This window comes from Gorilla gorilla, chromosome 10 (assembly GCF_029281585.2).
Source record: "Gorilla gorilla gorilla isolate KB3781 chromosome 10, NHGRI_mGorGor1-v2.1_pri, whole genome shotgun sequence".
Classification (NCBI taxonomy): domain Eukaryota; kingdom Metazoa; phylum Chordata; class Mammalia; order Primates; family Hominidae; genus Gorilla; species Gorilla gorilla.
The window spans coordinates 92,092,214-92,236,392 of NC_073234.2; the positions used below are offsets into that span (position 1 = coordinate 92,092,214).

At 38.2% G+C, this 144,179-nt stretch overlaps 2 protein-coding genes across 7 annotated transcripts; one reads left to right on the forward strand and one right to left on the reverse strand.

The window, feature by feature from the left end:
* The first annotated feature begins 772 nt into the window (after positions 1–772).
* On the forward strand, positions 773–90,469 carry ZDHHC17 (zDHHC palmitoyltransferase 17). Of its 2 annotated transcripts, XM_019039007.4 has the most exons (17): positions 773–1,083; positions 34,235–34,338; positions 42,075–42,197; positions 45,790–45,867; positions 46,497–46,641; positions 51,925–51,989; positions 52,630–52,792; positions 59,175–59,300; positions 63,672–63,814; positions 65,154–65,254; positions 78,764–78,888; positions 79,702–79,764; positions 82,496–82,589; positions 83,382–83,465; positions 85,016–85,173; positions 86,150–86,244; positions 87,623–90,469. In XM_019039007.4, the coding sequence occupies exons 1-17, from the start codon at positions 991–993 to the stop codon at positions 87,759–87,761; spliced, it is 1,899 nt and encodes a 632-aa protein (XP_018894552.2). In that variant the 5' UTR covers positions 773–990; the 3' UTR covers positions 87,762–90,469. The 2 variants fall into 2 exon arrangements, with proteins under 2 accessions (XP_018894552.2, XP_004053652.3); XM_004053604.4 differs by lacking the exon at positions 34,235–34,338 and having other exon boundaries at positions 813–1,083.
* Positions 90,470–95,458: 4,989 nt separating this feature from the next.
* Positions 95,459–117,598, reverse strand: CSRP2 (cysteine and glycine rich protein 2). Of its 5 annotated transcripts, XM_063694174.1 has the most exons (8): positions 115,649–115,735; positions 104,600–105,646; positions 102,866–102,978; positions 99,931–100,099; positions 99,565–99,714; positions 97,044–97,173; positions 96,306–96,399; positions 95,459–95,773 (listed from the first exon to the last, which is right to left on the reverse strand). In XM_063694174.1, the coding sequence occupies exons 2-8, from the start codon at positions 104,602–104,604 to the stop codon at positions 95,697–95,699; spliced, it is 738 nt and encodes a 245-aa protein (XP_063550244.1). In that variant the 5' UTR covers positions 104,605–105,646; positions 115,649–115,735; the 3' UTR covers positions 95,459–95,696. The 5 variants fall into 5 exon arrangements, with proteins under 5 accessions (XP_063550244.1, XP_063550243.1, XP_030856545.1 ...); XM_063694173.1 differs by lacking the exon at positions 99,565–99,714 and having other exon boundaries at positions 115,649–115,731; XM_031000685.2 differs by lacking the exons at positions 99,565–99,714; positions 104,600–105,646 and having other exon boundaries at positions 115,649–117,598.
* Positions 117,599–144,179: the final 26,581 nt, after the last annotated feature.

Consider the following 144,179-nt stretch of genomic DNA (forward strand, 5'->3'; position numbering starts at 1 on the left):
AGGGTTCTCGGCAGGGTGTGGTGACTCAAGCCTGTAATCCCAGCACTTAGGGAGGCCGAGGCGGGCAGATCGCTTAAGGTCGGCAGTTCGAGACTAGCCTGGCCAACATGGTGAAACCCCGCCTCTACTAAAAATACAAAAATTAGCCGGGCGTGGTGGCGTGCGCCTGTAATTCCAGCTACTCGGGAGGCTGAGGCAGGAGAATCGCTTGAACCGGGAGGCAGAGGTTGCAGTGAGCTGAGATCGCGCCATTGCACTCCGGCCTGGGCGGCAAGAGCAAAACTCTGTCTCATTAAAAAAACAAACAAACAAAAGGGTTCTCTAGTAGGAAGCCCTGAGTTGTATCCATGTTTTTCCGGGCGTCCCCCGGAGGCACAGGTTGCGGGTGACCTTTTCAAGTGTGGAGGAAAGGGAAGCTGCTTTTGTCTTCAGGAATGATGCAGGTCTCGACTCAAGCCTGACGGGCCCAAACCTCCCTGGAGCTGGCTGACGGCTCTGCCCGAGTTCCTGAAGAGGGGTCCCGGGGGTCCCGGAGCGGAAGTGGGGAGCGCGTGGGCGTGGGCCTCCTCGGCTGCCTGGGGCTCCAGACTTGTGCTGCGTGCGGCTCCGGAGCTCTGTTCTCGCTCCTGAGCAGCTGCTAGGTTTCCCAAGCGACTGTCTCAACCGCCCAGCCGCCTCCCCCGGGCAGCCAGAGCTGCACATCTACCTCCAGCCGAGACCCGCCCCCGAGCCGCGGGGCCCACGCCCAGAGCCCTCCGCCGTCCCCAGCGCAGTGCAGCAGAGCGCGATCCAGTCCGGGGCCGGGCCGCGCTTCCGCACACGCGCGGAGAAACCCGCGCCCTCCGAGGGGGGAGGGGACAGAGGGGGCGTCACGGGGGCAGGAGAAGAAGGAGGAGGAGGCCCGCGTCGCCTCCGGCGGGGCTCGCGCTCGCCCCGCGCTCGCCCTCCGCCTCGCCCGAGCCCCGGGAGGGTGAAACGCTTTCTCCCGGCATGCAGCGGGAGGAGGGATTTAACACCAAGATGGCGGACGGCCCGGATGAGTACGATACCGAAGCGGGCTGTGTGCCCCTTCTCCACCCAGAGGTGAGGAACCGTGCTGAGTGGATTCCTTGCCCTGCGGCCCTCCAGCCTTTCTTCCCCGGACTCGCCGAGGGCGGCGGCCGACGTGTGTGGGGAGTGGGACGTGCCGAAGTTTCGGAGGGTGGGGAGGCGAATCCAGGCCTGAGCGCGGCTGCGAGCGGATAACGGGGGAGGAGATAGCGGGGCGGGCCCGACCGGGGCGGGCTCTGGGACGCAGTCCCTGGCTGTGCCTGGAGGACAGAGGTGGAGGTGTTGATGGTTCTGCTGTGTCGCCGCGCTGCGTTTGAGAGCAGAGGCGGAGGGGCCTGGTGCTGTTTTTGAACCGCAGCTTAGACCCTAGTCTTGCTCCAAGCCTCTTGGGGCCAGGTGGAAGCGCGTCTGGTTTTGATTTCTTTTTCCTTCGCCAGGGTGAATGACGATATCTATTGCTTCCCTTTAGTCCACTGTGAGGGGACGGTTTCATGGGCATAGTGATGTCCTTCCAGGTAATGCCATGGGTAGCACCTCGGGCACCTTGTGTCGGGCGTCCTTTTTTGAGCATTTGTCCTTAAGCGATTAAGAAGAGAGGTAAAAACTTTTGGGAATAGACCTACACTCACATTAGCTTGTCAAAGTACCGTTTTTCTAGGAGCTAGGGGTGGACAGTGCAACACGTTTCCCATCACAACATGAGTGTCTTCCCATGTAAGTAAACAGTGCCCCGCTCCACAGTCAGTCAGTCTGTGCTTGTTTACCTCCGAGTTCGTAGCTGAGCTAGTGCTAGTTAAGGCTTGGAAGCAATTCTTGATGCATTCTGATTTTTAGTGATCCACAGTGATGTGTGTATGGGGTAGCGGCACAGTTTGCTGAAGAACTCGGGTAGTTTTCATGAGGTTAAAAGATGACAGTCGTGTTGTAGGATGAACAAACATGGAAGTCTCTACCTGGTTACTTTGCAATAGAGTGATTCTATTTTTTTCTGGATTTGGGTTTGTAGCGTGCCACTAGTTTTTGTTAGAAAGTGAATAATGACAACCATCCTTTTATGTTGCATGTTAACACTCAACCACCCTCTCATTCGTCACTTTGGTTTATCAAAAACACATGGGACAGTTCCTTCGGAATATATACCTGTGCCAGTCTCAGTAGAAAAGGCTGCTCTGGGTTTCTGATAAACAGAACTATACAGTAAGACTAAACACTTGTCTGACCAAAGTGGTAACATTTTCAGAACTGGCATTGTAGACATCTCTTTTGGTTCACTTAGGCCCTAACATACGTCAAGAAATAGACAAAGTAGTTTTCAGATGTTGCCTTGAAAATGTTGCTAAGTGATTTCTATTCATCTGTTCCTGTGAAAGTATTTGTGAAAGTATTTCAAACACTTAAGTGTTTATCCAGTTTATTTTTTTGAGACGGGGTTTCTCCCTGTCCCCCAGGCAGGAGTGCACTGACACGATGACAGCTCACTGCAGCCTCTACCTCCAGGGCTCAAGTGATCCTCTCCCCTCAGCCTCCTGAGTAGCTGTGACCACAGGCTCGCGCCACCATACCCGGCTGATTTTTTTATTATTTGTAGAAGAAGAGGTCTCCCTATGTTGTCTAGGCTGGTCTTGAACTCTTGAACTCAAGTGGTCCTCTCACCTTAGCTACCTTAAAGTGCTGGGATTACAGGCATGAGCCACCATGCCTGGCCTATCTTACGTATTTTAGCATACTGTTCTTCATAAACCTTTGCTTTGTAATATAGTACTGTTGTTTGCTACTTTAAGAATGATTTTAACTGGCAACAAATCCAGATTATTTGGTGTAGTAGAATGGCCAGTATAGGCTTGAAATTTAGCTACCGATCTTCAGGTTGCCATTCGATAGATAGGATATTACTAGAAAGTCAACCTCCTCATCATTGATAGTGGGAATTGGCATACATAATATATACCGTTCCTTTTTACCCAAGAAGCACAAGGTCTGATTATTTTAATACTTTGGATGGACCTTAAGCTTGTAGTACATGGCTGAGGTCTTTCTGCATTTTCTGTGGTTAGTGTGTGCAGCTGGTGCAGACCTGGGGTAGTTCTGCTGCCTGCTAGCAGTGTGTTCTTGGGCAAGCTATGAATACATCTCTGAGTTCTAGTTTCATCATTTATAATGGATAAAAATAATAGTTAATAAGCTATAGCGAGGATTAACTGAGATAATATATGTTTGTTGTTAAAATAAGCAGTGTTTTCAGTCTCCTTTGGGAAGAAACTCATTCTCTGTCTTGGTAAGTAATGAAATAATAGTACTTTTAACCTCTTTTTGGAGAGAACATAGACTTTGGGTCAGACAGACTTGGATTCTAATTCTGGAAATTCGTTAACTAGCTAAGTGACCTGAGACAAGTGCTTAATTTCTTTAAGCTTCAGTTGTAATCAGAAAATGGAGATTCTGGCTGGGCATGGAGGCTCACACCTGTAGTCCCAGCACTTTGGGAAGCCGAGGTGAGAGAATCACTTGAGCCCAGGAGTTCGAGACCATCCTGGGCAACATGGCAAAACTCTGTGTCTACAGAAAATACAAAAATTAGCTGAGCATGGTGGTACACGCCTGCAGTCCCAGCTAATCGGATGCTGAGGTGGGAGGATTGCTTGAGCCTGGAAGGTTGAGGCTGCAGTGAGCCATGATCGAGCAGCTGTACTTCATCCTGGGTGACATAGCAAGATTATGTCTCAAAAAAAAAAAAAAAAAAAAGAAAGAAAAGAAAAGAAAATGGAGATGCTGCCTAGTTTACTTGGCTGTAAGGGATTAGGTGAGGCTATATGTTGAGGGTCAAGAACTGGCACATTGTAGGTGCTGAGTTAATGTTACTTCTTTTTTCTCTACCAGAAGAGAGAGGGAAGTGTTACACATTTATTTTGGTTTTGGTGACTGATTTAAAACTTATGTGGGTTTTAATTTAGTGGAATAGGATCTTGCAGGAACAAATTTCATTTCACTTTTTATCTTCCAATTTAACACTCTCACACAAAAACAGTTTTTCACTTTAGTATTTGTTAAGCAGATGAATTATTTGTAGGTAAAGAAATGAGCATTGCTTAAATCTCTTATTAGTATGCAAACTGCCCACTGTTAAAACCTTTCTTAGAGGATTATACAATTAGATGAACGACTTTTTAGAGGTATTTTAGGTAAGATAATCTTACTTTTTAATGAATTAAATCATCCACTCATTTAGTTGGTCATTTAAACATTTGTTTGTCATGTTTGGGTAAGGAATTTTGCTGGAGTCTGTGAGACTTCAGGATATTTTTGGTGTTCAGTGAGAGGCAGTATAGAATACTGGTTAAGAGCCAAAGTTGGCCAGGCGTGGTGGCTCACGCCTGTAATCCCAGGGTTTAGGGAGGCCGAGGCGGGCGGATCACCTGAGGTTCAGAGTTCAAGACCAGCCTGACCAACATGGAGAAACCCCGTCTCTATTAAAAATACAAAATTAGCCATGCGTGGTGGCACATGCCTATAATCCCAGCTCCTTGGGAGGCTGAGGCAGGAGAATTGCTTGAACCTGGGAGGTGGAGGTTGCAGTGAGCCGAGATTACACTCCAGCCTGGGGAACAAGAGCAAAACTCTGTCTTAAAAAAAAAAAAAAATCCAAAGCTGTGGTGACAAACTGAAAATGTAGCTTCTGCAGCTTACTGTTATCATGGTCAAAGTACATTTTTCTCATTTGTAAAGTTGGGTTAATAGTGACACCTTTTACAGTTATTGTGAATATTAACTAGGCTAATGTTTATAAAGCAGTTTTCATAGACCTAGGCGCATAGGCTGCCAAGCAAATTGTACCTTCTAAATGCCCTGGCATATAGTGAATACTGAAAGGGAAGCTGCTGTTACTTTGTTTTCTTTTGAAATAGGTGATTATTTGTTTTATTGAAATGAAAGAAATTAAAGGCTCTTTGGATAAAGAAGAACTGATGATCAAGGGATTAGGGTGCTAGTTCTAGCTCAGTGACCTTGAGCTAGTAGATATTTAACTGGTCTCAGTTTTGTTGCTTTTAAGATAGAGTAGCTAGACTAGATGACCTCTAAGATTTCTTCAGACTCAAGTGTTCTGGTTTTAAATTGTGATTTTTCAATATAATCAACTTGAGCATCTGTCTACTAGGTACGTAGCATTGTGTTAGGTTATATGGGTTAAAATAACATAAAAAAGATAGCATATGTTTTCCAGAAGGTAAATAGTTGGGAAGTTGTATGCACGTGAAGCACTGGACGATTCAAGTAAGTACTGAATTAAGTAATGTCGCTTGTAAGTGGTGTCAGATTCCTGTCATTTAGAATGGTTAGAAGAAAGGCTTCCGTAGAGGGACAGAGACCATATGTTGGTCTACTGGTCCAGCAGACTAGCTATGACCAGCTTCCATTTTACCTAGTAGTACATCCTCAGTAAGTCATCTCAGCTCTTTGATAGAATGAGATCACAATATCCCCTTCTGCCACAGTATCATAGGGGCTATTTCAGAACCATCTGACTCAGAGCTTTGAACTGGATTGCCTAGATTATCTAGCGCTTTCATCTCTTTCTTTCTTCCTTTTTTCTCGATTTCAAAACTTCTGCTATTGCCTTTTTTTCTCATTTTCGTCTCTCTTTTTATGGTAACGTTTTTTATTTCACATTCATTTTATTATTTCTGGTGATTTCTGTTTGAATATTAAATCGAACTATTGCTATTATCTACTGTCCTCACAGATTTCATAAAATCTACTTCTTGAGGCTTTTGGTTTTTTTCTTTAGTTTGAGATGGAGTTGCGCTCTTGTTGCCCAGGCTGAAGTGCAATGACGTGATCTCGGCTCACTGCAACCTCAGCCTCCTGCGTTAAAGCAATTCTCCTGCATCAGCCTCCCGAGTAGCTGGGATTACAGGTGCCTGCCACCACACCCGGCTAATTTTTTGTATTTCTAGTAGAGACGGGGTTTCACCGTGTTGGCCAGGCTGGTCTGGAACGCCTGACCTCAGGTGATCCACCTGCCTCGGCCTCCCAAACTGCTGGGGTTACAGGCATGAGCCACCGTGCTCGGCCATGAAGCTTTTCTTTAGTGAAAAGAATTTTGCCTTTTTCTATTACTTTTTGCCCTATTATGTATGTGTGTGTGTGTGTGTGTGTGTGTGTGTGTGTGTGTGTATGTATTTGTACACATGTAAGGTAATTCATTTGCTTTCAGAAAGCAGATACAAAATGACTTTGAAAGTTGTTTTTCTTCCCATAGGTTACCTGCAACTCTTTTCCTTCAAAGCACTTCTTTATGCAGTCACTAGGATTTGATGCCTTTTAAAAAATTCAGCAAAAATGTTACAGGTCATATAATAATAAACTAGATTTTAAAATAATGTGTATTTTAAAATACTATATATTAAGCTTAGTAACTACTATGCTTAGTATAGTAACCACTGTTAAGCATAGTAACCACTGAGCATTACTATTAAGCTTAGTAATCACTGAGTCAATAGATATAAAATTAAAATGTGATTAATTGGTGAGACTTCATGGATTGTGCTCAAAGCCAGAGTTGAAAATTACTGACCAAAAAATTGTTCTGGTTTTGAGAAATGTCATTTTCCTGATTCGGCTTCTTTGTTTCATTTTGTTCATTATTTTTATTTAATTTGGGAGGATCTCAAAAGTATTTATTAAGAGTGGACTGTGGAGTCGGTGGATATAAGAGTATATAGGTTAAAAGTGAGCAGTGGTGTTAGGATTCAAATCTCAATTCTGCTCCTTACTAGCTTGCAATCCTGGGCACGTTATTGAACTCTGCATCCCAATTTTCCAAACTAAAATGGGGGTATAATAGCACTTACTTTATGAGGCTGTTGTGAGGATTAAGTGAGATAATACATGTGAAGTTCTGTGTCTGGCACTTAGTAAACACAATAAATGTTGGCTATTAATATTGTGGTAAAAAGTAGTACCTCAAATTGATAAACAATTGTAGTATGCATATATTAGAGTGGCTAAAATAATTAGTATTGGTTGTCTCTGGGGATTGAAGAGAAGATGGGCAGAGGACTTCTTATTATAAGCCCTTTTGCCCTATTTAATGTTTTTAAAGATGTGTGCTTTGCTACAGGGAGTGTTTATTGGGAATCCAAGTATGGTCTTGACCTGTTGCTAGGCCCCAAAGTAATAACATTTACAAAATAACACATTGTTAAATGATGTAAGATTAACTGTAGACCTTCAGGTACCTCAGGATAGATGAGGGAGAGTGTGTCTGTGTGTATTTTTTAAAATTAGAAATGATTCGTGGTCCTCCTTTCCTCTAGAGAGGGTTGTAAGGGTATCTTAAGGTAGTCAGCATTGAACAGTTAAGGTGTCTTAAAATGCAGTGTGCTGGCCGGGCGTGGTGGCTTATGCCTGTAATTCTGGCACTTTGGGAGGCTGAGGCTGGCAGATCTCCCGAGGTCAGGAGTTCGAGATCAGCCTCACCAACATGGAGAAACCCCGTCTCTACTAAAAATAAAAAATTAGCCGGGCGTGGGGTGCATGCCTGTAATCCCAGCTACTCGGGAGGCTGAGGCAGGAGAATCTGGGAACCTGGGAATCTGAGAATCTTGAACCTGGGAGGCAGAGGTTGTGAGCTGAGATCGTGCCATCCTGCCTGGGCAATGAGCAAAACTCCATCTCAAAAAAAAAAAAAAAAAAATGCAGTTTGCTTTTAACAGAACCCACAACAATTACATAATCTGAAAAGATGTTTCACTATTAAGGTTATGTAAAATTCTCTTTCAGTGCATTATCTGATTATAGTATTATTTTATGAATAGATTTTATTACAGATGGATAATTTAAGAGTAAAATCAAATATTTTAATTTTGGAATTTGAAAAATAATGATTCAAGACAATATTATATTTATAAAATACATAAAATTTGACCCAGTGGAATAATTATTTAGACCTAGGATAAAATATCTTCTTTTAAAATTTTCTTAAAGTAGAGCCACAGGCAGCTAATTTGAAAGTACAGTGAAACTTCAGCCTTCTGTGAATGAGATACTGTGAACTTAGTATCCTGAGTTACAGAGAATTAAACAGAATACTTTTTTGTTTTTGTTTCAATTCCTGTTGCAAATTTGCCAAATTATTTTCTAGGGTTAATACATACTAAACATAATAGAATCTTTCTTTGATAAATTAGAACATTATAGTGTCCTAGGATCATCTTTCTGATTATCGGTGATACTGTTAAGGATATGAAGATTATAACATTAACAGTACCTCAGACATTTTTTGTGTATATATGTCAGATGGCTTGCATTTTTATCAGTTGTATTCTAGAAAAAAATGAAGTGAAAAATTACTTCTGATTGAGATGTTAGTATACCCTACCCTTGTTTAGTTTTTAAGAATAATTTTTCAATTATGAATACTCATTAATTTTTGAAGGATTTAATGAGGTATGAACAAAACTGGTGGTTACCAAAACTATCCCTATTCTTATGAAAAAAAAAAAAAAAGTTCTTTGAGTTGAAGACAGAAGTTTCTTGTTGTGTAAGGATCCTCTTGTTGCAGATGTCAACAATCTTGTTTGAAACATAGTTGGGCAAAAAGGGGAATTTACTGTCTCAGATAACCTAAACTCAGGATGCAAGGATGCAGTTGAAATCAAGGACAACTGGAACCTGAGCTGAGAATGCCACCAAAACTCTTATCTCTCCTCCTCTCTCCCTTTCAGCTTCATTTTCTCCAAATGCAGACCAGCTTCTTTCTTCCATGTAGCCGGGACATGGATGCCAGCAAATTATAAGTATGAGCCAGGCACTATCCTAAACAATTTCGCATATATATTCATTCATTTAACCCTCACAGCTTTTTATACCTATTTTACAAATGAGGACACAGAGGTATAGAGAGGTTAAGTAGTAATCCAGGTTGCCTGTTTTTATAGCACAATACAGTATGATAGAGATGATAGAGAGTTGGATTTGCTAGGCACTAGCTAGCTGTGGTTACAAATGGTCTCATTTGTGTTTTGTTTTTAAAGTTTTTGAACAGACTTAATTTTTTAAGAGCAGTTTTACGTTGGTAGCAAAATTGAGCAGAAAGTGCGGAGAGTTCCCATATGCTCCCTGCCTGTACACATGCATAACCTCCCTCAGTATGGACATTCTACACCAGCGTGGTACGCTTGTTATGGTAGATGAACCTACATTGATGCATCATTATCACCCAAAGGCCATAGTTTACATTAGGGCTCACTCTTCGTGTTGTGTATTCTGTGGTTCTTAACGCTTGTTTTTGTTTTTTGTTTTTTTTTTTTTTTTGAGATGGAGTCTAGCTTTGTCGCCAGGCTGGAGTGCAGTAATACAATCTCAGCTCACTACAACCTCTGCCTCCCAGGTTCAAGCAATTCTCCTGCCTCAGCCTCCCGAGTAGCTGGGATTACAGGCACGTGCCACCATGCCCAGCTAACTTTTGTATTTTTTTTTTTTTTTTTTTTTTTTAGTAGAGACGGGGTTTCACTATGTTACCCAGGATGGTCTCAATCTCCTGACCTCGTGATCCACCTGCCTCGGCCTCCCAAAGTGCTGGGATTACAGGCGTGAGCCACCGCGCCCGGCCTTAACGCTTGTTTTTGTTTCTTTGGGAGAGGGATGGAGTTTTGCTCTTGTTGCCCAGGCTGGAGTGCAATGGCCTGATTCTTGGCTCACTGCAACTTCGCCTCCTGGGTTCAAGCAATTCTCCTGCCTCAGCCTCCCTCCCGAGTACCTGGGACTACAGGCACGTGCCACCACGCCCTGCTCATTTTTTGTATTTTTAGTAGAGACGGGATTTCACCATGTTGGCCAGGCTGGTCTTGAACTCCTGACCTCAGGTGATCTGTCTGCCTCTACTTCTCAAAGTACTGGGCTTACAGGTGTCAGCCACTGCACCCGGCGAGGTTCTTAACACTTGTAAGAGTAATGTGTGTCCACCATTATGTTGTCATGTAGAATAGTTCCATGGCCTTAAAAATCTTTGTTCTGCCTGTTCATATGTCCTTCTCACCAATCCCTGATTTTTTTACTCTCTGTTTAGTTTTGTTTTTTCCAGAATATCATATAGTTGGAATCATGCAGTATGTTGCCTTTTGGATTGGCTTCTTTGACTTAGTAATATTCATTTAAAGTTCCTCCATGTCTTTTCATGGCTTCATAGCTCGTTTCTTTTTAGTGCTGAATAATATTTTATTTTCTGGATGTATCAAATCCATTCACCCACCGAAGGACGTCTTAATTGCTTCCAAGTTTTGTTCATTTACTTTTCACAGTAGTTCTGCAAAGTGTATATGTTGAGCTGTTTACAGATTAGGAAACAGATTCAAGAGAGGTGAAGTAGTTTACTCAGGTTCACATCATTAGAAAGTTGGCATAGTTTATATTAGAACCTAAACTCTGACTCCCAAGCCCATAATCCTTATATGTAGTTTGCCATATACATGAGTAGGTCAAAATACAATTTATTTTTTACTTATTTTTTACAATATAGTAGAAAAACTTTATTAGAGTTAACTATCAGTTCTTCCTTGTTACTAAAGGAACTAGGGGAGGATTCATTTTTAGCAGTTGCTCTAAGGCCACTTCTTTTAGTAACCTTTTTACTTGAAATAATAAAACTACATTTCTGTAAAAGTCCTTCTCTTTGAAATTTTCTTTTAGTCAGTCTATTCTTTTGCTTAGTATACATTAATAAGGTAAAATATACTTCTGGCTGAGTGCGGTGGCTCGTGCCTGTAAATCCCAGCACTTTGGGAGGCTGAGGTGGGAGGATCGCTTGAGCCTAGCAATTCCAGACCAGGCTGGGAAACAGTGGGATCCCTGTCTCTACAAAAAATAAAAGAATTAGCTGGGTGTGGTGATGCATGCCTGTAGTCCCAGCTACTTAGGAGGCTGAGGCAGGAGGATTGCTTGAACCCAGGAGGTTGAAGCTGCATTGAGCCGTGATCATGCCACTGCACTTCGGCCTGGATGACAGAGTGAGACCCTGTCTCAAAGAAAAGAATGTGTGTGTATGTGTATGTGTGTATATATGTATATACACACACACACACATATATACATACACACACACACACGCCCCCCCACCCCCAACATGCTTTGAAAGCAGGTGTCTTTTGTTGAAATAACCCTAGGTGTAGATAAGGATGGAGATGAGTAGTCTCAGTATTAAATCTGTGGCAGAGCTGATGAGAGGACAGATAGTGCTGATTGAATTATAGGTGTCTCAAGTTTAAACATTTTTGAAGAGTCCTACTATCATTTGTATTATCTGTAAATCTCTTCTAAAGATTTGTTACTGGACCACATTCTTCTACTTAGTAGAGCTTTTTTGGAATACATTTCAGGGTAGTGTACCTCAAATGCTTCATCCAGCAGTTAGTAACTATATGATCTTGGGCAAATTACTTAATCTTCTGGGTACCTCAGTTTTATTATCTGGAAAGTGGGGTTAATAACACCTACTTCTTAGGGTCCTTACGAGATTAAATGAGTTAATATACCTTTTGTAGATTTTAACCTGTATGTATTTTAATATCTCTGAAATTGGGATTTGTGACTTAAACAGTTAATGGTGTCTGTTGCATTAGCGAAATTGCAATAGTGACTGTCAGTGCCTGTGCATGTGGCATCTTTGTGATTATTCCTTTTCTGTTTCTTTTTTGAGACAGGATCTTACAGTAGCTGGGACTGCAAGTGCACACCACAATGCCTGAATAATTTTTTTTATATTTTTAGTAGAAGTGGGTTTCACCATGTTGGCCAGGCTGGTCTTGAACTCCTGGGTTTAAGCGATTCACCTGCCTTGGCCTCTCAAAGTGCTGGGACCACCATGCCCGGCCTCTTTGTGGTTATTCCTGATAGCACAATTGTACACCTGCTGCCCCCATTTCATTAGCAATCCATTTAAAGAGCATTTTAGAAAGGAGTTTGATTACTGATTGTTTTCTGAAAACTGTTGATAACTTCCAGTAAGATCAAGAAAATCATCAAAACTTGTGGAATGTGTGTCAGTGGCTTGGAGAAGGAAATCCTAGAGATAATAGTGACATTCTTTTAAGAAATGCTATATTTCAGTGTTCTTGGTGGCTCATAAACAATATTGTGACGAAGAACATGGTATTGAAACTCTAAGTTGAACAGTAATTCCAAAGAGGCTAACCTTGAGCATGAACAAGTTTTAGCAATACAGTAACTGATTTGTTTATCTCCATTTGATATAGCCTAAAGAGTGATATTTTAAAAATCTAAGTAAGTCTGTAAAAGATTTTTCAATTAGTGTAAATAATCCTTCAATTAGTAGAAGTAAAAATTTGAAGTGATAAAAAAGCATTCAGTTCAGTTGGCAGTATTTTCTTTCTTAGTGGTACATACAATAATGGTGCATCTTATAATCAATAGCATCTTTTGATTTTATGAAATTCTGTCTCTAAGTAAAATTTAGAACAATACCTGGCAAATAGTTAGCTGTTATTTGTTTTATAATCTTTACTTACTTTCTTTCTGCGGTTCCAAGATTTTAAGAGAGCATGTACACTATCGTTAATCTTGTTTTTAACCCTAGAATTTTACCTCCCTATGTTCTTTCACTGAAATTATAAATATTCATTAATCTTTATTTATATTTCTGTAAATATAATCATGAATAAATTCTAGACAGTGTTTTCTTTGGAAATTTTGCTTTCTCTTTGACCACTCGTAATGTAAATAGCCAGAATCTTCCACCTGTTTGTGAGAGGTTAATTAGCTTGATTTCAGAAATTCCCATTAAACTTTTTTTCTTTGTTTGTGTCCTTTTTCCATTGAATAATTGATGTAATCAAGTCCCAAAAAAGGGTACAGGTGGAAAAAAAAATTCTTGACAAACTAGAATCTAGTCTTCTAGCATAGCAGACCATATATAAACTTAAACTTTCTGAACATTATTATCTTAACATCCGATTTATTCTATACTGTTGAATAATGTATAAATTTTAAAGGTATCAGAAATTTAAGTTTCAGCATGGGTTTTTTTTAGCCTTAATGGTGACACATGATTATTGTAAAACATTTAAGTAGTACAGAAGGATATATAGTTCATGGTGAAGTCCCACAGTTCCCTGTCTCTAGCAAGCACAAACTTCTCTCACTCCTCACAGGTAAATACTACTTTTAAGTACACTCAGAATTTTCTATGCTTGTACATTTAAATATATATTTTACATATGTGTTCATGTATATTTATTTCCTTGTTTTTATTACATAAATGTTATGTTATAAAATCTGTATTTTTCTGAATACAATTTGGACATAGCTGTATTTTAGCACATAACGATCTTCCCTATTCTTTGTAGTGTCTGGACCTGCATTGTTCAATGGTGACCACCACTGACGTGTGGCAGTTTAAATTTAATTAAAATGAATAAAATTTAAAATTCAGTTTTTCAGTTATACAGGTTACATTTCAAGTGTTTATTAGCTATGTGTGGCTAGTGGCTGTTGTTTTAGGTAGCACAGAATTATAGAACATGTCAATAATCTATATGCAGAAAGTTCAGTTGGACAGCATTGTTCTGGACAGTTTTTTAAAAAAACTTGTATGTGTTAAAATTTTTTTTACTGTGTATCTTTTTATTGAGGCGTATTTTATGATAAATTGTGCACATTTTAAATGCTCAAGTTGATAACTTTTCTTGAACTTTTTAAGATAATTGTAGATTCACATGCAGTTGTAAGAAATAACACAGAGAGATCTCATGTACCCTTTACCTTGATTCTCCCAGTGGTAACACCTTGCAAAATTATAGGACACTGTAGGATAGGATAGGATAGTATATAATAGCACAACCAGGAAATTAACATTGGTACAGTCAAGATACAGCACACTTCCTTCCCCATAAGGATTCTTCATATTGCCCTTTTATTCCCATGTGGTCTTCCTTCCAGCCCCCAACCTCTCCTTAACCCCTGGCAATCACTAACCTGTTCTCCATTTCTATTATTTTGTAATTTTAAGAATGTTACGTAAGTGGAATCATGTAGTATGTAACCTTATGGGATTGGCTTTTCTCATTCAGCATAATTCTCTGGAGAGTCATCAGGTTGTTGTGTGTATCAGTACCTTGTTCCTTTTTGGTACTGAATAGTATCCCACGGTATGGATGTACCGTGATATGTTAACCATTCACCCATTGAAGATTATCTGGGTTGTTTCCAGGTTTTGGTTATTAGAAATTAAACTGCTTTAAACATTTGTGTACAAGTATTCATTGAAACATAAATTTTGATTCTTCTGGGAGTGCAATCACTGGGTTATATGGTAGTTGTATGTTAATGTTTGTAAGAAACTGACAAGCTGTTTTCCTGAGTAACTGTACATTTTACATTCCAATCAGCAGTATATGAGTGAGGATGAGGGAGAGCTGCATCCTCACCAGCATTTGGTATTGTCACTTTGTTATGATTTTTATTGTTATGTTTACTTTCTAATTGGTCTTGGGATCTCTATCTTGAGAGGGCCGTAAGGCAAGTAGCGTCACTCTAGGAGAGCCCTAGCGGGGATTGGGGAACTGAGTTAGGTTTGTGCGTGTGTGTCAGGTGAGACACATGAGGAAGTGAAACCAGAATGAAACGAGATTTACTCATAGGGCCCAGAGAGGTTAAGGTTAAGGAAGGATGCGGGGAGCTGAGGGAGGGGAGAGAGAAAAAGAGTGAGAGGGAAAAGGGGATATCAGTGGGACTATGCCTTTTTTAAGGTAGATGGGCATTATCCTGTAGGCTTTCCTGTGGGGGTTGTGGATTGGCTAGTTTAAAGCAAACACTCGTGAAGGGAGATCTTATTTACATGACTCTGGTGTTGACTATTAGGTTTTTATCGTGGTCAGCAGCTGTGGGGAATATTGAGTTTTTGGTCAGTGAGATGAAGAAGTCTGTATTGCAGACAGTCACACAGGCAAGGGAAGTTTTTTTTTTTTTTTTTTTTTTTGAGACGGAGTCTCGCTCCCACCCAGGGTCGAGTAGAGGGGCACGATTTCGGCTCACTGCAACCTCTGCCTCCTGGATGGGTTCAAGCGATTCTTCTACTCTCCTGCCTTAGTTTCCCAAGTAGCTGGGACTACAGGCATGCACCACCACACCCAGCGAATTTTTGTAGTTTTTAATAGAGACGGGGTTTCACTATATGTTGGCCAGGCTGGTCTCAAACTCATGACCTCAGGTGATCTGCCTGCCTCGGCCTCCCAGAGTGCTGGGATTACAGGCGTGAGCCACTGTGCTCGGCCGGGAAGTTTTAACTAGGCCAAGATGGAGGGCTATAGCTGGGTTTCAGATAACTTACGTTAGATCTAAAAATGGATGCTGAGTCAGCAACCATAATAAAGAAATTTTTGACACTTTTTAATTTTAGCCCAGTCTTATAGGTAAGTGATAAGTCATTGTCATGTTAATTTGCATTTCCCTAATGGCAGATGATGTTAAATATCTTTTCATGTGCATATTTGCCATTTGTATGTCTTGTTTGGTGAAGTGTCTCTTCATGTCTGTATGACTTTGTCAGGGCTCCCATAACAGAATGCTACAAACTGGGTGACTTAAACAATGGAAATTTTTTTTCTCCAGTTTTGGAGGCTAGAAGTCCAAGATCAAGTTTCTTCTGAGGTCTCTCTGCTTAGCTTGCAGATGGCTGCATTCTCATATTCTCACATGATCTCTTTATGTATCCAAATTTTCTCCTTTTTAAAAGGACAGTAATCACATTGGATTAGGGCCCACCCAATGGCCTCATGCTAATTTGATCACCTCTTTAAAGGCACTAGCTCCAAATACAGTCTGTTCTGAGGTACAGGGGTTAGAGCTTCAACATATGAGTTTTGGGGGTATACATTTCAGCCACTAATTGTGTCTTTTGCCTATTTCCTAGTTGATTATTTATTTTACTGTCAAGTTTTGAGAGCTGTTTATATATCTTAGGCACTAGTCACTTTGTTGTGATTTGCAGTTATTTTCTCCCAGTCTGTAGCTTGTCTTTTCCACCTTTGTATTAGTCTGTTCTCACGCTGCTAGTAAAAACATACCCAAGACTGGGTACTTTATAAAGGAAGGAGGTTGAATTGACTCAGTTACACATGGCTGGGGAGGCCTCACAATCATGGCAGAAGGCAAGGAGGAGCAAAGTCACGTCTTACATGGTGATAGGCAAGAAAGTGTGTGCAGGGGAACTCCCATTTATAAAACCATCAGATCTTGTGAGATTACTATCTCACTAGAATAGCATGGGAAAGACCCATCCCCATGATTCAATTGCCTCCTACCAATTCCCTCCCATGACATGTGGGAATTATGGGAACTACAATTTGAGATGAGATTTGGGTGGGGACACAGCCAAACCACATCAGCCTCATAACAGAGTCTTTCCCAGAGCAAAAGTTTTAATTTTGATGAAGTCTATTTGACCAATTTTTCCTTTTATGAATTGTGCTTTTCATGTCAAGTCTGAGTTTTCTTTGCCTAGCCTGAGATCCCAAAGATTGTCTTCTATGTTTTTAAGTTTATAATTTTACCTTTAACATTCAAGTTCATGATTAATTTTGAGTTAATTTTTGTGTAAAGTGTGAAAGTTAAGGTTGAGCTTCTTTTTTTTTTTTGCCTATAGATATCCAACTGCTGTGGTACATCTCTTCCATTGAATTGCTTTTACATTGTTGTAAAAAATCAGTTGAGCATATTTGCTGTTTTTATATCTGGGTCTTCTGTTTCATTGATTTATGTATTCCTCAGCCAATACTACAGAGTCTTGATTACTATAGCTATATAGTAGGTCTTGAAGTTTAGTAGTTTGCTTCTTCTCACTTTATTCATCTCTTTCAAAATTGTTTTAGCGGTTTGTTTTCTTTTACTTCCTATGTAAATTTTAGGTTAAACTTGTCTATTGTCTACTTGCTGGGATTATGATATTAAATTTATATATCAATTGGAGAATTGACAGTTTTTACCATATTAAAATTTCCAGTCTGTCATTATGCCATGCCTGCTTATTTATTTAGATATTCTTTGACTTCTTTTATTGGTGTTGTGTAGTTTCCAGCATAAAAGATACTGTACATGTTTGGTTACACTAATTTCTGTCTCCTCATGCCCACTTAAGGACACCTCTCCAGCAGTTCTCTACACTTAACATCATTAGTTTTTGGCTCTACCAGATCATTTCTGTTAGTGATCATTTCTCTCATCTTAGAAAACAAAAGCAAAATAAAAAACTTTATTTTTCTTTGATTCCATGTCACTTCTGGCTACCGCCCAACTTCTTTGTAATAAAATTCTTAAAAAGTTGTCTGTACTTGCTGTTCCCAGTTCCTTTTCTCCCATCTTTTCTTAAGTCAACTGCAGCCTAACATGTGCCCCACTTTCCAAGTAATGTGACCTCTATATTAAATCCAGTGATTACTTGCAGTCTTCATTCTTCCTGACTTTTCAGTAGCATTGATGTAGTTGATCTCTCTTTGATAAACTTCTTCACTTTTCTTCAGGGAAATACAAATCAAACAAGACAAAATTAGGTAGCCATTGGATCTCCCGAAATTAAGAAGTCTGATAGGCCGGGCGCTGTGGCTCCTGCCTGTAATCCCAGCACTTTGGGAGGCCAAGGTGGGTGGATCACGAGGTCAGGAGATCGAGACCCTCCTCATCCTGGCTAACACAGTGAAACACCGTCTCTACTAAAAATACAAAAAAAAAAATTAGCCAGGCATGGTAGCAGGCGCTGGTAGTCCCAGCTACTCGGGAGGCTGAGGCTGGAGAATGGTGTGAACCCGGGAGGCGGATCTTGCAGTGAGCCGAGATTGTGCCACTGCACTCCAGCCTGGGCGACAAAGCGAGACTCCGTCTCAAAAAAAAAAAAAAAAAAAGTCTGATAAATCCAAGTATAGTGAAAGAGAACTCACACATTGCTAGTGAGTGCATAAATTGTTACTACTACCTTGAAAGATAGTTGAAGATACTTATAAGTTCTATTAAAACTAATACGTACTTACCCTAGAGAAATTTTTACAGATGAGACCCATATAAGATTGTTCATTGCAATATGGTTTGTAGTAGCAAAAAGTGTTAAGCGACTTGTATTTTAGTAGGTGCTTTGTTTTGAATGTCTCCTCTAAAACTCATGTTGAAATTTAATTGTCATTGTGATGGTATTAAGAGGTGGGACTGCTGAGAGGTGATTAGGCTAAGAGGGCTCTGCCTTCATGAATGGATTAATGTCCTTATCAAGAGAGTGAGTTTGTTACTTGAGAGTGGGTGGTTCTAAAAGTGAGTTTAGTCCTCTCGTTTGCTGTCTCATGCTCTCTTGCCCTTGCACCTTCTACCATGGGATGATGCAGCAAGAATGGCCTTGCCGGATGTGGGCCCCTTCACCTTGGACTACTCAGCCTTCAGAACTGTAAGAAATACTTTATTTTCTTTATAAATTACCCAGTCTCTAGTGTTCTGTTATAGCAACACAAAATGGACTAAGACAGTAGGAGAATATATCTGGCTTATTCATGTAATGTAATACCGTTTAGCAATTACATTGAATAAAGTAGAGCTACATGTATCAGCACAGATAAATCTCAAAAACATAATGTTAACTGAAAAATTCTAGGTGTGATAGGGTAAGTACTGTATGATGTATTTGTATATAACTGAGTGTTAAGTGGGTTTTTTCTTGTCACCTTAGCGTTTTTCCTGGAGCCTAAAGCTAAGGATAGTAGCCGATAAAGCTGATAAAGCTGCATTATAAAGAGATGGTGTTGAATTTTTTGTCAAGTGGCCATGATTTGTTCTGGAACTTTAGCACCTCCAGCCTATACAAGATAAAAAAAGAATTTAATGTGAGGAAGGATTCTTTGAAGAGTTATCAGCTCAAAATGGAGTGCTATAGTCTTTGCATTATCTTCTCTGTGGGTGAAAACAATTTCTCTGAGAGATTGGGGGACTTTTCAGGAAGGAAGATGGTCCTTTAGCTGGATGCCTGCTGGGTTGCAGAAAATAGTTAGGCCTCCCTCCCTGGAATGTTACCTGAGTAAAGTGTTAGAGAATTCTTGGGAAAAGTATGATTTGGGTCTCCTGGAGTTATGGAAGGCCCAGAGACTGGGGCCTGCTGCTGCATTCCTGGAGAAGAATAAATGTAACAGATATATAAAATAGCTTTGCAGTGGAAAAGCTGGAAGAGAGGGCTTTCACTATGTGTCCAGTGATATTGAGTCAAGAGCATTTCCTTTGGGCCAGGCAGACACTTTAGATGCTGTTCAGTCTAGTGACATCTTGAAAGAAACTTAACAAAGAAAGTTGCCTGCTCAGCAGACACAACCTCAGATATGTGCCACTGGAGCAGGAGCTGAGGAAGAGTTTTAAGAATTGTGCTGGAGAATGTCTCGTTTGTACCAGAGAATATTACAGAGGGAAGTCTTGTCAGAGAAAGCCAGAAGTGGGCAGTGACTGAAGTGATAAACAACAGATTTTATTCAGGAATTTTGCAATAGTGGAAAAGATACCTCAGTGTAGAACTGGGCTCAATTCCAAATACAGCAAGGACAGGTGGGGATTTATAGTCAACAAGCAGAATGAGGGGTAGTCAGCAGATGGAAAATTACCAAGAGAAGACATCAGGGGCGGGGGATTCTTGCTAAAACAACTTAACAGAATTCCCCACCTTCAGTATCTGATGACCTTGGCCTGCCTGACTTAGGTCTAATTGACTTAGCAGAATTCTTGCAAAAATTGGGATATGCAGGCCCCCAAATGGCAAGGGTCGACGTTGAGGCCTAGTTGAGTAGAGGGCTCAGAGGAGCCTGACTAAAGTTTGGTCAAGTTGTAAGTTAGTCCCCACAGGGTGAATTTCAGATCTCTCAAAATGTCCCACAAGAGAGAGCCCAAGGTTAGGTTTCTCCCATGATTGAGGGTATTTGATAGCTAAGAGAAAACTACAAAGCTCCAGTCATGTGTATTAGTCTGTTTTCACACTGCTATAAAGAAATACCCGAGACTGGGTAATTTATAAAGGAAAGAGATTTAATTGACTCACAGTGCCACATGGCTGGGGAGGCCTCAGGAAACTTGCAATCACAGTGGAAGGGGAAGCAGACACGTCTTACGTGGTGGCAGGAAAGAGGAGAGGGGTACATGAAGGAGGAACTATCAAATGCTTATGAAACCATCAGATCTCATAACTGTCTATTTATGAACTCACTATCATGAGAACAACATGGTGGAAACCGCCCCCATGATCAATCACCTCCCATCAGGTGCTTCCCTCAACACCTGGGGAATACAGTTCAAGACGAGATTTGGATGGGGACACAGAGCCAAACCGTATCACCATGGAATACAGATTTTATCTCTTCTCACTTCTCCACTCTTATTTTCATCCTTTAATAGGCACAATAATGGTTTCCCAAAGATATCAGGTCCTAATCTCTGGAACCTATAAATGTTACCTTATCAGGAAAAAGAGTTTTTACAGAAATAATTAAGTATCTTGAGTTGGACGGATTATTTTGGTTAGCTGAGCCCTAAATGTAATCATATATATCCATATAAGAGGGAGGTGGAGGGAGATTTGAACATATACACAGAGGAGGAGGCAATGTAAAAACAGCGGAGAGAGATTTGAAAATGTTGGCCTTGATTATGCCAGTACCCAAGAGGGCTAGAAGAGGCAAGGAACAGATTCTCCCCTAGAGCCTCTGGAGGGAGCAGAGTGTGTGGCCCTACTGACATTTTGACTTTAGTCCAGTGATGATTTTCGACTTCTGACCTCTAGAACTATAAGATAATGAATTTGTGTTGTTTTAAACCACTAAATTTGTGGCAATTTATTAGAGCAACAATACTAAACTAGCACATATACCACCACACAATATATACAGATTTCAAAAAGTTCATGGAAAATGGGTATTATGAAAAAACTATACAGGGATATCAACAATTTTTTTGCACCAAAATAAACTTTTAACTAGTTGTAACATGTCTAAACCATATCTAGTTTGAGGCATTAAGGAGGATAAGACATCAGTTTGAAAAGAGCCCCTATCAGAGCAACATGAATTCTACTAAAATCGAAACAAGAACAAACATCAAATTTATGGTGAAGCTCGGGTAGAAGATGGTGAAATCGTTGATGCTTTGTGAAAAGTTTATGGAGACAACGCCCCCAAAGAAATCAGCAGTATATAAATGGATAACTTGTTTTAAGAAAGGATAAGATGATGTTGAAGGTGAAGCTGGTGGCAGAAGACCATCGACATCAATTTGTGAGGAAAAAATTCATCTTATTCATGCCCTAATTGAACAGGGTGGAAGATTAACAGCAGAAACAGTAACGAACACCATAGACATCTCAATTGGTTCAGCTTATACAATTCTGACTGAAAAATTAAAGTTGAGCCAACTTTCCACGAGATGGGTGCCAAAACCCTTGCATACATATTGGCTGCAGACAGGAGCAGTTTTTAATCAAGATCCTGAAGCATTTATTTGAAGAATTGTTAACAGGAGAGGAACACGTCTTTACTAGTACGATCCTGAAGACAAAGCAATGGCTACCAGTGGTCTACTCAAAGCAAAAGCAGAAAGTTAGGAGTAAAGGTTGTGGTAACAGAATTTTGGATGCTTAAGGCATTTTGCTCTTTGACTTTCTGGAATGCCAAAGAATGACAACATCTGCTTATTACGAGAAGGCTAGCCAAAGCTTTAGCAGAGAAAAATGCCTGGGAAAGCTTTAACAGAGAGTCCTTCTCTACTATGACAATGCTCCTGCTAATTTCTCTCATCAAACAAGGACAGTTTTGTGAGTTTCGATGGGAAATCATTAGACATCCACCTTACAGTTCTGAATTGGCTCCTTCTAACTTCTTTTTGTTCCTTAATCTTAAAACATCTTTAAAGGGCACACATTTTTTTCGGGTAACAATGTGAAAAATATTGCATTGACTTGGTTAAATTGCCAGGACCTTCAGTTTTTTAGGGTTGGACTAAATGATATCATCATTTACAAAAGTGTCTTGAACTTGATGGGGCTTATGTTGAGAAGTGAAGTTTATATTTTTAATCTTTTGATTCCATTTTTTTGCAAACTTTTTGAAGTCCCCTCATACTCGTCACCTTATGATGGGACCACATCCCAGTAAACTCATCATTAGTCAGAAATGCATTTAATAGTCTGTTAAATCCATCATAAAGTTAAAAATTATAAGTTGAACCATTGTGAGTCCAGATACTTTTCTACTTATGATGGTGGTTATGTCCTGATAAACCCATTGTAAACTTGAAAAAATTATTGTCCACCATCCTTAGTCATCTGTAATAATTTATTTGCATAGCATGGGCACACATAATAGGTCATTTAATTGCCTGGGACAAGGAAGGCTATGGTGGCTCTTGAATTGTGAATTGAATTGTGATTTGTAAAGGTTTGCCTGAGCTTGAGATGGGGTGTGTCTTCTAAGTAGAATAGCTAACATGAGCACAAAGATACTGAGGTTTTTAAAAGTACATGACTTCTTGGAATGGCTGGTATACGTAAATGTGTAGGATGTGTAGAAGGGAATGGTGGATACTAAAGCTGGAAAAAGCAAACTGGGACCACTTCATGAAGGATTTTGTATGATTGCTGAAATGTCCTCTCTTTACCCTTATATGTATGATTTTAAGGATTTTAAGTAAGGGAGTGATAGGGACGGTAATACGGGTAGACCATTTGTGATAATATTAATACAGAGGAAGGGACGGATTTATTTTGAGAAAAGAAGCATTGCGACTTGGTGAATATTTGAAGCTGTGGGATAAAGAATCAAGGGGGAGTTAGTTTTCTTTTTCTTTCTTTTCTTTCTTTTTTTTTTTTTTTTTTAAAGAGATGGGATCTTGCTCTGTTGCCCAGGAGTGCAGTGGTGTGATCACAGTTTACTGTAGGCTCAAGTGATCCTCCCACCACAACCTCCTGAGTTGCTGGGATTACAGGTGTGTGCCATCAAGCCTGGCTAATTTTTTTTATTTTTATTTTTATTTATTTTTGAGACAGAGTCTTGCTCTGTCGTCCAGGCTGTAGTGCAGTGGCACGATCTGGGTTGAAGTGAATCTCCTGCCTCAGCCCCCTGAGTAGCTGGGATGGCAGGCACCTGCCACCATGCCTGGCTAATTTTTGTATTTTAGTGGAGATGGGGTTTTACCATGTTGGTCACACTGGTCTTGAACTCCTGAACTCAAGCAGTCCACCCGCCTCGGCCTCCCAAAGTGCTGGGATTACAGGCATGAGTCACTGTGTCTGGCCTTTTTAATTTTTATTTTTAGAGACAGTCTCACTATGTTCCTCAGGCTGGTCTCAAACTCCTGGCCGCACGTGGTCCTTCCCCATTAGCCTCATGAGTTGTGGGGATTATAGGTATGCACCACTGCACCCAGCTGAATTTTTCTAGCTTGGACACTTTGATAGTTAGAAATGCCTTCTAGTAAATAGCACAGGAAAGGCGGAAGTATAAATTTTGGGGATGGTGGAAAGGAAAAAAAAAATCTTTAGATGATCTTCTAAAATTGCATATCTAATTCTGTTACTTCCTTCCTCAAAACTCCCTGATTGATCTCCGTTGCCTGCTGAACTAGATGCCTAAATGTCTTTACTTATTCTCAGTCGAAGATGGGGTTTTTGCACTTCTTCTAAGAGATAGTTTACAATACTTGTTAGGATTTTCAGTTACGTATCTTTGCCATTCAAATTACATTTTGGTAATTACATTTAAATAATTTACATGTGCACTTGATGCAAACATTTAAAAAACCAAAATAAAACAACTTAAAATACTTGAAGGTACTTGTTCCTTGAAATTTTCCAGAGTCGTTTTATGTCTGCCCTAGTTTTTTGGGCCCTAATGGAAATGTCGCCACGACTTGAGTGTGGGCTGCTGATAAGAACAGTTGGCCTGTGGTGGAGAAGGGAGGTCAAGGGGAAGAGTGAAGGTCACTTTCATAATGTTATCATCGACTAGGAGATACATAAAAATAATACTGGTCATAATCTTTACAGGATGAAATTGAGAATCTCCAATGAAATATTAAATTGGCCATATTCTATAATGTAAGAGCCTGTTGGCATTTTTATGCCCAATCAAGTGGGCATTTTTATCCATATACAGTGTTATGCATTCTCTGGAATATATTTGAATAAGGATGATTGAACAACTTTATGATGAAGAAACACTAAATACATTGACTATTAAAAATGGAGGAAAAATAATAGGAAATAAGGAAGTATTCTCATTTTACTTTTCCAATATTGCATTTGATGTTTTTGCCAATGCCATCGGCCATAGAATGAAAACACACACTCTGTCTCTCCCTCTCTCTCTCTCTCTGTCTCTCGTGCGTGTGTGCGCGCACAGGAGAGTTGATTGTATTCTTACAGTATTCAAAGATATCTAAAATCAGAGATGATATTTTAACATTGTGGCTGGATATAAGATAAATCTGTGAACATTAGTAGTAAAACCATATACTAGTTAAAACCAGCTCTGAAATACAATGAAAATGATTTATATAGATCCATTTACACACTACTTACCAAACTAAACAACTCTCAGAATCATATTAGTCCGGATAAGCTATGTTTTGCTGCAGTAACAACCCTAAATTTCAGTGGCTTAGCTGAGTGTGGTGGCGTGCACCTGTACTACCACCTACTCAGGAGGCTGAGACAGGAGGATTGCTTGAGCCCAGGAGTTGCAGGCTGTAGTGGGTGATGATCACGTCTGTGCATAGCCACTGTACTCTAGCCTGGGCAACATAGTGAGACCCTGTCCCTTAAAAAAATGTTAGTAGTTTATGCTACACATACATTGTGGGTGGGATAGTAGGTTTTCTATCCAGTGATTATCTCTACTCTCTAGAAGATTGCCAGTCTCCTTGGCAGATGGAAAGAGACTGGGGAATTGCATATTGGCTCTTAAACTTGTTCTCTGAAAGCAACAGATCCTTTTTATTCATATTCTATTGGTTAAGATCACATGATCAATCACTTGGACACACTTATCTTTCAAAGGGCCAAGGGTGTACAGTTCAACTTTGTACCTGAGAAGAGAACTGAAAATATTTCATGAATAGCACTAATAATTGTAGCAGTATTGAAATATAAAAATGAAAACCAAAAAAGCACAAGGAAAAGATGAATACATGTGACTATAAAGGATATAATCTCCGAATTATATTGAAAGCATAAATGAACAATTTTAAACATGGAAGTCTTTAGATCAGTATGAAAAAGATTAGTATTTAATCTTATATATATAAAAGTGTAATACAAATATATTAAGCAAATTTCAGGAGTCAAGTACAATAAAATGACCAAAAGATATGAACAGGTAATTCCCAAAAGATGAACTAGGATAGGAAAATATATTTAAAGTTGGAATTGCAAGTTTTTTTGTTTTTGTTTTTTTTTTTTTTTGATCAGAGTTTCGCTCTTATTGTCCAGGCTGGAGTGCAGTGGCATGATCTCTGCTCCCTGCAACCTCTGCCTCCCGGGTTCAAGCGATTCTCCTGCCTCAGCCTGTCGAGTGGCTGGGATTACAGACATGCACCACGACGCCCAGCTGATTTTGTATTTTTAGTAGAGACGGGGTTTTCTCCACGTTGGTCAGGCTGGTCTCAAGCTCCCAACCTCAGGTGATCCGCCTGCCTTGGCCTCCCAAAGTGTTGGGATTACAGGCATGAGCCACCGTGCCCAGCAAGTCTTTCTTACTCTGTTTAAATAGTGGAGAATTTAAAAATAACACTCAGTGCCAGTGAGTTTATGGAGAAATAGTTAATCATGTATTGCTGTTTGGATTATAATTCTTTTGCAAAACAATTTAGATACCATGTCAAGAACCATAAAAATATTCATACTCTTTAAGAATCCGTCTCTAGGAGTTTACCCCAGTTAAAATGAAGAAATATTAAATGAGTTAAAGAAAGTATTTTTCAGTAGTGAGGAAGAATCCATCCATTTATTCTTTCATTTCATTTAAGGAGACCAGTATTATTTGTGCTAGGCTCTGTCCTAAGCACTGGGCATACACAAATGATTAAGATAGGATTCCCACCCTGTCATAGCTTAAAGTCTAATGGTGAAGAGAATGTTAGGGGAAGACAGAGAAGAGGAAAGCCTAAAATACACAATCTCAGTTCAGTTAGGATATGTAAGAATAACCTAAAAATGTTCAGCAATTGGGAAATGTTTCAGAACATTTTGATATATTGGTATATGCAGTGGTATATATTGGTATATGCAGAGTGACTAACTGTGGTTCAAAGGAGTACTTACAAAAACTATGTGTAATGGCATAAAGAAATGTAAAAGGGAAGAATATTAAGGGTGTGAGTACTATGATTATAGACTATGTAAAAATACATAAACATTTGGGGAAATAAAGATTGTAAAGGAGTGTTGAAAGAAATCCGAAAAAAAAATAAGGTTAGATTAAAAACAATAGTTGCTCTTTAAAATACATAACTTGAGTCTAGTAATGAGAAAAACATCAAAGAAATCCCAGTTGAGGGCCATTCTACAAAATACCCGACTAGTTATTCTCAAAACTGTCAAGGTCATCAAAAACAAGGGAAGTCTGAGAAGTGTCACAGCCAAGAGTAGCCTAGGGAGCCATGATAACTACGTGTAAGGTGGTATCCTGGATGGGATCCTGGAACAAAAAGGACATTGGACAAAAACTAATGAACTCTGCACAAAGTATGGACTTAGTTAATAATGGTGTGTCAATATTGGTTCTTTAAAGGTAATGTATCATACTGTTAGCTGTTGTTAATAGGGGAAACAGCATGGAGAATATGAGAACTACTCTCTTGACATTGTTTTTGTAAATCCAGAACTCTTATAAAAAATGAAGCTTTTTTTAAAGAGATAGGAAGAGGAGAGAAACATATGCATATAGGCGTTTACTTAAATGTTCATCAGGCTGGGCACGGTGGAGCACACCTGTAATCCCTCCCACTTTGGGAGGCCGAGGTGGGTGGATCACTTGAGGTCAGGAGTTTGAGACCAGCCTGGCCAACATGGTGAAACCCCGTCTCTACTAAAAATACAAAAATTAGCTGGGCTTAGTGGCACGCATCTGTAGTCCCAGCTACTCTGGAGACTGAGGCAGGAGAATCAGTTGAACCCAGGAGGTGGAGGTTGCAGCGAGCCAAGATCATACCACTGCACTTCAGCCTGGGTGACAGAGCGAGACTCTGTCTCTAAATAAATAAATATTCATTCATCAAATGTCTGTGGAAAGATATTATAATACACTGCATACAATACGATACATATATTGTTACAAATACATGTATAGATAGGGATTAATGCTAGAAGGAAATGAAGTGAAAACCGTTATTTAAGGAAGCTAAGGTAGATGAATATTTTCCCAAATGTTTTCCTAAATCAGTTTTGTTCAGTCTTTCCTGAAAGACAGTTCATCACAAAGTTAAATACCTCATGTTCTCACCCATACATGGAAGCTAAAGAAGTTAATCTCAGAAGTAGGGAGTAGAATAGTGGTTACTAGAGGCAGGAAAGAGGAGGAAGGGGATAGTTAGATGTTGGTTAAGGGATATAAAAGTACAGCTAGTTAGGAGGAATAAGTCCTAGTGTTCTATAGTACTACAGACTGACTAACAATTTATTGTATATTTTCAAATATACAAACAGATTTTTAATGTTCTCAACACAAAGAAATGATCAATGTTTGAGGTGATATGCTAATTATCCTGTTTTGGTCATTGTACATTGTATACATGTATTGAAATATCACACTGTATCCCATAAATATGTACAATTATTGTGTCAATTAAAAATAATAAAAGCCGAGAAAACATGGTGTTTCAGGTAGGTTGTAAGAGTCTGTCTTGAGTATAGTGCCATCTGCTGGCAATGTTAACTAATTACATTTTAAAAAAGTTATTTTATGATTTTATAGGGGAAACTGGTTTTTCTTGCCATTTTGTTATTCACTTGGTTATATATTTTTATACTTATGCCCTCTTTTTATTATGAACAATAAGCATTCCTTTAAAAATCCTTATGATATGCCTAGAATTTAGAAGAAATCACTACCTCAGGTTTTCCTTTGTTGCCAAATTTTTTTGCGTATTTCTATGGCTGTAACAAAATGCCTTTATTTTGCAAATGTAATTTGGGGTGAAATAATTTTTTTAAAAGGAGCTTTATATGGATGCTTTTTGTTTTATTTTGTTTTAAGAAGGTTCGTTAGTATTAGGTAGAATTTAGAAATGAATCAAGTACCCGTAGAGACCCAAAATACCATAAATTTAATAGAATTAAATTTGAAGGGCAAGTCCCTTCCATTACCCTTCTTTCATAATATTCCTGAACTTACTATACTTAGTATACTATACTATACATCTGGGATTAGCATAGACGCGACAAGTCAAGGGCTCAGTTCCACAAGACTGAAGTCCCCACTTCAGATGCCAGTCACAAATCAGGCCTCCAGTACTTCTGGACTGACTGGCTATAAATTGGGTTTCCATGACTCCCTCCTCAGATTTGATAATTTGCATAAGTTGTTCACAGAACACAGGGAAACACTTTACTTACATTTTTCAGTTTATTATAAAGGATACAACTCAGGAACAGCCAGATGAAAGAGATGTATGGGAGGAGGTCTGAGTAGGGGAGTGTGGTTTCCATGCCCTCTCCAGGCATACTCCCCTCTCAGAACCTTAATGTCTCCACCAATCCAGAAACTTGTCAAATGTTGTTTCAGGAGGTTTTATAGAACTTAATATTCAGCACCCCATTCTCCTTTCTGGAGGTCAGTAAGAAGAGTTGAAAATTCCAGCCCTCTAATCACTTGGTCATTCTAGTCACCAGCCCCCTCCTGAGTCTATGCCATATTGGGGCTCCACTCCAGGTCACTTCATTGGCATAAACTCTGGTGTAGTCAAAAGGGACCTTTAATGAATGACAAAAAACATTCCTATCACTCAGAAATTTTAAGCATTTTAGGAGCCTTGTGCTGTGAACCTGGGACAAAGATGGATTACACTTATACCACAATAGGTCTAGCATTTTAAAAAGTTAACTAGTTTGCACATAGACACTTGGCGAATGGTTGATTGGTTATATAATCCCATCAAGGTATGCAAATAAACATGTATTATGGCATCTCTCATATTGGCATATAAACTAGTATTTGCCCTATACCTGCTGTATAAGATTGAGTCTTGTCATGTTGATTTCTCTTAGCAGCAGTGTTTATCGCAGCTCAGCTTATCCCAGCTCTTCCCATTCCTGTCTACTATTCCTGTCTACTATCTGCTACCTATGTAGCAGATTTTGGAGGTAATTTCTCTCCTTCCAGTTCTCTTCAAAGCCAGGACTATTAAAACAAACAAACAAAAAAACCTTCTGACTGTCAACTAGATAATGTTAAGAATCTTCCAAGTGGCTATAATTTTAAAAAAATATATGAAATCATTTTATGTTCCCCTTAGAACTTGGAGAATGTCTAATCTAGAAGTTTCAGAACTTTTTTTTTAGATAGCAGCTAAACCTTTAATTGAAGAAATCTTGTATAAAGCTGCATGTCCTGGGGTTCCTACATAAGCAAACCCAAACCCAATTCAATGAAAACAGTGACATGAAACTTAAGTCTAACTAGAGACATTATCAGTTAGAAATCACCAACTAACCTCTAACTTGGGACCTTTTACTGGATCATGATCAAATAAGGCAAATGCCTAGCTAGCTATGGCTAATCAAGTAATTGCTTTGCTTCAAAGTTCAGCCTGTTGAAACCCTCTGCTCATGCTCTGAAGCTGAGCTTGCTGAACCTCTTTTGGTTATTAGTGTTGTCAGATTCATGGGTTGTCCTTTGCTCAGATAAACTCTGCTAAATTTAATTTGCTTAAAGTTTTTAATACCCAGTATCTAAAAACAAATAATGAAGTGCTTTGTTTAAGACGGGAATGAGGCTGAGTGCAGTGGCTCCTGCCTGTAATCCCAGCACTTTGGGAGGCCGAAGTGGTAGATCACTTGAGGCCAGGAGTTTGAGACCAACCTGGCCAACATGGTGAAACCCTGTCTCTACTAAAAATAGAAAAATCAGGCAGGTGTGGTGGTGTGTGCCTGTAGTCCCAGCTACTCAGGAGGCTGAGGCAGGAGAATGGCTTGTACCTGGGAGGCGGAGGTTGCAGTGAGCTGAGATCATGCCACTGCGCTCCAACCTGGGTGACAGAGTGAGGCTCTGCCTCAAAAGAAGGGAAAGAGTGTGTGGAGTTTGAAATCTCTGAGCTCTTCCACTCGTACCTTGAGGCACCTCAGAGGAACTTTTTGCTTATTTTATTCAAATCCCGTTTTACAAAGGAGAGATCTGTACCCTATAGTAGTTAATTGACTTGCTAGGTGTACCCTAGGTAGGGGAGTGGTGGACTTTTATTCATTAGCCTCTCAGTCGTGGATTTTTTTCTGTTATACCAAGCTGCTTCTAATGGAATTACTGCATTCTTAAAAGTTACAATGACACACATACATATTTTTAAATTAGTATTGCTTTTCTTGGTAGAAATAGCAATTAAATTGCTTCTTGGTTTCCATTAACATCGAGGAAAAATTACAGGATTTTATTTTATTTTTTTTGAGACTGAGTCTCACTCTGTTGCCCAGGCTGGAGCACAGTGGCGCGATCGTGGCTCACTGCAAGCTCCGCCTCCTGGGTTCATGCCTTTCTCCTGCCTCAGCCTCCCGAGTAGCTGGGACTACAGGCGCCTGCCACCATGCTGGGCTAAATTTTGTATTTTTTAGTAGAGACGGGGTTTCACTGTGCTAGCCAGGATGGTCTCAATCTCCTGACCTTGTGATCCACCCACCTCTGCCTCCCCAAGTGCTGAGATTACAGGCGTGAGCCACTGCACCCGGCCAAATTACAGGATTTTAAAGAGTTTAATTAACTAAATATTTGTATGTTGAAAATATATTTAATATATAATAGCAAATTTTTAACTTAAAAATTATTATCTATGTTTGTTAGATATGCTTATTTATATGAACATGTTAAAAATATGTTTTATAATTAGAACTGTTACTCCTAGGTCTATTGATAGTTGTGATTATCTTGATAGAGTGTTGTCATTTGTCACATTGACAAGGTACTAGTCCTAGAGATAAACCAGTATCCAGTCTGTTTAAAAGTGAGGAATAAAGTTCTTTATTACAAAATTTGTTTGGTAATAAAGCAGGTTGGAGATTTTCATATATACCTTTTCTTTAGTGAGTATAACTCTGCCACTGTAGAATTATTTGAGATGTGTTTAGTTAAAGGCATATTTTTAAAAATAGATACCTTTTACTAAGGAAATAAAAACAACCTTATAGGAGGCACAAAACAGATACTTATATAGGTTAATTTTAATATGTTACTGGAAAAAAGTCTAATTTCCAGTAACATTTATAAGCTCACATTTGGCAATGTCAGTGAAACAAACTGAGAATATAATTTAATCATTATGTACAGTAAGTGAGGTCTCTGGGCATGAAAATAAAATTAAAGTTTCTTGAAAACTTTATGATAGTAATCCTCAGAAAGAGACTTATTTTTATTCTATGAATATTATTGGTATGTAAAAGCAATGTATTTGTCCATAGTAAAAAAGAATAGCATTTTGCCGTAGCACATTTTCGAAGTTTTTTCAAGTTATGTTATTACCTTTTGGATATTATGTTGTCCTCATCTGTGTTTTTACTTATTATTGGAAGGCTCTTGCTTATAATATTTGACTTATTTTTCTTCTCTACTTTGTCTTTCCATTCTGGATTGGAAGTCCTTCAGGATGACAGGCTATATTTTGTATACATGCACAGTGATGCTCTGAGCTATAGTGGAGCCTGATGCAAAAGGAAGAGTTAGTGATTCTGATGCTGTCTCTGTTTTAAAATGTTGATGTTTGGTTCATGGGTGTGTGTGTGTGTGTGTGTGTGTGTGTGTTTTGTTGCATTGGTTTTGTTTTAAAAATATTCCATTAAACTGTTGTTGTTTTTGTTGTTGTTGATCTTGATTACTGCGTTTTTTGACAACCTCTTTAACGTTGCACATGTCTTACCCTATCCTGGGTGGGGTCCCAGTGTACATTGTAGAGAGCTTTATGTATAGCAGGCTCTCAATACATGTTTTGTTGGGTATATTATTCTGTTCTCCCTGAAAGATGTGATCAAGTTTTTATTCTTTTTCAGGTATCTTACAGACATATAGATGTCAAAGTTGGAGTTAAAAAAAATTATTTTCCCTGTGGTTGGAGAGAATAGAATCAGAAAAGAAAATTTAGAAATAAGAAAGTGTTACTGGCTTAGAAGTATTTTTCTTTACCTTAACCCCACTGAATATAGAGCATAGAGAGATTGAAAACTGGAATTCTGTGGAGAAATTAAATGGAAAAGATTTAAAGAAATTAAATGGATAAGTCTTATGTATTGGCTTGCTTTGTCAGTTATTCAGAACATTGTATATACTCAAAATACTAAACCTACTCAAGCTACTCTATTTTAATGGAGTTTGAGAACAACCTCTTAAAAAATCATTTAGTGAACTATCTGCAGTATATTGTGAATCTTGGTTTAAGAATGATGTATATTTCTTTCTTCTAATGTGGGTATATAATTATAAATGTTAAAGTGTATTTTAGCATTGGCTATAGCATTTTCATAAAGAATTAAGCATTTACTTGTTGAAAGATTATATGCTAAGCAGAATTTGCTTGTGTAAAACTTTTAAATTCCTTTTCATTGAAAATATTCAGATTGATAGTCTTCTAAATTTATGGTTCAAACAAATTAGTTTTAGAACTTCCCACACAATTTGAATGGCTAGAGTAAGCTAAATAGCTTTTTCCTCTAGTAAAATACTGTTAACTATCAGTGGTAGGTGGTTTATCAGAGGCAAGACAGCATATATTGTTCTAAGGATTTCTTTCCAAATCTTTTATGATTTATCCTTTTATTTATATTTACACGTTTGTCAAAAATATCAGAAACACAGCATTTTCAACAGATGTTATTGGAACTGAACAAACTCAGTTTTTCGGTTTTTATATAAAAGAAACAGTTGTATTTTAGTGCTATGTTATATTGAGGAAATTGACTATATATACCAAATTTTGTATTTTTAATAGAAAATTACAGCATGTAAACTTTGAATAGATGTAATATTCTTTGAAACTCATTTAAATTTTTATGTAAATTAAATTTTATATATATGGATTTTTATATAAAATCTTTTTAAAAGGATATTAACATTTTTAGGCCTATTCAAGCAGATTTACCTTTTATCAGCACTGCTGTATTCCTTATTCATCTAATGGTAGCTCAGAGCATGAAGAAATTTAGGAAAGGTGATATCTGAGAATAATAGAAAAATAATATCCATAGGTTCCTTCCTTTAGGGCCTTAGAGTTTATTTGAGGAATAGAGTAGTGCATGTGATGAAGGTTTTAAAGTAGAGTGTTAGAGCTGTGGGTCATAGTAGAATAATAGAAAAATTGGTTAGAGAGAATGAGTTGATTTGATGACGAGGTAAGAGAGTTCTGTGGAGCTGAAGATTAGTTTCAGTTGCTAAGTTGTTACTTGTTTCTAATCTTACAGATTTTTTTAGCTTGAGAATGTGTAAAATGGGTAGATCTCTTTGAACAAGCTTTTTCCCTAAAGAGTGTAGACTTGGCCGGGCATGGTGGCTTATGCCTGTAATCTCAGCACTTTGGGAGGCTGAGGCGGGCGGATCACAAGGTCAGGAGATCGAGACCATCCTAGCTAACATGGTGAAACCCCGTCTCAGCTAAAAATACAAAAAATTAGCCGGGCGTGGTGGCACGTGCCTATAGTCTCAGCTACTCAGGAGGCCAGGCAGGAGAATCACTTAAAGCCGGGAGGCGGAGGTTGTAGGGAGCCGAGATCACGTCACTGCACTCCAGCCTGGGCGACAGAGTGAGACTCCATCTCAAAAAAATAAATAAATAAAATAAAAGAGTATAGACTTTAGAATAAGGTAAATTTAATTATTTCAGTAATTAGTATTTCTCAAACAACACAAAAGCAGTACTATAAAATATAGAAATATTTTCTGTACCTCTTTTTTCAATTCTTGCCTGTGTGTGATTTTCTTTTTAACAGGAAATCAAACCCCAAAGCCATTATAACCATGGATATGGTGAACCTCTTGGACGGAAAACTCATATTGATGATTACAGCACATGGGACATAGTCAAGGCTACACAGTAAGGTTTTTGTTGTAGTTGTTTTCTTTGGCATGTGTATTTCAAGTGAAATATGAATCTGAATAACAGTCATATTACTTTGGGAAAAACATCAGTATATCTCAATTAAAAAATTAGTTTATGGGCCGGTTGCGGTGGCTCACACCTGTAATCTCAGTACTTCACAAGGCCGAGGAGGGTGGATCACCTGAGGTCAGGAGTTTGAGACCAGCCTGGCCGACATGGTGAAACCCCGTCTCTACTAAATATACAAAAAATTAGCCAGGCATGGTGGCGGATGCCTATAATCCCAGCTATTTGGGTGGCTGAGGCAGGAGAATCACTTAAACCCAGGAGGTGGAGATTGTAGTGAGCCGAGATTGCGCCACTGTGCTCCAGCCTAGGCAACAAGAGTGAAACTCTGTCACATACACACACACACACACGAAAATTTAGTTTATTTCCCATTGGTTAATTGAATATGTCTGTTTGCTTTTGGTACTTGCTGATCTTTCCAGAAGTATACTATTAGGCCCTGAGAATATTAAGGTTACTTACGGTGAGTTGGAAAACATTGTTGGAATTAAAGCACTTTAAATGGAAACCATCAGTGTGCATCCAATATTCTCCCGCCCGCAACCAGGTACACAGATTAGAAATAAAACGTAGTTAATGTCATATTTACTTATTTAACCCGTGCTAAGGGAAATATCACAGTTTTCTAAAATATCATCAAAATACCAGATTATCAGTCTTCGAGATAAGCTAAGGAAAAGGATAAATCTGACTTTTTATAATGCAAAGTATATGGAAGTTGAAATAACAACAGTTATTTTCATCTGCAAAGAGGAGAAACTAGTTCATAGATTCTTGAGCTTTAAGAATTGTCTGAAATTGGACAGATGTGGAAGTTCATGCCTGTAATCCTAAAACTTTGGGAGGCCAGTGTGGGAACATCACTTGAGATCAGGAGTTTGAGACCAGCTTGGGCAATAGAATGAGACCCTGTCTCTGCAAAAAAAGAAAAAAAAAAAAAAAGTAGGGCATTGTATTACTCCGTTCTCTCACTGCTATAAAGAAGTACCTGACACTGGATAATTTATGAGGAAAAGAGGTTTAATTAGCTTATGATTCTGCAGGCTGTACAGGAAGCATAGTGGCTTCTGCTTCTGAGGAGTCTTCAGGAAACTTTACAATCATGGTGGGAGGTGAAGGGGAAGCAGGTACATCTTACCTGGTGGAGCATGAGGAAGAGAGAGTGGGGAGGAGGTATTGCACATTTCCAAACAACCAAATCTCATGAGAACTCTATCACAAGAACAGTACCAAAGGGATGGTGCCAAACCATTCATCAAGGATCCACCCCCTTGATCCAATCACCTCTCACCAGGCCCCATCTCCAACACTGGGGATTACAATTGAACATAAGATTTAGGTGTGGACACAGATCCAAACCATGTCAGGCGTGATGGCACACTCCTGTGGTCCCAGTTACTCGGAAGGCTGAGGTGGGAGGACCGCTTGTGCCTGGGAATTCGAGGCTGCGGTGAGATATGGTCATGCCAATACACTCCAGCCTGGGCAAAGGAGTGAGACCCCATCTCAAAAAAACAAGCAAAAAAAGGATTCTCTGAAGTTCATTGCATCCCACAGAATTAATAGTCATATTTCCTTAGGGTGTGTATTTTTCTTGGTCTTTCTGATCATCTGCATATTTACTTCAAGAAGAAAGCATAAAGTGGTATCTGTTATGCCAGTAGGTCAACTAAGTAAAACAATATTTTTTATTTGTTTTGTGAAATTATGAAATAACTCTTTCTTAATATAAAGACTTGGTGTGCTTTTGGTCTCTTAATATCCATTCTGTAGAGTGCTGGAAACCTTAACACTACTCAGTGCAAACCAAATCTCAGAATAATGTGATCTTTATTACAACTTGCTGAGGACGTGTGAATTACTTAACATTCTTACCTGGGCTCCAGGAAGAGCTTCAGACTTCCCTGAATGCCTTGGAATTATATACAGAATTTTGTGTGTTGGAGCATGTTTCTGGGTAGAGTCCGTGACTTTCATTGCATTTTTAAAGAGGTCTGTGATCCCCAAAAAGATTAAAAATGATTGATCTGAACAATTTGATTTTAAGGTGATCTCATCTTTTGCGTGAGCTTTGAGTGCAACAACGTAGAGAAATCCAGTGACAACTATAAAGATTGTGTTTGTTTTCTTTTGTAGGTTTGTTTGTTTTTAGCTTTAAATAGGCTATCTTATCTAAATACAGGTTGAGTATCCCTTATTCAAAATGCTTGGGACCAGAAGTGTTTTGGATTTTGGATTTTTTTGGATTTTGGAATATTTGCACATACACAATGAGAGATCTTTGGGGTGGGACTCAAGTCTAAACATGTTTATTTATGTTTCATGTACACATAGCCCGAAGGTACTTTTATACAATGTTTTTATGTTTTGTGCACCTGTCACATGAGGTCATGTATAGTATCTTCCATGTGTGGTATCATGTGCTCAAAAAGTTTAGGATTTTGGAATACTTCATGTTATGGATTTTTGAATTAGAGATGCCCAACCTATACATGGTTTTTATTAGAATGACGCATGTAATCTTGTTTTTTCTACACATAAGGCAACAACAAAAACTAGACAGACAAAACCCCAAAGTTTGTGTCTTCAGAATGTAGTTTATTTTGTTCGTAGTCTTCCCTTTTCCACTTGATATTTGCTTAGGAATTGTTAATTATTTACAGTGGGAAGAAGAGGCACAGTACTACATTTTGATACAGAAGTTCAATTCACTTTTAAAAATACATGAATCCAGGCTGGCCACGGTTTCCTTAAGTTCTGTGTTTCCTTACTTACGTCTAGTTCTTGCATCCATTATTGAGAGTTGTGGTATTGAAGTCTCTAGCTCTTATTGTAGAACTGTCTGTTTCTCTCTTCAGTTCTGTCAATTTTTGCTTCAAATATTTTGATGATGTTATTAGGTTAAATGTTCAATGCTTTTAATTTATAATTGTTGTATCTTCTTGCTGCATTGAACCTTTTATTAATATGTAATGTCTTTCTTTGTCTTTTGTAACCATTCTTGATTTAAAGTTTATTGTCTGATATTAGTGTAGCCACTCTTGCTCTCCTCTGATTATTATTTGCATGGAATTTCTTTTTTCATCCTTTAATTTCCAACTCATTTGCTTTTGGATCTAAAGTGTGTCTGTTGTAGATAGCGTATAGTTGGGTCTTTTTTACCCCAGTCTGTTCTGCCAGACTGTCTTTGGGTTGGAGAGTTTAATCCGTTTACATTTAAAGTAATTACTAATAAAGAGGGACTTCTGTCATTTTGCCATTTCTTTTTTTTTTTAGACAGAGTCTTGCTCTATCGCCTAGGCTGGAGTGCCATGGCGCAATCTCAGCTCATTGCCATCTCCGCCTACTGAGTTCAAGCAGTTCTCCTGCCTCAGCCTCCTAAGTAGCTGGGATTACAGGCATGTTCCACCACGCCCAGCTAATTTTTGTATTTTTAGTAGAGACGGGGTTTCACCATGTTGGTCAGGCTGGTCTCAAACTCCTGACCTCGTGATCCACCCTCCTCAGCCTCCCAAAGTGCTGGGATTACAGGCGAGAGCCACTGCACCTGGCCAGCATTTGTTTTGTATATGCCATATAGCTTTTTTTCCCTCTCATTTCCTGCGTTACTGTTTTTTGTGTGTGTTTAGTTCAATTTTTATAGTGAAATGTTTAAGTTTCTCGTTCCTTTCGTGTATGTCCTATAGCTACTTTTCTTTGCGGATACTATGGATATTACATTTAACATCCTAAAGTTGGACCGGGCGTGGTGGCTCACGCCTGTAATCCCAGCACTTTGGGAGGCCGGGGCGGGTGGATCACAAGGTCAGGAGATCGAGACCATCCTGGCTAACACGGTGAAACCCCGTCTCTACTGAAAATACAAAAAAATTAGCCGGGCGTGGTGGCGGGTGCCTGTAGTCCCAGCTACTCGGGAGGCTGAAGCAGGAGAATGGCGTGAACCTGGGAGGCGGAGCTTGCAGTGAGCTGAGATTGCGCCACTGTGCTCCAGACTGGGCTACACAGCGAGACTCCGTCTCAAAAAAGAAAAAAAATCCTAAAGTTATAACACTAATTTGAATTTGTGTTACTGAATTTATATAGATTAATGCCAATAACTTAATAAACTGCTCCTTTACAGCCTCATCTATACGCCTTTTAGTTATTGATGTCACAGAACTGCATATGTATACGTTGTATTTCCAACAGACATAAAGTAATAATTATTTTAAATGCATTGGTCTCTAAAATTATATAGAAACAATATGTAGACACACAGACCAAAATTACAATAATACTAGTGTTTAATAATTTTTAAATTAATGTATTAGTCTCTTAAATCATGTAGAAAACAAAAAAGCGGAGTTACAAATTATTGTTACGTTATGCTAGGTTTTGTAATTGCCCATGTATTGACTTTTATTGAGATCTTTATTTTTTCAAATGCCTTTGAGTTACTGTCTAGTGTCCCTTAATTTCACCTGGCAGGTCTCCTTTGTTCAATTCTTGCAGGGCAGGTCCAGTGGTAACAGATTCTCTCAGTCATTATTTGGGAATGTCTTAATTTCTTCCCCTCTTTTGAAGGACAGTTTTGCTGAATATAGGATTTTTGGTTGGCATTGGTTTTCTTTTAGCGCTTTGGATATGTCAGCCTGTTACCTTCTGGCCTCCAAAGTTTCTGATGAGAAATCTTCTGATAATCTTTTTGAGGATCCTTGTATGTGACCAGTTGCCTCTCTCTCGTTCCTTTCAAGGTTCTCTCTGTCTTTGTCTTTCAAAAGTCTGATTATAATATGTCTCAGTGTGGGTGTCTTGGAGTTCCTTTTACGTTGACTTCATTGATGTTTATATTCAAATTTAGGAAGTTTTCAGCGATTATTTTTTCAAATATTCTCTCTGTCCCTTTCTCTCTCTCTCTCTCTTTTTCTGGAACTTCCACAATGTGTGTGTTGTTCTACTTAATGGTGTCCCACAGGTCCCTTAGACTGTCTTCACTTTCCTTCGGTCTTTTTTCTTTCTGCTCCTCACACTTGATAGTAATTGCTATTGCTCTGTCTTCATGTTTGCTGATTCCTTCTTCTGTCTTTGAAGACATTTCTGTCTCATTTCTGTCTTTGAATCCATATAATGACTTCAGTTATTGTACGTTTTAGTTCTAGAATTTCTGGTTTCTTTTTAGGTATTTTATCTTTTTATGAGTACAGGTGCTACCAGCTTACATTGATTTGAGTTTTCCACCACTGCAAAAGTGGTACACATTCAGTAGAAACCATGCTTCAAGTATGACCCATACAGCCATTCTTTTTTTTGTTTTGTTTTTACTTTCAGTACAGTATTCAATAAATTACATGAGGCCAGGCACAGTGGCTGACACCTGTAATCCCAGCTCTTGGGAAGGCTGAGGTGGGCAGATCGCTTGAGTCCAGGAGTTCAAGACCAGCCTGAGCAATATGGTGAAACTCCATCTCTACTAAAAGTACAAAAAAAGAGCCAAGCATGGTGGTGCACACCTGTGGTCCCAGCTACTAGGGAGGCTGAGGTGGGAGGATTGCTTGAGCCCTGGGGGCGGAGATTGCAGGAAGCTGTGATTGTGCCATTGCACTCCAGCCTCAGTGACAGAGACCCTGTCTCAAAAAAGAAAAAAAAAATTACATGAGATATTTATTATAAAATAGGCTTTGTCTTAGATGATTTTGTTCAGAGTCTGTCATTGTCCTTTCCCACATTGTGGAGGTCACATCCCAGAGCAATCCCCTCGTTCTCTATAGGGAATATGAATCATTCTTCTTGCCTCTCTAGGCAAGGGGCAGAGTTCAGTAAGCCTGTGGGAGAATTCTCGACTTATACCCACATCATAAACGTCATCTGCTGAGGCAATGGTAATTACTCAGCTCTCCATATACCCTGGGCTGATGTCTGGTGGTATTGTGGGAAAAGGAACCTCTGTAACTTGTTACCATCCAGTTGGACCGGGACTTGTGCTTTAGTCCAATTGGCCATTCCCTTCACCCTGGCATTCCATAAGATAACCATAAATACAGATGGCCACCAAAACCGGAGAGATTTGACAAATTCTTTTAATCCCGTTATATATATGTTGACTTGATAGGAGTCCCTAGGGGGTGCATAATGAATTTAAGGCCCGAAACCAAATAGCTGCTGGGTTTGAATCAGCACTCTTCTGGTGGTCAACTGTTAGTGAGAATGTGAATTGGATTAACTCCATCTATTATAATCCACAGCTTCATCAATTATACTTGGGATGCCCTCAAAGGGGTGACTAGCTAGTTAAATGCCATCAGCCGAATGGCCTGGAAAAACCAGCTTGCACTAGACATGATACTAGCAGAAAAAGGCATATGTGTGATGCTGGGTGGGAAATGTACTTTTATTCCCAACAATACTGTCCCAGATAGGATCATCACAAAAGCTTTACAAGGTTTGACAACTCTAGTGAGCTGGCAGAGAATGCTGGAATTGATGACCCATTTACAGGTTGGCTAGAAGGTTGGTTTGGAAAATGGAAAGGCATGGTAGCTTCAGTCCTTACATCTCTCATAATTGTGGCAGAAGTCTTACCAGCAGTGGGATGTTGTATTATCCTTTGTGTGAGGGGACTAGCACAGAGATTAATTAAGACAGCTATTAATAAACAAATGCCCATGACTTACCAGCAAAATAACCTGCTACTATTAAAAACCAAATTAGACTCACTCTCCTATGAGGAAGATAGTAAATGACTTCTAGAGTGATTCAAGGACCAAAAGGGTTCAAATGAAAATGAAACTAAAAGAAGTAAATAGAAAAGAGAAGGGAATTTGTGAGAAAACATTTTAAATGGTCCATTTTCAAGGCATGATAAACCTAAGCACTGGCAGCCAGCCTGCGAATGTAACAAATTACATGGCTCATGCACCTAGTGGGTCACGATAAGTGAACAGAATGTAGAGGAGGGGTCAGCCCATAAAAGGGAAGAAAGTTTCATTATTGTGAAATCAAAACTTAAGCGTGGAAAAGGACGGGGTAAGGGGGATAATAAAACTTAGGCGGCGTCTGGGAAGATTGCAACCCCATAGTACTCGACCAGTGAGGAACTCGGGGAGGGACTTGTGTGCTAGGAGATAAATTGCCTGCTGTAGCTGCCCTGGGTGTGTCTGCCTACCAGACACCTGATATTACACGACTGCTGTTAAAAGTCTCACTTTCGCCTTTCCTCGTGCCTCTTGGTCCATTCTTTGGGTTTGGACTGATGAGCGTGTTTCTCACACTGGGGCTTATATAACATCCTTTCTTCTTGATAGTCTTCTAAATCATTTATATGCACCTTGTTACTGATTTTTATATATTTAATATTTTTTAATATGTGTGTATTTTTTATAGTCTGCCTTAAGAGTTTGCTGGGATAAGTGGTAATAAAGCAACTGATTGAAATTTTATTTCTGGTGTACTTTTTTCTTTCGTATAGTGAGATTTTACATTCTTATAAGTGAGACATTTTAGAACTAAAATGGATTAGTAAAAGTTTTTGGCATGTTGACATTTTAAAAGTAATATTCTATGTTGAGAAATACATTTTAATTTCCTAGTATCAAAATGAGGAATTATTTTCATCTCAAAATGTTATTTTTAGGTTTACATTTCTTGTTAAATAATAACAATGCCATATTTTCTTTCTTTTCTAGATATGGAATATATGAACGCTGTCGAGAATTGGTGGAAGCAGGCTATGATGTACGGCAACCGGACAAAGAAAATGTTACCCTCCTCCATTGGGCTGCCATCAATAACAGAATAGATTTAGTCAAGTATGTGTTTTCTCTATTTTTAATTATTAGAACTTGACTTTTTATGGTTATAAAATTAATAGAAGTAATTGTTATAAAAACTAATACTTTCTAAAATTCATGGCTTTTAGAGGATAGATTCTGTGTACCTTGTTTTTCTGAAAAAGAAAAATTGCTTTTAACTTATATTGAATGCTTATATTAGCCAAGTACTGTACTGAGTACTTTTCCATATATGTTTTCTTTAGTTCTTAATTCTTAATATAACCGTATATGAAATATAACAATTGTTACTGTCCTACTGCTGGCAAAACTGAAGCACAGACAGTTTAAATATACTACCTAGTGACCCACAGCTAATAAAGGTTGGAGTCAGGACCTGAACTCAGGCAGTCTGACTTGGTGTTCACATTCCAAATGTGGATTCTGTGGAGAAAACAGCAAAAGGAAAGTTGAAATGATAATAGGTAATAATAATCTGATTTAACTGTTCACACCAGCATAAGTGATGAATACTTTGCATACTAAGTGTAAAATGATTTTTATCCATCACTGTTAATGTTTGTTTAGTATTAATAAGAAATAGTTAGATAATCAAGAGTCAGGATGGTAGGAAATCTCAGCATATCTTCTTTAGTAGTCTTTTGACACTTTGGACACAAAATATTTACAGAAAGACATGAAATTTTGTTGTTGAGATGGGTTCTTACTCTCTCACTCAGGTTGGAATGTAGTGGTACAATCTTGGCACACTGCAGCCTTGCCTCCCAGGCTCAAGCGATCCTCCCACCTCATACTCCTGAGTAGCTTGGAGCACAGGCGAATACCACCACGCCCAACTAATTTGTGTTTTTTTGTTTTTGTTTTTGTTTTTTTTTGAGATGGGGTTTTGTTCTCGTTGCCCAGGCTGGAGTGTAATGGCTCAATCTTGGCTCACCGCAACCTCTGCCTCCTGGGTTCAAGCAATTCTCCTGCCTCAGCCTCCCGAGTAGTTGGGATTATAGGCGGGTGCCAATAGTAAATGACTTATAGAGTGATTCAAGGACCAGAGGGTTTAAATGAAAATGAAATATAGGCATATGCCACCATGCCCAGCTAATTTTTTTTATGTTTTTAGTAGAGATGGGGTTTCTCCATGTTCATCAGGCTGGTCTCGAACTCCTGCCCTCAGGTGATCCACCCGCCTCGGCTTCCCAAAGTGCTGGGATTACAGGCGTGAGCCACTGTGCCTGGCCCGAATTTTTTGTATTTTTGGTAGAGACGGGGTTTCGCCTTGTTTCCCAGGCTGGTCTCAAACTCCTGAGCACAGGCAGTTCAACTACCCTGGCCTCGCAAACTGCTGGAATTACAGGCATTTGCCTCTGCGCCTAGCCAACACAAATGTAAAATGAACTAAATGAACTACTTACTGTGTTAAGTGCAGCACACAGAATGTGTAGAGACAAATTGGATATTAATGCCAGGTAAGAGAATTCACCCTGAATTGCTACGTTTTCAGTGCATTGTCTTACTGTTCTCTAATTTAATTCCTGAGTCTCAAACTTTGAGGGTAAAGGTGCACTAAACGTACCTCTTGGCAAATGCAGAATGGTTGTGTGTTAAAATCAACATGGGACTGACACTGAAGTCAGAAATTGCCATCATATAATGAAGTTTAGGGACACAAGAATGAATCTGGACTTTAAGAGTTTGAATTTTAACTATAATTCTATTAAAAACTTGAGTAGCAGCATCTTAAGATTTAACATTATGGTGTACAAAGAAAGCGTTCGAGCACTGTCAGCTGCGTGATTGCTTCCATGTCAGTAAAACACTTATTTGTGATGCTAAGTAACTACTGACTTTCAGCGGGAATATATCCTAGAAAACACAATTTTTCTGCAATGTATTTATATTGACTTTCAACCATTGTTTCTGTTTACAGCCCAGGTACTTACTAAATATTTGTTGGTATCGATTGTTCATTGATGGTCCCTTCTGAAAACCTAGGATCATTAGTACCTTCCAGAACATTGTTTGATAAAACCTTCTTAACAGTATATTGAGCAAAGAGGCTCAAGATTAAGAGTTGTGCAATCTCAGAAGTTTGTAGTTTTGAGCTAAGGTCTTATAGCTACACAAAATAACATGTTATAAAAATATAATACTGAGAAGTTTACAATGAAAAGTAATAGAAGTTATTCTTTTTTTAGGATGCAGAAAAGTTCCCTCTCCTTGTGAAGAAAAAAAAGTTGTGCTTTAGAATCAGTTTGGAAATTGCTCACTGACATGGACCTAGTGATGATTTAAATTCTGCCATATGTCAGTAAAAATGAATCTCAGGAACAGTTGACTATAGAGAAGGGGATGAAATTGCTTTAGAAAAATTCTAGTTACGATTTTTAATAAAATATCATTTCCTACGAGAGTGGTTATTTTGGCTGAGCTTTGGGTTCTAGCCTACCCATTCTCAAAGAACATTTTCAGCATTATATATAATGTTTACCAAGTATCTTTAAAATGGATTCAGGAATAATTAAATGTTTGCATTATTAATAGTTTAATATTCTGGAAATACTTTGTTAGGTTACTTTGAACCATTTTGCATGATAGAGTGGAATTGGGCCCTTCATTGCATAATGCTTTAAAAGCACCAATTTAAACAAATACTTATTTGCAGCCACAAATTTCTGAATTAAACACATAAGCATGAATAATCACAGGTTAAAAGCTATGTACATTAAGAGTAAATGCATTACTGATCTAGAGCAGTAATCACTTAGAACAGTTTAAGAGTATACATATGTCAAGTATTTGATATCATATCCCTTAGAACATTTATATTCAGGATTTACTGCATTAATTATTCCCAAAGAAAGCATTATAATGAACAGCTAGATCTTGTTCACTTCAGAAGCTATCAAGATGCTATGACAGCAGGGTGCGGCCGCTCACTCCTGTAATCCCAGCACTTTGGGAGTCCAAAGTAGGAGGATTGTTCAAGTCCAGGAGTTGGAGACCTGCCTGGGCAACATAGTGAGATGCTGTCTTTCTCTCTCTCTCTCCCTCTCTCAAAAAAAGATATTATGATGTTAATATTAAGCTTACTAATCTAATACTAAAGTTGCTATTTCCTTTTCAAGCAACATGGCTTTAAAGGCACAAGAAATAACAAGGCATAGTAAAGAACCTTTATGTTATGTGTATATTATTTGATTTAATCTACAGTAATCTTAAGGAAAGTAAGGCTTAAAAAGCTGAGCTACCCAAGGTAGACCATGTCTTGCCTATTCTGCAACTATTCTAATTTCAAGTTTCTATATGCTACTATTCAAATCTTTGTAGTTCCTTGAGTACCTTCTTTTTTTACGTGATTTTTTTGGCATTTTTATTCTTTTTTTTTTGTAACTTAAAAATTATTTTTCTTTTCCTTATTCTAGAACAAAAAAAAGAGGTATTTGATATAAAATTCGGCTAAATATGTTTTTTAAACAACCACAGAAGATTATTTCTTTTCAAAGGTTCAAACTAGCATGAGATCTGAAATGGAAAACATGTATTTACATATTTTTCACAAAATTTCTTAAAATTGAAAATGAAAGTTATTTAAATTATTATAAATTTTGTCTTATAGATACTATATTTCGAAAGGTGCTATTGTGGATCAACTTGGAGGGGACCTGAATTCAACTCCATTGCACTGGGCCACAAGGTTTAAATTTGCTTCTGGATTTTTTTCCTTTGGTTCCTTTATTAGTATATAAATAAAATAATTTTATTTTAAAATTAGTTTTAAAATAAACTATTTATTTTTTAAAAATGATATACTAAAATGAATAGGAGAGCTTATTATGCCGTTAATTAATATCATAAATATGCTGATGTTTTATTGTGAAATATTACCTGTAAAGAAGCAAAAGTTTATTGTCCAAAGTTTCTCTGGCCATGCTGATATTAATTCAGTTATTTATAAGATTGGATTAAACTTTGGATTTCTAAATGTAATATTTTTGCAGCCTATATATATTTACAATGAAAGAATTAGCTCATTTCTTGGGATGATTGAGATAATATTAGAATGGACATAATAGAATATAGTAATTATTTACTATATATTTAAATAAGTTATGAGTACCTCCATACATTTTCAGACTGTTAATCTAGTTAAGACTTTTAAGAACCATAAAATCCTAAATGTGTTTTGACATGTATCTATTTTAAAATAACTTTTCAAAATACATACGTAATCTTCCCACCATACCTTACTTAAAAAAGCTCTTCCCAGAGGATCCTGTTTGAAGTAACTTTATATATCTAAGTGTTTATTCTTTTATGTTTTAGACAAGGCCATCTATCCATGGTTGTGCAACTTATGAAATATGGTGCAGATCCTTCATTAATTGATGGAGAAGGATGTAGCTGTATTCATCTGGCTGCTCAGTTCGGACATACCTCAATTGTTGCTTATCTCATAGCAAAAGGACAGGTAAAAAAAATCTCAGTGGTATGGATTTTAATCAGATGTTCTTCATAGTTTAAATGCCTAATATTATTGGTGTTGTAACAAGCCGTTGATATTTAAATAGCACTTTCTGATGGATGAAGAACATAAATATAGTGAGTTTGATATGGAGATATTTAATGTACCTAACATAAAAGCCAGCATGAAAATCATGAACCAGATAATGATTAAGTTGGGTTTTTTATTTCTAAGAGTAATGGAGATAAAGCTCAGAAATTAAGAGAGAAAATATAAGTATCTATTTTTTCTTTATGTATTTTGAATATATCATCTGAATTCATCCAAACTTTGTTGAACTTAATTATTGGTTATTTTATATATTAAATATCTCTTGAGAGGGATACATTTTTTAAGATCAGTTTCTGCTGTATAAGATAGTGCTGCTTCTTACTTGTCAGAAAAACATCGTATTTTAAGTGGTTGTTCCTGATTTTTCTTGAGTGTGCAGTGACCATAATCACATTAAATATTACCAGTTTATATAATCATGTTTTTGTAATAAACGTATTTTGTTAAAAGTAATGTCACCCAGTTTTTCTTTAATGTGTTTTTTCTGGTTATATTTGAGCATTAATTTTATAAGTAAGGATCTCATCACAAGAATAACTTTAAGATATATATATTTAATTTGTTGCTATCAACATGTATTTACTGTTAATTTAAAATTCTATGCGGATTTAGAATTTGAATACTATTTCTTTTAATGAAGTTTTTACAGTATTTGTTGTTGGCAGTCTCAAGCAGTGGCAGTTGTGTTGTGCATTATGGTTTAGGAAAAGAGGCATAGACTGATTAAGTTAATTGCTGGAAGGGGAGGGGGGGTTATTGTCTGTTACTGTGTTAAAAAACTACTGCCAAAATCTAATGGCTTAAGAACAATACCAACCAATTAATACGTCTCACAATTTTGTGGGCTTGGCTGGATGGTTTTTCTCCTTGGCTGGTGGCTGCAGTTGTCTGGCGGCTTGACTGAGCTGGAAGATTGGCTCACATATCTTGTGACTTGATAGGAATGGCTACGAACTGCTTAACTGGGAGGCTGGGGCAGCAAGGCCTCTTTCTTTCTCTATGTAGTGTCAGAACTTCTACTTTTCAATACCAGTCCATGTGGTCTTTCCAGCAGGAGAACTAGACTTCTTACATATTGGCTTAGAGCTCCCAAAAGAACAAAAGTAGAAGCTGTTTTGCCTTTTTAAGTCTTAGGTCTTGAACTGACACAGCAACGTTTTTTCTCCATTCTGTCAGTTAAAGTGAGTTAACAAGGGCCATAACCACGGAGGGAAGGGACCACACAAGGGTGTGAATACCAAGAGGCCAGGTTTATGGGGGGTCATCTGGAGAGCAACTGCTATAGGAGATTATTCTTGTTATTCTGCAGTTTTTTCTAGAACAAAGGTTGAAGCAGTAAATGGTGCTATAGCACATCACAAGGTCTTTAGTGGCCTTCCATATTGCAGAATAAATCTACAATACACATTCACTTTTTTTCTTTCAGTTTTTAACTGGGAAAGAAAGGTGGTGTACATTTTTGAGTCTTCATGGTCTTTTTTTTAACTTACTGATTTTGGAGTTTGGATTATTTCATTAATCTTTTTAACCTCTGGTATAGTATATAGGCTATAAAATTCTCAAAGGGCAGGATTTCTACCTGTCGGTGCTTGTGGTACAAAAAGTGCATGATGATGATAATGATGATGATAAATGTCTGAGAAATAGTTTTTTTTTCCATGAGTAAATTTTTTTTCTGCTCACAAAGATAATAAATGTTTATTATGAAATATTCAGGCATAATAGAATATGACTTAGAAAATGAAATCTCACCTCTCCCCTTGGCCATCTGTCGACTGAGGTTACTTCCTTTAATAATGTAGTATGTATTTTAAGAGATTTTATTCCATGTACAGATTAAGCATCTGTAATCTGAAAATCCGGAATGCTGCAAAATCCAAAATGTTTTGAGTGTCAACATGATGCCACAAGTGGAAAATTTTCCCCTGACACCTTTGCTTTCCAATAGTTCATTGTACACACACTTTGTTTCATGTACAAAATTATTTAAAATATTGAATAAAATTGCCTTCAGGCTGTATGTATAAGGTGTATATGAAAGATGAATGAATTCCACATTTAGATTTTGGTCCCATTCTCAAGATTTTATTACATATATGCAAATATTTCAACATATGAAAAAAATACACATATTCAAACACTTCTGGTCCCAAGCATTTTAGATAAAGGATACTCAACATGTATACACTAATATATTGTAAAAGACACTCTTCCAATGTGCATTGCATCATACTGTGAGGGCCCAGAGTTTTTCTCTGTGCTAGAGCACTGTGCCGTTTAATCCCTGGATACCTTTGAGCTCCACTTCTGCCATCTCCCCATCATCACTCTGCTTTAACTGCAGTAGTTTTTTTTTGCTACTTTTTCAGCAACTCTGACATGCTGTTGTCTAAGGGCCTTTTGGTTGCTGTTTCTTCTGCTGGTGTATTCTTTCCTCAGATAGTCACACAGTTTCTCTCTCTCTCTCTCTTCAGTCAGATGGTTGCTCAAATTTTATTAGTTCTGATTACATAGTTCCTAATTATAAGCAGTAATAAAATTAGCATATTTTTATTTCTTCTTCCCTTTCTCTTTTATCGACTTTAGTCAATAATATTGTTTTTCTTAATGTTAACTATGTTCTGATAAATTTTTACTACATTTTTATTACTTGATTTTTCAGCTTTAGATAATTTTCTTTGATTCATGGCTACTATAGATGAGGCTCTCAGCATATTTTCATTTCAGCCTTTTTCCATTTTCCCATTTTGTTGTTAATTATATCAATTTTACATTGTCAGGGTATATAACATTTCCATTCAGTTCTGTCATTCTATTCTTCACAATCGTTTTGTTTTAGTTATATTGTTAAATATATTTAGTGCTCACTACCAATTCTTTTGGATGATTTTCAGGAGAAAAAGGGGAAAATGCTAAGTTATGGAGCCCTGTTGATCATGGAATTCCCATAAGCTTTTGATCTGGGCTTGTTAATTCTTCCTAATAGAGAATACCCATACGTCCAGGCTGAACTTGGAAAAGAAGTACCAAGTTTTAAATCCCGACCCAAAGAGAGAAAAGGTTGAATTTCATTTTTCTTTTAGTACTCTAGAGATGTGCCATGATTTTACATTTTTTATTTATTGATATTTTTAATACTATCATTTTTTAAAAAGGATATGAAAACACAACTAAGAAGAAGGAGAAACTTAAACATAAGAATTTACATGCTTGCTTGAATTAGACCTGAAATTTGATTGAGGTCCTACGGAAATTAGGAGTAAAAGAAGTCACAATAGTTACTTCTCATATAAGAAATAAGGAAGTTTGTTGTTTCTTCAGAAAACATATTTTTTTAAGTCACAGGATTATTTTAAAAAATGAACTTGCATATTGGAAATGTTGAATGAGGTTGCAGAAGATATTCCTGACAACACTATTAAAGTAAATCCAGAAATGGATTTGTAATGGATAAGGCATAACATTCTATGACAGTATGCATGGTGAGTGACTAAGTTAATGACATCCAAGGAAATGCTTTACTTATCTAATGTAGTGGTTCTCAGATTTTTTTTCTTCAATATGCTTGGATAATGTTCACATTTGAGACATATTCCTATTGCTAACAGTGGCTCACAGAGAACTGATGCATAGAGATAGTGTTTTACAGTGTGCTTACTGTAACTCTCTGCTCTCTCCACTGATTGGTGAATTAGGTAACACAACTTGGATTAGAACTGCTTGCTTAATGTAATTCAGGAATGGGAGATGGGGTAGAGAAGAAGAAGAAACTTAATATTTATTGAATATCCATTATGTTCTCGGCTGTTGACTAGCTGCTTTGCACACATTATTTAATCTTCACAGAAGTCTTATGAAGTTATTTGTATTTCACGTTTTTTAATGAGGGAGCTAAGACTAAGAATTAAAGTAATTTAGCCTACAATCTCATAGCAATTATATGATGGAGCTAGGAAGTCAAAACCATGTCTTATTCTAAAGCCAAGCCTAGAAAAGTAGATAGATAAGCATGTCTTTTCCTTTAATAAATGGTTCTTGATCATCTACTCTGCTGGGCACTGAGAATACAAAGATGGATTTGAGATGATTTTTATTTTCAAAGTACTCCAGGTTAATGAGACACACGTTTCAGGCATAGAGGATAATCATTTCAGAATGGAGTGGGTTAGGAAAGGTAGTTTCAGAGCATTGAAACTGATAAAAGTCCCTGATACATCAGAAAGTCTTGCACAAGGAGAATTAGATAACTAGGAAAGAGTTTCGGTTTAATAGGTGGAAGTTTTAGTTATAATTTGCTAAAAACTAAGTAGTAGTGGGGAAAAGATGGTGCCAGGGAAAGCAAAAAATTGAGTAGAAGAGGAAAAATAGTGGTTTATTACATGGTTTGGCTGGGAATAGTATTTATGCATATTTATAATAATACATATCAAGTATTAAATGTTTATATGAACCAGAATTACAATAGATCTCTTGAGAGGAAAGAATAGGAAAGGCGCGCATTTGTGATGTAGCAGAGAGGAAAGAGAAAAATTCAGATTTTTTATACCAAGGAATTTCAAAATAATGCCTGAAACTAAAAAATCAAGAAGTAGCAATTCAAACATGTTATTTAAAGATATGGAGGTAAATATAAAAATAATGAGCCAAAAAATGGTGAAAATGGTGGGAAGTAAGGCAGGGGGATTGCTTTAGTGTGTTGCTTTTTCCACACAAACTGCAGAATCATTTAACTCTAAAAATGTACATGTGTAACAGTAAAAACTGAGTATATTAAAATGTCAGTTCTTTTTATTTTTTGTTTTGAAATGCCTAGGAATAAACAGTTTTGTCGTTCTCTCTTATGCATTAGTATAAACAAGTTTTTCAGAAACTTAATCACTTAACCTATCCTTTGTGGTTGAAAGATCAGAATAGGTTAAGAATTTTAAATGTGAAACATTGAAAGGCTGATTAAAACATCTTAAAAGGGAATAATGTAAAAGCATGATATATGTTCACTAGAGTATATAGTGACAAGAGTTTCATTTTAAAGTTAAGAAAGAAAGTTTCATACATTATCCTTGATTGAGTAGTATTATATTCGCTTCTCCTTTTATATATAGATTAGATTTTTCCAAGCAAATTTGGTTAGGAACTTACAATTTAACTGTCTGACTTTTTTTCTTTTTACTTTATCAGGATGTAGATATGATGGATCAGAATGGAATGACGCCTTTAATGTGGGCAGCTTATAGAACACATAGGTATGTAATGACTATAAAAAACTTATTTAGGCCATTTCAGCATAATACAATATGAAGTAAGAGAGAGGAAAAAGCAGTTAATACTATACTCACTAATATTTACAATTTTTATTATGACTATAGTATATATAAATTACCATTTTGGATGTTCTGGTATCTCTATGCTATCTCTCCCTCACTGATTAGAGCTTCCTTAATCTGTTTCTCTTTTAACAATATCTAAGAAAAGAAGTTATCTTTTTTAAAAAATTAATTAATTTTTTCATGTGATTTACATATTGACAAATTTATTAATTAGTAAGTTGTCTTAGATCACTTTTGGAAGACTCCAAATTTAAATTTTAAAAAGTGTTATTCTTGAATTGTATAAGTATTAATGCCATTTCTAGGTCAAAAATAGGAAATATCAGGACCAAGTTGCTTATCCCCTGAAACTATTAATATATTATTTTATATGGTGTCATACATACTTAATACTTCATATTAGAATATTGTTTCATTATTGATTTTAAAGTTGTTGAGTAGAAGTGTTCCAAAATGGAATGCTACTGTAAGCATAATCAGTTTAGTATTTGTAATGATTTCTATAATTGAAATTAGGGTTGTTGTTGTTGTTTTTTTTTTTTTTTTTCCTTTTCAGTGTGGATCCAACTAGATTGCTTTTAACATTCAATGTTTCAGTTAACCTTGGTGACAAGTATCACAAAAACACTGCTCTGCACTGGGCAGTGCTAGCAGGGAATACCACAGTCATTAGCCTTCTTCTGGAAGCTGGAGCTAATGTTGATGCCCAGAATATCAAGGTAAAAATATTCTATATTGATAATACTGTATGAAATGTGGCTACTAATATATGAATTCTGTAATAAAACAAGTTTTTCATAGACTATCAGAGTTGAAAGAAACTTCTTCAATACAGGTTTACAGTTAAACCACATTATGCATAATACTTTTTAATAATTCTTTGACTTGGTTATTTTATTGTCTTATTTTTTTAAAGATCAAGAGATTTAAATTTGATAAGTGCCTTTATGGTGTTTATAGGAGGACCTCCACCCCACCATGGTGGACTAATCCAGGAAAAGTTACAACATTATTTAAGAGCCAAGCACAATTAACATTTGCACTCTAAACATTTAGAAATCAGTAAACATTTTATTAATACATGCAATAAGATTCTATTGCTAGTCTCAAGTTTTGGTTATTTCTTTTCATTTTTAAAGCCTCAGGATCCACCATGTCTTTCAGCAATGAACTCGTTCTGTGAAATTACTTTAAACATCATCTTTTAATCATATGCATTCATAAGTAACTATACCCATTGACAAATGTTCTTTAATTTTGGCTATAATTTATAGTATTTTCTGAGTTATGTTTCTTAAATTTCTAAGGGATATGTGCTATTTAAATATGAAGGGGGTTCAAGACACATACTAATCTGAAATGGCCAATCAAAAAGTAGGTTATCTCCTGCTGGATCAGGGTATCTCTTTATGTTCCAATGAATAGTTTGTTCTTCCTTGATTCAGTTACTTTAAGAGGAGAAGGATAAACTACTAAAATAAAATAGCTTAGGCTAGTTTTATGGAGCATAATTTGTTAAGCTTATCAATTTTTAGAAATAGTCTAATTACAAACATTTAGTTAAAAGTAAATTAATATTGGAAACCATAAGATATTGATAAAATCATGTATATTTTTCTTTCTTCTAAAAAAATTTCAAGTCTTCTTGTCCCTAACAAAAGTGATCAGAATAGTTCCATATCTGCCACTAAACATAGGGAAAGAAGAAAGTCAGCATATCATAGTGCCTGATAAGCGATGGGCACTCTTGGTATTTACTGACTGAGTAAATGAAGATTTATGTAGTCTTGAGTTTTACCTAAGGTAGTTTTCATGACTGCTGGGATACCTCTGCCACTTCAGAAATTATAGAGAGAAATGTTTGCTTTTTGAATGTTTTTAAATAGGATGCTCTTAAAAGTTTATAACACTGGAATGAGTAAATTGGCTGACCCCAGGTCTGAAGGTTAAGAAAAGAGAAGTTTGACTAAACCTGATCAATATACTTAAAAGAAAATTATGTGAGATTACCTCATGTTTTTTATCTGAATTAAGAGTGTTACTACTTTTTTTTATCTTTGCTACCAGACAGCCATTCCTAAGGTGATCATGCACGAGGAATACATTTAAAGATACTTAGTATTATTGAAAAAACAGGATTAATTTTAGTTTGGCAAATAGTAAGACTCTGTAGACCTCCTGCCAATAGCCATATCAGTATACTGAAATTATAGTAATACCAAAGAATTATGACAGTAAGATGACTACACAGTTCTGGAGTTTGAAACTAGTAGTGTGTATTTTTAGAGCTTTTAAAAATATATTTTCTGTTCATATAAAATTAGGTTAAATTCAGTCACAGTCATTGGGATTTGAGGTATGTTTTTAAATTCAATGTCTTTTCAAGTAAATAATGAAGACTTGTACTTCTCACTAGCCATTGCATAAACTTTTAAATTACTCTTAGTAAAAGGAATAATCTACAGCAAATTTCAACAGAAAGTTAATGATAAGAGTAGAGATATTTAAAATTATTTAAATGATTTTGAACTTTGTATTTTTAATGTTTTATAGGTTCAGGCACAAGAATTATTTGGTACCAAGAAACAATGAAATAGAATGTAGCTTCCTTAACTATTATTGTAGTTCATGCGAATACTTTCCAGAGTCTACAGTGTCTATAATTGAGCTAATTATTGTACCTTAGAGCTTTTAAATTCAATTTTTTTCTAGTTATTTTCTTTTTTATTAGTGTTTTAACTTTATCTGTCACATGTAATCGAGGTTGGCTATTGACAAAAAATTTTTCTCATGTAATTCCCTGGTAGCTTCTGGAGTGATGGTACTTCTAAAGAAAATAAAGTCTAAGGAATTACTGTATTTGCTCAGGGAACATTTATACTTTCAGGGGAAAAATTACCTGTATCTACACTGGTGACAAAGTAGATTTTTGTTTTAAAATGCACTTTGTATGTAATTACAAAGATGAAGTGAGTATCAAATGCCTTTTTAAAAAATGGGGATCTGCCTCAGAGGCATTCCCAACATACTTAAGTCTTATCACCTTCTAATAGAAACCGTGTATTTATTCATTCAGCAAATTCTTGTTCAATGGTGGGTGGTGGGGAGTCACATTGTTCAAGACAGATAAGGTCCCTATTCTTTCAGAATGTACATTCTGTTGAGGAAACAGCCAGTAAGTGAATAATAATAAAAGGCAAATGTGATAGAATGACTGGGATGGAAGGACCACATCCAGTGAGAGTGATTTGGGAATACCTCTGAGGAGATGACATTTGCTTTCAGAATTATGTAATGAGAAGGGATCAGTTATACAGGGACACGTGGGAAAAAACTTTCCTTGTAGAGGAACATGCAAGTGCAAGGTCCTAAACAGGAGTAAGATTGCAATATTTGAGGTGCAGATATAAGGACAGTGTGGCCAGAGTACAGTGAGCAAGATGGTGAAGTCACTTGAGAAACGCAGGTGCTGTATCATGCAATGCGATAATAAAGAGCTTTAACTGTATTCTCAGTCATGGGAAACAGTTGAAAGGATTTATGTAGGCTGATTATTTGATCTACTTTTTGTTTTAAATATTTTTTAAACATTACTTTGGTTGATGTATGGAGAATGCATTGAAGAGTTAAGAAAATGGAAAAGATGGGGATCAGTTAGGCTGTTGCAATAAATCAGACAAGTGATAATGTTAGCTTAGCCTAGGATCAGAGGAGTAGAGGTAGAGAGAAATGACTGGATTTGGAGAGGATATTTTAAAGTAGAAATAAGAAGGTAGATTAGGTATGAGGATAAAAGAAACCATCGTTGATGACTTAGGTTTTGTTTTGGGTAACTGAGCGTCTTGTGATATCATATGTTGAGACTGTGAAGACTGAAGAAGGACTTTTTGGGATGAAGGTGATAGGAATTGGTTCTGTTTGGTAATATTTAATTTGAAGTGGTGTCTTAGCCGTGTGAACTATTAAGCTAATTAAGTAAACTTAAATTGCTGCCAATTTTGAAAAGGAAACATTTATTTAAAAAAATACCTAGAATATTTGTCCAGGAATCTAACCAAATTTATTTATACCTATACTTTTTCCATTTTTAAGTCTTAAGAAAGAATCTTGTTGATAATAATGGATTGTAACAATAAGATGCAGCCTGCAAATCTGACTATGGCTTTAATAGCTATAAAAAGTTATATTTTTCAAAGAATATGAAAAATTATGCTTTGTGTTATAATAATTCTATAAGATCCCCTTTCCCTAAAATACCTATTTTCTATATATGATTAAGTGTCTTAGAAATCTTTCTTTATATTAACTAGAGATTTACCTTCACATATTACTCAGTTCTTTTCATGTATAAACAAATGTTCCTTTATCAAAACAAGATAGAACTTACTTTAAAGACAATTTATACTAAATGAGGCCGGGCACTGTGGCTCACGCGTGTAATCCCAGCACTTTGGGAGGCTGAGGCGCGGGCGGATCACCTGAGGTCAGGAGTTCGAGACCAGCCTCAACATGGAGAAACCCCGTCTCTACTAAAAATACAAAATTAGCCGGGCATGGTGGTACATGTCTGTAATCCCAGCTACTCGGGAGGCTGAGGCAGGAGAATTGCTTGAACCTGAGAGGCGGAGGTTGCAGTGAGCCAAGATGGTGCCATTGCACTCAAGCCTGGGCAACAAGAGTGAAACTCTGTCTTAAAAAAAAAAAAAAAGACAATTTATAGTAAATGATAGGTTACTTTAAAATTGCTGTTTTCATCTCTAGAAGGATCAGGAATAGCTGTATACCCTAGGTTTTTTTATCTGGAGTCCCCCCAGTAGACTTTGGTTGGAGGAGGTGTGGGTCCATGGACCCCTGAAATTGTTGAAAAAAAGTTACTTGTATTAGCATTCTTCTGGGAGGATGAAAAGTGGCTGTCATCAGAAAAGACTCAAAAGAATTTAAGAACCAAGCCCCTAGATAATAGCTACATGAAATAGCTTTAAATCTCTTCTTGTAAAGCAACAACAGGGGAAACAAATGATTTGGAATACTAAGAATAAAAAACAAAACACAATTATGGCCTACCCAGTAATCCCTTTTGTGGTAGTATCTCATTTGTGATTAAAAAAATAATAATCCTTAGCATATGTTTTTGGTTATACTGATAAATTTAGATGAATTGAGTTTGAAAGGAACAGTTAATCTCTGAGCGCTACGCAAGCAGTTATAATCTTTTCTTTCTAAAATTATCAAAGGGCATAGTTTTTAGCTTGTACAGAATATAAAATTACTGAGCTCTGTTCATTAATGTATTGAATGACCTCTTGAAATGAGGTAAGAAACTGTTTTTAGAAAATAGTTTTGTATTACCTCTTAAATACCTGACCTAAATGGTCACCAAGGAAAAGTTTTTTTAAATTTTGACAATGAAATTCAACCTTACGTAGGTGAAATGTTGAGTGATCTTATCCCCAACCATAATGTTTATCTGACCAAAACCTTTGAATGATTTCTTTTATTAACAGTTACATAGTCTATAATTACTCCATGTAGATTCTTGCTGTTGTTGCTATTGTTAATATTATTATTTTGGCTGAGACATGGAGTGATCAAATAAATATAGACTTAACTCAGAACCCTGGTTTTAATATACTTCTTTAAATGAATTGAGTGTTTATTTTACCAGCTGAATAAAAGAACTATACAAAAATAGTTAGATGACTAGAGGAGTAGTTGAAAGATATTTTAAAGCTCCCTCAATCTTTTTGTCTAGGCAATCCTTAGGTGTCACATGGCCCTCTAGTGGAAGGGATGCTCAGCTGGACCGAGGCAACTGCAGGATATTCCCGGGGAGTTGTTACCCAAGGGATTGCTTTTATTCAGGTAATCTTTATAGTTTGGATTAATTAGCTGGTTCTGACAACTTAGGTGATGGAATTTTGGAATAGGTAAGGCAATATTTTAAAGTAAATATCCCTATTTGTGGAAGACTCCTAGATTAGCCCATTTCTTATTAAATACCATTGATCTTTATATTAAAGGATTGGTTGGGCTTTTTGTTGTTTTGTAATAGTTGTTGCTGTTGGTGGCAGTGGTGTGTTTTATTTTGTTGTTTATTTTTATTTTATAATATTAAATAAACTATACTTAATAAGTAATCATCCCTCATAAATAAGGCACCCCAAGGCTCTTTATTGCTTTATTCTTTTTGACCTTGTTTTTGGAAATAAAATTTCAGTGGTTTTTACTTTTTAAAAGTAATTTTGAATATTCATCTTTACATTCTTGAAACTTTGGTAAGCATTTAAAGTTTTGCTTTTCTATTTGAAGAAGTAGATAAATAGTGGAACACATTAAATAAATGGAAATGTAGGTGTCTGACTAATTTGCAAAAGGAGAAATAAGATTTTAAATTTTAAATTAGTTAAGGCAAAAAGAAGCATAGACCTAAAATTGGAAATGCTTATTTGTTTCTTACTTTGATACATTTTATTCCTATCATGTAAATTCCCTGGCATTCTTTTTCTTAGGATTAAAGGGAGATACAAATTCATAACTTGAATTTGCTATTTTTTAAAATCATTTCTCGTTTACTTTGGAAACTTCTGGGTGGGTGAATGAATATAAATCAAGAATGCCAGTACAATAGTGGTAGAAGTAGAGACTGACTTTTCCTTTTCTTTCGTATTCTCTTCTGAAGACTCTTACCATTGTTGAAATAAAACTGAGAGATTTCTGGCAACTTGATATTATAGCAAGGTGTTTTGTAGCAATAACTATTACTAATGAAATTTTTAAAGAATATGAAATAACTGATAAACTTAGTGATAGCCTCTGATCCAGCAGGTACTAAAATACCTACTTTTTGATTTGCTCTCTAATATGTCAAAATACAGGCAAAAATAAAATCTACAGAATATGATGAGAAAATACATTTTGTGATTATTCTTTGGGAAGGCGTAATGAGAAATATGTAATGATGCAGATGTTTTTAGTAATTTACACAATGTCAAAACAACGTTAATAGGGCAGTAAATTAATTTTTATAGAAGTTCTTTAAAGGTAACTAAGATAGCCTGCTTTTAAACTTTTAATAGGAATTTCTTCTGTTTATATTATCAGGGCGAATCAGCGCTTGATTTGGCAAAACAGAGAAAAAATGTGTGGATGATCAACCACTTACAAGAGGCAAGGCAAGCAAAAGGATATGACAATCCGTCCTTCCTTAGAAAGCTAAAAGCTGATAAGGTAAACTCATAACTGAAGATTTTTTTTTTTTTTTTTGAGACGGAGTTTCGCTCTTGTTGCCCAGGCTGGAGTGCAGTGGCGAGATTTTGGCTCACTGCAATCCCTGCCTCTTGGTTTAAAGTGATTCTTGTGCCTCAGCCTCCTGAGTAGCTGGGATTACAGGTGCCCATCACCATGCCCAGCTAATTTTTGTATTTTTTTTTTAGTACAGATGGGGTTTCACCGTGTTGGCCATGGTGACTTCAGATGACTTCACCTGACTTCAGGTGATCCTCCCACCTCGGCCTCCTGAAGTGCTGGGAATACAGGCATGAGCCACCGTGCCCAGCTGAAGATTTTCGATATATAATTTTTTAAGTAGGATTCTTAGGAACACTTACTTAGCATGAGTATTTACAGCCTTTAATTTTGGCATTTCTCAATGTAATTTTTAAAATATTATTATACTCAGAATAAATGAAGGTAAATAACAAAGTTTCCAAGGGCTCTTACCTACGTGGTTGGTGACCTTTTGGGGCTGTCTAATAATTAAGAAGGCTGGGTATGTATGAAATTATTTAAATCTCCATCGGCTACTCGTGTAAATTTTGGTTCATTGATTCAACTGGCCTTTGTTAAGTAATAGATAAAAATAAAGGTTTTTCTAGTGAATGCTTATTTGTTAGTATGATAATAAATTGTGAAATAGCTTAGTTCTAATACATATCTTTTTAAACTACTCAAAACTCCAGCTCTAACTTGAGCTTTGCATTCTTTTGTGATATGTTGTATACCTTTTTTCAGAGAACTTATATTCTTGAATTTTCTATGGAAAACTCATTTTAGATCATCCATATACCTTCAGTTTTAAATTGTATGACTGTTGGCTCAGTTGCCTGATTATATGATACTAAAACTTAGAATATTTTCCCCCAGAGAGGGGGTCTAGGTTCTGCACAATCTTATTTCCCACAAAAAAGAAGTTAATTGCCGTAGAGTTTCTTTATGTACCTAAATAATTGTCAAGGTGTCTGCTAACTTGTCAGTAATCACAACTTGAGTAGCATTAAGTTTTGAGTACCATCTTTTGTATATCGTGTTTAGGCTGTTCTAGTGGCAATGTTGATTATTTAAAGTTAATATTGATCTATCTGTTACCAAGGCAAAAAGACAAATTTAGGATAAAGAGAAGCACTCTTGAAAGCAGTGCCTCCTTTATTTATAGGAGTTTGGACTTCTTTAATCAGTTGAAAAGTCGCCTGGTCCGTTACTTAGAAGAATTAGATTCATAGTTTATAAACTTGGCTGTTTTCAGCCCTATAAGCTGAGAATAATGAACAATTTTTGCATGCCATGTTAGCTCTTCTATTTAATTATTAGATATGATATAGAAAATGATTTATTTTGTGTTGCTCAGTTTTCTAGGATTTAGAGCAGTTTTGCTCAACAGAGTGAAAAAGGCTGTATTATGATAATTAGGCTAGTAAAAAAAATATCTTGTGTTACTTTGGAAAATCCCACAATATTGGCGCTTTTGTTTTGTTGAATGTGAATATTTTGAAGTTTTATTTTTTATATATATATACACACACACACAGTCATAAATGACTTACAAATTTTAGATGTTGCATTAATATGTAAAGTTACTTATGGCATTATTAAACTATACATCAGGTTTATGTGTTTGGATATTATTTTTTAAAAAAGAGAACTTCATTAAAAGTTTAGTGCAATTTTAACATTTGTATACCATTGTGGTTAGTTCAGAAATGGAGTTTCTTTCCTGTTTTTTTTCATTAGTAGCTTTAAATATATTAAAATTTTTATAAAGGTTACTTTTAAAGCCTATGATGATTGGGAGAGTGATATTTAAAGGTTGAAAGTAACCATCATATATTTAAAAATTATGATGATTAGGGGACCTGTGAGATTAAGCATCTATAATTATGTAGACTGTTCTTTCTTTTTCCATGTCACATTGGGAAAAGTTTCAGTCATTAACATGTTTTGATGTGCTAGCCTATGAAGTGTGTTTTATATTTAAAAAAGAAAATAGTGACACCTAGGACTCAGTAGTATTTTATTTTAAAAAGTCATTCCCTTAAGAAAAATAAAAATGTCATTCCAAAAGGGGGAAAATATTTTTGAATAGTGCTGGTAGACAGATAAAGATGGAATCTTTAGCCAGGCGTGGTGGTGCGCTTATAGTCCCAGCTACTAGGGAGGCAGAGGCAGGAGGATTGGTTGAGCCCGGAAGGTTGAGGCTGCAGCGAGCCAAGATCATGCCACTGCACTCCAGCCTGGGTGACCGAATGAGACCTTGTCTCCAAAAAAAAAGAAAGGGGGACAATCTTTTTAGAAAACAATTTAAAAATATCTTAGATTTTTACTTAGAATATTAAGTAAAAGGATTTTAAATATCTTAGATTTTTTACTTAGAATATTAAGTAAAAGGATTTTAGACAGGCATATTTACGGTTAAATAAATCTTAACTTCTTAATAAGTTGGAGGGACATCTTTAAATTAGTATTTAGAGGGGATTTGGGAGTAGGAGGGAAGTTGGCTATAAAAGGGCAATATGAGGAATCCTTTTAAGTAGTGGAAATATTCTGTATCTGGACTATATCAAGGTTAGTTTCCTGGTTGTGACATGCTACTGTTACCATTGTTGGAATATGCTACTGTGATATGCTAGATGTTACCATTGGGGGACAAAGGATATTTAGGATCTGTCTGTATTATTTATTACAACTGCGTGTGAATCTATAATTATTCCAAATTAAGAAGTTTAATTTAAAAAGAGGCTTCTGAATCTAGGTGGTGGATAGACTTCACTATATAATTCTTTCACATTTACTATATATTTGAAAATTTTCCTAATATAAGAGAAAATAGATTTCTCACATAGCAGCACATCACCATTATATTTTTATATACAATTTTATGTACCCATACGCTCTCTCTCTCCTGAGTAGTAAATCTTCTCTAATGTCTTGATATAAAGTTCATACTTATTAGAAAAAAGAATTGGATTAGTTATTTTGCTGCGGCATAAAATTAAAGCCTGAAATTGATGTTTAATTATTACTCTAAGTTAAAATTACACATTTAGTTCAGAAAATGAATTACAGTGGTCAAATTGGGGAAGACATGGTCATTTATATGAAAAAAAAATCCCACTTATTTCAGTGGAAGCTGATAGTATGAAAGGGGTGCTAAAAATGTGTAATATAACCTTAGCTTTTAGAAAGATAAATATTCAGTAAGGAAAGCAGTGTTCATACTCTGCTTTGTTGGACCACAGCTGGGTTTTTTTTTTTTTCTTTTGGTGTGTGTGACAGGGTTTCATTTTGTTGCCCAGGCTCACGACAGCCTTGACTCTTGACTTCCCTGGGCTCAGGTAATCCTCCCACCTCAGGCTCCCGAGTAGCTGGGATACAGTACAGTTGCGTGCTACCATGCCCAGATAATTTTTGTATTTTTTGTAGAGACATGTTTTTGCCATGTTGCCCAGGCTGCCCTACAACTCCTGGGCTCAAGCGATTCTCTCATCTAGGCCTCCCAAAGTGTTGGGATTAAAGGCATGAGCCACCATGCCCTGCCTTGAATATCTTACATAGTTTTGTGACCTAAGGTGACTGAACAGAGACTTGATAACTGGCTATAAGTTTGTGAAGGGCTCTTACATGGAAGAGGCAGTAGACTTTCTTTGGTTGCTATAAAGATAAAATTGTGATAGAAGGTACCAGGAGTTATGTAGGTTTTATACTTACAAGTATGGACTTTAACAACCAGACCAGTACAGAAATGAAATGGAAATACCTTTGGAGTATTGAGCACTCTGCCTTGATCTTTGTTCAGAGACACATCTCTTCATTCAGTGAACTCTAGGAGCCTATGGATTGTTTGCTTTTATTCTTTATCTCATTTTAAGATTTTAATATACTATTTATCATTTGAAATGTCTACTCCAGGCAAGCATCTTTAGGTTTCCTTATGTGTTATAATTCTTATACTATTAGTCATTCTAGTTGTCCTTGTCTCCCTGGTTATCAGTGCCCCTGTTAAAAAGGGGTGGTATTTTTCATGAACTGTTTGCTAGCCAGTTTATGTGTTAAGCAGGTAGTACTGTCTTCTGTATTTAACCATATGGAACCCACTGCTATAACTTCTGTTCTTATTTTCCACAATTTTAGCAAAGTTATTTAAAATTGTTGAATGCCTGTCTCCAGAAGACAGACACCAGCACCTTGACTAGTACTGATACATAGCATGCAAATTTGAGTGAATGAATTTCACCCGCTGTTGCATGCCTTCACAAAGGTAACAATGATTCAGATTGAGATTACTTGAAACATGCAAAAACTTTCTAATTTTTTGTTTCTATACAGGAATTTCGGCAGAAAGTAATGTTAGGAACTCCTTTCCTAGTTATTTGGCTGGTTGGGTTTATAGCAGACCTAAATATTGATTCTTGGCTCATTAAAGGGCTAATGTATGGTGGTGTTTGGGCTACAGTACAGTTTCTTTCAAAGTAAGTGTGTTGTTTTTAACTATATTTTAAACTGTACATGAAATAATATAATTTGTACTCTTGTATAAAATTAATGTTTGTATGTTGTACATTTGATCTTAATTTATTTAAATAATTTAGACATCTATATGTGAAATCTGAGATTTTTTAAACATTGTTATGTTATTAAAATGATTCAGAGGCACTTTAATGATAAAAGCTAGCATATAATTTTTAACACTAAAACATAGTTTAAGAAATATTTGAAATATTTCAGTAAAAGTGAATTTGAATCTGTTGAACTCTAACATACATATTGTTAATTTCCAGGTAATTACAATACTTGAGCTCGCCTTTCTATAGGAATTATATTTTCCTGTAGAAAATAAGGCATAAACAATAAGCAAGGAAGAGGTTTTGTTTCTAGTAGCAAGGTAAAGTCTAAGCATAGTTGTGAAGTCGGCTGAGTTTTTAAGATTATTTTCTCCCTCTTTTCTCTTTAAACATCATGATCATTCCGTTTTCTTCTTCTTCTTAAGTCTCATTGCTCTAAAGTTGCCTATCAAACAAACCTAGACAGGTGTCTGTGATCTAGAATTTCCCATCTAATTTCCAGTCCTTTAGTATCTTATTTTCACTTGCATTTCAGAAAAGAATTCTGAAAATAATTCACACAGAGATGAGAATGACTAGTATTATAATATGCTGAGTGGCTTAAATCTAGTTAGTGAATCTCATTTTAGTATTTCTAGGAGCTCCAAGAGGTATAAATAGGAAGTCACTAAGACTTCCTGCCTATATGGATAGTTGATTCTGTTTATGTTTAATAAATGGATTAATGTTTGTTTTTCCCCAATTTTAAGTATTAAAAACACAACCCTTCAGTTTCACTAAGTTGGCCAGTTCATTCTACTTGAAAAGATGTGCTCCAACTTTTGCTGGAGTGTTATAGGTAAGGAGAAATAATGATGAAACAGAAAAATGTGAGGCTTGGTTTGGATTCATTTGTCAAAATTTTGACACATCTTTGGTGAATAATATGCTGGATGATAGCTACTATATATACTAAAGTCAGTTATTGACTTTAAGAGAATAGGAGTGCACTAAAATTCTGAAATTGAAAAGTATATGGAATATAATTTAAATTTGGGGGGAATTAAAAGGAACTTCAGAATCTTGCTGAGTCTTTCAGCTGTGAACTAATTTTTATTGATGACTATGAAAAATTGAGCATCCTGAACTCTGGATTCTGGTGAAACCAATGCTTACTATACAAAATGTGTGTCATTTTCATTTAAATAAATATTCATTTTTACAATGAAATATAGAGCTCATATTTTATAAAACTTGTGTTTTACAGATCCTTTTTCGATCATTCAATGCATAGTGCATTGCCCCTTGGGATATATTTGGCAACCAAATTCTGGATGTATGTGACGTGGTTCTTCTGGTTTTGGAATGATATCCTTTGGTTATAAAGATCATACCTAAAACAAATTTTGTTTGTTATTTGAACAGATGTTTAATAATTTGACATTAGGACTGATCTACTCATTCATAATACATTAAAATAGTGTTCCTAGAAAATTTAGTAAACTAATATAAGTAATGTTTTTAAATATTTAATAGGTTGCTTTTGAAAGCTGTCTTTAATAACAGCATATAAATAATAGTAGCTATCATTTATTGAGTGTTTAAAAGGCATTTTTTGACTACTCATTTAATCCACATTTCATAAATTAGTATTGTTATCCCCCTTTCCCCCCTTTTTGTTCTATATTTTTTATTTTTATAGATTCAGGGGTTACATGTGAAGGTTTGTTGTAGAGATATATTGTGTAATAGAGAAAAGAACAAGCATCCTCAGTTCAAAAAATGGGTAAAGGACACAGACACAGACAGACATTTCTCCAAGGGCATACAAGTGGCCAAACGTGAAAAAATGTTGGACATCACTAATCATCAGAGAAATGCAAATTAAAACTACAATTTCACACCAGTCAGAATAGCTATTTTTAAAAGGTCAAAAAGCAACAAGATGTCGAGGATGCAGAGAAAAAGGAACGCTGTTGGTGGGAATGTAAATGAGTACAACCTCTATGGAAAACAGTATGGCGATTTCTCAAAAAACTAAAGATAGAACTAATGGCTGGGCGCTGCGGCTCATACCTGTAATTTCAGCACTTTGGGAGGTCGAGGTGAGTGGATCACGAGGTCAGGAGTTTGAAACAAGACTGGCCAATATGGTGAAACCCCATCTCTACTAAAAATACAAAAATTAGCCGAGTGTGGTGGCATGTGCCTGTATTCCCAGCTACTCGGGAGGCTGAGGCAGTAGAATTGGTTTAACCGGAGTGGCGGAGGTTGCAGCGAGCTGAGATGCGCCATTGCACTCCAGCCTGGGTGACAGAGTGAGACTATGTCTCAAAAAAAAAAAGAAAAAAAAAAAAGAACTACCATTTGACTCAGCCATCTCCATTTTATACTTGAGAAAAATTTAGGCTTAATGAGTCTTAGTCTCTAATCAAGTTGGGATTGAAACTTGTATTTTTCTAACTAAACATATTTTAAGCCTTTCTACCAAATGGTGATTTTTATGTTTTGGTATCAAACTATTTTCTCTAAATATTTTTTTAATACCACTACTTACTTTGTTGTGGTAAATAAGAGTTAATCTTCTCTCGTCACCTCTTTTGCCTTCATGAAAAGGTGTTTCATCTCTTTTGCCTTCATAAAAAGCATGTAATGCTGTATTTTCACACATTTGCTAACTTGAGCAAATTAACAGTATAGTATACTTACCCTATTTAAACAAAATTTTAATTTTTTTAACCTGTTCCCCAGGTTGGAGTGCAGTGGCACAATCATGGCTCACTGCAGCTTGAACTCCTGGGCTCCAGCAAGCCGTCTACCTCAGCCTCCCAAGCAGCTGGGACTACAGGCATGCACCACCACGACTGGCTAATATACTTTTAAAACTAATATAATTGAAATTGTAACTGTGCCTGTGTGCCAATAAAGACAGCAAGCCAATGCCAATTTTTGATATTTTTACATAGAAAAAGTTCAGTCAGCAAGTTAGACTGATTTATTGTAATAAAGGAACATGTTTCGTAAGTGTTAATTAAATATTTTTCAAAACATTACAAAAAGTATATGTTTAAAATGATATGCAGTTTTTGGTGACTTGTAACTGTTCTAAACAATTTTAGTTATTAATACCTGGTTTTGTTTGACAGCCTTGCATATCATAATATTGTATTCTTTTTTTAAGTCTCCTTGTGTTTTAGTTGAAACACAAAATGTGCTTATTTTATTTTTGAGACCTAAGAAAGGCACAGAATTGTAACTACACTTTTAATTCTTAATATTTTTACTGCATTATGTAATTACTTTCAGAAAGTATAGTACTTTTAAATATTTTCTTAGTTTAGGTATCTATTGAAATTCTTCCATATGGCAGTTTTCACTAACAAATTCTAGCCTTTTATTATACTTTGACTTAAAAATTGTTCCTCAAGGATTTATTAAGCATTAGAATTGCCATATTGGAACACTTAGTATGAGTAAAACAGATCTATTGGTTTTCATTACCTCATCTATTTTAAGCTTACAGTAAGCATTGACCTCTGAAATGACTTTAGTATTCCAGACATATTTTCTAACTTTGTGTTTCCTAAATTGGACATTAAAGTTTATGTTCGAGGAAAAAACTCAGAATCAGATCTCAAAATAATGTTAAACTGTTTCTGTACTCCTGTTATGTGTAAGTGGCAAGAAACAGGAAAATCAGTAACTTACCAAATAATGAAAAATTAATGCTAGAGAGCATTATATAGTAAAATTTCATTTTTTTCCTTTATTCAGAGTTAGTATAAAATAGCCAAAGCTAGGGAAATAGTATAAAATAGCTAAAACTGGGAATTGAAAATAAGAGAGGCAAATTTTGAAGTAAAGACCAGAACAATCAAGTCTATTTAGCTTACCCTATTTGAATATTTCTGCCTTTAAAATAGATTGATATAGTTTTCATTTTGTAAATACATTGAATAAGTTGCATGTAAATTTTTCAAATAAAAATTGCAGTATGAGAATACCAAGTTTTATTCTTACATGTCTGTAAAGGGGAGATAATAGTAGCACTGTCTCCAAGTTCTTGAGAAAATAAACACCTGAGGACATACCTGACATGTAAAAAGTGCTAAATAAGTGCACGTTATCATTTCTGATGACTTCTAAAATCTAAGTTTAGCCAAATTGATTTTAAATATGGATTCACAATTTTTTTGTTTTTGTTTTTGTCTGTTTTTGTGTTGGGTTTTGTTTTGTTTTATTTTGAGATGGAGTCTTGCACTGTCCCCCAGGCTAGAGTGCAATGGCGTGATCTTGGCTCACTGCAACCTCTGCCTTCTGGGTTCACATGATTCTCCTGCCTCAGCCTCCCGAGTAGCTGGGATTATAGGTGCACACCACCATACCTGGTTAATTTCTTAAATTTTTAGTAGAGACGGGGTTTCACTATGTTGGCCAGGCTGGTCTTGAACTCCTGACCTGCTGATCCGCCCGCCTCGGTCTTCCAAAGTGCTGGGATTACAGGCGTCAGCCACTGTGCCCGGCCTGTGGTTTTTTTTGAGACATCGTCTCACTGTGTCACACCCAGACTGGAGTGCAGTGGCACAATCATGGCTCACTGCTGCCTCAACCTCCCAGGCTCAGGTGATCCTCCCACCTCAGCATCCTGAGAAGCTAGGACTACAGGCACAAGCCACCATGCCTGGCTAATTTGCATATTTTTGTAGAGACTGAGTTTTGCCATGTTGCCCAGGCTAGTCTTAAACTCCTGGGCTCAAGTGGTTCTCTTGCCTCAGCCTCCCAAAGTGCTGGGATTACAAGTGTGAGCCCATGCCTAGCTCACAGTTTATTTGAACATTTGTGTATGTGTAAATGATACTCATGGAATATGTGATGAAATCACTAATTAATTTAAATCCCAATTATGCAGAGGAAAACCGTATACTTCATGTTATAAAAGAGCTGTATCTCTAGGCCCTCTACGATTTTGGAACTGTGTTTTTCTCCCAGTTTTATAAAGCCAGTAAGAGAAGCTTAAGAAACCTCTAGGAAGGGAACAGAAAAGAACACAGAGTAGGTTATAATGGAGGCACAAAGGATGTTAGACAGGAAATAGCCACAAGGCTTATAATATATGGTGCTGATTCAGGTACCTTAAGATAAAATAGCAGTTGTCCAGGATCACTTCTGATGACCTCAGGCTCCTTTCTGTTGCTTTTACCACTTTTCTTGTGCAACTCATGGCTACACATGTAACTAAAACTGATTAGACTAGTTTTGAAAACTAGAATTATAGTTGTTTTTCATTATTCACAGTAGTTCTGTAAAGTTGCTGCAAGCACTGAATTAGAAAATACTGAACCATTGTTCCTAAGAGAAATACAGAGTTAGGTTCCTATGTGGCTCTGGTCACAACAGTATTGATCATCAGTTGATGACTACATAACCTTGTTTACATGTGTTTCTGTTTTAAAAAACCTTATTTAATATGTATTCTTGATTCATATTGAACTTACGGCCAACAGCACTATAGCTCATTCCTGAATGAAGCTTATCTAACACATGTATTTTTTCTGTAAAGCACATCACAGCCTCCTTGTGCTTAAGAGCATGATAGCACTTCAGCACTGTGCTTGAGGGCCCTTTTAAACAGCAAAATCAACACAAAAGCACAACAGCGTGGCCCTAAATAGACCATGTAAAGGACACTTGTTTATAGTATGAGAACTAAAACAAGACAGAATGTTGCTTTGCTCAGCCTCAGCTGAGAATGTGCGCATTTGGTGACTCAAATTTTTCACTGTTTTGTTCATGCCTGTTGAATTCATGGCACTTTTTCAGTGCCATGAATATTGATTTTGGTGTTACAAATAAATTTTATCATGGAGGTGTGAGGATCAACTGTATAAACTTTATTTTGGTTTCCTACGTAATCTGATACCCAGCTTATTAAGTTACTTAATAAGTTTTTATGGTGATAATGAATTTTACATTGATGTAAACTGTTCTAGTAAGTTCTTACTGTTCCATTCTTTGAATAATTATTTCCCCATAAAACACCTTATGTTTATTTGGTGCTTTTTGGTTTATAGTTTTTCAGATATATCATTTTACTTGGTTCTCCAAATAATTATTTAATTTTTTTAAAAAACTGTACAAATCTTAATACCATTTTCTAACTGATGGAAAGACTGAGGCTCTGAGAAGTTGTTGTGTCTTGCTCAAAGTCACATAGGTGGGAAATTATTAAGAGTTTGGTGTTGGATTCAGCTTTCTGGCCTGATTCAGTGTATCTTCAAATGTCCTTATATTGTATTTTGAATATAATTTTAAGTTCATAAACCCTCCTGGAAAACAGTTTGGAAGCCTCTAGAATGATCTTTAAAAATACCCTTTAATCGGCCGGGCATGGTGGCTCACGCCTGTAATCCCAGCACTTTGGGAGGCCAAGGCAGGTGGATCACGAGGTCAGGAGATCGAGACCATCCTGGCTAACGTGGTGAAACCCCGTCTCTACTAAAAATAAAAAAAATTAGCCGGGCATGGTGGCGGGCGCCTGTAGTCCCAGCTATTCGGGAGGCTGAGGCAGGAGAAAGGCATGAACCTGGGAATGCGGAGCTTGCAGTGAGCCGAGATTGCGCCACTGCACTCCAGCCTGGGCAACAGAGCAAGACTCTGTCTCAAAAAAATAATAAATAAAAATAAATACCCTTTAATCTGTTAATCATGTGTCAGTAGATAATCAGATGTAAGACCAAAGATTTATTTACAAGGATGTTTCTCTTCGTATTATTTATAGTAGGGGAAAAAATGAAAACAGCCTGAATAGCCAACCTAAATAGGGTGAGAGTTTTATCAGTTACGCTACCTATGGAATGGTATTACATAACCACTAAAATACTTTCCTGCCTTAATGATATGGGCTCATATTTAAGATACAATAAGTGAAAAAATACTAAATTATATTTACAGAATGAAGTTTAAAATGCACAAAGGAAAAGAGCTGGAAGTGAATATGTATCATTTTAGCAGTGGTTATCTCTAGGAATTGTACTCATGACTGATTTTATTTGGTTTCTTGCATTTTTATTTATTTTTAAAAAATTTTTCTGTGACTGCTTCTTTTATTATAATTAAACAACTCTAAAATTCACTGACATAGTATAGTCAACTGCTTATTGTGTTGACAACACTTCTGAAATATTGACAAAAGTTTATTAGAAACTTTATGTCTGAAAATAAGTAATTTTTCAATGTGGCTTTAAGTTAATTGAGCTTCTTTAAACTCAAGAAGGATATAAACTGCAGAATCTGGGATGATTACATATATTAGAAAATCAAGAATGTGCAGAATTAATTATCTCCCATGCATTCCCTCTTAAGCATTTTTTTCTGTAGGTTACTTGTTAGACTTCTCTGTTTTCTGTGTATCTCTCCCAGTTTCCTTTTAATACCCTCTAAGCTTTTTAATGTCTATCTTCAGTTATCCAATCACCACTTTTCATGAATTCTAACCATATTGCTATAAATATTTTTGTATATCTTTTTTTCCCACAAGAGTTTCTCTGAGGTTATTAAAGATATTCTATAATTTACATTCTCAATCATGTGCATTTGACTACTGTAAATGAAGACGGATGTGAGGGGAGGGATCAGTATCTTTTTCCCTCCATTAGAGAGGTCCTTGTTCCAGCACACCTTTTCTTCACTCAGTTGCAATCTCAACCTTGATGTTCATCACGTTTCCTAGGTACTCTGGTTTATTGATCTGTCTGCCTATATTAACACTGTATAATCTAATTACTGTAGTTTTGTTCTTAAATTATATTGGAGCAGGGTAATTTTTCCAAGTTTGTTATTTCTCACGAATATCTTAGCTCTTTTTGGCCTTTTGCTCTTCCATTTAGATTTTTTTTTTTTAGAATAAGCTCTTTGAGTTCCGCGAAAAGCCTTATGCCTTTTTTTTTTTTTTTGGGCAGTCTTGCTGTGTTGCCCAGGCTGGAGTGCACTGGCGCAATCTCAACTCACTGCCACCTCCGCCTCCTGGGTTCAAGCAATTCTCCCACTTCAGCCTCCTAAGTAGTTGGAATTACAGGCATATACCACCATGCCTGGCTAATTTTTGTATTTTTAGTAGAAAAGGGGTTTTACCATGTTGGCCAAGCTGGTCTTTAACTCCTGAACTCAAGTGATCTACCTGCTGTGGCTCCCAAAGTGCTAGGATTACAGGCATGAGCTACCATGTCCAGCCAGTCTTACGCCATTTTGATTGAAATTCTATTTGAGCTGTAGATTAATTTACAGAAAGTAATTACTTTTGGTACTTAGACCTTTTATGTTTTTTAATGAAGTCATATAATTTCTTATGTAGAAGTTTATATCTCTTGTTAGATTTATTTTTAAAAGAATTTTAATTTTTTTAAATTATGAATTTTTTATTTTTAATTAAAATTTCTGTTTGTGTCTGGGTTATAGAAATGTAGCTGATTAGTTATTGCCAACAACTTTGCTAAAGCCTTTTATTATTTCTAATAATTTGGGGTATTTTGGATATATGACATGGGATAATCATATGTATAAAGACTGAATTTTGTTTTTCTTTCTACTCTTTATAGCATTTAGCTCCTTTAGTGATCCTATTTTATTAGCTAGGATCTCAGTACACTGTGGTATAGACACAGAATGAGTATCCTCATTTTGTTCCTGACTTTAAAGGGTATCATCTTTAAAAGATTGACTTTAAAGGGCTAGTATTTTACCAGTGAGTGTGATTTTATAAAGTGTTTACTTGGATTTTATAAATAACCTCTCCCTCTACACCCCCCTTTTTTTTAACTTTTTGTGAATTGTGTATGTTTTTTTCTTTATGCTTTTAATATTAAATAATATATTAATAGATTTTTCTAATGTTGAACCACTTATGCATGCCTGGAGTAAACAAACATGGGCATAATGTCTTATTTTTCTGTACATTGCTGGATTAAATATGTTACTAGTTTTGCGTGTACATTTGTGAATGAAATTGTCTTATGATTTTTTTGTATTGTCTTTGTTATGTTTTGATATCAACATGATAGCCTCAAAACTGGTGGAGAATTGTTCTTTTTTTATGTTCTTTGAAAGGGTTTGGGTTAAACTGAAATTATTAACTACATGTTTATTAGATTTTGTAAAATCATTTTACCTGGAATTTGCTTTATGTTAAAGAATTTTGTAATATATAGTTTATTTGACTCAATTGTATATTTATATATTTTAGTGATTTGTCCATTTCTTTTCTTTTAAAATGTGCTACATTCTCTCTTGTTTTTTTAAACTCAGCTGCTGTGCCCCCCTCTCATTCCTGGTATTAATTAGAGATATTTTCTAATCTATTTTATTGGATTTTTCAAAGAAACAACTTTAGGTTTTATTAATTCTTTCTATTTTCACTTTCAGTATGTTCTATTTCCTTTTGTCTGCTTGTTTAGTTTTTTCTTTAGCTTATTAAATTGTTTAGTTTTCATTGATATTTTCTATTAGAAACATTTAAGTTTAAAAAGTAACATTTTGTATGCTACCTCAGCTGCATTCCATACAGAAGATTAAACTTCTTAATTGGGTTGCTCAAGTCACTGTATCATTACCAAATTTTTATCTGCTTGCAGCATCATTTATTGAGCGACCTATGGTAAAATCTTCTACTGTGTTGCTATATTTAGGAGTTTCTCTTTGTGGTTCAGTCAGTTTTTTGCTTTACATATTTTGGAGTTTCATTATTAAGTATGTATAAGTTTAGAATTCTTTCTAATGAATTGAACCTTGTATCAATATGCAGTGACTCATGGTAAAAAGCATTAGCAATGACTATTTATTTTAATTAGTATTGCTTTAAATAATTTATGGCCTTGAATTTTAGACATGTCTCTTGCAAATAGCATATAGGAATAAGCAAATCCTGAAGAGTGGACACTACATTTCTGAACCAGTTTACCTTTAGATTTTGTTTATTTATCATCTCTGGTCTCCATGGGGTTTTCTTACTAGCAGCTCAGCAACACATTTAAAATGATTCAGGTTTTTTTTGTTTTTTTGATACAGAGTTTTACTCTGTTGCCCAGGCTGGAGTGCAGTGGCGTGATCTTGGTTCAGGGCAAACTCTGCCTCCCAGGTTCAGGTGGCTCTTGTGCCTCAGACTCCCAAGTAGCTAGGATTACAGGCATGCGCCACCACACCTGGCTATTTTCTATTTTTAGTAGAGATGGGGTCTACAAAAACTAAAAAAATTAGCCGGGTGTGGTGGTACGTGCCTATAGTCCCAGCTACTCAGGAGGTTGAGGTAGTAGGACCCTTTGAGCCTAGGAGTTCAAGACTGCAGTAAGATATGATTATGCCACTGCACTCTGGCCTGGGTAACAGAATGAGACCTTGTCTCTATTAAAAAACTGTTTACTTAAGAACACATTTGTTACCATTGAGATTAAAAAACAACCAGTATGTTTCAGAGGATGTTAATCATTGTCCCTCAGATTTTCTTAATATACAGTGTGTCTTTTCAGGATGCAGTATTTAAAATGGAGGTTATATTTGTATACTATATGTAATTCATAAAAATGAAGGTTTTCTTTTATCTGAAATTTTCTGTTAGGATCTCTGAATTCTGTTTGATGTATTTATTACTTCTGGGATAAAACTATCCGTGTGTTGAATTATCTTTGTCATCTGTGTTCATACTTTTGTCTCTACTCTTTATTATTATCATTATTATTATTTTTTGAGATGGAGGTCTCACTATGTTGGCCAGGCTGGTCTTGAACTGCTGGGCTTAAGTGATCTTCTGGCTTTAGCCTCCTGAGTAGCTGGAATTACAGGTGCATGCCACCATGTCCAGTTTTTGTCTCTAATTATTGTTTTGAGTTTTCTTTTTTCCCTCATTTACTGATTGTCAGTCTTTTTATCCTCCTTGTGTTCATCTTTATAAATTTTTAGTTCATATATTGTATAATGGTTTTTGTTTGATCTCAGTCTGTTTTTTTTCTAGAATCACCCTTTTCATCTGGTTCTAATTGTTTTATGATCTTATGTTTAAGCTTTTATAGGATTTATATTTTAATTTAATTATGAAGCATCTTTGGTTAATTTGCCTTTGTCCTTAATTTGTCTTTGTCCAAATTTGCGGCTGCTTTCCATACTGGGTTATTTGCTTTGTGAATGCTGTGCACATTTTTTCTGGTTTATTATTTTTGTTTTGTTTTTAAGTACACTAGCATAGTTGTTATGCCATTTCTTTTCATCTTTCATCTTGCTCGTGATTGACCTGGGCAAATATATTCAGACTTTTATGTTTTCTCTGATATATTTTAGAGTAATCTTTAAAGTTTTTCCTGTCCTGTTTGGTACAAGGATATTGAAGGTATATGACTGCCTTCAGTGTTACAGTTTGGCTAAATTTCTATTCATTTTTATGTAGCCTAAGAAAAAGAGAGCTCAATTGTAAATTCTTGCTGAGAAACTTGGGTTTAGCTGTCTTAAGATCTTGCTGAAAGTTTTTCCTGAGGTTTTATTCTACGCAGCCTTAGAGATAGAATGATGTCGGAATTATCCCCCACGAGCCATCCCCTCAGTTTTGTTAAGTCACCTTATTAATGACAAGCCTTGGTATTTCTTGGTACTTAGTGGAAGCCGTGCAGTGGTATTCAGGGACTTATGTTCCTGAAGGGGTTTTCTTGACTTGTTCAAATTATCTACTCACCATTTCAATTATTTTTCTCCAATTGAGTGGGGCTGAGGAGTGGAGTATGTATTAGTCAGTTCAAGCTGCCATAATGATATACCAGAGACTGGGTGGTTCAACAACAGAAATTTGTTTTCTCACAGTTCTGGAGGCTGGTAGTTTGAGATCAGGGTGCCAGCAAGTTTGAGTTCTGCTGAGGGCGGTCTTTGTAGCTTGCAGATGATGACTTTCTTGCTGTGTTCTCACATGGTGAGGAGAAAGAGGAAGAAATCTCTCATTCTACTTTATATAAGGAAGGCTACGATCCTATTGGATTAGGCTCCCACCCTTATGACTTAATTTAAGCTTAATTGCTTCCTAAAGACCACATCTCCAGATGCAGTCAGATTGCAGGTGTTAGGGATTCAACATATGCATTGTGAGGAAACACAATTTAGTCCATAGCAAAGGGCCAGGGTGAAATGGGTGAGAATTCTCATCTACGGTTTTTCATACTGCTAGTACAGGTAGAGCAGGATTAGGAGCTACCTCAGGCAGCCTGCCTCGCCAGAATCATCATCTTTTTTGGCCTTCAGTTTTGAACTTTATGATACATGTGGTCTGTCACCTTTCTGAAGTTGTTGCCAGTATTTTGAGAGACACTTGGTTTGTTTGATTTACTGTTTTTAATTCATTTTGCTGAGTATTATGGTAAATAAATTTAGTGTATGAATTTCTATTTTTGAAAGAAAGCCTAGTTAGATAAATTTGTTTAAAAATAAAATAAGAGCTGCATTTCATAGCAGACATCAAGAAAACATCCAACTAGATTAAAGAATTAAATGTAAAAAATGATTCTATAAACATTTAAGTGAAAACATTGATGGTAAATACTTGTTTTATCTTTAATTGGAGGGCTGTTTAAACATAAAAGCAAAAATGTAAATTAAAACGATAAAATAGCAGGTATTTGCCTCTTAAATTGGCAGCATTTTTTCATTACTGCTAATGCAAATGTACTGATCAGTCGTGTTGTTAGTGGGGCTATAAATTGGTATATCTTGCTGGAAAATAGTATAAAAGTGTCTGTGTATATTTATATCTCAAGCCTTAAAAATGTTCATACCTAAATATATTGTTTCCATAGTATTTATTGGCATAGGAAATTGTGTTGAGCACTTTGGCGAGGCCGAATAGCATAGGTCATATGAGTCTGAGTTTTAATACTTGCTCTACCTCTAACTCACTCTGTAATCTTGGACAGTGTAGCTTCTGCTTCAGTCGTATCATCTGTAAAGTGGGGATAATAGCAGGATTTATCATAGGGTTCTTGTGCTTCTTAAATGGCACATAGTTGGTGATTAATATATTATTTTGTTAATAATTAGATACATTATGATACCAGTCATAATTAAAAATGCAGAATACCAAAATGAAGTTTAATTCTGGGTTGTAGAGTTCTTGTTTCTGTCTTTATGCTTTTTTTAGTGCTTTCTCATTTTCTCTAATAATAAAATTAATACTGAAAACAGCCATGTATTCATAGAGTGTGCCTATTTCCATTAATTTTTTTTTTTTTTTTTTCCGAGACTGAGTCTCACTCTGTTGTCCAGGCTGGAGTGCAGGGACATGATCTTGGCTCACTGCAAACTCCGCCTCCCAGGTTCAAGCAATTCTCCTGCCTCAGCCCCCTCAGTAGCTGGGATTACAGGTGCGTACCACCATTCCTGGCTAATTTTTGTATTTTTAGTAGAGACAGGGTTTTGCCATGTTGGCCAGGCTGGTCTCGAATTCCTGATCTCAGGTGATCCACCCGCCTCGGCCTCCCAAAGTGCTGGGATTACAGGTGTAAGCCACCGCATCCAGCCTATTTCAGTTAAGTTTTTAAAATTAGCTCGTCTAATCTATTGCTAAGGCTAAATTCAATCTATCATTTGAAGATACCTAATTTCTTTATCATTAAAGAGCAAGGAAAGACATTTTTAAAGTTCATTCAGTATTTAATTCCTTAATATACCTTTCAAATATGTAGTCATATGTTGAGCTGACCCCCTGCAAATTTAATCCAGGTCCTGAGAGTTTGACTTATTTATTTACATGTTACGTTGGCACCTTTTCAAAACTTGTGATAAATAAAAGTGCTGCCCCTGAGTAATGTCAAGCCTCAGCATTCTACACACTTTATTCTCCAGAATAAACAGCTGAAAGTTTGACTTCTTATTTACTCTCTGCTGGCTATACCGGTATATTTTGTGGAATAAGATTGGAAAAAGTTGGGGGAAAAGAGAGGATTGGAGAAAAAAGGAAAAGATAAGTCACTTTTGAATATGCCAGGTGATAATAACTAATCTTTTCTTCCGTCTTTTGTTTCTCCTGTATGTCAAGTGGCTATTGAGTGTTCTGGTATTTTCCAAACAAATATAGAATGATTTCATTCAAGAAGCTGTTCTTTTTCTATCTGTGCTTCATGAGAAATGTAAACAGTGGGTACACATGATAATGTCAAAAAGTCTTATGAAATTCTTGTATGATACTTGTATCTACATAAAATCTTACAAATGGTATTTGAGTATACCTGGTGTTTTGTGTCTCAGAAATGTATTGCTCTAGCGACATTGCTTTATTTTTTATAGTGTTATTTAAATTGTTTTTTGATAATTTACTTATGTTTATAAATGCCTAGTATATTTATGTTTTTATGAGATAGAAAAAATGTGAACATATAAACTATTTGTTTTAAGCAAGCTTATATTTTTTCTGAAATCAATTTCAGTGTGTTCAAAAAAAGGCAAAAGTGAGAATTTTTCTTTTTTGACTTTCCTATAGTTAAAAGCAATCTTTTAAATATACGAGTATGATATCTGTAATATTTGGTAGATGCATAAAGATTGCAGTGCATATACATAAAGTATATGTTAATAACTTTGAACATGAGAAATCTCTTCATTTTTGTCAAAAAATTAGTCATTTAAAAATTTTCATTGACTTTTTAATATATTCACTAACTTTTAAAGTGTCAGATAAGTCTGCGTGATTTAAAATTTATAAAGTAGTCACATTATTTTTACATGTAGTTATAAACATAATGCAGAACAGTTTGTATTTTTTTGACTGGTAGGTGTTTTGTAAAATTTTATAGATTATACGTTTATATATAATAGTAATTCATTTATCATTGCTTCTTTAGATTCCTTAACCTTAGGCACATCTCAACTTTTTATTTATCCATCTTCCATTCCTTGCCAATAGTGTTGCACTTTTCTACAATTTTGGAAAATCTTGGAAATCAGATCCAGGGATTATTAAAGCAACAGAAGAGCAAAAGAAAAAGGTAGAAAAATACCAACTAAGTCACTTGTGTTTAACTGCCAGATTATCAGTATTTATAGCAGACATTAGAGGACAGAGGAATTAACTATCGTTTAGAATGTAAAGAAGTTTTAAGCTAAATTGAGATTATGTATCTTTTATTTGGTGCTCATCCTTGGTGCTCTTGTGATGCCTGTCCATAACACTTCCATGACATTTTATAATTTCATGTTTCTCTCCCTTACAAGACTGCTGTGATTGCTTTGAGGGGTGAATACGGTGTCTTAAACATCTCTGTAAATCTCCAGGAAATAATTTGCATTCAGTAGATGTTTGCTGAATGACTATGTAAACTAGAAGGTTAATAAATTGGTTGATAGTGCAGGTACACCATCCCAGTAGCTAAAATATTTGTATATACCATCCAGGGCATCCCTTTTTTATAATGCAGGTAATTAGGAAACCAATTTTATAATCTTAACAATGTTGTGTATTTAGAGAACTGGACTAGAAGCATTTTAGATTATTTTAAGAGCTGTTTTATTTAGTCTCTAAAAACAAGACAAATTTTGATAAGTTATTCCAGTCCACAATTGACTAAGACAGTGGCAGATTCTTATGGTCTAATCCCCTTTTTTCTGGGCAGCATAGAGATTGCTACCCTGTATTCTTCTTGCAATGAAATAGCAGTAAATAAAAGATTTTATTTCTCTTTTTGAACTCGAAACATCAGTAAATTAAAGATGAAAATCATGTTTATTGATTCATAGTGGTGGCAAAAGAGTTGGTGAGCATTGTTCAGTTTTGAATTAAATATTATTTTTTTAATTCACAGACAATAGTTGAACTTGCAGAGACAGGAAGTCTGGACCTCAGTATATTCTGCAGTACCTGTTTGGTAGTATTTTCTTCTTTGTTCTTCCCTCCCTTCTCTTCCTCCTGACAGTGGCATAGCATAGCGGCTATGGGGTGTGGGGAAAAGGAATAATTACTTTCAGTGAACACATTCCCTGCTTCTTGGTATAAGAGGAAAGATGGTTAAAGGATGTCTGCTTCCCAAGGCGCTTATTCCTCGATGGTAGGCCTTGACTGTACTTTTGATTCAGAGGTGCCATTTATTTGTATTCGTTCTCTTTCTCTTTTCTCGCTTAAAATGTTAATAAATTAAAAACTAAGTAATAAAGTATTTCAGATCAAAGATTTATAATGATTCCCTAATAGATTGTTTTCTTTACTACATTTTAAGAAAATTTATACTTGTATTTAAAAGCCACATGGGAAAATCCATTAGATAACTGTTAAGACAACATGGCCTCTAAACAAGTTCAATTTGAGTAGGTGTTTTTTTTTGTTTTGTTTTGTATCAGAATGTTTATGTAACTTTGAACACTGTTTTATCATAGATTTTTAAGGTGGTCATCCTCATCCAGGTCATAGGTAAAGATATATATGAAATTACTAGTATTTATTAATAGAGTCAGGTATAGCACTATTGAGATTGTTTATTATTATAGACATTAATTTTCTGTAGGATAATACTCTTATGTTTAAATTATTTTTCACTTAGTTTTTATAATTAGTATTTGTGAAAAATATATATACTGCCACAGTGCTTAAATTATGTTTTTCTACATTGAAAATTGAAATATTCCAAAGTCATACATAAAACTAAATGCTCTTTTATACTTATACACTGCAAGTGAGCTCATGACTTAACATCTGATTAATAATAAAGTCATTGACTTCATTTAGGATTATGGAATGAATTTTTGAAACAGTTCTAATTCTGCAAATTCTTTATTACACTTAATATTCTTTGACCAGTTATGATTTTGAATATTCAAAATATATACAGCTTCATGTTTGGTAGCAACTTTAGGATACCGACCAGATTCTTTTATATATTCCGGCATTCTGAAAACAGTTTTTGTTTCTGTGCTTTACAATGGGTAATTTACAAAATTGATATTCTTTTTCTTAATATTTATAATGTTTTAATACACTGCTGTTCTGTGGAAATATACTGTTCCACAAAGTATGCAGTGCTGATGTACTTGCCATATGGCAAACAAATTATATAGTCATTCAATACAGATAGCAGTTTCATTGTCAAATACATATTTGATGGCAAGAATAAGACTAATTTTGTCATCGTAGCATAAATGTTTTATTATATATTATTTATAAGCCACATACTTCTTGTTGTAAAGAAGATTTCCTATTATAAAATCTTGCAGATCAGCAGAGGTAGTTGTCATTATATGGGTATGCTTCACTTTGGTAAGTAGACAAGTCCCTAAGGCTTGTAGATCAGAGCTTTCTTAAAAACGAAAGCTTTGTTGATTGCAGCCCTGCACTCCAGCCTGGGCCACAGAGTGAAACCCTGTCTCAAAAAAAGAAAAAAGAAAAAAAAAAGGATTACTTTGTAAGTGATCCAAGGAACCTTGAGACCAAGTCACGCCTTAACCAGTTAGTCTGTTTTTCAGATTTTTGACAGTGTTGCAGCTGAGGGGTGGAAGTGGGGTTAGAAGTTGTTTGAATATCCTGCTGCCTTCTCCTAAGTAGATTTAGTCTAACAACTGTGGTGAAGAATAACTTACCCTTTTCTTTATCCCACAGATAATTTTGGTAGATGTAAGAACTGTGTATTCACTGTGCCTTTTCCTTGGTACCTCAAAATAGTGTGTAACCTTATGCAAACTAATGGAGAAATGGCAGTGCTTTTGTTGAAACACTGAAGTATATTTATAAATTTTTTTCTGGCAAGAGTTAATAACTGCAGCTCTTTTATCATATATCTAGCATTAGGACTGCCAGCCCTTTGAAGATCACCAATGAGTTCTTGTATTCACTTGGCTGATTTAGAGTAATGTAGGTTTTAAAAACCATTTCAGAATGCTTGAAAAACAGACATCATAAGCATGAATTCTTTATTGCCTGTCAATAGCTGAATAATGAATTATATGGGTTTTTTTTTGCAAGAAATAGTGACTTCTTAAGCATGTTCTGCATTCTTAGATATGGTCATTTCAGCAGGAGAAATGCTGTACCTTAATCTGAGATCTCAGAAGGCACTTTACTGAAGAGAAATAGATGTGTACATATTGGTTTTTGCTGGATTTGTTAATTTGGGGAAGACAAATATTTTATTGATGATTTTGAATTTTAAGAGCTTTTTAAATTCACTTTTAGCCTGACCTTCCTAGTAAGGAATAATTTTATTTTATTGAAAAACACCAATATCATGACCGTTAATCATAATGGAACATCATTTAGAAGACTGGAGATTGATATGTTTTTATTACTCAGAAATTTGAGGGATGTGAATTAAACATAGCATCATTCATCAAATCAAATTGGTAATTCTTAGCTTTTGTAAATTGGTGGTTCAGTTCCATTCTTAAGAGCATATTTTCTAGAGTAGCCTCATTCTTTTATTCTTTGTTTTTGCAGTTGAAATTTTATTAAACAATAGTGACTTTTGGTTTCATTCATTTGGAAACCTTGATATAATCTTGTTTAAAAAATATAGTTTTATTTTTTTATAATTATATTTTGAGAAAATAAATATTCAGCTTTTCTCTCTTACTACAATGCCTTTCATAATCCTTTAACATGCCTATTAACAGATACGAAAACCGGTGAGGTCCAAACATTGTGGTGTGTGCAACCGCTGTATAGCAAAATTTGATCATCATTGCCCATGGGTGGGTAACTGTGTAGGTAAGTTGTATTAGTAATTTCTTCTGTATCATTCATTTAAGTTACTTTAGGTAATGAATAAAGTATAATATTAAAGTAGGCAATAGAAAGTTTATTACTCCACGCTTCATTTTCTCAGTTATCTTCTGGTTGACAACACAGCAACTCAGGTGAGAGAGGGAGGGAAAAAAATTAAAAAATTAGTGGCTGATACCTTTTCTCTGTCAGTTCTATCTGGTGCCTACTCTTGATAAGGAGGCAAAATTTTTTTTTCTAGTTAAACTAGAGAGATGAAGGCGGTAATATTTGAAATGATATTATGTGCAGAGGCAGAGAGGAATGACAGATAAGAACTGCACACACATCAGTGTTCAAGAATGGTATAGTCTAAGGAGAGAAACTACATGGTTTGAGAGATGCCCCAGAGATTTTATGAGGTGACAGGAAACATTACAAAGATTGTGTACCTCTGTTGAAGAGAAACCTTTGGATTGTAAAGTTTATAAAAGTAAAGATAAAATAGGGCTATTTTAAACCTCACAAAGAATAGGATTAGAGGTCAGAATTGTGATTTATTTAGTTCTTTGGGACTTGAACACCATTGTCATCATTATATCTTTGTGTGTAATTGTAAGCATTCTTATTTAAGATTTTTATTAAAACATTTTTCCTGAAAACCACTTTATAAAATAATGAATGTATGTGTGATTATCATCAAAATTGTAGCACACCTTTCATGGCATACCTCTCAAAGGTGCATTACCCGTTGTTTTTTTCTTAGCTGAGAAACCTTGCTTCTGTGTCGTTCTTCAGGTGCAGGCAACCATAGATATTTTATGGGCTACCTATTCTTCTTGCTTTTTATGATCTGCTGGATGATTTATGGTTGTATATCTTGTGAGTACAATTAGTTTTCGGTCTTTTTAAAACAAATTTCTGCATACTTAGATTATACTTACCACACTAACAAATTACTATAATGACAAAGGTCGTTTAACTAAAATTATGGTTTGGACACCTTATGAAGCACAAAAGGGAAAAAAGATATAGCTCTATCAATTATGTCCAATATACAGTGTAAGCAAACAGTTAGCAGTTAACCACCTTTTAATACTTGTGTCCTCTGAAAAACATGTTGGTTTAATAGGCTTTGAGAAGCTTCTGGGTGAAATACATCAACATTTTCCACATCATGTGCTTGCTTTACTATAGTAGCTTATAGATTAAGTGATTGTCCTAGTTCTGTTTCTTACCAAGCAGTTGGGAAAATATACTTAAATTTGCAGAGAATTTGAAATATTTTGAAAAGTAAGGTATAATTATTGCCTATTAGAGAATATTAGTAAATATCAGAAGTTACCTTTTTAAGAATAAGTTGTTATTCCATCATGTGGGTTTTATACCTTAAAGGAAATGATAGATTTTTGTTGCATTGAGAATGCAATCTGGAAAGAGTTTAAGTGGATACATCACTTATGATGCCTCAGGGCTTGGTGGTGCTTAGCATAAAGATGTATTAGATCCTGGTTTAAATACAAGTCTTGGAAGGATGATTTTCTAGTCTTCCTGCCCCACAGATAGTAAAAATAATCAGTGTTATTGCCCTAATGAACCAAAGGAGGTTACCACCTGAGTTAAAGATTAATAGGAAGATTTGGTCAAAGAACTTGACCTAATTTCTGGCCCAGCACACCTGAGGAGAACACTTTCTTGCCAACAACAGCAGTACTTTATAGCAACTCTCCTACAGCAGGAGATTTTGTATTAGGAAAGGCCTACCTCGGCTGGGCGTGGTGGCTCATTGCCTATAATCCCAAAACTTTGGGAGGCAGAGGCAGGTGGGCCAGTTGAGGCTAGGAGTTTGAGACCAGCCTGGGCAACGTAGGGAGAGAGACCCCATCTCTACAAAAAATATAAAAATTAGCCCGGTGTGGTAGCGCATGCCTGTAGTCCCAGCTACTCAGGTGGCTGAGGTGGGAGGATTGCTTGGGTCCAGGAGGTCGAGGTTGCAGTGAGCCTTGATTGAGCCACTGCACTCCAGCCTGGGTGACAGAGCGAGACCTTGTCTGGGAAAAAAAAAGCCCGTGTCACCATCCTATTATGTTATATGCCCTCTTTCAAAAAAATCTCTTTCATATATCCTCCCATCTTTGTGTAAAGAAAATGTTTTTCTAAGTATTGTGTGATGCACTACCAATCAAATAAAATTGTTTATTCTGAAGATACAGTGATTTTTTTTTTAAGATTGGCTGCTCCTTTTCCATTTCTATGTTTTTTTGCTGAGATATAATAGGGTTATTTAAGAGTATAAAGACATTTGCTATTGAATGTCATCAGTTAAATCTAGACTGTTTGACTATGTTTTCTAAATGGTGCCAGCACAAATGCCTATATGAGGTGCTTGGATGATTATTGAGTAAATACGAGTACTTCTGTTCTGGCTTTAGACTGGGGACTCCACTGTGAGACCACTTATACCAAGGATGGATTTTGGACATACATTACTCAGATTGCGACGTGTTCACCTTGGATGTTTTGGATGTTCCTGAACAGTGTTTTCCACTTCATGTGGGTGGCTGTATTACTCATGTGTCAGATGTACCAGGTATGTGCAAAGGCATTCTTTTTAGTGCACTAAGTGAAAACTCTTCCATCCTTGCATAAAAGATAATAATATATTCTCTTCCTAACCACTCCTGCTCTTCAAATATTCATTTTATTTTTCAATTTAGTTTTCCTTTCTACCTCACTCTTTTGCCCCTTCCTCTTCTCATATTGTGAACTTTTGAATTTTAGTACTTATCTCAACAGAAATTTTAATCTGTTATTCCTGACTTAAATACATCCAGTTGAGTATGTGTGAGCTCAGATTGATGATGACATTAATTTTGTGTTTTTAATGGTATTTTTATTCACAAATACTAATATTTATTCAAAAGCCTTTTTTTAATTTTTAAAATCTCATTCTCAGAGAGGCTGATAGGGAGGTTGTCTTTGCATGAATAGCGCCTGTCCATGCACAATGTCAAGTAACCTGTCTTTAAATATTTTTCACATTTAACTGGCTACTTTTCACAGTCAAATGATACCACGTAAACTAGTTCTGATGATCTCCTGATGGAAAACCAAAAACAGACTTCATTGTTTTTATCTTTATCCTAGTTTTCTTCAAATTAATTTTTTTACATTAAGTATTTAGAAAGAATAATGGTTTGCAGCCTGGCATGGTGGCTTACACCTGTAATCCCAGCACTTGGAAGCCGAGGTGGGCAGATCACTTGAGCCCAAGAGTTTGAGATCAGCCTGGGCAACATGATGAAACCCTATCTCTACAAAAAAAAAAAAAAAAAAAAAACCCAACAAAAAAAAGAAAATTAGCCGGGCATGGTGCGTGCACCTGTAATCCCAGCTGCTGGTGGGGTGGGGGTTTTGGGGTGGGGGGAGGTGGCGGGGGTGGGATCACTTGAGCCCGCCCAAAAGGGAGCTGAGAATTCGCCATTGCATTTTAGCCTGGGTGACAGGGCAAGGTCCTGTCTCAAAAAAAAAACAAGAATAATGGTTTGCTTTTTCTTTCCTCTTAGATATCATGTTTAGGTATTACTACAAATGAAAGAATGAATGCCAGGAGATACAAGCACTTTAAAGTCACAACAACGTCTATTGAAAGCCCATTCAAGTATGTACATATTTATAAATTTAATATTTTACCTGGTCATAAAAATTTTCTTACTAACCAGACTCTTTTACTTAGTGATATGTAAAATAGCTTTTAAACCTTTTTAAGATTTCTGTAGAAATAGCATCAGTTCACCATAATAACAACAAAACAGAATTCATCACATTAACTGTATATAATAAGGTTGTGATATCTCCTTATATTTTTTTTCTTTTTAATTTTAAATTTGTATTCAGTCTGGTGCTTAGAAATAGTAGGGTCCTAAGTATATGAAATATTTAAAACTTTTGAGTTTTACTGAAGTTATTACCAACTCTTCAGCTTTTGTGGTGCTGTCAATTATGGCATACTTCTGGAAAGCAAGCAGACCTTTAAATAAAAACAGAGTTAGTTGGGTAGTTTTGAGAATTCTCCCATAGGTACAAAAATTATATAAGGCACAAAACTGACTGCTTTTCTTTTCTTTTTTTTTAGACAGAGTCTTGCTCTGTCACCCAGGCTGGAGTGTAGTGGCATGATCTCGGCTCACTGCTACCTCCACCTCCTGGGTTTAAGCACTTCTCTGCCTCAGCCTCCTGAGTAGCTGGGATTACAGGCATGCACCACGCCCAGCTAGTTTTTGTATTTTTAGTAAAGATGGGGTTTCACCATCTTGGCCAGGCTGGTCCTGATCTCCTGACCTCATGATCCACCCGCCTCGGCCTCCCAAAGTGCTAGGATTACTTACCGACGTGAACCACTGGTGCGCACCCGGCCAAACTGACTGCTTTTCTAAAGGTGTTACTGGAGTACTAAAATTTCATGAACTTATCCTTGACGTTTCTTTTTTAAGTTGTTATCCTTAGGTTCACTGCCAGATTCATGCTATTTATAATTATTTTGTCTTTTACTTTTTTTCTGTTTTAGAGATAGTTTGTCTCCTGCCAAAGAGCCACTAATTAAAGGTTTTTATCAAAAATTGCATATGGAGCCAGGCATGTTGGTGCATGTCTGTAGTCCTAGCTACTTGGGAGGCTGAGGTGAGAGGATTGCTTGAGCCCAGAGTTCGAGGCCAGGCCAGGCAACATAGTTAAGACCTCATCTCTAAAAATAAAAATAAAAATGCATATAACACAGAAAGTATATGCACATTTGAATAAATTTAAAATATAATTGTGTAAGTCTTTAAATTGGCAAAAGAAAAAATCATTGTTGGCAGAGCAGTGGAGAAACATGAAGGCATATATATTTTATAGAGTTATGAATTGGTTCCTTCTTGCAAGTAACCTGAGTTTTTAAGTTTAGAAAAAAATATATTTAACACGAAAATTATATTGAATTCATGTATTAAATCATTTGTACTGACTGACGTGTTTTCTTTTTGGGGTGCCGTTTTTAGCCACGGATGTGTAAGGAATATTATAGACTTCTTTGAATTTCGATGCTGTGGCCTCTTTCGTCCTGTTATCGTGGACTGGACCAGGCAGTATACAATAGAATATGACCAAATATCAGGATCTGGGTACCAGCTGGTGTAGCGACATCTTTATCCTATGAAGCATATTGCTGAGTGGTGCCTGAAAATTGTGTCTGTCCGTGTCTCTCTCACACTCGAATCCACATCCTTTGAACAAGAGCATGCTATGTGTAGGGCTAATGGTGAATTTTACAGTCTTTTTTTCAACACTTTTATTAACAAAAGTAAACATGGACAGAACACACTGCCATTTCTGGGAAGAGTAAAGATGATAAAAAATAATTTTAATGGTTCTTAATGTGGAAATTCACAACATACTCAACTTTTGGGTTTTGTTCTCACAGTATTTTTCACAAAAAAAGGGTAAACTTATTCTATTGACAGACATGGTGTACTGATCAGAAGTGTTCAGTTTTAACTAAAACTAAATTTATGTTATTTGGCTAAATGTTATGATGCAGTCTAGTACGAGTATTGCATCTAATTCCAGGAGCATTGTTTTAAGTTGATTGACTAGTATTATGTACATTTTAGAATGTACACATAAATACTGTGATGAAAATCATGTGGTTGGGATCTACTGTGATGTTGTCTTCAAAGGCAGGAGAAAATAATGTTCACAATAAAATGTGCTAACAATGTTTTGTTTCTATCAGCTGTTGCAATGCTGATATATTTCTAGTTCAGTGAAATAATTTGTAGTAACCTTACTCTGAGGTTTTACGGTCTGATAATGAAGCACTTGCATGAGTATAGTAAGTCATGTTATTTTGTTCAAATTTAAAAGGCCTACTAATTGCATGACACACCACATAGAATGTATACTAGCAGATACTATCCAGTGAAGCATAAATTAGAATTTAATTTGATGTTCAAAAACAGTTCCATTTTTAAGGGTTAAGGTGGTATTTTCAAGAAAAGGCAGAACAAATAATGCAAAATTCTCAGTAATAGTGATACATGGATATACTTCTTTTTAAATTCTCAGCTGCAAAATAATTGTAGACAAAATAATGGCATTTAACTAAAGATGGAGCATGATCTGTGTACATAGCACATGTGAATAAAAGAAAAGCTGACAGTATATTCTGGTTTCAATAAAATGACCTATCAGAAAGTAGAATTTCATCCCCAAGAGTATTTCAGTTTATCCAATATTGAGCAAGTTCTGAAACAGTTTTAGAAAAGATTTTCTTTTTGTTAAATGTGATGCACTGATCAGTTTTTGTCACAGCATTTTCATACCTTCATGGTGGACTACTAGTCACTGCTTCCATAAATATTGTTTACAGGGTGAGATTTGGTTTATTCATCTTAAGTGCTGTAGCAAACTGTGGTTCGAGCAACCTGTGGGAAATCTGTGAGAGGGAATGGGGTGGGAGATGTGGGGGAATGGTGGTCAGACTGATGACAGATCCTAGACCAATGTAAAGAATGTGTATCTGTATATAAATAATTTATCAAATAGTTTTCTTTGTGTCTGTGTTAGTGTTTTTAAAGCTGCTCATTTCATTTTGTCCAACCAAAAAGAAAAGGGAGATAACTAATGAGCTTCTAGTGATGTTCAAAATTGCTGTTAATAGGCATTATACCCTGCAAGTTCACTGCATGTCTGATGCTTGGTAAAACTAGTCTTCCCTGTAAAATGCAGATTACAGGTATTAAAGCAATCTAGTGGTATACCCGCCCCTTGCCTTAGTAAGAGGAGCAGTGAAATGTATATAGTTGATGTTCAGTATTTCCAAGTACCATTTTTATATAGTAGCTTATTTGACCATAAGTCACACATCAAAAAAAGATTACCCTTAGTGTATGTGTTTTAATATTAGAAAATTGGCATATGTACTTTATTTTTGAAAAGGGAAGAGATGGGTGTGGGGTGGCAATAGCATTGTGCCATTTTGTCATAGAATGTAAAAATTGGTTAACTTTACAAACGTCAGCTAGTTTTGACTACTAATTGGGGGAAATTTTAGATAATTTTTAAATTCAAAGTTATTTATAAAATGCTAGAATTTGTTTTAATTTTTTGTATTTTGAGCCACTTCACATGAAGACTCAGTTGCATTTTTATCAAATACATTTTTATCAACAGTTAAAAACTATGGTGGTTTTTTCAGAGTTTGGCTAAGAATGTTGTTACCATCTTCTTCGTTTGTGGTACAATATTTTCAGTGCAAAAGAGATGTCATTCAGTTAAAAAGACAAACCTCTAGATGTGTAATTACATGGAAAATACTAGCAATGTGAATGCTTTTGTAGTAACCATCTTGTAGTACCTGTGAAATCTATAACTCAGAAATGGTCAGATGGTCAGGAGCCAGCTATGCAGCAGTATACCATCTATTTAATTATTTTGTAGGTCCTGTGTGTGGAACCAACTATAAACCCAGTTCCAAAGTTGTGTATGATGGTGAACCTTTGGGAATAGTTCTTATCAACTTAATTGGATACTTTTATCAAATAGGAACTTAATTATCAGCACTGAACATGAATTACTTCTTTGGAGTTTTTTTCATTCATATTTTTGTTGTTTCCAGGAGTTTATTTGATATTAATGGGCGTAAAACAGCATCATTGTACTTAAGCTATGGATGTTTTTATTTTATATTTTCTTTATTTATAACTGTGCCAAGTATTATTTTGCTACTTACCGTGTTATTCTGTGGAAAGAAAAACCTGTAAAGTGTTTAATAAATTAGCCCTCCTTACATAAATTAAATGTCAAAATTTTGTAAAATATTAATCAGAATAAATACTGACTCTTAAGTGTGTGCTTATGATTTCACTCAATTTACTTCAGGAAATTGATGAAATGTGATAGTGGTACCTATGATATGAAAAGATTATACATTTATATCCTGGTTAACTAGGAGTCAAGTGGCATAAGACTGTAGGAATTTGGAAACATAAAAGATGGTGTTAGTATTCTAAAAAAAAAAAAAAAAAAAAAATTCCAGTCCTGTGTGTATGCATGTGTGTGTGTGTGTGTAATTTTTTTTTAAATAAAGATAATAAATTTTTTAAGAATTTTTGAATTCCATGTAGTTAATTAGGATCCTCAGGGACTTTATGAATCTCCAAGTTTTAAATATGTCTAAAGATACTAAAGAAAAATATTGCAAAATGTACTATATAAAGAAAAATACTGCAGAATGAAACCTACCAAACGTTGATCTCAGTTACTTGAGAAGATATGCGTGGCAGAGAGAACTTCTTTATTTGGGACTTTAAAAGGCAAAAATTATTAAGGAACTTTTTCCTGTTGTTCCAGTGGTTGTTAATGGTTTGAGAACCCAGTGGTATTAAACAGGAATATTTTCAAATTGGACTAATACTCTATCCATAATTTTAGTCTGGAGTTCAAGTAACAATATCTTGAACAACTGTATAAAGCCACTAGTTTTCATTCCACCCAATTATTTTCCTCCTCATTGTCTACTTTTTATCTCTCCTAGTCCTTGCTAGATTGATATATCATACCTGATATGGATGTCTGAGTCTAGGAGTTTTTAGACATAATTGGAAACAAGTGGTATATACCAGGACAGAAAATCTTAACATCTTGTCAGAAAGTAAAGTGCTTGTTATCAGAGTTTTCTATTAAATATATTTATGTGACTTAAAATAGAAAAAGTAGATTGAGCATTCAGAATATTTTTTGGTCTGTGTCAGCTAAGTCAGAAACTCAAGGAAACCAGATATGCCTCTTAGAAAACTCTTGCCTTTGAATTGGATATGAATGTTTTACCCAGGTAAATTTTTGCTAAAACTGTCACTCATTTACTAGGACTAACAAATATTTTTAATAGATGGCAATGTTTTTAGATTGTTTCCATTCAAAGCATCAGAAAGTCCCATTGTTGCCGCTGCTGCTTGGATCTGTAGGTTTACAGTTTTCATCAAAATTTGGAAGATTTTCAGTTACTCTTTCTTCAATTATTTTTCCTCCCCTCCTTTCAGGAAACTCCCATTTCACATGTGTTAGGCCACTTGAGATTGTCTTCCAACTCATTGATCGATCCTCCGTTGGCTTTTAAGATTCTTTTTCCCAGTGTTTGTTTTAGATAGTTTGTCTTAGTTGACTATTTTTTTTTTTTTTTTTGCAATGTGTAGTCAATATCATTCAGTTTATTTTCATCTCATTTTGTTTTCACCTACAATGTTTGATTTGGACCTTTTAAAGTATCTTCAGTATCTTAACTTTTTGAAAACATGTAGTTCTAATAACTTTTAATGTCCTTACCTGCTAACATTTACATTTGTCAGTTCTGAGTTAGTTTTGATATTTTTTTTCCTCATTCTTGCGTGCCTGGTAATTTTTTATTGGATGCCAAACACTATGAATCGGGTGCCTGATATTTTTGTGTTTCTATAAACTCTTGAGCTTTATTCAGGATGCAGTTAAGTTACTTGGAAACTTTGATCCTTTGAGGTCTTGCTTTTAAGATTTGTTAGGCAAGACCAAAGCATTGCTCTTACTGAGGTAAGAGCCTTCTCTGTACTCTATCCAAAACCGCAAGGAGTCATGTTTCCCAGTCTTGGTAGTGGAACAGGCACTATTCCTATTCCATGTGCGCACCAGACACTGTTTGCTCCACGTCTTTTGGATGGCTCTTTCCCTGGCCTTAGTCACCTAACATGCATGTTCTATCAGAATTCAGCTGAAGACGTGCATGGTGGGGTGGTGTTCTGTATAATCCTAAAGTTTGCTCTCTCTAATCCTTTCCAGTCCTGCAAACTCTAGCCACCTGGATCTCCCTGGACTCTTTGCTCTGTCTTAACTTATGGTGGCTTCTAGCTCTCCCTGTGTTCTTCTTCTTTGTACTACAGCTTAGAAGCTCAAAGCAGTAAGCTTTGGTAGTTGCTAAGACTGATCTCATTTTTTCCCCCATAAATTGCCTTTGTTGCCTATAATGTGCAGTGTCTTGAACATTTTTTCATGTAATTTGTCTTGTTTACAGTAAGACAATAAATCTGGTCCCTGTTACTACATTTTGGCTATAAGTGGAAGTCTGAATTAAAATTTAAAAAATTTTTTTTAATTTCTAATACAAAATATTGATTGATAGAGACAACTGTCATAAGCAAAAGCTCTTTGGAGTCCTCAATAATTTAAGAATATTAAGGGGTCCTGAGATCAAACTGTTTGGAAACCACAGGTTCAGAACATTTCCCAAGATGTTAATGGTTCCATGGACAACTAATTCAGTGTAAGGCTCTCTTCAAATTAAAAGACTTCAACCATAGGCTCTCAAGGCCTTCAGTAGCTAGTGTGCAGTGTCAGCATACAGGTCTGTCTCATTTCTGTAACACTCCCTAAAGTTACTTGATTGACAAGACTTTTTTGGCACTAGAGTTGCCAGCAGTCCTCCTTAAATATACCAAACCAATATAAGGGGGGTAGTTTTTAAAATACATGTTTTGTGACATGCAGCACTTTAATATTGCATTCGGATTACTTTGGGGTTACTGACTTACATCCAAATGACCAAGTGATTCCTCCCAAAACAGTCTGGCCCAAAGCCAGTTTCCTTTTTCTACTCCTGGAACCACTGGAAACTAATCTCACAGTGTTGGAGTAGCTATTTTGCCATGGCTCTCAATAAGAATGATTTAAAATATGAATGGATATCTTGTTTTATTTTACCAGACAGAAATCTCAAATTACCAGTCACCTGGAAACTTCATTTACATTGTTTTTCCTCTTGAATATCTACTAGCAACTCCAGTAGAGTTTGGGAAACATGGTAGGAATGCTAACAAACTACCCCAAAATTTGGTGGTCTAAAACATTTTTGTTCGTAGATCTGCAATTTGGTCAGGGCATAACAGGAATAGCTCACTTTGCTCCACCTGGGATCAGCTGGGATGGCTCAAAGACCAGAGACTAGAATAATATGAAGGCTGCCTCACTCACATGCCTGATGGTTGATACTGGCTGTTGCATGAGATCTCAGCTGAGGCCTTAGCGGTAATGCCTACATGTGGTTTCCTCATGTAGTCAGGGCTTCCTCAGAACATGGTGGCTGAATTCCAAGAGTAATCATCCTAAGAGGAAGAGGTGGGCAAAAGCTGTATTGTCTTTTCTAACCTAGCCTTATCCAAAATAAATACTAAGAATGAGTCACTAAGGTGAGCCTTTATTCAAAGAGAGGGGAATTAGACTATCAATCATTTGATGGGAAGGTCAAAGAATTTGTGGACATGTTCTACCACATACAGAATCAGAAGTTATTCCATAACTCCTCTCCTTCAGCCTCTTTGATTGCCAATTATTTCCTAGACTGCTTAACTACCTCTCCTGCCCCACCATGATGGAACTGGTATGCCTCATAAAACACCTGAAGTTGCTCAAGGCTATGATGTGAAATAAGCACCCAGTACACCCTCCACCAACTTCCTCCCACTTTGTTTCTGCTTATTTTTTTTTGATGTCGTACATACCATATCCCCTTTAGCTTTTTCAAAATAAGCAATATATTGGCCAGGCATGGTAGCGCATGCCTGTAATCCCAGCACTTTGGGAGGCCGAGGTGGTTGAGTCACTTGAGGCCAAGAGTTCAAGACCAGCCTGGACAACATGATGAAACCCCATCTCTACTAAAAAAAAAAAAAAACAACAATTAGCTGGGTGTAGTAGCATGTGTGTAGTTCCTGCTGCTCAGGAGACTGAAGCACAAGAATCGCTGGAACCCAGGAAGTGGAGGTTGCAGTGAGCTGAGATCGCACCATTGCACTCCAACCTGGGCAAGAGAGTGAGACTCACACAGTATAGTATGTTAACATGAACCTTGGAAAAGATTAAGATATGTTCACTGGCTGGTTCAATTTTACTAATACACATTACAGACCTATTACACCCTACTGGGGGTGAGGGAGTTGGATTGAATCTCTAGTAAAGAACTAAACTTTCTGGGGGAATAACGAAACCATACCTTATAAAGTCTAATGCTCCTCTTCTACCTAAGCCAGCTGAATGTGCCCAGACAATGCAACATTCTTTGCTACTTATACAGAATCAAAATGTGTGAAACACCCGTTTCCAGGACTTAGTAGGTCACCATCTATTAGATCACAGTGTAGAGTCTTTAAAAAGAATCATACTAAGTCTCTGATTCTATAGTTGCCCATAGGTGTTTGTACTGAATTTTAGGTATAATCAAAAGAACTTAAGAGTACGGTGGGGAGGGAAAGGAGATGCTGCACTGCTGAACACCAGCTTTGAGGAGCTGAAATGGTGATGCCTGTTGCCTAGCAACCTTTACTTTTGTTTTTTTTTTGAGACGGAGTCTCGCTCTGTCGCCCAGGCTGGAGTGCAATGGCACGATCTCAGCTCACTGCAAGCTCCACCTCCCGGGTTCACGCCATTCTCCTGCCTCAGCCTCCCGAGTAGCTGGGACTACAGGCGCCCGCCACTACGCCTGGCTAATTTTTTTGTATTTTTAGTAGAGACGGTGTTTCACCGTGTTAGCCAGGATGGTCTCGATCTCCTGACCTCGTGATCTGCCCATCTCGGCCTCCCAAAGTGCTGGGATTACAGGCGTAAGCTACCGCGCCCGGCCTGCAACCTTTACTCTTAAGGCACACTTGCCTGCTTGAAAGAGAGATCCTTTTCAACAGCTGTAATGCAAACATTAACCTAGTGAGTCAAACTGGGTAATGGGGTAACAAAGGTAGGGAACCAAATGATTTTCCACTAACTGAAATCAGAGTATCTCCTCCAAAAGATTAATTAAAAGACAATGAACACCCAAATCAAGCTGAAGTTTTATTTAAAATGTAAAAGAAATGTTCCCCCAAAATGCTGGTGAATAAAGCAAAAGGATACCATACAGTGCTCTCTTCCTACGAGTTAGCCAGCCTATCCAAGTACAGGGCAATATACAGTACTTATTGCTGGTAGAATTTCACAGTAGTTTAGTGTTAAAGATTATCTGTGCCTAGATTATGAAGAGATTCTCAGTGTGTGATGTTTAAGTTCAGGGTTTACATCTTACTGGGCATGAACAAGAGCCCCTGCTCCTTGGCCATAGCCAAATCCCTTGGGCCCAAAGTTCTTTGCATAGCATCCTACAAAGGAAAAGGGAGGAAGGATAGTTAGTGCAAGTCCATTAAGCTTTGCTAGCACTGCTTAAGACCCACTCAACAAACCCCCATAAATTAAACAAACTGCTGTGTAAAAGAGCTCAACTTATTTAAGATGTTAAATGTGTCATGTACTAAATATCTTAAAGCTGTAAAGACAAGTCCATGCATTCTGGCTCTATGGTGTTCAGCGTGGTCCTGCTGAGTTGCAAGCATGAGTCAGGCCAGGTAAGGTATGTATTTGTCTATTTTCTTCCATATACTTACGCTTTGCTCAAGACATGAAGGCAAAAGATGGCTATTTGTGGTGTTTTTATCTGGGGAGGAGTTTTAAATGATCAGGAACTTAACTGTGGTTCTCTGTCATCTATAAGCATCTTGGGATATTTTGTTTTCAGAGAATAGTGGCATCCTTTTCTCCTTTTTTTTTTTTTTTTTTAAATGCCAGTGACATTTCATTAAACAAGAACCAGTGTGGAATATTCATATGGACAGCAGTAACTGAAATGAATTTTACCTTTACAATAGATTTCACCTTCTTTTTCAGTCAGAGTTGTTGATTCAAGACTCTTCCCACACTTTGCACATCGGAAACAGTTTTTATGCCAGGGCTGGAAGAGATGAATGTGTCAGCATGTTTTGAGAGGCCTGTTTCCTACAGTTCAATTTAGATGTGTGGCAAGAAGTGGCTCAGGATGATCATCCCAAAGCAAGCTCCTGACTTCTGTGGTTCAGCTCCAATGAGAAGGCTGAAACCAGTCCTCAGTATCTGCACTCTTGATCACCCACAGAAAGGCTGTTTCCCTAAGAGCAGCCTCAGTCCTAACCACAAGCCCAGTCTGCTCCTTTAAAGAGACCATCTTTTTTCTGGCCAAGAACAGCGCAGCTCAAAGAGGTTAGCTGGTAACTTTTCCAAATCCACACACTGAATTCGCATCAGGTGTCCTGACTCAGATTCCCGCTTTTTTCACTATACTGAATAACCTGGAGATTCCCTTACAGTCTGGCCTTTTAAAGTTTAACCTTCAGGAGTGCCCCCTATGAAAACAAGTTCTTTTAAACAGAAAATTGACTTGTCAAATAAGGGAATCACTTCAAAAAAGTTAATGATTCTGATGGAAATGCATTTAAAGAAAAGTTTCATATAAGACAGTGATTTGTAAGACATCACCCAAGCAAGGAATGTGGAAGGGTTAGGGGAGAAAGGGAGCAGAGAGAAGTCATTTGCTGTTATTAATTCCAAATAGCACTTTACCTTTCCAGCTCCAATTATCTTCTCGGCAGCATATACAGAATCCCCACATCTGGAACACTTCTCAGCACCTCCATATTTCTGAGCAAATTTAGAAGTGTTTGGATTTGTTGTAGGCCTGTGAGGCTGAACACTTGTGAAAAGAGGAAAAAAAAAGTAGGCAAGAGTTTCCACAGGGCCCTTTTAAGTACACAAGGCAGGAACAATGGAACTCTGGGACTTAACCGCTACACTGCCTCAAAGCTGGAAGCCTCTGCAGGCCAGCACAGGGGAGGGAATAAAGAAGAAGTGACTCAGGTGCCAGCCAGAGTTACTACTTGAACCTATCTATGGGCTCATTATTATTTCAAAAAACCAGATAGGGACCCAAACTTAAAGATCTGTCCCTCTTGAGTCTAAACAGAATTCATTTACTCCTCAGCATTGGCCTCTCCACTAAGCAATTATGTTATGGTTTATAAAAACTTACCAGAGCATATATTTTTACTCCAGAATAATATCACTGGAATCATACCTAGCTTTTTACTTCACAGGAGTCGGAAAAACCACTATTAAGTAGTTTAAAAATTCCACAAATAGGTAAGTTAACTTTGGTCTGTAACTAAGAAATTTAAGCATGTTTTATAGATTACTTAGTCTCCCAGTATATCTTGAAAAAAGGAAAGTGTGAATAGCCAACTTTCTTCATGGAAAAATATTTTATAAATTTTGATTATTACTATGCAATCTGTTTATCTTTCATTTTTCTCTGGTAAGGGTGGTATTTTTGTCACTATTTACAGATCACTGAGTAAACCATATTTCTTGCTATCAGTAGGAAATGTTTCCATTCAGTAAGGTGTACCTAGTATGTGCAGAACACTCTCGGGCTTTGAGAAGCCTTTTTTTTTTTTTAAGCCCTCTTAGAACCTTATAAATTAGCTGAGCAGATAAAATGATAGCACTCCACAACTGTTAATTTTTCCTACTGGAAAAACAATGTCTTCCTAGCACTTTGGGAGGCCAATGTGGAAGGATAACTTGAACTCAGGAGTTCGAGGCCAGCCTAGGCAACATAGCAAGACCTTGTCTATATATATATATATATTTTTTTTTTTTTTTTAAAAGGAGGGTTCACTGGTCTTTGTGCTTTAAAACTATGGCCGTAGTCACTGACTTACTTTTGGGGTCATGGATAAATCTGGTTTGGATTGAGGGAGATGCAGGTTGAGTGAGGGGATATGGATTTTGAAAGGTTTTCAACAAAACCTTTAAAACACAAAAATAGATGTAACAAGATGGAAAAGGAGAGCAGAACAAGTAAAATAAATTTTAACAAAGATAAAAAGGTAAGCTGGGCATCATGGCCCAGAAACTCTGAGGGTGGAAGAAGCTTAAAGAACACAGAAGTGAGCCTCAATGTAGTACATACTGCAGTAGGAAGAGAACAGATTTTGGAACCAAATGGACATTGATTCAAATCCTGGCTCCCTCACTTATTTGTGTGACCTGACTCTTAGTGTCGTCATCTATAAATGGACAAAGTATACCTCAGAGTTACTCTAAGGATTATACAGAATGAAGATAAGTGTTCAACAGACAACAGGGACTCAATACATGGTAATTATTATTTTAGCCAAGCCAAGCACCATGTTTCATTCAGGTCATAAGGTTTGGAGTTAGACTAGGTTAAGTTCCAGGCTCTACAATTAACTAACAGTGTGACTTTGGGCAAAGTTTTTACTTCATTTTTCTTGTCTTCATCTGTTCTGAAGAAAGAGAGGAAGCCCTATGTTGTAGGACTGTTGTGAGGATTACACGAGTTAACATATGCTAATGCTGCACGGTGGCTGGCATGGTTTATGGTCTTGTCCAAGGGCCATTTTGTTGGACTATTACACCAATTTTGGACTTTTCAATATAAAATGGATGTGAAAATGTGAAGTTCAAATAGTGGAATCACTGGGTTAAAAGTAGGAGTTAAGAGGAAATTCCAGGTTGGGCGCGGTGGCTCATGCCTGTTATTCCATGCACTTCGGGAGGCCGAGGTAAGTAGATCACTTGAGGCCAGGAGTTCAGGACCAGCCTGGCCAATATGGTGAGACCCCGCCTCTACCAAAAATACAAAAATTAGCCAGGTGTGGTGGTGCACGCCTGTAATCCCAGCTACTCAGGAGGCTGAGACAAGAGAATCACTTGAACCTGGGAGGCAGAGGTTGCAGTGAGCCGAGATTGTGCCAGTGCACTCCAGCTTGGGTGACAGAGTGAGATTCTGTGACAAAAAAGAAAAAAAAAAGTGTGTGGGGGGAATTCTAAACAAATAAGTTATTTAACCTGAATATGAAATACTAAGTGAACTTTCACAAATTTAGCACCTTGATACGTTGGCAACAAAGCCTTTAAAGTTTAACACTACTCTCTCAAAGAATCAAAAACAAGAAGTAATTTCCATTTTTAAGTAAAAAATTTTAAGTTAGAGAAAAGTGATTTCTTGATGAAAAATGTTTACATAGGAGTGACTTAGGAATTTTCATTGGCTGCTTACATTGCACATGAGAAACACCTCTCATGATTCACACAGCACATTTCTCTACCATTTAATTTCATGACATCCGGTCTCCAAGGTGCTGCGAAATGGAAGTAAATACAAATCACTTGCTTTTGAGAACACGACTCCTTGATACAGCTTGGAATGCTATAAAGCCAGAAGTAGAAATCACTGGAATTATTAATAAGAACTTTGTTAGGTCCAAAACTCAATATTTTGAACTAGTTGACATTAGAAAATCAGAGTCCCATTTTATTTGCTTAGTTTCAACTAAAAATCTGGAGACTCCCAGGTTCCTGTTCAGCAAGCGGCACTAACTGTCGCAACTCATTTCTGAAGGTAACCAACGGTCTCCCAACTCACCTCTCTGGTTTGATGCCCAGCCTCTCGCCACGGTCCATGTTAAGTGTGCCAGCGCCCTGGCCGTAACCGTAGCCTTTTGGCCCATACTTCTTTCCGTAGCAGGATTTGCAGTAGATCTCTTCATCGTGAATTGCCACTGTTGTGCTATCTAAATTTTTCCTGCAAACCACTGCAGGGGAAAAAGTTAGACTTTACACATGTTCCAAAGATGCCTTTTTCCTTAGAACAATGGTGGCACAGACACATGGCCTACAAATGGTGAGCCTCACATTCCTGGTTTATCCTGTGGCTTCCCAAAAGCCATGAGACAACATCTGGACTGGCCAGCTACATTCGAGGATTATTTACATTCCTCCATGGATATGACAGTTGCTTCAGAAATGTATCAGAATATAACATCCGGATGCCTCAAGCTTTATTTTTAGTTTGTTTCGTTTATTTTTTATTCCCTTTCCTATGGTGCCGATCAAACTCTTACTATGATTTCCCTTTCTGGGAGATCATATTAAGGGAGAAAAGTTTCAAAGGTGGCTATAAATTACTTAAACAAAGGGAATAAAACACCACCTTGCTCCCAACCCTCAACACTTAATCTTTTCAGCCTTCTCTTAACCAAGTACTGTTAAATCACAACCTAACACAGAACAGAAGGGAAGCTCAGTGCCTTCGGGGACTTGCCTCTGTAGCCTTTCCTCCCCCAAAAGCACCTCCTGGGATAATAATAGTTTTAAATCCTGAATTCTAGTTTTCATCACTAGTCTAGACTGGGAAGTATCACACTTTCCTCTCCCCAGCAGCTTCTCCAGCAGTGATGAGTCTGTCTGAAAATCGTCAAGTGCTTTAAAGTCTGCATTTGTTTTCCCTTCTGTCCCAAAGGAGAATGCATTCTTTCTTGATGGATCTCTTGCCACAGGACATTTCCACGTGTCCCACTTCATAAAACTGCCAAATGTCGAGTTTCATCCAGACATTATTTCACTTTCTAAAACTTCAATTAAGCTTGAGAAAAAAGTAAATTGTGAGGAAACTCACTGGTAGCACAATCTGGCAGCTGCAAATCAAAGATCAGAATTATTTAAAAGACAATTGTATGACGATTCAGAGTAGAATGATGGTTACCAGAAGCTCGGAAGGGTAGGGTGTCCGGAAGGAAGTGAGGAGAGTTAATGGGTGTAAAAATATAGTTAGAATGAATAAGATCTAGTATTTGATAGCACAACAGGATGATTACTGTCAACAATCGTACATTTAAAAATAAGACAGTATTAACTGGAATGTTGGTAACAAAAAATAATAAATGCTTGAGGTAATGGATACCCCATTTAAGATGATGTGATTAACATACATTGTATGCCTGTAGCAAAACATCTCATGTACCCCATAAATATATATACCTACTATGTACCCATAAAAATTAAAAGTAAGAAAAATAAAAGGGGGGGTTGAATAAAAAGGAAGGAGTACAAAAGGAAGGACAGCAAAGAGGAGGGGAGGGAAGCAGGACTAGCTGGCTGGTTTAAAATTTAGTCTACTATCTTAGACTAAAGTCTTCTATGGTAGAATGAAATGGCATCTACTCTGGAATCTAACTGTTGAGGCTCAAGTGCTGAAATACATGTGCCTAAAGATAACTATATCTTAAACCATAGTTAACCTAACACCATGCACTGCTGAAGGACAACTACCCTTAACAGACAGAATAAATGTAAATACAGTTTTGAAAAACCTGTATGAACCAAAAAAAGTGTAGGTATATGAAAGTGTTACTATATAACCACCCCTTTCTTCCCCAGTCCTCATGCTGTTCTCTGCAGTAAAATTCTCATAGGTCTGCAAACTACTCTGAATTATTTCCTTAAAAGGCTTTAGTCAGCAGAGACAAATATTAGAAAGGATTAGTAGAAATGACCAGTAAAGAACTTGACATTTAGTAAAACAAATGTCAACAGCATACACGCATGTGTTATTATGGTGTAGACACTGTGGCTTAACCTAGACAGATGAAACTGAGAGCAATTTCTAAAGTATTTGCATTCCGTTTCCATACTTTCTTGGTTACAAGCCTGCTGAAAAATAGATTCCTTTTTTAAAAAAGTAACTTCTAAAAGCAATGGTTAAACCAAGTCTTCTGAGGAAGGCATACATAGTGAACATTCCTATGTAGTATTTTTATTCTTTTGTAACTGCAACTTTCTGTTGTCTGCTTCTGGTTGTCTGCAAAGCAGTTATGCTATTAAAGAGGTCCAGATACCTTGAATGCTGGCTCCAATGAGGGAAAAGGACAATTCAAATTTGAGAAAGAAGTCTTTTCCTGAAGATTATTTCTCAATGTAACCAATTTTTAACCTATGGTTTTCTGTAGGAATTTTCCCTGTACAATACTATTGATAAGGCAAACATCTGCCCATATGGGTGGGTTTACCTGACATAATCATTCATTAAAGAAAATTCTGTCATTAAATCAGAAGATGATTAATGAAGTGCTTTAAGTTGCTACTCTACAGTTTTAAAACCGAAGACTTTGTTGTCATTAAAGGGAACCTGAGAAAGAGAAAGCTGGGGTGGATGAGGAGCAATCATTTACTAAAAAATGGGAGCTAAGCCCTTGTAATGTGCCAGAAACTGTGCTAGGTGCCAGACCACATAAGTGACACCCAGCACTCAGTGAGGTGGGGGAGGCAGATGTGTTAACAAAATAAAGGCCAAAATGGAGGCCAAAAGCTATGGGGACACAAAGGGAGGCTGGGTGTCTTGGGCCACCCCTCCTGTCTTCGCTGCTAGGCTTGGCATTTACAACATCTAAGACGACAGGTAAAAACCATTCGTGCTTTCAAAATGATCTTTGTTGGCAAAACCACAATTTTTCCTTAAATAGGCATATTGAAGCTCTGCACATACAAATTCCGTCAAAGGTGGAGCACGGAGAGCTACTTACTGCAGAGAAAGCAGCAGCGGTGGAAGCTCCTGCCATCACACTGCACCTCTTCTGCGTGGTACACGGTCCTCCCACAGGCCCCACACTTGTTTCCACCTCCCCAGACAGGCATTCTGAAGGAATAAAGGATTCATTAGAATGTCCCTGTGCTGGTCGTACGGCTCCCTAGAGGGCTATTTAAGCCCAGGGACAGCTGCAGATTTTCGTTTCTTTATGAACCTCTCTAACCACATCTTTCAAAGGCCTGCGTTCCTCCAAAATAACCTCATCTCCTCTCCCAAATCACAACTCTTTCATTAGGAAACTGGCTTGTCGTGCACAAGATTTTTTTTTTTTTTTCCTGCCAGACAAAGGACCTGCATTCAATACAACAGTACAGGTCACCAGGCACAAAACAAGCTATGCCATTAGAATCCACAGGAGTTAAGAAAGAAGCGTGGGGAGGGGAAAGGCAAGCCTTGTCCCCCTCCCTAATATGCCCATTTTTAATAAACATATTTTTTTTAACCCAGCTGAAGATCTTACCCTTGGGTGGAGGTTTTCATTACATGTTTAATTCATTGTAACAACACTAAATTCTTAACGTTTAACATATATAAGCTATGACACGCTTTCTAGGGAACAAAGTGTGTTGCCCTGCAAGAACAAGTTTTATATTTGTTTGCTGAAATTACACGATTGTAGCATAAATAGCTGTGTCTGTGACTCGTACAACTGCATGCACGGAACTTTTGCCGTAACCACAACAAACGCCCATCCAGATGGCTCCGGCTTAAGTTTCTATGCTTCACTAACCCCAAGGCCCACTAGTGCAGCCAGCAGTTGGGTTTTCCTCTTTGACAAGTCAGTCAGGCCATACAGAATCTGCTACAAGTTCCCTTCCTACCAGTTGAACTGTTTGCTGAGCATGCAGGAATAGCCTCTGAATAGTACGGCCTGCTGTAAAGGGCAAGCTGGAAGTACAGATCCTAGGGTGTCTCGCTGTCATGTAGGGCCAACATTTTCTCATCTCCCTTCTCAACAAATTAGTCTGCCTCGACCACTTTAAAATGCCTGGTTCTGGCTGGGCATGGTGGCTCACGCCTGTAATCCCAGCACTTTTGGAGGCCGAGGTGGGTGGATCACCTGAGGTCAGGAGTTTGAGACCAGCCTGACCAACATAGCGAAACCCCGTCTCTGTTAAATTAAAAAAAAAAAAAAAAAAAAAAAAGATTAGCCGGGTGTGGTGGCAGATGCCTGCAATCCCAGCTACTTGGGAGGCTGAGGCAGGAGAACTGCTTGAACCAGGAAGCGGAGGTTGCACTGAGCGAAGATTGTACCACTGCACTCCAGCCTGGGCGATAGAGCGAGACTCTGACGAAAAGAAAAAAGCCTGGTTCTGAATGGCCAGCTTCCTCAGATGCCTTAACCAGTATAGAAAGTTGTTCTGCTAAGAAGACATGTTATGTCTGCCCTGCCCTGAGTGGTATCTAAAAACACAAGCGATTGATTCCCCTTTCCCCATCATCTTTTTTGAGCTTCCTTCTGTAGAGTGGCATTTGCAGCCCTTGCCTGTTAGGTCTCCTTAGATAGACTGCTTGCCTCTCTAGGAAATAGGTGGCTAATAAGGCCGAGGCCTCTTACTAACCCAAACCTGGCTAGAAAGAGAAGGGAAACAGAGTGCTACTAAGTAGAAAAGATTAAAGAGTCTCCAATCTTTAAAATCAAAAGGGATGTGGGAAATTCTCATCCTACCCCATTAAGGTGATCCAGAACGTGACAATTTCCTGAACACAAAGATGAGGCCTCTCCAAAAGAAAGATTAATGGAGTTGATCATTGTGATGGGGAACTTTCCAGCACTCAGTATTCTCTTGCCTCTCTTCTGGTGGTACCTTCCCTAGACTGTCTTCCGGGAAAGCGGCCATCTCTTTCTTAGACCATGTGGTTTAGAGAAGTGCTTATTAAAATGTAGTCTCCTGGTGATGGATGGGCCACTATTCTTGTTACCAATTTGAGACAAACTTCAGGTAAGCATTTAGAAACTTTTATGCCACAAAAACTAAGAGAAGATAAGTGAACTCATCTTGTTGAACAGAGTCATCAGTCTGTACTTGGAAATTAAAAATAACAGTCCTATACTGATATGGTTTGGCTGTGTCCCCACCCAAATCTCATCTTGAATTGTAGCTCCCATAATTCCCATGTGTTGTGGGACGGACATGGTGGGAGGTAACTGAATCCTGGGGCGGGTCTTTCGCGTGCCGGTCTCATGATAGTGAATAAGTCTCACAAGATCTGATGGTTTTATAAAGGGGAGTTCCCCTGCACACGCTCTCTTGCCTGCTGCCATGTAAGATGTGACTTTGCTTCTCATTCACCTTCTGCCATAATTGTGAGGTCTCCCCAATCACGTGGAACTGTGAGTAAATTAAACCTCTTTCCTTTATAAATTACCCAGTCTCAGGTATGTCTTTATTAGCAGCGTGACAACAGACTAATACATTCACCATAGATGATTTGAAAAGCACTGGTTTGGCCAGGCGCGGTGGCTCAAGCCTGTAATCCCAGCACTCTGGGAGGCCGAGGCAGGCGGATCATGAGGTCAGGAGATTGAGACCACGGTGAAACCCCGTCTCTACTAAAAATACAAAAAATTAGCCGGGCGCGGTGGTGGGGGCCTGTAGTCCCAGCTACTCAGGAGGCTGAGGCAGGAGAATGGCGTGAACCCGGGAGGTGGAGCTTGCAGTGAGCCGAGATTGTGCCACTGCACTCCAGCCTGGGCGACAGAGCGAGACTCCGTCTGAAAAGAAAAAAAAAAAAGAAAAGCGCTGGTTTTAGATGGTACTGACTCTACCCCTATCTTAGTCTGTTTCGTGTTGCTATAACAGTACACCAGAGACTAGGTAATTTATAAAGAACAGACTGAGAATATAAATATTTGAAGGCTGGGAAGTCCAAGATCAAGGTATGGCAGGTTTAGTGTCTGCTAAGGGTCCCATCTCTGCTGCAAAATGGTGCCTCCAGTGCAGCATCCTCTGGAGGCCAGGAACACTGTACTTTACATGGCAGAAGAGCAGAGGAGGGTGAACCCGCTCCCACCAGGCCTTTTTATGGTGGTACTAATCCGTTCAAAAGAGTGGATCCCTCATGACCTAAACATCTCCCATTAGGCCCAACTCCCAACGTTGTTGCATTGGGAATTAAGTTTTAACATGATTCTCACAGGGGACAAAAACACTCAAACCATAGCAACCCCCAACTCCAAGGCTGGGCATGTGACTCAGTCACGGCCAATCAACTGTGCCTTATCTTATCCTGCATGCCTCAGTTATGAGCCAATAAATTCCCTTCTTAAGTCATTTGGAATTGGAGCTCCTGTTCCTTAAAACAAACAACACACACACACACACACACACACACACACACACACACACACACACACACACACACACACCCCTGACTGGTATGGCTTGTTATCACTAAAATGTAAGTCTGAATTTGCAAAAAGCCAACTTCTCTTAACCAGACAGGAACAAAGTCATTCCAAGGGTCCACAAATGTTACCAGGCTTACCGTGAAGGCATCCATATAGGATCAGTATCTTGCGACAATAGGACATGTTTACAAGCTTTCCTTTTGTAGCTGCATAAATCTTTTATTCTCCTCCCTGGAGACAGGCACTCCATTGTTTAAATCCAGAGTGAAACATAAGCCTGGCGGTAAAACCTAAGACATAAAGCCTTGGCTCCAACAGCCTGCACTGACCCGTGTTTGTAGTACAGTTAGAGAAACTGACCTTGCCCCTTGCCTCCAAAGTTACCTGTATTCTGAATGCTCATGGATGCAACAGACATCTGCTGGAAGTTTCCTCATGATTCCTGCAGAACCAAAGGCCAAATCCAGGCCTCCAGGTAATGACACTACAATTACTTATATTGGATCCCAAGTATCAACTGGTTCTTAAAATACTTTGTTGTTGTCGAGGCATTTCTATCATTGAAACATTTCTCATATTAGAAAGTGAACTGTTAATACCAACTTGGTATTTTTCATTTTCACACATATTTACTTTGGAGCAATCACCAGTAAGGAACCAGATTGCTATCACGACTGAGGCTAGACTAGGCTGTCTTTGAATAACACTTAAAAGTACATTAAAAGGAAAACCCAACTAATAACCTTGTTATTCTCTTCCATACCATTGAAGAACAGCCTGGATTTTTAAGAAAGAAGGAATATCTTCCCTTTCTTTATGTAATTCAGGGTTTCTTTAAACTTACTTATTCTAAGTTAACTGCACCAGCCAAACGTAAATGTGTCAGCTTTTCAGGAAATACCTATCAAAGTTCCACAGCATTCAACTTACTGTGCAATAAGTTTCTGGTCCCTTGATGGTGGGGACCACATCTCTGTATTCTCCACACCATCTATCAGAGTATTTGCATATATCAAAATATTGCAGTTCTATCCAGTTTAAGGGCTTTCCTAAGGATTTCTGAATAACCTTTTCTGTGACAGAGGGAAATGATGTAACAAAAGAACATTGTCAGAAAGCTTCAGTTGGATTTACATTTTTTTTTTTTTAAGATGGTTAGGGAGCCAGGTGTGGTAGCTCATGCCTGTAATCCCAACACTTTGGAATTTGTAATTTAGGGAGACCCTATATTACCTATATTTAAAACAAATTTAAAAAGAAATTAGCCAGGCATGGTGGCACACACCTCTGGTCCCAGCTACTTGGGAGGCTGAAGTGGGAGGATTGCTTGTGCTGGGAATGTCAAGGCTACAGTGAGCTATGATCGCACCACTGCACTCCAACCTGGGCAACAGAGCAAGATGACCCTGTCTCAAAAAAAAAAAAAAAAAAGTGGATAGTGATAGTTGAATATTCCTTATATCGTTCTCTACTTTGTATGTCTGAAATATTTCATAATGGAAGGAGGGAGAGTAAGTTGACTGACTGGTTTAAACACACCTGGATTAACTCCACCGTTATAATAGCTGCGCAACCTTGGGCTTCATTTTCTCAAGCTAAAAATGGGGATAGGTAGCTCTGTCTACCCACAGAAATATTGTGAAGGCAAGATAAGGTAAGCAAATGGCTTGGCAGGAATCCAGTAGCTGTCAGCTTGAAGACAGAGGGGACATCTCACTCTATCCAGCCTGCTATCAGTACTCTAGTAGGAAAACCCACCAACCAGCACCTAGAACATAGCTGCAGAGCAACAAACAAGGTAAGGAAAAAACTGAGCTGATTGGTCACTATAAACCTTCTTTTTTGGGGACATTAAAATGCACTCCAAAGTAAAGCAACAGTTCCACATATGGTGGTGACTGTCTTAAGAAACGAAGTTCAAGCCGGGCGCGGTGGCTCACGCCTGTAATCCCAGCACTTTGGGAGGCCAAGGCGGGCAGATCACAAGGTCAGGAGATCGAGACCATCCTGGCTAACATGGTGAAACCCCGTCTCTACTAAAAATACAAAAAATTAGCCGGGCGCGGTGGCGGGTGCCTGTAGTCCCAGCTACTCGGGAGGCTGAGGCAGGAGAATGGCGTGAACCCAGGAGGCGGAGCTTGCAGTGAGCCGAGATAGTGCCACTGCAGTCTCGCCTGGGTGAAAGAGCAAGACTCCGACTCAAAAAAAAAAAAAAAAGAAACGAAGTTCAAATTTGCACTTTTAGGCTGAACCTCTAATGGACATTTCCTGAATTTGGCTGGAAGAAGTATGATGATCTTCCATTTCTGTCACTCTTGGCATCGCTGTGCATAAAAAAAAAAAAAAAAAAAAAAAAGCAAGTCTTCATTTTTCTTACAAGCCTTTGGCCGCACTACTCCACTACAGCTGCCATTAATCACAGCAAACTGGATTTGCACTAAGCAATCTGGGCTGCATGCCTTTCCCAAATCCTAGGCATTAATTTACAGAATGGTAAAAGCAAAATTAAAATCCCACTTTACATCTGATAAAATAGGGCAAATTCTGTTTCTCAGTCTTGTTCCTTGTTTTTCAGTGTCTGAAAGAGTTCTAGCACTAGGATTTATCCACTGTATTACATGTTACAACGTGATTTATATCTGAACACCTATGTGCAATTTCTCCTTGCTGCCTCTTCTTAGCCTAAGATGCCACCCAAAATTCATAAGACTCACCCATGGGGAAAAACTGATATAGTCTAAGTCTGAGTCGTCTTATGGGTACAGTTAGCTCAGTCTCTAGATAACTGTGGTAGGAGTTATTAAGAAATTATTTTAGGCAGATAGAGAGGAAAAGGGGTCCTTGGGAAGTTTTCATTTTTTAAAGCATCTCTGGAAGTTTCTTGTAAAGCCCTGGCTCTTAGAGCCAGGCCGGCAACCTTTGATATGCAAATGTAGGCCATGTGGGCCATGCAAATGCCCCACCTGTGCCTGGTGACAGGGCAGCCTCCACATATCCCCACGTGTGTGGAACATCATGGCGCCCTGCATTTGCATACTAAAAAGCTAGGGTGTGAGGGCCAGCTTTTTCTTGGGCTACGTGAATGGCATGCCTGGTCAAACCAATCCCCTAAGCCCTATGTAAATCAGACATCGCCTCCTCCAGTCTTTGCATATATACCAGGCTGGTATCCATAGCAGGTGGGGACCTCCTCTTTGGGCTTTGGAGCCCCCCTCCCTCTGTCTCTGTACCGGGGAGCTTCTTCCTTCTGTCTTCTCCCTTCCTTCTTGCTCATTAAATTCTCCGCTCCTTAAAACCACTCCATGTGTGTCCGTGTCGTTTTATCTAAACCAGCGGCAGGATCAAGAACCCTTGTGTTCCTGCACTCATCAGAGCCGTATCATAAATCAAGAGCTGACTACCTGGGCCATTCTCATACCATTAGTGCCGCATTTACTGTCTTACTTTAGAATCAGAATGGCTTGAATCTATGAAATTCAAATCTATATGTTACCATTTAAAGTTTAAGTTATCTGCCCTGAAACTAAAAGTTTGGATTGAATTAGTCTATATTCTATATTTACCCAGATTCTAAATGCCTCCAGAAGCTTTGACATTTTATTAACTACACGTAGGGCCTTGTTATTACACTAGAACCCGACTATAATCCAATTTCCCCTAAAGGAGAATTTATTATAAAATACAGTCTCATCTTGAGCCACATCCAGGGAGAATCACTTGTTAAAGAATGTAAGTTAGTAGCACTGTCCCGTTACGATGACTTTTTAGCAAGGCCAGGATTTGACAGCTGTAGTTAATTGGAAATTAAGCTTTCAGTTGATGCCTGTTCTACAAATTTTTTCTTCTGTTACCCCAACTACCTACTTAGTCTACTTCTCTTACGGAAGTGAACACCACTGAACCAAGGATGAGCTCTTCATGTCTTAGTGATCAGCTCCATACTCCATTTGGCTCCTCCTACTGAAGCCAAATCCTCAACCTGGCCTTTAAGTCAGTTCAGCATAAGGGCAAAGTAAGAACACGCGTTTAGAGTCCACAAAGTGTCATTTCTCTCATCCGTAAACTTAGGGCAACAGTACCTTTTTTAGAGAGTTAAGAACAGTACCATCTTTATAGAGTTATAGATGAGATAACGCTTGCATAGTAGGGACTCAAATGATAGTATCAATATTTAGCAATGTTCTAACCTTTGTTATCAATACTCATCTTGCCCTACCATCTCACATATCTATTCCTTCCTTATCCCCCAAACCCTCCCCATCAAGGCAACTGCCTTACCTCCATTCCATCCAGCTAACTTCATTTCTGTATCTCAAGTAATTTTTCTAGGGTAGAGGCACCTTATAAGCACTGTATAATGCTTTACTGTTTATGAAGCTCTCATATAAATGTATTAATTCAACAATATTTCATCAGCCAGGTACTGGGTTAGGGGCTGAGGATAAATGGGTCATAAGGAAAGGCCCGTTTTGCACAGCATTCTACTGAGGTGGTAAAAACATGTGGACAAACAATAGCAATATAATAAATGACACAGAGGCATACAAAAAGGGCTTTTGAAGGTCTGCACCATTTACTTTCACAGGCATGACAAAACAGTTTCATCTTGCAGATCCACTGATAGTGGATTCCTGGAACTACGTTGAGAAATATTCTGAAATTCAGTCCAGGTTCTACAATCAAGAGAACTGTGATTAATTATTTTTGCCATGGAAACCGCAGTACACATGCCACCTTTTAGACATGCCAGATATAAAAGAAACAGTGCGGAGCTTAGAATCAGATAGACACAAGCTGATTGTCAAAGCTAGTTATCAGCTATGTGATCCTGGCCAAATTTCCTTAACCTCTGAGCCTTAACTTCCTCAGAGGTAACTTGGAAATGGATGAGAATTATCTTATAGGCGGTTGTAAAGATTTAATGAGATAAAGTTTGTAAAGTACCTGGCAAAGAGCCTGTACTCCACAAATGGGCGGACTTCCTTTTCCTTTAGGAGCACTCAGGGCCTGAATATACCAAGTTCAGTCAGTTAGGTCAAGGGTTCCAACCCCCAGGCCACAGACCGATGGCTGTGTTTTGTGTTCAGGCTACTTGCTACTGCTCTGTGGCCTGCTAGGAACAAGGCTGCACAGCAGGAGGTGAGTGGAGGGTAAGCGAGCATTACCACCTGAGCTCTGCTTCCTGTCAGATCGGCAGAGGCATTAGATTCTCATAGAAGCGGGAACGCTATTGTGAATTGTGTAGGTGAGGGATCTAGGTGCCCACTCGTTATGAGAATCTAATGCCTGATGATCTGAGATGGAACAGTTTCATCCCAAAATTTCATGCCAAACCATCCGCCTACCATCCATGAAAAAACTGTCTTCCACAAAACTGGTCCCTGGTGCCAAAAAGGATGGGGACTGATGAGTTGGGTGACTTGCTGAGGTCACAGATCTCCAAAGAAACAAATCAGGCTCATGTTTTGATTCCAGAACCACAAGCTTTCCTCAAAACTCCCATATCTGACAGGCACAGAACATTAAGGGTTGAGACTATTCAAATGACCTGAGAATTCTCAATCCTTGAGTTACCAAATTACACACACAAATTACACACCTTCCTCTCCATCCAACTAGCGGTCAGTAAGTGGTCTTTGTGTACCACTCTCACACCCAAACTGCTACTTTCAACCAAAAAGCTTTTTATTACCCCTCTCTGCTAACCTAAATCTAACCCCACTGAAGGAAAACTCTCTTCTAATCTAGTGAACACTCCTGTGTGTACCTCAGCCTCACCATTCTTACTACTTCTGTATTCTGCTACCACTCATGTCTTCAACTTAGAGTGCAGCAAAATTCGACACAGATTTGAATCACTATCTGCCAAATCCCACATTGTAATTAAAATGCAACTATGCTATAAGCTCAGTAACCCTGATCCCCAGCATCTGCCATAGCAATCCACAATCTGTGCAAAACTACAAGTTATTTAATTATTCAAACAATTTAATATTTGCATGATTTTTTCATGGAATCAGACCTAGATATATATGCTGAGACTCTTGTTTATTTGCCAAATGATCACAGGTTGTTCATTTGATCTGCTAGTTTTCTCATTTTAAAAGTGGGGACAATGCTTATTTTTACAATAAGGCAGTTTTTAGATTAAACAATATATGCAAAACACCTAGAATAGTGTCTGCCACATGACAGGTAATAATAATTACAAATACTTCTATAAAGCTTAATATATGCTTTACTTATGTTTATATTACCTCATTTAATCCTCATAACAACTAAAGTAAGCACTACCACTATTCTCATTTTATGAGTGGGGAAACTGAGGCATAGAGCTATTAAATGACTCATAACTGTGAAACCAAAATAAAATTATCAATTCAACTTAAAAATGAATACCAATAAAATTCCAATTCAAAATTATTTCACTGATGTTTTGCTAAACTAAACCACTGGTAGCAATACAGATGTAGTACCGACCTCCATGGCTATGGCATAGGTTCTTCTTAAGCTGAGTAGTTCCTGTACTGCTGTGTGCTGGATGAGGATTCAATTCTCTCTGCTTATTTTCTTTTGGAAGTACTGTGAAACCACCATGAAGCCCTCTTTCCTAGAGTGAACTAGGAAGTAATTTGGCCCTAATGGTGTCTGTTCTTATTAGTCGAAGACAATTAATAGTATTGTTGGCACAATAAGATTGTAAACAAAAAAGCAAGGAACCTGATATCCTTTCCAGATCATTCACCATGTACTTCTATTAGTTCTTCCTCTGTGACTTACAACAATAAAATTTTTAACAATCAGAAATTGTGCCTGTGGTAAAAAGGAATTTGAGGAGGAAAAAATATAAAAAAAAGAAATTGTGCCCAGCTTCTCCACTATCCAGACAGAGAAATATTCCCTTAATTCAGGATTCTTAACCCAAAGGCCAAAATTCCTTTTAATTATGGGGGTTGGGAAACTTGGTACCACATACTTTATGTTACGTCATTTTGAGAAGGGGTCTGGAGGCCTCACAGGAGTGCCATGATATAAAAAGTCAGAAACCCCACCTAGGTAATCAAAGATCCAGAGGTGTCTGGGGATCCCCACCCAACAGAACCCAAGGGATGGCATGCTGGCAGTCAGGGTAAGGTGCCTTGAGGAAACCTGTGAACATCTGCACAGAGAAGAAAGCTGGCCTCCAGGCAAGGTCTAGGAAACACTATTCAGGTGTGAGCCAGCTCTCTCCTGAAACAGACTTTCACTGATAGCCTTTTCCCACATATATTCAACCAAGTGCACAACTTCGTCTAATTACAAGGAACTACTCCCAGGCTGGGCTGGGCTTTGTACAAGTATCAACAGGCCTTATGACAATCCTGCAAGGCATGTGCCACTACACCCATTTTACATGATGAAGTATTGAGGCCAAAGAGTAAAGTTAATTTGCCCAAGGGCATCAAACCAATGGGTACTGGAGTTGAGGTGTGAATTTGGTCCTGCCTGGCTTCGTTCCTCCCCCTTTCAGCCATGCCTCCTCTCCCATAGGGGGCTCCCTTTTGGGGTTCATTTGATTCACCTCACTTTTGACAAAGAAGAAAACCTAGAGACCCAGATCACTATAGCAATTTAGTGTCAGAGTTGCCTCTGGACTCGAGCTTCTAAAACTCCTCATTTATTGCTGTCCTCTACTCTATACCAACATTCTTGCTGTTTTAGCATAAAATTCAACCTCCCCCAAATCCAAGTGATTTTGCAATTTCATCAGGACAGGCCTCCAGCAAGTACTGCTTTCAGCACAGTACTTAGCCTATACCAGTATCAATCAACATTTGTTAAATACATTCGGAGAAATGCATTAAAAATTTATGATACGAACTTTAGATCAAATCTGCAAACAAATACCTATTGTGTGAGTCAAATTATATTTTTGTTCCCTATAATCACAACCTTATTCGCTCCTTCTTTCAGTCAATTGTCCAAGGTACCCAAGCAAGCACTGTGAGTTTCAAAGACTCATGTGATGCAGATCTGGTCTCAAAGGTAACACAGAACCAAAAGAGCAAAGAAAACTACACTGCAGAGGAGAAAGGACCCAGAGAAATACTGACAAAGTATCAGTGACAGTGGACGAGAGCGATGACCCCAGGAGTACTGGGGGAGACCACTTAGTACTTCACAACATCCTTTGTAGCTTGGCATGCAGTTCTGAAATTATGTTGGATTCTCCCTTTCAAAATCTATCACCCAATTCTTTCTTGAAAAACGTGAGTCAAAGTACAGCCAACTTTGTGGCTGTCCTATTTGAATTCTTGGCATTTTATGAGGAGAGTTTTAAAACAGGTTAATTGGAAAAGTCAAGAACTAAATACGACGATTTTCGCTGCCCGGGTTAAAAAATTACTAACTGCCCCCGCCCCCCCAAAAAAAATTCTGTACCGAAAAGCATTTATAAAGGGAAAATGTGCTTGGTTTGCAGACTGCAAATAAAACAGGTTAAACATTTTGGGTAGCCATTTAAGTAAAAATCGTTTAACAAATGTCCTGGCTTAGAAGGGGGAAAGGGATCCGCCGCTTTAGAAAGCCCGCCCCCCGCCCCCAGGGGGTGCCTACGTGGAGCTCCTGAATCTGGCTCTGGAGAACCCAGAATGTGATTCTCAGGACCTGTCGCATAATTTCACAACCAAGCATTCTTGCATTCTTCTTTGTACCTGAATCGTAGAAAGTTCTGGAAAAAGCTAGGAGTAAGTGATTGACATTCCCTGCTGTTCCTTCAACATAGAGGGGTTCGGTGCTTGGTGGGCAGACACCACCAAACAATGGGGATGCCAGGAGCCCGGTACGGCGGCAGGAGCAGTACCCTGGGCTCGGGGGGATGTAGAAGCCCCATTCCACCCCTAGGGGACAGAACCCAGTAAGGTCGCCCTCGGTGCTCACCACACTCCGGGCAGAGGGGGCCCTGAGACTCCGACCCCCACCCCAGAGAGAGCCAGCCGCTGGACGAGGGGACCGACGGCTGCTAAGAGGCGGATTAGCAGAAACGCGAAACTCACGACCCGCCTCTCTCCCAGAGAAACCAGTATGGAGAAATTAAAGGTCATGTAAGAAGATTATTTACCTGCCCCGCGGGCCTGGGATCCCAGGGCATGGCCTGGGCGGCCTCGAGGACAAGGGCAGGTGTGCTTGGGGGATGAGAGAGAAAATCTGGGGCGCAGGGATGAGAAGGCTGGCAGGGGCACAAATGCGGACCGGGATGGGGATGTCGGAGGAGACCGGGGCGCGCCGGCCGGGCGGCAGCACGACCCCGGGAGGCGGTGGAAACCCCCTGCAACTCCCACCCCGGGGTTGGCGGCGCCGCGGAACCGCCCCACCGCCCCTACTCACTTGAGTCGGAGGCGGGAGCACGTACCGCAGGCGGAGCTAGCGAGGCCGGGCCGGAGGGAGGGTCCAGGGAGTCCGAGATCCCAGGCGAAGCGCGCGCCGGTGCCTTTTAAAGAGCGCTCGGTGGGCGCGGCCTGTGTCCGCCCCGCCCTCCTCCCAGCCCCGCCCGCCGGATTCCCGGAGCCGCTTGCCGGGCTGGGGCGTGTAGCGGGCGGGCTGCCCTCGGCCCGGCTCCGGGCTAGCCACCAGGAGACAAAAGGCAGGAGGCCCGCCTCTTCCTGCAGCTTCCCGCCAGCCCGGCATCTTCCCACGTCCCGGGACCGCTCCCTCCCAAAGGGACCCGGCAGTTCCAAAAGCCACTGGGACTTGGAGAGGGACTTCCTTCCCCTCCAGGGAGGCCCGGCGGCGGGACGGTCCCGCTGGAAAGTGGCCCCCGCCGCCCTGCGTCGGACCTGTCCACCGCGAGCGCCGATCCCCCTCTTCGCGGAGACAGTCACGGGCCGGGAGGCTCCAGCAGTAGAACGTCAGCCAAACGGGGCTTTCCGCCACCTCCCCCTTGCCTTGTCCTTGTCAGTAAACTCAACGTGATTAACTTCCCTAGTTAACGCATATTCTCTCGTCCGATTTCCAGCTTCTGGGAATCCACAACTTCTTATTCTTAAAGAGCAAAATTCATCTAGACTAAATAAATGACGTTACGAAAACGCCCCATTCCCAAAGTGTTTCGCTCTTCCCCTCCACCAGGGCACAGCACGCGATGCTGAGGGGGAAGAAACCTAAACCCAGGCAGAAACCCCGGGCGCCACAGGGCCCTGCATTTCTATGTGTTGATGTCAGAAAAGCACAAGGATACCGTGACATCCGAAGGGACCTAATGCCTAAGCTACAGGATGATTTATTGTTTTAGATGAAAAGGAAAATAAACAATGCAATCTCTATCTGGTTCATATTCTAGGCCTCCTCATGACCTCTCCTGCCAGAAGCAATGATCCCGGAGAATTGATACTTGCGGAGTGGGGAGTTCAAAAAAGTCAGTGACCAAAACCCCCTCATGCCATACATGCTATTGCCTCCTCTGGTCCAGAGTTTCTCATCCTCCACACCATTGACATCTTGGGCTGGATAATTCTTTATTGTAGGGGGCTGTCCTGTGCATTGTAGGAGGCCTCCACCCACTAGATGCCAGTTGCAACCTGCCCCCGACGTTGTGACAATCAAAAAGTCTCTGGACATTGCCAAATGCCCTCTTGGGGAGAGGGCAGGGAGCACATATCCGCATGACAATGTACAGAACCGACTTATAATATTATTATTGTTTTATTTTATATGCTGGGGCCAATCCAGGATAAACTCATTATAGCTGCCTTGTTCTCTGTCCACCAAGTACTGTCCAAAAACACATAGTGGTGATTGACATCTCCTGATACTGTGGCAGGAGTCTGGAAAGCATTCTTGCCTGCTGTGAGCTTTTCTAAATATGGGCAATCCTTATTTCCATGATATCAGCTAGTGTAAGTGACTTGACTCACGGGCCAACAGGAAAATTCAGTCCCTCGGATTCTACATTCACTTTAGCTCAGCTGCTTACAGTGTTTATTTTTTCTTGTATAAGTTTGCCTAGTGCTTCTACTGAATGAAACTGTATCAGTGAGTCTCACTGCAGCAAACCACTGCCCTTTCTCTCCTACCCTGAGTTCTTCTCAATGCCTCTTTGTGGAAGGGGCCTCCCAAACCTGAGCTGTTTGCTTTCTGTCAAGCTCATGTTGTCCCTAAATTCCATAGCCATGTCTTATCACTTGAAATTGGGCTTGTTGGCCGGGCGTGGTGGCACATGTCTGTAATCCCAGCTACTTGGGGGCTGAGGCAGGAGAATCACTTGAACCTGAGAGGTGGAGGTTGCAGTGAGTGGAGATCACGTCAATGCACTCCAGCCTGAGTGACAGAGGGAGACTCCGTCTCAAAAAACAAAACAAAACAAAAAAGAAATTGGGCTTGTTTCTGACCTAAAAGTATTTCTGCTGTCTGTCCCTGTATGTATTTGTCTCCATGTATTTCACACTGAGTCTGCGGATGATATACAACGTGTGATTTTGAACAAATCTGTATTCGTATTTATCAACATTTAAAAAATATTTATTTTCTTTAAACATCTATTTAAACTGTTGACTCTTTTAGTTATGAACATGAAGAAATTATTTAAGAGTTTTTAGACAGAGTGGTGCAAAAGAAAGAGTATGGGCTTTGGAATCAAACACACATGATTTCAACATACAGCTCTGCCACCTATCAGTTTTGTAAGCTTGGGCTAAGTACTTGACCTCTATGCATCTGTTTCTTTAACTGTAAAAAGATAATTCTACACATCTTGTAGTGTTGTTATGAGGATTAAATTGGGTGATGTATGTAAAATGCCAAACATAGCACCTGACACATGGTAAATACTGAATAATTGATGGTTGTTATGTTAAGCAAAGATATCTTGATGTCCTTTTTGCCTCTCAAGAAAGAAATAAAATTGTGCTTTGCTAAGTACTCATGTTGCCTTCTTGAGGGCTTGCTATTAAGAAGGTATGGAGTGTTTTCCAAAACAATTAAGAGTCTTCAGTAGGAAGCATCTGCGCGCCTGCAGAAGGATAGTGGGAGAAATGTGTCCTCAAGGAGAAGGATAAACCCTTAAGTCCACATGGTCCTAGTCTGTTTGACCCCTTCAACCTTGTAATAGGCAGAATCGAAGGTTAAATGTGTCCAGCAGGCTATTTCTTTTTCCCACTCAAAATGTGTATTATACTTGTAACAACTCCATTCTCTGGAATTCATCAACCAATTTCAAATCAAAGCCCTCTCTCAAGGTCACTGTCCTAAGGCAAGTTGAACCAAGGTTGTTGCCTTTTGTCATGACCTTGTGCTTCAAACGTAGATTTTAAAAATATTTTTATTATTTTTATTTCATGCCCCTTTTTCTTAACAAAACTCTGAATCAGATGAATGTGAATTTAAACACAAAGCCTCTTTATTTTAGGGCAAGGCTTTCTTCCCAGAAGGCAAGAAAGCTATAGTGAAGAGGAATGTCTTATTGTAATGATTTTAGTATGAAATAAAGGGAAAAAATTTGCACTTTGCTAACCTACACATTTAATAACACAAAAAGAAGCAGTTTTTCTACCTTATTTCTTAGCTAAGATTTAGCAGCAGTTGTGGGAATTAAAAATTACTCATACTTAACCCTAATACTCTGTGATGTATTATCTGACAGAGAAAAGAATAATGTAAGTTATATATGCTTAAATGTTGGAAGGTAGATTAGAGTATCTTATTCTTGATATTTATCATAGTTGCTTTTTTTAACCTGCTATAAACTCCTACTTTCTTATACTTGCTTCATTTCCTAACTCTCTTTCTCCAGTAGGCACTATTTTCATTCAGTGCTATTATCTTCTATTATGATGTTATTTATTTCTTCTTTTCAACCAGAGCTTTCTATCTTTTCGAGCTCTGCTTCTGCTTTCATATCATAGCAGAGTTTTTCTAGCTCTACTAGTAAGAAAGACACCATTAACCTCCCAGACAGCATATTCTATCCATCTTATCTTAACCCCTTAATTCCTTTATCTCACTTTTCTCCCTCTTTTTCAGCTGGTGACATCCCCTTCTTCTCCTTCGTTGACATTCACAGCCAGTCACCAACATTTCCTCAACCTTCCTCCACTTTGCCTCGAAGCTTCCATGTTTTCTCCTATGTTTGTACTTGCTGTCCCTGATCTTGGAGGAGCAAATGGTTCTCCCACTCCCTACCAACAGTGTCCACTCTGCCTAGGCTTTTGATCCATTTCTTCGGCATTTTTTAGTTATACAGTCATGTGCCACTTAGTGATGGGAACAGGTTCTAAGAAATGCGTCATGAGACAATTTTACCATTATGCCAACATTGTAGAGTATACTTACACAAACCTACACCATATGGCCTATGGTATAGCCTATTGCTCATGGGCTACAAACCTGTACAGCATGTGACTGTACAGAACACCACAGGCAATGGCAACACAATAGTATTTGTGTATCTAAACATATCTAAATATAGAAAGCGTACAGCAAAAACACAGTATTGTAGTGTTACAGGACCACCCTCATATTTGTGATCTGTTGTTGATTGAAAATCTTCATGTGGCACGTGATTGTACTCCCTTGCTCTTCAATTTCTGGCTCTATTGCTTTCTTTCCTTTCAAATGACAAAAATTCTGCTCACCCCGTATTTTTAAAAGCTGACGTAAATATCCCTGAGTCGTGTAGTAGGTATTTGTGATTGCCTCTCTAGCATCCATTCCTCTCTGTGTAGTTTCAGGCATGTGAGTTCATGGTCCTGGTTCAGGGTGGAGCACTGGATCCAGTCAAGGCATTTGAGGCCCCGGCTTGGGGATGGTAAGCACGTGACCTAAGCCCATCCAATTAGAGTGAATCTCAGAACTCTGCTGGGGTGCAGAGTCAGAGCCAAGCTAGCCTATTCTGGAATGTGCTATGTGCATGGAGGAGGCCTTAGAGTGGTTGCAGTCATTTTTGCTAGCAACCTGGCCAAGGATGACTTGACACAGACAAGAGGACAGAGAAAACAGAGCTCTGAACAAGTATTCACCAAGTTTACCTACCTGCAGGGCTTTTTCATTATGGGAGCCAATGAGTCCCCATTGGTGTTTAATCCATTTTGAGATGGATTTTCTGTTACTTGCAGTTAGGACTCCCAACAGATTGTGATGGCTTAAAATCATGTCCATGGATTCTTTGTTACTCCCCCCTTCAACAGGTAGAATTTAATTCATGCCCTTACCCTTGGGTGTGGGCTAGATTTAGCGCCTTGCTTCTAGAAAATAGAATGAAGTGCATGATTTTGAGACTAAGTCAAAAAACGCTTTGTGACAACTTTTTCCTCATTCTTCCCCCACCCTTTTCTTTTATCCGTCGTCCCCCATCTCCAACATCCTGCCAACGTGTGTGTGTGTGTGTGTGTGTCATCACTGCTATGGGGAAAGCCAGCTGCCATGTCAGGAGGACACTCAAGCAGTTAAGAACAGTGGCCTGTGGCCAACAGTTCCAGAGGAGCTAAAGCCTTCTGCCAACAAAAATATGAGTGAGCTTGGAAGGAGATATTACAGTGCAGTACTGTCAAGCTTTGAAATGACTCCAGCCCTGGCTGACACTTTGACTGCAACCTCGTTAGAGATCCTGAGACTCTCACTGTGGTCATTGGAGAGTTCCTAATTGCCAAACCCCCAACTGCCATTTTTCAGTCCTTACCCTACTTGACCTCTTGGTAATTGGACAACATTGAGTAAACATATGATTGTGTGTACATGCACAGAATGAAATATTTTAGAAGGATGACACTTCTGAAATTTCTCACAAATGTTAACTTCTGTCTCTAGCTACTGTTCTGATGAGAAATGGAAAGAAATTTTGAAAGCTACCACCACTAGAAAGCTTAGTTTCTCCCCTAAAAAACTGTAATGTGAGCAACAGAGGATGCGTTAAACAATGTTTTTTATTATCTCACTTGTGATAAGATATACCATTTTATAAATATATATATATGTGTTTACTTTCTAACTTTTACATAGATTCTAAAATCCTTGCTAAAGATTGCATAAAAATAAATGTAGGCTGGGCACAGTGGCTCACGCCTGTAATCCTGGCACTTTGGGAGGCCGAAGCAGGTGGATCACATAAGGTCAGGAGTTTGAGAGCAGCCTGGCCAACATGGTGAAACCCCATCTCTATTAAAAATACAAAAATTAGCCGGGCTGGTGGTGCGCACCTGTAGTCCCCGCTATTCAAAAGGCTGAGGCAGGAGAATTGCTTGAATCTGAGAGGCAGAGGTTGTGGTGAGCCGAGATCCTGCCACTGCACTCCAGCCTAGGCGACAGAGCAAGACTCTGTCTCAAAATAAATAAATAAATGAATGAATGAATGAATGAATGTATACTCATCCATCCATTTATTCAGGAATTAAAAATTAAGTGTACATTTTATCTTAAATGTAGTTAATGATGTTTCCGTATATATATCTTGATTATTGAGCAAGCTCCAGAGAAAACCTCATAAAAATTTCCACTTAAAACAGTGTGCGTGTGTGTGTCTGTGTATTTCTCTGGGAAATGATGTCAAGAACAAAATTCTGGAAACAATACATAATGCTATAATTGATTGGCAGTTAATCGTTTATGGCATATGCCTGCCAGGATTTTTGTGTAATCCTCACATACGGGATTAAAAATCATTCATAAAATAAAACTTTTCTTGTAAAAGAAAATACAAACTGTCACGTCTGTAGCTCTCACCTCATGAGAAAAGTGTTAAGCTATGGGAAAAAGGTTAATGCCTTTAAAAAAAAAAAAAGCTTGTATAAATCCTGTATTTACGTGTTTTTAAGGAGTGCTGGCTTAGATTTTACTTTAAACAGTTTTTACTTCTGCTGTTTCAAAAAGATTGTGGGAACCTAATTCCCATACCTAATTCTTAAATGATGTTATATGTTTAAAGACTCAAGCTATTACTTTGGGAGGCTGAGGCGGGCGGGTCACTTGAGGCCAAAAGTTCTAGACCAGCCTGGCCAGCATGGCAAAACCTTGTCTCCACTAAAAACACAAAAATTAGCCAGGTGTGGTGGTGCACGCCCGTAGTCCCAGCTACATAGTCCCAGCTACTCAGGAGGCTGATGCATGAGAATTGTTTGAACTTGGAAGGCAGAGGTTGCAGTGAGCCAAGATTAAGCCGCTGCATTCCAGCCTGGGCAATGGAGTGAGACTCTGTCTCAAAAAACAAACAAACAAACAAAAAAAGACTCAAGCTGCTGATTTATTTGTTCCTGTGTTCACTTCAATTGTAAGAGTTCAGAGTGCTACTGCAGAACCAAACTCCACTGACCTGTTAATGGCTGGGTATGAGCTCAAATACCGTGTGTGTGGTGTGTGTGTGTATGTGTGCACACATATATAAGTACACACACGTACATATATGTGTATGTACAAACATACACACACACAGACTTGCAAAATGATCTGTATCCTCTGTGAAAGGGTATTGGGTTATCATGGAGTGATCATCCATCCAAATTCAGCTGAAAAACTATAGATGAGAAAGGGTCAAAGTACACGCCATTGGCTGTTCTTCAAGCCAACATGTGTTTCAACCAAACAGCAATGACTATTGACTGAATGTTCCTTGCATGTTAAACATGTAGGAATATTGTTTTCTTGTCCTTGTAAGGTGATTATCTTTCTTTCCATTTGACATGTGAGGGAAGTGAAACTCATGGAAATTGAATAACTTGTCCAAGTCCACATAGCTAGTAAGTGGCAGAACTGGGATTCAAATCCAGTCTGGATCCAAACCTCACACTCTTTCCACTGCAGAATGTGGCCTTTTAGCAATGATCCTTTCCTGTTATACTAGAAGAGTGAAGAAAGTACCTTTGCTTAAAGACACTAAAAGACTGACAGCTCCTTGGGAGCGAGTCTTTGAGCAAACCGAACATAAATCTTTCCAATCTGAGGAGACCTCCGCAGCATAGCTGACTAAGATGAAGTCTAAGACAAGTAAGAGTACCATGCAGAATCCGAGCTGGTCTTGAACCAGGGGAGGAGGGCTGGGGATGGGGCCTCTGCTGAGAGGAGGTAGGGGTGCGGCATGAGGTGGATGCCAAGAAGACGCAAACACATTTAAAGGGCATCACATTTTGATGATCCTCTTGGGGCTAAAGCCTGCCAGATGATGGATGAGCATGTTACATTATGCTAACACAAAAATACCAAACTCTAACTTAGAGCACAGCCAGGTCGCCATTTTGTCCCACCTCCTTTTTGGGACATAACGTTGGTATAAATTCCTTATACAGAGTGGGAATGGGGAGATGTACATGTGGTCTTGCCTCGGGTGAGTCATTTAACTTCTTTAAGCTTAATTTTCCTAAGTCTGGCTGATCACTCAGGTCCCATTCAGCTCTAGGATTCTATGATTCCACTAGTAGCAATTGTATGTCACATATTTTTTGACAAGGAAAGTGTTCACATGTATCCATCAGGGTTCTTAGTGGAAGATAACAGACAGTACAAGAGGAGCAAGGAGAAAAACGATGCTATAGAGTCAGGATCAGTGCCTGACCCCAGAGTGGCACAGCTGATGCCTATACTTGCCTCTTAACATCTATTATGCTAGGGCCTGAGAGTAGACCTTCTACTTCAGCTACTAGATCCGCCATCCTTGACCATGCCAGCCCCTTGTGCTGCTTATTTGCCTTCCAAATCTGGCTCAGGATATCTTCCATTAGGGCTTGGTGGAAATTATGTTATGTGTGGAACTCAAACTGCAAGAGAGTCTTAGAAATGTTTGCCTGTCTAGCCTCTGGAGTACAGGAAGCCTTGTTCAAAGAGTCAGTGGGTGTTAAGTGACCCTGTGTGTAGTGTCTGCAACATCATGTTACATTGCTGTGCAAACAGGGAGGGATCAGGTCAGGCATGGTGGCTCACACCTGTAATCCCAGCACTTTGGGAGGCCGAGGTGGGCAGATCACCTGAGGTCAGGAGTTTGAGACCAGCCTGGCCAACATGGTGAAACCCCATCTCTACTAAAAACACAAAAATAACCTGGGCATGATGGCACACACCTGTAATCCCAGCTGCTTGGGAGGCTGAGGCTGGAGAATTGCTTGAACCCAGGAGGCGGAGGTTGCAGTGAGCTGAGATCGTGCCACTGTACTGCAGCCTAGGCGACAGAGCGAGACTCAGTATCAAAAAAGGATCATATGTATACCATGAGCCTATTTTTCTATCTGTAAAAATATACTCTATAAAAAAGTCTGAAAAGTGTACACTAAAATTTTAGGAGTGCTTTGATCCTCCTAAATTGTTGTATTTTTATCTTCTTTTTGGTTCTCTGTATTGACCAATGTTTCTGCCATGAATGAGTATTACTTGTATAATTTCTTAAGAGTGATGCTTCTTATTTATTGGCCTATGATTTTACCTGACATAAAGGTGGTATCCCTGCCCTTTTGTGTCTTGAAGATGTCTGTCTTCAAAGTACAGGCCACAGAATTAGACCTTGAAAATAACTTTAAAGGGCAAGTAAACCATATTCCAATTCAGATCACGTTATCAAACTTCTAGACATTTGAATCAGTTTCTTCATGGAGACTCAGACAATACAATAATGTCAGGAGATTATCTGGAGAAGTCTTTTTTTCTCCTTGGAGTCTTTTCACCCTCTCATCTCATGTCTCTCATTGCTCATATTAAAACAATGATAATTTTCTTATGAAGTCCACAGTGGCATTAGCCAGTTTTATTAACAAGCAAAGATAAATTTGAATTACAGATTATTTGCATTAAGATCACACAATCTCATACACAGGAATAGTGAAACAGAATGAAAGATAAAGCTGGAAAAGGAGGTGAGAACTAGACCCTAGCGGTCTTTGAATACCATGTTGAGGGACACCAAATCACTTAAAATCTCCTCTGCTCAAATTCCCTCAATGGGTGCTGATGTTTTTCAAACAGAAAATGCTAAAATATATTCAACTATTCTTCACCTTGAAGTCTCTTTTTGAACTTGGATCAGTAGTGTATGAGATTTTGAAATCAATATATAATTATGATTCATAAAACTTGGCTTAAATCATTCGATTTATTTAATGCCACATAGAATGCTGTGAACTATTTCAGTGTTGGATTTCTACACTGTCTTTCTTCTAAAAATTCTCAGTTTGATTAAACCTAGTTTTTTCAAGCACCTGCTATGTGCAGCGTACATTGTTAGGCTTTGAGGAATACAGCAATCAAAGGTTTCTGCTCTCAAACAGTTTGCAGTTTAGTTAGGAGAGCCAAGACATTCACAAAACTCTGCAATACAGAGGATAATGTGGGGCATAATATGGGAACAAAGGAGCTCAGATGGGGAGATGATCTTTATACTAGGATGCAAGAGCAGGCAGTTTGGTTTGGGAGGTTAGGGAGGCAGGGGGATGGGAAGAGTAAGAGAAGGCCAATAGGGGGTGTGTTGTCAGGCCAGTTGCCACTGTGGCTGCCTGGAGCTTAATCCCCTGAGGAACCTGGGAAATAATATGGAGACAAACTTAGAGTTATTCTACCCAAGGAGCAAAGGGGCTGAGGTCTTTATTTACCAACTTCCATCAGGGGCTTTTCTGGAGGGAATTACTTGTCAGTGCTTTTGGTCTGTCAAGCAAGTGAGCAGAGGGGTCTCTCCCAGGTGTGGAGGAAGCCCTCAGTCAAAGACAAAGTAGTGAAGGTAAAGTTGGAGGCATAAGAGTGGGACTTACCAGCATATGCTACAGAAAGAGGTTGATTCTAAGGGCAGAGGGATGTGGAAGTCTTGATACTTCAGGGAGGATGTGGTACTTCAACTGAGCCTTAAAGAGATATGGCATCAACAGATATTGGCAGGGAAAAGCCATTCCAAATACAGGGAGCAAAGACCCAGAGAAGCCAAGTTCAGAATATTGTCCATAGCTGATATAGTTGGTATAGCGCTATCTTGTCTGTTTCTCCCACTTAGTATTATTTAATTCTATTTTCATTGCTGCCTAGTATTTCATGGTGTTAATGACTCTTAGCCATTCCACTATATTTAAACATGCGGGTTGTTTTCAAATTCATTATTAAAAATGTTCATTTAATCAATAGATATGTATTCCACAAATATAAAGGTGAGCAAGATAGATTAAATACCTGCCCTTATGGAGTTGGCATTTTAGGTGGGAACACTATTGAAACCTATTCATGGCAGATCAGTCAGGCTGCAGTAGTTCACAGTGGTTCACCCTTGGGAGAGCAGGCAGGTGAATCAGGGAGCTGGCTGTGAGCTCCTCGCAGGCAGGGAACTCGCTTCTTTACACTGAAAACCTCTTTAACTATCACACCACCTGGCATATAGTAGATTCTGGGTAAAATTTGCTAATTATGGAAGAAAAATCCCTAAGCAGGGTGTGAAAGGGTTAATAAGGAGAACTCAAGTTTAGAGTCTTGTAAGAGAACCATTGTGATTCACAGCACTTTTTTCCTCTGTAATTTTCTGTGTGTCCTAAGACATAAAATTTATGTCTCAGACATTTTCTTTTGTGAAGTCTTTAGCTCGGGAGGAAATGTTTCCTGTGGCTAATGACACATTTTCCTCGCTTGTTAACATCATAGTATGTAAAGAAAGCTCTTCTTTAAATTCTAGAAGCAAACTATACCACATGCACATTTTTACCACCTGTGTCTTCAGAGAAACACCTGCCCAGGCTTCTGGCTTTCTCTTGAATTATGTATCAGTCAGCAGTTGCATATATAATGTTTTATCTTTCTAAATTTTATCTCTTACTAAAACAGTTCATGAATCACTTCTTATGGTTTTCATATAGGCTACAGGATGACTGTATTCACATTTAGATCCAATTCTCTGACAAATCTAGGAGACTACCTTTAAAATTTACCCCCAAACATCTATTTTCTTGCTAAGACTTACTTTTTAAGATCTCTCCCCCACCTCCTCCTATTTTTTTTCTTCTTATTCTAGTGTATTTCCCTCTCCAGAACCAACAGCTAACATTTTTTTTCAGGTTTATTTTCAGGAATTAAATAAATTTATGTTACTATAAAAACTCCCTCATGATGAACAGCAAACGAGGATGCCACGTTGGAGTGTGTGTTGTGGGCGGTGGGCGGGGCTCATTCTTCATCAGCGGAGTGACTCGCTCCCCAGGTGTGCCCCCTTGCTCCCGCAGAATCACAAATTACTACAGCAATGGAGCAACTTCTCATAAATAGCTAACATTGAAAATAGTAAACTTACAAATGCTAAAGGTCTGCATTAGTCTTTCCCAAACTGGCTTCAGAGGAGCATTAGAGTTCCTCAAGTTGATAATATGTGTTTTGCAAAATAAAAGCTTCTGTTGTAAAATAAGTTCAAGAAACACTTCAAATTGTATCTTTCTCTTGGAAAGTTCATAAAACACACCAACATTACAGCTTCCGAATCCTACTGAACTATACAAACCCTTCGCAAACCACCTAGTATTACTAACAATACATAGAGTACTAATGTTCTACAGAATATCATTTAGGAAAGAATATTTTTTTTTTTTGAAACAGGGTCTTGCTTTGTCGCCCAGGCTGGAGCGCAGCTGCATGATTACAGCTCACTGCAGCCTCAACTTCCCGGGCTCAGGTGATTCTCCTCCTCAGCCTCCTGAGTAGCTTGGTACCACAGGTGGTTAAATTTTGTAGCAACGAGGTTTCGCCATGTTGCCTAGGCTGGTCTCAAACTCCTGGGCTCAAGGGATCTTCCGGCCTTGGCCTCCCAAAGTGCCGGGATTACAGGCATGAGCCACTGCACCCAGCCATTTGGGAAAGATTGATCTACATGGTTTCTATGGAGCTGATTTCCTGTATTAACCAGATAAGAGGATATGAACAGCTTTTTAGTTCTCGTTCGATGTGTCTGCCAATGGATTCAAACAACAATATGTAAGTACTTAGGACTGTGTTTCTATGACTAACAGGTTTTCTCTTGACTATGAATGTGGTTCACGCTATATGATTGATTAATAGATGAACATCATATGAGATATTGTTAGTTGACTAGTTTAACATAGTGGTTCTGAAAGTGTGGTCCTGTACCAGAAGCTTCTGAATCACCTGAGAACTTGTTGGAAATTCAAATTATCAGCCCGGGCAACATAGTAAGACCCTGTCTATAGAAATAAAAAAAATCAGCCATACATGATGGCAAGTGGCTGTTGTCTCAGCTACTCTGGAGGGTGAGGTGGGAAGATTGCTTGAGCTCCTGAGTTTGAGGCTGCAGTAAGCTCTGATTATGCCACTACACTCGAGCCTGAGTGACAGAGACCAACCCCATCTCAAAAAATTGCAAATTCAGGCCCCACACGCATTAATTAGAAACTCTAGGGAGTTACGTTTTAACAAGCCTGCTGGTTAATTCTAATGCATGCTAAAGTTTGAGAACGCCAGTTTAACACAGCCTAAGACGTCTGCTTTCTGCTTAGAAGGGATAACAGGGGCCAGATTTACCCTCCTACCTGAAATGGCTGAAAAGCTAGACAGAATATACAAAACAGTGGTTCTCAGATATTGAACATGAGGCAGCACAGGACAGTCATCCCTGAGAAACAGTAAATAAGTGATTACTGTGAGTCGGCCAACTTACTACCTGGGGAGAGTTTCCAGGGTGATGTCAGGGAGAGGAAAGCCAGGAAGATCCTGGCCATCTCTTTGAGTTAAGGAGATGGATTAGGAGTCCAGGGAGACCAAGGTGGCTAGAATCTGCAGGGCAGAGTGCCAGACAAGAGAGAGCTACAGAGAAAGAAAAATCCAGAGAGCTGCAGAGGGTCCCCTCAGGTTTTTTATTGAGTACTAATCAGGGCATGACTTTTAGAAAACTAGCTGAGGCTAGAGAAAGACCCACCCAACCACCCAAATGGATCAGAGGAAATAATCTCTACAGCCTACAGAGGGCTGGAGATAGTTTTAGTTCCCACCAGCCAGAGAGGATGAACCTTCTAGTTCAGAGAACAAAGGTAGAGAACTCATCAGGTAGAATACACAGAGGGTATTATTGCCTCGGTAGAGGAGCAAAGTTAAGGGCTTCCCCGATCCTGAATAATAAAGCTTAAAATTTTGAAAGGCTCAAACTATCTCTAAATAACATAATTGCATCCCAGAACAAAGCTCAAGAATATTGATAGAAAAATTCATAATGACTGGTATCTAATGAAATTGTACCTGGCATACAAAGAAACAGGAAAATACAATCCACAATGAGGGGCAAAATTGATAAATAGAAACAGATCCAGAAATGATACAGTCAATAGAATAAGTAAACAAGGACATTAAAACAGTTATAGCTATATTCCATAGAAGTTCATATGATAAAGTAGAGAAATCCTTGTGTATGTTAAGCAGATACATGGGATATATATTTTTAAAAGACCCAAATTGAACTTCTAGAGATAAAAATACAAGGTCTGAGATGAAAAATGCAATCTATTAAGATATACAAAATAAAATACTAACTTAAAGACATAGCAACACAAACTATCTGAAATGAAACACAGAGGAAAAAAAATGGAAAAAAATGAATAGAGAATTAGTGAGCTGTGGCATAATTTTTTTTTTTTTTTTGAGATGGAGTTTTGCTCTTGTTGCCCAGGCTGGAGTGCAATGGCGTGACCTCGGATCACCGCAACCTCCGCCTCCTGGGTTCAAGCCATTCTCCTGCCTCAGCCTCCCGAGTAGCTGGGACTACAGGCACATGCCACCATACCCAGCTAATTTTTGTGTTTTTAGTAGAGATGAGGTTTCACCATTTTGGCCAGGCTGGTCTCGAACTCCTGACCTCATGTGATCTGCCCACCTCGGCCTCCCAAAGTACTGGGATTACAGGCTTGTCTCAAACTCCTGACCTCAGGTCATCTGCCCACCTCGGCCTTCCAAAGTGCTGGGATTACAGGCTTTTCTCAAACTCCTGACCTCAGGTCATCTGCCCACCTCGGCCTTCCAAAGTGCTGGGATTACAGGCTTGAGCCATTACACCCAGCAGCTGTGGGATAATTTTAAGTGACCTAATACATACACTTAAAGTCCCTAAAAACGGAGGGCAGAAATGATATTTGAAGAAATAATAACCGAAAAAGTTCCAAATTGCATGAAAACTATAAATCTACAAATCCAAGAAATTCAACAGACTCCAAGAACAAGAAACATAAAAACTACACCAAGAAACAGCATAATCATACTGCTTAACCATTTTCCCATTTAGAAAAAGTGCAGCTCGCTGCCAGCGCTCATTTGATTTTACGTAAACACGCTCTTGAAGGCTGAAGAAAATCTCACTGATTTTCAATGTGAAAATAAAATATGAAAACCGTTCATGAAGCTATTTCTAAACAGAACTAATATCAGAATCATCCAAATCATCAGAATTGTCTATTTCAGAAAAATCGGATTCATCAAATGAATCTTTGACTAATGACCGTTCAAGAACAACATTAGCATCACACGAAGGAATGCTGCATTTTCTAGGATTTGACATTTTCAGTGATTGAGAATTACCATATTTTGTAAATGGGAGTATCAGTACTAAAAACAGAATGCTATAAATAGAATGATGTCTTTTGTTTCCAAAGTTGATATACTAGAGTGATGCAAAAATAATAATAAAAGCGAGATTTTCATGACAAAACTATCTTGGGTAAACACTGCAGCTGCAAGCGCTGCCAGTGAGTATTCTCAGCACAAACAGGAAAAGGTTAAAGCCAGTGATAATGAGAAAATCTGAAAAGCAGCCAGAGGGAAAATGCCACAGAGGAAAAAACCCAAAATGATAAGATTGACAGCAGAATTCTTGTGGGAAACAATGCAAGCCATTAGACAGTGGAGCAATGTCTTTAAAGTGCTGAAAGAAAAAAAATCTGTCAACTTAGAATTCAAAAACCAGGCTGGGCATGGTGGCTCATGTCTGTAATCCCAGCACTTTGGGAGGCCGAGGCGGGTGAATCATGAGGTCAGGAGATCGAGACCAGCCTGGCCAACATGGTAAAACCCCGTCTCTGCTAAAAATACAAAAATTAGCTGGGCATGGTGGCGTGTGCCTGTAGTCCCAGCTACTCGGGGGGCTGAGGCAGGAGAATCACTGGAACCTGGGAGGCGGAGGTTGCAGTGAGTGAAGATCGTGCCACTTCACTCCACCCCTGGGCAAGAGAGCAAGACTCTGTCTCAAAGAAGAAAAGAATTCAAAAACCAGTAAAAATATCTGTCAGTAATGAAGATAAAATAAAGTTTCTCTCAGACATATGAAAGCTGAAAAAAATCATCACAGCCGACTTGAACCAAAAGAAATGTTATAAAGAAATCCTTCAGGCAAAAGCAAAATGATACTAAAAAGGAATCTGTATCTGCAAAAGGAGCAAGGAGGAGGCAGAGTAAGATAGCTGAATAAGCTCACCAGTGATCATCCCCCCGCAGGAACACCACTGTGAACAACTATCCACACAAGAAAACACCTTCATAGGACCCAAAACATTCAAGGCATGCTATCTAGTGCCTTGAGTGAGTGATCACACTACCTGGTTTGAACATAATATCAAAGAAAGAGGTATTGGCTGGGTGCAGTGGCTCACACCTGTAATCCCAGCACTTTAGGAGGCTGAGGTACGTGGATCACCTGAGGTCAGGAGTTCAAGGCCAGCCTGGCCAACATGGTGGAACCCCATCTCTACTAAAAACACAAAAATTAGCTGGACGTGGCGGTGCATGCCTGTAATCCCAGCTACTTGGGAGGTTGAGGCAGGAGAATTGCTTGAACCCAGGAGACAGAAGCTGCATGTAGTGAGCCAACTGCATTCCAGCCTGGTAACAGAGTGAGACTCTGTCTCAAAAAAAAAAATAATAAAATAAAAAAAATAAAAAAAGAGGCACTGAAGAGGGTGGGAAGGCCAGCCTTGCACTACCTGCGTTACTCGTCCCCCAACTCTAGGCAGTGCAGCATGGAGAGAGAATCTGTGTGCTAAGAGAGGGAGAGCAAAGAGAGTGTGGAACTTGGTGTTGGAACTCAGTGCTGCCCTATCATAACAGAACATAGCACAGGGCAGAATCCTTTCAGTGCCCACAGAAGGAGCATTTAGACCAGCCCTGGGCCAGTGGAGAATTCCTTGTCCCAGTAGGAGGAACTGAAGTCTCAGCTGCCTTTACTGCTGGCTAACAAAAGAGGCCTGGGACCCAGAGTACATGTGAGTGGCAGTCAGGCCACAAGGACTGCCGTCTTAGGGCAAGCCCTGGTACTGCACTGGTCTGGGAGGCAGGGGACTTGGCGTACAATCCTGTGCAACACTAGCTGTGGTAACTAAGGGAGTGCCTTTGTCGCCCCTTCCCCAATTCCAGGCAGTGCAGCTCTGGGAGAGACTCCTATCACTTGGGGGAAGGAGAGATGAGAGCATAGAGAACTGTGTCTTGCAACTTGGGTACCAACTCAGCCACAGTAAAATAAAGAATCAACCAGATTTCTAAAGCCCTGGATTCTGGGTCTTTGCTTCTGGCCAGTGTTTCTAGACCCATCCTGGGCCAGAAGGGAATCCACTGCCCTGATGGGATGGACCCAATCCTGGCAGAATTCACCACCTGCTGACTAAAGTGGTCCTGGGCATTGAATAAACATCAGTGGCAGTCAGGCAGTAGTGGCTGCAGGCCTTGGGTGAGCCCCACTGCTGTGCTAGTCCACAATGCTTCAAGTGTGACCCTGCACAGTGCTAGCTATGGTGGCCATGGGAGTGTCCATGTTACTCCTCTCTCAACTCCAGGCAGCCCAGCATGGAGAGACTCCTGACTGGAAAAAGAGAGGGAGGAGAGCAAGAAACTCCCTGGTAACTTGGAGAATTTTCCTTTATCTCACCCAAATCCACCAAGGCAGTGTATCTAGGAGTCTGCAAGAATCACAGACAGCCTTCCTGGGCTTAAGATACTCCTAGTGTTGAAACAGCTGCAGTGACTGCAGGCTTAGGTCACAACACTCAATCCCCTTTGAATTTCTGGAAAGCCCTCTCAAGGAGAATGAGTACAAGGAAGCCCAGACTATGAAGTTTGAAATAAATATCTAACTCTTTAATGCTGAAACATCAACCAACATCTACAAGCACCAAGAATATCCATGAAAATACGACCTCACCAAACACAGTAAACAAGGCACAAATGAGCAATCCTGGAGTGAGGGAGATACGTGACCTTTCAGGCAGATAATTCAAAATAGTTGTCACAGCTGGGCATGGTGGCTCACACCTATAATCTCAGCACTTTGGGAGGCCACGGTGGGGAGGTCACTAAGGTCAGGAGTTGAAGACCAGCCTGGCCAACCTGGCAAAACCCTTTCTCTACTAAAAATACAAAAATTAGCCAGGCGTGGTGGTGCATGCCTGTAATTCCAGTCACTCGGGAGGCTGAGGCAGGAGAATCACTTGAACTCAGGAGGTGGCGATTGCAATGAGCTGAGATCATGCCACTGCACTCCAGAGTGGTGGGTGATAGAGTGAATGAAACTGTCCAAAAAAAAAAAAAAAAAAAAAAAAAGCTAGCTTGCACTAGCTCAGTGAACTTCAAGATAACACAGAGAAGGAATTCGGAATTCAATCAGAAAAATTTAACAGAGACTGAAATAATAAGTCAAAGTCGAGCAGAAATTCTGAAGCTAAAAAATTCAATTGACAAACTGAAAATGTGCCAGTCTCTCAATAGTAGAATTGATCAAGCAGAAGAATTAGTGAGATGAAAAACAGGCTATATGAAAATACATGAGGAGAAAACAGAATAAAGCACGCCTACAAGATCTAGAAAATAGCCTCAAAAGGGCAAATCTAAGGGCAAATCTAAAACCTCTCTACATCTAAAGAGGGTGTACAGAGATAGATCTGGGTAGAAAGTTTATTCAAAAGCCATGTGTTAATGAAAAGCCATATACATAAAAAATAGATAAATATAATTTTTAATTTAAAAAATCTGTTTAAAAGATAATTGACTTTTTAAATTTTTTATTTTTTAGATACAGTCTTGCTCTGTAACCCAGACTGGAGTACAGTGGCATGATCACAGCTCACTGCAGCCTTGAACTCCTGGGTTCAAGCAATCCTCTTATCTCAGCCTCCCAAGTAGCTACGACTACAGGCGTGCACCACCACGCCCAGCTAATTTTTGTACTTTTTGTAGAGACAGGGTCTCACTAACTAGTCAGGCTGGACTCAAACTCCTGACCTCAAGCAATCTTCCTGCCCTGGCCTCCCAAAGTGTTGGGATTACAGGTATGAGCCACCACGCCCAGCATGATCGACTGTTTAACAACAACAACAAAAAATTAACAATATATCCAATGTATTGGAGAGTTTCTAATATATATAAAAGTAAAATGCATGACAATAATAGTACAAAGGCCTGGAAGTGGGAACAGGGAGTATATTGTTGTAAGGTTTATATACTATATGTGAAGTGGTATATTATTACTTGAAGATTAATTGTAATAGGTTAAGGATGTATATAAACCCTAAAGCAGCCCCTAAAACAAAACAAATAGTAATAGCTAACTATAAGCCATCAAAGGAAATAAAATTGAATCAGAAAATTAATCCAAAAGAGGGCAGAAAATATGAAAAGGGAAACAAAGAACAGATGGGTCAAATAGAAAACAAACAGCAAGAAGGTAGATTTAAATGCAACCATATCAATAAACTCTTAGTCAACGCTCTCAGGCAAATAAACAAGTTAACTTTGATCTCCTATCTGCATTACATTTCTGTCAAAAAGTTGTACAGTGAAAGATTAGAAACTTGAACTAATCATGGTTATAACAGCAAAATGATCTTGGCAGGGATTCCTTTTCTGACTTAAGCAGATCACAGAATGATGTCTAGCAAGTTCAGCCAAGAGACACTGTGCTGAAGGCACTTTTCATTTCTTTCTTCACAGAGCACTTACATAACTCAGCTCGCCATAGCGTAACAACAACCCAGGCACAGAGTGCTGGAAAGAGATTTCTGCAGTAACAATTCCCTTTCTCACCAGGCAGAGGCTTAGGAACAGTATTAAAGGGACTTTCTTTTGTCCTCAAGAGACTCAAAAAAACCTGGAAGACCTTTTGGGTCAAACTCTCTTGTTTTAGTCATTGGTATCTGCTCCTTATAGTCCTGCTTGAGGATTACCTGGGCCCACTCACTACCTCATCTCGTGTCACGCTACCTTACTCCGAACACACAGCTGCCTTCCTTCAGGATCAGCGTCCTGTCTGATGATGTCTTCTTCCTGGAATAGTTTCTCACCTGCCAGTCTTGTTCATTTAGTTAATTCCTTTTCATCCTTTAGATCTCAATTCAAAAGTCTAGGCGGAGCATGGTGGCTCACGCCTGTAATCCCAGCATTTTGGGAGGCCAAGGCAGGCAGATCACCTGAGGTCGGGAGTTCCAGACCAGCTGGCCAACATGGTGAAACCCCACCTCTACTAAAAATACACAAAATTTAGCCAGGCGTGGTGGTGGGCGCGTGTAATCCCAGCTACTTGGGAGGCTGAGACAGGAGAATCGCATGAACCTGGGAGGTGGAGGTTGCAGTGAGCCGAGATCGCGCCATTACACTCCAGCCTGGGCAACAAGAATGAAACTCTGTCTCAGGAAAAAAAAAAAAAAAAAAATCTGTCCCTGCTCCTCCCAGCCCACTCCCACCCCAGATTCTTATCACATTTTGAAATTATAGACTATGGGATATAATTGCATGGCAGATGGAAGCAAAGACATTGTAAGTGTATTTATCACCTCCTCAGATTAAAATAGTCTAACTTATTTATTATTTATTTATTTATTTATTGCCATTGGGCCCTTCTGCCCCCACATTTTAAGGGAATTTCTGAACTTCTCATGCAGGTTGGGGAAACTAGTGGAGGAAAATCTTAAGAAACAGTTAAGCCTAAAGGATCCACATGGATCCGGAAACTACTAGGGATGAGGAAAAGCTGACTCAGACAAAAGTTGTTGAAATACAATAAATGAAAATGGCAGGGATGTGAGCTAAGGTTGGCGTTTTGGTAAAGGATGAGTAATAAGGTGTGCAGAGAGGCACTGGGACAATTAAGGGATGACAATGCCATTAAGACTGAGTGAAGAGGGACAAGGGAATATCCAGATGTGTGTCTGTAGGTTACAAATCGAATCCCCTTTGGCAGTCTTTTGAGAGGCACAATTAAAGTTGGAAACTGCTCTAGTGGATACAAAGTTTTAGTGGCTTTAAATAAAAAAAAATTATTCCTCATTTATACAAAATGATTAATGAGATTGCCTTTCTCACCTAGGGTCCTTGAGTTTACTCTCTAGAACATTGCTGATTATGGTAGAAAAAAGCAAGAACCTGTTTGACCTTGTCCTGTGTTACTTTAACCCATAACCATAGATGCATTGGTTGCTATATTTGTCTCCAGGAATAGGAAGGCACAAAGAAATTGGACCACAGAGGCGTTGTGGGGGACAGTGGCTAGCTGCTATGACTGCCAATGTCCATTTCCCTTCCTTTTGTAAGGCATCCCAATTTCTTCTGGGGACTGAACCTCTGACCCTCTCAATTCACAAACTTCTCCTGGAATTGGCTCCCCTCCAGCTCTAAGGAAGAGCATGTGACTTAGGCCTGGCCTATCAGAACACCACATTCCCCTGGCCAGGATTAGTTTAGGAACGTGCATGTGATCTACTTCAGACTAACGAGAGTCACACTAAGAATATTTGTTGGAAGGAGTGAAACACTGTTCTTTTATCACTGGATTTGAACATGAAGATGAAACCAAAATAAAGGTGAGTAGGGCTGAAAGGAGAGGCACCAGGTCCTGGTGACACTGTTGGAGCCCCTACAACAACGGGTGCTGCAACTAGCCCTTGAGCCAATGAATACTCACTACCCCCCTTCTTTTTTGGCTTATGTGAATGTGAGTTGGGGTTTTAGCTGCTTAGAATGGAAAGAGTTCTAAACTCTATAGCATTAAACTTATATCTGTGTTACATATGATTAAGACCTAGCTCCATGATTTGCCTTCATGAGGACAGGGATTATGCTTTTTGTTGTTGCTGTTGTTGTTCTCTAGTGTATCCTTGGATAAACACATTGTCTTGTGACTGGTTACTGTCTGTTTCCTTGTTGAACTTTACACTCTCTGCAGGCCAGAAATTTTTGTCTTACTAATCTTGAGTTCCCAGACTAATGCACAAGACTTAACATAAGAATGAAAAAATACAGGAAAAAAACAAACAAACAAACAAACCAGAGCAAGGAATTACAATGCCCATTATGAAAAGGCCAATTAACTTGGTTTTTATAAATTGATTTCCCAGATGCATATATTTAATGCCAATACAGTAAAACCTTGTTTCTTATGATAGATTTAGAAAACTGGAAATGAATCAGACATTTATAACTACTGTTATTTTCTTCTTCATTATTTTATATTATCAAAAGAGATAACTTTTTACAAGTAGACTTTTGCACTCCTTTGATCTAAGAAGGCCTAAGGATATGTGTATAAGACTTAGAGTAATGGTTAACATATCATTATATAGTTTATACATTTGCAGTATCTGAAGAAAAACAATTGAAACATTATGGTATTTACAATGTCAGAGGTTAAGATAGAAATTTAAGCTACATGTTATGTTTCTAGGTTATTTAAAATTCTAACTTATTAAAGACATAAAAGTAAATATCCAGTAAAAGCCCTAAAAAGCCCACAGGTAATTCTAATCCCCACTTATGGATCTGTGCAAGCAATGAGTTTATTCTGAGATCAGGAAAAAAGCTTTTTCATCATTTCCTTTTCCTGTTCAGGAAAAAAAATCATTGTACATAATTTAACAAAGAAAGTAGAATTTTCTACTTTCTACTTTAGTGAATTCCCTCAACCGTCTTTAGTAGTGGGGAGAGAAAGCTGTGTTTTCAGGAAAATGTGGTTTGCCAGGCTCCCTTTTTTCTGTCATGGCAGTGATGGTGAGCAGGCTCCTGATAGGAGGGAAAGCCTTCCTCTTCTCCAGCAAGACTAAACCAAAACCGCATCAAAACCCAAGAAACAAAACCAAACAAAGAGGGAACAAAACAGGACTTCCCTTTGCTAGTTCCTGACATAGTTCTCTCTTGTCTGTTCCACCTGTTTTTTCCCTCCTAAGTGAAATGACCCAGTAAGTTTACCAAGTTGAGTATGTCATGCATAGGAATCTCAGATTTCTTAGGCTGGTTTTATCAATTAATTAATGCACGATGTTGTTGGAAACTGTGGTACTCAATTCCAATTACAATGAACTCTAGAGAATATAAACAATTTTAAAACAAGAAACAGTTTTAATAGACATGGTTAGAAACAGGTTGAAAGGAAACCACATTCATTGACTTTGTGGTAACAAGGAGAAAGGATTAAACTCAGAAGGAAATTCTTTGTTTTTTATGTTAACTTCTAGAGTGATGATTTGAGAATTTGTACAACATAAAAGGAAGTGTTTCTTTGACAGCAGGACAAAATAAATATGTGGCTTTTAGCTACCATCCAGCTTAACTCTTCCCTCTACAGGAAATAATTATAAACCTGTAGAGTAATTGTTTTTTTAAAAAAGAGACATGGACAAGTATTTACTCTGCAACACAAGAGTGCGTTGTAATCAGATTGTCAGAGGTGTTCAAACCAGAGCGACCCCATCCTTTTTTTTTTTTTTTTTTTGAGATGGAGTCTCGCTCTGTCGCCCAGGCTGGAGTGCAGTGGCACAATCTCGGTTTACTGCAAGCTCCGCCTCCCGGGTTCACGCCATTCTCCTGCCTCAGCCTCCCGAGTAACTGGGACTACAGGCGCCCGCCACCACACCCGGCTGATTTTTTGTGTTTTTTAGTAGAGACAGGGTTTCACCGTGGTCTCGATCTCCTGACCTCATGAACTCGGCCTCCCAAAGTGCTGGGATTACAGGCATGAGCCGCCGCGGGCCCGGCCCAGAGCAACCCCATCTTAAATAGGTGCTGGGTAAAATGAGGCTCAGACCTGCTGAATTGTATTCCTAGGAGGTTACGCATTCTTAGTCACAGGATGAGATAAGAGGTCTGCAGGACTGATATCAAAGGATACAGATCATAAAGACCCTGCTGAGGCAGGGTACAGTGGCTCACACCTGTAATCCCAGCACTTTGGGAGGCCAAGGTGGGTAGACCACTTGAGGTCAGGAGTTTGAGACCAGCCTGACCAACATGGTGGAACACTGTCTCCACTAAAAATACAAAAATTAGCCAGGCGTGGTGGCACACACCTGTAATCCCAGCTACTCAGGAGACTGAGGTGCTAGAATCACTTGAACCTGGGAGGCAGAGGTTCCAGTGAGCCGGGATCATGTCATTGCACCCCAGCCCAGGCAACAAGAACAAAACTCTGTCTCAAAAAACAAAACAAAACAAAACAAAAAAAACCTGCTGATAAAACAGGATGCAGTAAAGAAGCCAGCCAAAACCCACCAAAATCAAGTGACCTGTGGTCATCCTCATTGCTCATTATATGCTAATTATAATACATTGGCATGCTAGATGGCACTCCCATCAGTGCCATGACGGTTTACAAGTGCCATGACAATTTCCAGAAGTTACGCTATATAGTCTAAAATTAGGTGAGGAACCCTCAGTTCTGGGAAACTCATGAATAATCCCTCAGCTCCGCTAAACTCATGAATTGTTTAACATATGATCAATAAATAACCATAAAAATAGCCAACCGGCAGTCCTCAGTGTTGCTTTGCCTATGGAGTAGCCATTCTTTTGTTTCTTTACTTTCTTAACGAATTTACTTGCACCTTACTCTGTGGACTCGCTCCAAATTCCTTCTTGCATGAGATCCACGAACCCTCTCTTGGGGTCTGGATCAAGACCTCTTTCTGGTAACAAGATCAATAGCACACTGAAGTTGTGGATATTCTGCTATGATATTAAATATATTATATAAAATCCTTCTTCATAATGGTATTTACTATAATAATATTTTATTTGTAGTATTAAAAATGCTACAGGATCAATCATTTTTACGTTATTTTATATGTATCCTACATAGCTAGTGATATGGTTTGGCTATGTCCTCACCCAAATCTCATCTTGAATTCCCACGTGTTGTGGGAGGGACCCAGTGGGAGGTAATTAAATCATGGAGGCAGGTCTTTCCCATGCTGTTCCTGTGATAGTGAATAAGTCTCATGAGCTCTGATGGTTTTATAAAGGGGAGTTTCCTTGGACAGGCTCTCTTTACTTGTTGGCCACCATGCCTGACGTGCCTTTCGCCTTCTGCCATGATTGTGAGGCCTCCCCAGCCACGTGGAACTGTGAGCCCATTAAACCTCTTTCTTTTGTGAATTGCCCAGTCTCAGGTATGTCTTTTATCAGCAGCATGAAAACAGACTAATACAGCTAGTATACTGTGGGTACTTGGTATTTGTACCAGATGTATCATAGGTGTTCATTAACTGTTGAATAAAAGAAGGTTGATTTGTTTTAGCAAGCCTGTATTAAATAGTTCCTCTAAATTCTTATGTGTGTTTTTTTTTTTTTTTTGGTAAGACTTAAATGATAATTTAATGTGTTTATCTCTTCCAAACAATGTACCTAGATATCCCACAGATGTCTAGAACCCATTTGGCAGCTTTCTTAATATTACATTGAAGCACTATTAAGATTAATTCACCTTTTTTTTTGTTTGTTTTTGAGACGGAGTCTCGCTCTGTCTCCCAGGCTGGAGTGCAGCGGCATGATCTCGGCTCACTGCAAGCTCCGCCTTCCGTGTTCACGCCATTCTCCTGCCTCAGCCTCCCGAGTAGCTGGGACTACAGGCGCCTGCCACCGCGCCAGGCTAATTTTTGTATTCTTAGTAGAGACGGGGTTTCACTGCGTTAGCCAGAATGGTCTCGATCTCCTGACCGCATGACCGGCCCGCCTCGGCCTCCCAAAGTGCTGGGATTACAGGCATGAGCCACCGCACCTGGCACCTTATAATCTTAGAAGCCTTGGATACCAAAATTAATTAATAGTGCTTCCCATGCTTCATATATAGGAAAGATTGATTCTCTATAGGTCACTTTTCCAGAGTGAGTTTTCCAAATTAAAGAGAAAAAAAGCCTGATTAAGCTTTTATCAACTAATAATTCTCCACATTAATCCATGGGATAAATATTAGAATTAGAATACCTGGCTATTCAATTGTCAGTTCTTTTTTACTAAACAGAAACTTTGAGATGTGTTATTTTAGAAAGGCTCGATAGTGACAGAACTTTTCTCTTAAACTTACAGTGGCCCTGAAATTTGCTACCACTGACTTTAACCATACATATTAAAGGTGTAAGGAGATTGAGATATGTGACAGATTCCATTTCCCAAGGATGGTCACACACTATATCCCACCCCATACGCTCTTACAAGGTAATGTTGATACTCCTCCTGTCAAGGGGATAGGATTTATATTTCTTTTCCTTGATCTAAGAGGCTTGTGACCATGGTAGAAGTGTCCCTACATGACTTCTGGGGTTAAGTCAGAAAAGGTGATATAGCTCTGTCTAGTGCTTTTGGACGCTTGATCTCAAAACCCAACCACCATGTTGTGAGGAAGCTCAGCCACATAGCTGGATGTGGGTGTTCCAGACTGCCACTTTGACTGAGATCCCAGATGATAGCCAGAATCAATAGGATCTGTGGGTGAAGAAGCCTTCAAGATGACTCTAGCACCAGAAATTGTCAAACTGCACGGGAAAAAAAATCCAAGAGTGAATTATCCTGCTGAACTGAGTAAACCTCCAGAATTGTGAATTAGTAATAAAAATGATTGTTGTTGTAAGCCCCTAAGGTTTAGGGGGATGCTTTATGCAGCAATAAATAACTGATGTTAAAGCAAACTAAATACGGCTGGAAAAGGACCCCATATTTCTTTCTTTTTTTTTTTTTTTGAGACTGAGTTTTGCTCTTGTTGCCCAGGCTGGAGTGCAGCGGCGTGATCTCGGCTGACTCAACTTTCACCTCCCAGGTTCAAGCGATACTCCTGCCTCAGCCTCCCGAGTAGCTGGGATTACACGTGTGCACCACCACGCCTGGCTAATTTTTGTATTTTTAGTATAGATGGGGTTTCACCATGTTGGTCAGGCTGGTCTCGAACTCCTGATCTCAGGTGATCCCCCTGCCTTGGCCTCCCAAAGTACTGGGGTTATAGGCGTGAGCCACTGTGCCTAGCCAGGACTCCATACTTTTATATTTGAGTCCTTGTGGATGAACGGCAACCTAACAGACTGAAAACTTAGCATAGGAGTATGCGTCTGTAACAATAGCTGAGTCTTGGCCAATTCCAGCAGTGTACTTCAACCACTCATACGCTGCTGAGTGTTCAAACTGTGTTCAAATAAGGCAAATGCCAACCTGTAGCCAATCCAGCTGTTTCTGTACTTCACTTTTGATTTCTATACATTACTTTTTTTGTCTATAAATTTGTTCTGACCACGAGGCACCCCTGGAGTCTCTGTAAATCTGCTGTGATTCTGGGGGCTGCCTGATTCACGAGTCGTTCACTACTCAAACTCCTTTAAATTTAATTCAGCTAAAGTTTTTCTTTTAACGCTGGGATAAGATAAAATGAAGTTCTATTTAATTCCCTGAGTAGGCTTTGTGGTCTAAAGAAATTCAGAGACAGTACTCTCGATTTTTTTGAGAGAAGATTTTCTTCTGATCACATAGCAACAAACTATGGAAAGAGAAGTCAGGCTGGACTGTTAATTATGTAGCAGTCAGAACTCATCTCTCAGTTCAGTCGAGATTACTGGGAAAACCACAACAGCCTGACAAAATTAGGGGGATGCTGCCAAAACCTAGGACATAGAAAAAGCCAATTACAAACTACAGATATGCAAAATATGGTATAATTTTTGGTTTTTAAAATGTTCTTCTTTGTACATAATTGAGCTCATTGAGGGCATAGATTTTTGTTGTTGTTGTTCTGTTTTATTCATGTTGTACTCTCAAGGCCTGGGATCATGCCTGGCACAGGGCTCAATAAATATGTCAAATGAATAAATAAATGTAAACACATTTGTCAGAATAAGCACCAAAATTTATTTCTGGCAGATAGGATTATGTGTGAGGTTTTTTTTTTCTATCTTCTTTGTTTTTTCTAATTTCTCTACCATGATCATAGATTACTTATATAAAATACTTGTAAGAGGCCATAGAGTTTTATTTTAGAGTAACACAAGCTTTAAAATACCTACACATGCACATCTATCCAAATCTATTTCTGAGCAAAATATCGTTTTAGGAAGAATAAAGGCGCATAATAACAGATCTCAAGAGAAGGCTTTGTGTTGTGTGGGCAGGGCTAGAAATACATGAAGATTTTTTTTGGCCACCAAATGACTTCTCTACAGGTGATCATTGAAACACAGGTTTCTGTCAATGGTTGAAGTATTTCACTTATTTTATTTTCTTATTATAATCTCTGTATTTAGCTCAGCTGGGATTCCTTTGGTCTGCCAGTTTTAAAAAGTCACTTCATCACCTTATTCCAAAAAATGCCCCTGAGAGAAAGTCTCTTGCCCTCACAATTGTTCAAATTTAGGATGGAAAATAGATTTTAGTTTGCATGCCAATTTGATTAATTGTACTCACTGGTGATTCTTAGCATACTCTGTGTAAGATCTGAGGTTATAGTTATACCTGGTGGATTTGCAATGTCTACCATAAATTAAGTAGAGAGGAGAAGAGGCATGGTTGCCTTGTGAGTGCATGATTCAGTGAGTTAATGTTATCTTAATTTGTTGTGTATTAGATGTTACTTCTTTATAAACTATTGATCCTATTTAGCTTCTCAGGGGCCCCCAAAGATGTCCACATCCTAATCCCTGGAATTGGGATAACAGTGAGTCTTCACTGACCTGAGAGATTAGATGATCACTGATATGTAATTGGCAGTCAAGTTTGA

What these genes read in the sequence shown, in the direction of transcription:
- CSRP2 (XM_063694174.1), bottom strand. An exon ending in CCGCTGCTGCTTTCTCTGCA is followed by an intron (nt 100,100 to 102,865) that starts GTAAGTAGCTCT and finishes TTTCCCCTGCAG; the next exon opens with TGGTTTGCAGGAAAAATTTA. An exon ending in AGATAATTGGAGCTGGAAAG is followed by an intron (nt 96,400 to 97,043) that starts GTAAAGTGCTAT and finishes CATCTCTTCCAG; the next exon opens with CCCTGGCATAAAAACTGTTT.
- ZDHHC17 (XM_019039007.4), top strand. Translation starts at nt 991, where the DNA reads ATGCAGCGGGAGGAGGGATTTAACACCAAGATGGCGGACGGCCCGGAT. An exon ending in GAAAGCTAAAAGCTGATAAG is followed by an intron (nt 59,301 to 63,671) that starts GTAAACTCATAA and finishes GTTTCTATACAG; the next exon opens with GAATTTCGGCAGAAAGTAAT. An exon ending in TCTATTGAAAGCCCATTCAA is followed by an intron (nt 86,245 to 87,622) that starts GTATGTACATAT and finishes TGCCGTTTTTAG; the next exon opens with CCACGGATGTGTAAGGAATA.